This window comes from Schistocerca nitens, chromosome 3 (genome assembly GCF_023898315.1).
Source record: "Schistocerca nitens isolate TAMUIC-IGC-003100 chromosome 3, iqSchNite1.1, whole genome shotgun sequence".
Classification (NCBI taxonomy): Eukaryota; Metazoa; Arthropoda; class Insecta; order Orthoptera; family Acrididae; genus Schistocerca; species Schistocerca nitens.
In genome coordinates, this window is record NC_064616.1 from 921867723 (window position 1) to 921994067 (window position 126345).

Below are 126345 nucleotides of genomic sequence, written 5' to 3' on the forward strand. Positions count from 1 at the left end.
TGGCCGGAGCGGGCGCAATATCAGCGAATACAGTGTGGAGGCGCGGCGTCGTTGTGTGGACGTCGGCCGACCTCGTGGTGCTGCAAGGCTGCGCTCGTCTATTCATTCCTAGGTATCTTGCTCAGTACATAGCTGAACCAAAACTTCCTATCTCCAAGCTTAATCGTTCCCTTTGCTAAGTCCTAAACTGCAGAGATGCTCACTCTTTCTCAGGCAAGCTGAGTCAAGAACGCCACGTCCACACTAGGCAAGCTGGGAACGGAAGACCTCTACAGGGACTTCTCCCATCCGCTCTTCTCTTCGGTTTCCCCTCCAGCAAACTCACTTACGCCAATTGCAGCGCAAGTCGCGTTAATTATGCGTCGCTTCCCAGCGCCGACCAATGCCTGCTCTGGGAAGTGAACAAATTCCCACAAAATTTCCCTTCCTCTCAACTTCTTCTATTTAGCTCCTCCCAGGCCACCCATCAAGGTTAGCGTCTGCACAAACACCAGTTTTTCCGGAATTCTGACTCCCAGGAGAGTACCTCAAATTCCTCGGTCCTACATTCCTATCAGAGGTCGGCGTATTTCATTCTGTCGCTCTTCACCTGATTCACTTCAGACTCTGTGGACCGTGAATTCAGCGTGAAGTTGCTATAGTCACAAACACGCATATTTTGACCTCTGTTGACCAGTCCACCGTGGCTTTGCGTGGCTTTCCCGCATGTTTCACAGAAAACGGGACGACGGACATTTATCAACAGGCGTACAAGTTCTCCGTCTGTTTCCCAGTACACCAGCATGGAGTCGGGGTCAACCACCCACTCACTGTCACTCATCTTAAGGTGGCTGGAGGCCGTGCCCCATTACCGCTTTCTCAGAGCTTGAGCAGCCCTAAGCTGCCTATTGTCGCTTCCCTCAGCCGCTCCCCCAGCGGCCATGGTCGATTCTGAGTACTTCCCTGGGGTAAACTAGCCTCCAGTAAATCGACGCTTCTCCACAAAGTTTTCATGTCGTGTGAATTACTTTAAAACCATCACCCGACATTAATTATTCCAATACATCCATACTATACCCTCTACAAGATCCATTGTGCCTTGTCAGTCATTTTTGTTCAGCCCTACTGTTCGCTCAACGTGAGTTATTTGATCTTTAATGACTTCATGTAAGGGGCATAGTTCTTGCCATCTTACATAGCCCCTCTCTTAAAATCAATTTTGTAGTACAGGTGATGACTCCTATGGTGTTACCACCTGTGGTACAAAATTAATATCTCCATAACTGTTATGGTTAGACACTGGACTCGTATTCGAGAGGACGACGGTTCAATCCTGCGTCTGGCCATCCTGATTTAGGTTTTCCATGATTTCCCTAAATCGCTCCAGGCAAATGCTGGGATGGTTCCTTTGAATGGGCATGGCCGACTTCCTTCCCCATCCTTCCCTAATCCGATGAGACCGATGACCTCGCTGTCTGGTCTCCTCCCCCAAAACAACCCAAGTCAACAACCCAACCCATAACTGTTATTTTAATCTGTTCGCGTGGTTAGTTACAGGCGATTGATTACCACTGCCTCCTCTCTGATGCACAATCCCACTCATTCCTAGGGTACCTGCCTTCAATGACTGGATTTACTGTTAAAGACGTGGTCATTATTTAGTCTAATTTTACTTTAATCTCTGCCGATTCCTGAGACAATTATTGGTCAGAGTACTCAAAAGAAAACTGCAATTATATTACAAGGACACACGTCGCAAAGGGCAAATACACATGTTTGAGCACCTCTGTGCTTGTCATTTGAATGGCAAGACCCACAATTATAACTTAAGGTCCATTCACTCTCAGTTATCCATCCCTACTCGAATTAAATTACTAAAAACGTACATGAACAATATTCGTGTAACATTTTGTGAAGTTGATAGTGGTTGCTCTCATTCAATTATATGTGAACACCCGTTTGACGTTTTCTAAATAAAGGTTTGTTTTTTTGTGCCTCACTGTCTCTGGACGTTGATATTGTGCATGGTGTGTCATCTTTACACACTTCAACAAGGTACATGTGTGTACACAATCCAGACACTGGACTGGGCCAGAACTTGTAGAACTGTGTAAAGATGACACTTACACCATGCACTATATATATATATATATATATATATATATATATATATATATATATATATTTATTTATTTATTTATTTATTTATATATATATATATATATACACTCCTGGAAATTGAAATAAGAACACCGTGAATTCATTGTCCCAGGTAGGAGAAACTTTATTGACACATTCCTGGAGTCAGATACATCACTTGATCACACTGACAGAACCACAGGCACATAGACACAGGCAACAGAGCATGCACAATGTCGGCACTAGTACAGTGTATATCCACCTTTCGCAGCAATGCAGGCTGCTATTCTCCCATGGAGACGATCGTAGAGATGCTGGATGTAGTCCTGTGGAACGGCTTGCCATGCCATTTCCACCTGGCGCCTCAGTTGGACCAGCGTTCGTGCTGGACGTGCAGACCGCGTGAGACGACGCTTCATCCAGTCCCAAACATGCTCAATGGGGGACAGATCTGGATATCTTGCTGGCCAGGGTAGTTGACTTACACCTTCTAGAGCACATTGGGTGGCACGGGATACATGCGGACGCGCATTGTCCTGTTGGAACAGCAAGATCCTTTGCCAGTCTAGGAATGGTAGAACGATGGGTTCAATGACGGTTTGGATGTACCGTGCACTATTCAGTGTCCCCTCGACGATCACCAGTGGTGTACGGCCAGTGTAGGAGATCGCTCCCCACACCATGATGCCGGGTGTTGGCCCTGTGTGCCTCGGACGTATGCAGTCCTGATTGTGGCGCTCACCTGCACGGCGCCAAACACGCATACGACCATCATTGGCACCAAGGCAGAAGCGACTCTCATCGCTGAAGACGACACGTCTCCATTCGTCACTCCATTCACGCCTGTCGCGACACCACTGGAGGCGGGCTGCACGATGTTGGGGCGTGAGCGGAAGACGGCCTAACGGTGTGCGGAACCGTAGCCCAGCTTCATGGAGACGGTTGCGAATGGTCCTCGCCGATACCCCAGGAGCAACAGTGTCCCTAATTTGCTGGGAAGTGGCGGTGCGGTCCCCTACGGCACTGCGTAGGATCCTACGGTCTTGGCGTGCATCCGTGCGTCGCTGCGGTCCGGTCCCAGGTCGACGGGCACGTGCACCTTCCGCCGACCACTGGCGACAACATCGATGTACTGTGGAGACCTCACGCCCCACGTGTTGAGCAATTCGGCGGTACGTCCACCCAGCCTCCCGCATGCCCACTATACGCCCTCGCTCAAAGTCCGTCAACTGCACATACGGTTCACGTCCACGCTGTCGCGGCATGCTACCAGTGTTTTTGACTGCGATGGAGCTCCGTATGCCACGGCAAACTGGCTGACACTGACGGCGGCGGTGCACCAATGCTGCGCAGCTAGCGCCATTCGACGGCCAACACCGCAGTTCCTGGTGTGTCCGCCGTGCCGTGCGTGTGATCATTGCTTGTACAGCCCTCTCGCAGTGTCCGGAGCAAGTATGGTGGGTCTGACACACCGGTGTCAATGTGTTCTTTTTTCCATTTCCAGGAGTGTATATATATATATATATATATATATATATATATATATATATATATATATATATAAAGACAAGAATCATTGCGTATTGAGCAACCACTGTTGTGTATTTGTAGCAAGGTATAAGTATGAAATCTTATTCTAACACAAAGAGACGTGGCATGACAAATATATGACGTTTTAACAAAAGGCACATTTATAAAATCATAACCTTCTTATAACATATTCATAAACAGAAGAAATGAGTACATTCGTTGAGGTGCATGTTATTCATTTGAATCCACACTCACACACTCAAACACACGGCACAAGTTTCTTGCAGGAACGGAAGTGACATTAGTTCTAACTAGCAAGTTGAGGGATGGCTAACGGCTGAGAAGAGAGCAACGTCGATTACGGAGATGGTGCCACAGGCGCCCGCATCTTCTTGAGGCAGGATGGCTCACACCTAAGAGCTCATTGTTGACATCTTGTCCGACAGGCCCAAGATCCCATCAGTGCATCTATGATCGGTGACCTCTCGCAGCTCTGCCACAGGTCATTGCTCCTTCTATAGACGCATTAGGGCGAGGGAGGGACCGTAATCAGACGAGAGTCTATTTTTTGCTTAGGCCCTCAAAGTTGGTGTCATTAGGTGCAAAAGGTCAGCTGGGCTGTCGCTCCACCTGACGTGGCGAGCAACAAATATAGAAACCTTCTTGGACCTCGTCATTGCTACCCCCGATCCGCACTGTGTACAGAGACCAGGACTGACCTCTTTGTTGTCACACAGATGCTGGATCTCACCTCTCCTTGGCTGCTGAGTTGACCACCGGCCCCGTCGGTTCAGGGCGTTGTCTGCATGCCATCATCATCGTCAGCTGTGTGCTCCCCTCATTGCTGTCGTCCTCGTTCCTTGTCAGCTCGTGTGTGGTTCAAAATGGCTCTGAGCACTATGGGACTCAACTGCTGATGTCATAAGTCCCCTAGAACTTAGAACTACTTAAACCTAACTAACCTAAGGACATCACACACATCCATGCCCGCGGCAGGATTCGAACCTGCGACCGTAGCGGTCGCGCGGTTCCAGACTGTAGCGCCTAGAACCGCTCGGCCACTCCGGCCGGCGCGCGTGTGTGGTGTACCAGGTGTCGTCGCTTCAACTTCCTCTCGCTCAGTTACGCCACATTAACAAACTAAGACAACTAATTTTAGTACATGGAAAGTGCTGATGTTTAACCATCAGTTCCATACATTTTTTTTAAGACAATGACATTGTCTCATTACAAAAGGAATGATTTTCTTGTTTGTAAATCAACTTCAAGATCAATTAAAACTGAAATGTAACAGAACTTTTTTTTATACATAAACATAAAAAATGTACAAGACAACTTGCTTCACAGTCATTCACACACACACAATCAAGGGATAGGGAATCAAGATAATCTGGACAGGATCCCATCACCATTTCTAACTACCAATTCCTATGACTAACACGGTGTTGGCCAACCCGACTACATACACTCCTGGAAATTGAAATAAGAACACCGTGAATTCATTGTCCCGGGAAGGGGAAACTTTATTGACACATTCCTGGAGTCAGATACATCACTTGATCACACTGACAGAACCACAGGCACATAGACACAGGCAACAGAGCATGCACAATGTCGGCACTAGTACAGTGTATATCCACCTTTCGCAGCAATGCAGGCTGCTATTCTCCCATGGAGACGATCGTAGAGATGCTGGATGTAGTCCTGTGGAACGGCTTGCCATGCCATTTCCACCTGGCGCCTCAGTTGGACCAGCGTTCGTGCTGGACGTGCAGACCGCGTGAGACGACGCTTCATCCAGTCCCAAACACGCTCAATGGGGGACAGATCCGGAGATCTTGCTGGCCAGGGTAGTTGACTTACACCTTCTAGAGCACGTTGGGTGGCACGGGATACATGCAGACGTGCATTGTCCTGTTGGAACAGCAAGTTCCCTTGCCGGTCTAGGAATGGTAGAACGATGGGTTCGATGACGGTTTGGATGTACCGTGCACTATTCAGTGTCCCCTCGACGATCACCAGTGGTGTACAGCCAGTGTAGGAGATCGCTCCCCACACCATGATGCCGGGTGTTGGCCCTGTGTGCCTCGGTCGTATGCAGTTCTGATTGTGGCGCTCACCTGCACGGCGCCAAACACGCATACGACCATCACTGGCACCAAGGCAGAAGCGACTCTCATCGCTGAAGACGACACGTCTCCATTCGTCCCTCCATTCACGCCTGTCGCGACACCACTGGAGGCGGGCTGCACGATGTTGGGGCGTGAGCGGAAGACGGCCTAACGGTGTGCGGGACCGTAGCCCAGCTTCATGGAGACGGTTGCGAATGGTCCTCGCCGATACCCCAGGAGCAACAGTGTCCCTAATTTGCTGGGAAGTGGCGGTGCAGTCCCCTACGGCACTGCGTAGGATCCTACGGTCTTGGCGTGCATCCGTGCGTCGCTGCGGTCCGGTCCCAGGTCGACGGGCACGTGCACCTTCAGCCGACCACTGGCGACAACATCGATGTACTGTGGAGACCTCACGTCCCACGTGTTGAGCAATTCGGCGGTACGTCCACCCGGCCTCCCGTATGCCCACTATACGCCCTCGCTCAAAGTCCGTCAACTGCACATACGGTTCACGTCCACGCTGTTGCGGCATGCTACCAGTGTTTTTGACTGCGATGGAGCTCCGTATGCCACGGCAAACTGGCTGACACTGACGGCGGCGGTGCACAAATGCTGCGCAGCTAGCGCCATTCGACGGCCAACACCGCGGTTCCTGGTGTGTCCGCTGTGCCGTGCGTGTGATCAATGCTTGTACAGCCCTCTCGCAGTGTCCGGAGCAAGTATGGTGGGTCTGACACACCGGTGTCAATGTGTTCTTTTTTCCATTTCCAGGAGTATATTTACTATTTACTACTTTTTATCTCTAATCTTGTTTTTTTCGTCTGAATTCCCTATGTGGCAGACGTCCCTCTTATTGTGCCTGCGAACATGTATAAAACACAACAAACTTAGACATGTGTCAGTCTTACCAAGATTTTTGTCGGAAGTTTGGATAGCGTCCTTTATCGTGTTATATTGCGACACTTCTTCTCTCCTCTATTTTCTTCCCGTTTCCTCGTTTGGTCACGAATGGTTTTATAAGGCCTATGAATATGTTTCGGATTAGCAATGTCATAATGGCACAACACAAATATAGCTGACTGCTCACACTCGCAGTTGTTACTCTATCTTGGTATCAACAAGTATTTCTGGCGTATCAATGCTGCTGTTCGCTCTGTAGATGATTACATCCGGTTCATTTTAATATACACTGGGTGCGCTAATTCACGTAACTGCGCATAGCTGTCCACCTCTTACGTATTCAGGGGCATACGAGATGCGTCGGTGCGTCCTCGTAACGACCTACGGGACTGGCCACCTTAAATATGTTCTCCAATGACGGAGATACAATTACGGGAACTTTTCTGTAATTTACAGAGTTCCTAAGCTATCTTTTTCTAGGGGTATGCCCAGAAATACTTGTATTCCATTCTTTAGTCATGTGTTTTTACAAAATAATCTAGTGCTTCACTTTCACAACATCGAGAGGCGAGATATCATTATTAATAATAAAACACAAAATATAGGCACATATAAACGAGACATTCTACCACTAAGATCAGTATATACACAAACAAACAAGACACTTTAACAAAATCCTTATTCTAAGCCTATATTTACTACGTCCGCGCTCTGGTCTAGTCATTCGTAATCCTGCCCGTTAAGGTGGGATGGACCAGGCTTCAGAGGGCGGACTTCGACCTCTTCCTGGTTGTTATTTTTGGTAACCATTATTCCTGTTCCTTCCCGACTGCTGGTTACCGCCCCAAGTCCTTTGTATTTTATTATGTTGCACCGGAGAGTGTCGCTCTTCTTCCTTGTACCTTCTTTTCGAGTTGTCATTACTCTTATCTTGATTGTGGCTGTTGTAGTTCGGTACTGGCCTACTATCCCACTGGGGTCCATTATTGCGACGGTTGTTATTTTGTTTACGCTGTCGGCGTTTCTCCCGCGCCTGTTCCTCTTGAAATGCGAATTCCAGTTCGCGCAAAATGCCCTTAAATACTTCAGTACCGCTACCACAACGACCGGTAAGTGATTGTTGATACGAAATGGGAAGTTTCACGTAGCATAATCTGATGATTTCCGCACCGCTACATGGGTTGTCTAGGTACTGACTCCAGTACCCTGCTCCTTCCATATCTCTGGACATCATAATTTCTTGTTTGATTCTTTCTTGGGTTTCTTTAGACCAATACTTGCCCAAGAAGGCAGTCTTGAATTCTTCGAACGAGACGCTCGTCTTCGCTACTTTTCTCATGTACTCAGCGGTCGCGCCCTCCATATGGGAGCACACAAAATCCAGCTGGTACATCAATGGCCAGTGTGGGGGCAAAGATAACTCGAATCGTCCCATAAAAGTTTTTGGATGCAAGCTATTACCTTCGTCCTTGAAATGATGGAACTTTCGGACTTATACAAAATGCTTGTAGTCAAACCGGTGATCATTCCAGCTATCATTTCGCCCGTTCTTACGATTCGTATGAACTTCGGGACGGGGACTAATTCGTTCCGACACGCTATCGTCATCTCTCCCCCTCTATATGTTCGACAGTTCGGTACATCTAAGCAGCTGACAGCAATTGTGCTCACTGGACTGCTGCGCGCTGTCCGTGTTTACCTCGGTCGTTGCCTCAGAGCTGTGAATCAAGGCGTGGCTCCCGTTGCTTATAGTGTCAACTTTGTCACACCGTGAAGCGGTTATCTGTGTTCCGGCAAGTGACGGTTCAGTCGACGCAGTAATTACACCCTTCTCCTTTCCTAATGTCTCTGTAATGAGACGTTTTACCTCGTCCTCTAAATTTCTTTTAATATCGCCACCTCCTCTTTCAACATCTCGTTAGGCCCTATGTCCGGTTGCTCTTGTTGCTTTTCTTAGGCACGTTTTATCCGGCTTTGTAGCCTTGATAATATGACCTTTCCTACTTTTGCCGTGCTTTGCGTGGAGTCCCGAGTTCCCCTCGCTATTTTCCTTGCACCTTTCGAAATTAATTTGGCTTCAATTGCCATTTGTTTGATGATGGCAATCTCTTTCTCTATTTTGATGCCGAGATTCTTTACCTCCTCTTTTACTTCCCTATGAACATCTGTGAGCCTATAGTTCAGTTCCGAATTCGCCTTTTTAATTTCGGCATTAAGGTTGGCGCTCTGCTCTAAGTTCACCGTTTGCATCTGTTGCAACAGGTCCGTAATGTTTTTGAGAGTAGCCGCATTTTGATCCTCGTTCTTTTGTGGTTGAAAATGCGACTCTTCTCCTCTGTTCTGAGGAACCCTTCGATATCTAGGCAAGTACCGTCTCCGCGCCCCTGTCGGATCGCTTGTGATTGAATCGTTGGATAATGGTCGGACACCGTTTTGTTCCAACACACTCTGGCTTCTTAGGCTGGTTCTTCTATACGTATGGATTAATCCTCTACTCCCTGCGTCCCCCAAGCCCTCAGTATCACTGCCTGAATCAACGTCCTTGCTATTCAGCGGACTAAACCAGTCGTGAGACGCAGCTTCAGGAAGTTGCAACTCGCGTTCGTCACGCTTATCGGTAGAGCTTTCCCTACTATCACCCATGTTCTCCCGAGTAACAGTCTGATTATATTCTGCCGCTGTCTTGGCTTTTCCCCTCGTTATCTTTTGCACTTTTATGTTACATGAAAACTGAAATCCCAGGTACCCCTTACTCTCAATAATTAGATAACGCAAAACATATATCAGGACACAAATTGATACACTGGGCGTGAGCAGTGACCCGACAAACAGTTCATGAAGCATTCCCCCAAAAAAGGCTTGTACCAATGATTGTGTTCTGTGTGCTCAGCATCGGCTGATTACGGCACTGCACATCATAAGTACTCCAACAAATCACAAATACAAGTAACAAGCACCTATAAATGTTAATTTGAAAGGACAACACATGAAGAAGACAATGTAACTAATTTTAACTAATGCTACCCGTTTTCAATTAAAATGGCTAAGCAATGGATCACGTGGAAAAATTTCCTATTTCAAGACTACTTCCTAGCAAATCCCACAGTATCCTATCCTGGCATGGGTCAGCCATATGTAACACCCCACCCGTCACTTAGCTGGTTTTGGCGTGTGTTCACCCCAACTGATTGGCCAACAGATCAACAGAGAGTGCAAAACTGCCGCAATATTGGATAACGCAAAAGAGTCATATGGCCCTGTGACTCCTGATTGAACTGCGGTGGCAGTGTTGACATTAATTTATTCAGAACTTATCACTTTTAATTAAAAAGGGGTGCACATTGATGTTATATTCCGCTATTGAAAACCAGATGTAAATGTTGAACATAAAATTTATTAAGAAAGTGACTTGGGATTACAACTACTTGATTGAAAACAGATGCAGTCGATTAGCACAAAATTACTTTAACTCAATACCTTCAATCATGACATTACAAGACTCTCCTATCAGGCAGTGGTAATAAATTGCGTTTGCGTGGAGTAAAGCGCGATACTCAAAAGTAATTCCTATCGGCTGACCCAGGTGTAATGCGAAGTGCAAGAAGAATTCTACAATACACGGCCCATGAAACCCTCGTGGAAACTTTGCTGACGTGATCCAACAAATTAATCAGTGGCCGGAGCGGGCGCAATATCAGCGAATACAGTGTGGAGGCGCGGCGTCGTTGTGTGGACGTCGGCCGACCTCGTGGTGCTGCAAGGCTGCGCTCGTCTATTCATTCCTAGGTATCTTGCTCAGTACATAGCTGAACCAAAACTTCCTATCTCCAAGCTCAATCGTTCCCTTTGCTAAGTCCTAAACTGCAGAGATGCTCACTCTTTCTCAGGCAAGCTGAGTCAAGAACGCCACGTCCACACTAGGCAAGCTGGGAACGGAAGACCTCTACAGGGACTTCTCCCATCCGCTCTTCTCTTCGGTTTCCCCTCCAGCAAACTCACTTACGCCAATTGCAGCGCAAGTCGCGTTAATTATGCGTCGCTTCCCAGCGCCGACCAATGCCTGCTCTGGGAAGTGAACAAATTTCCACAAAATTTCCCTTCCTCTCAACTTCTTCTATTTAGCTCCTCCCAGGCCACCCATCAAGGTTAGCGTCTGCACAAACACCAATTTTTCCGGACTTCTGACTCCCAGGAGATTACTTCAAATTCCTCGGTCCTACGTTCCCATCAGATGTCGGCGTATTTCATTCTGTCGCTCTTCACCTGATTTACTTCAGACTCTGTGGACCGTGAATTCAGCGTGAAGTTGCTATAGTCACAAACACGCATATTTTGACCTCTGTTGACCAGTCCACCGTAGCTTTGCGCGGCTTCTCACATGTTTCACAGAAAACGGGACGACGGACATTTATCAACAGGCGTACAAGTTCTCCGTCTGTTTCCCAGTACACCAGCATGGAGTCGGGGTCAACCACCCACTCACTGTCACTCATCTTAAGGTGGCTGGAGGCCGCGCCCCGTTACCGCTTTCTCAGAGCTGCCTATTGTCGCTTCCCTTAGCCGCTCCCCCAGCGGCCAGGGTCAATTCTGAGTACTTCCCTGGGGTAAACTAGCCCCCAGTAAATGGACGCGTTTCCACAAAGTTTTCATGTCGTGTGAATTACTTTAAAACCATCACCCAACATTAATTATTCCAATACGTCCATACTACACCCTCTACAAGATGCATTGTGCCTTGTCAGTCATTTTTGTTCAGCCCTACTGTTCGCTCAACGTGAGTTATGTGATCTTTAATGACTTCATGTAAGGGGCATAGTTCTTGCTATCTTACAATTTATTCAATCCAAGACGACCTGAAGCTATTTTCAATGACAACCGGATTCCTATGTCATATGAGGCATGATAATGTGATGTGTTTTTGGTGTTTTCATATTTCTTTCCACTACCTGTACCATCTCCAATAGAACCACCATCTCCTTAATCCAGTTTTCCACATGCAACTAAGATGGCACCGCAGCAATTTACACAACAGCTGATATGGCAGTGACGCCATGTACTGCTGTTTCCACACACTCCTGTCGAAATTCTAATTGCACAACATTCAAAGTGGCATCAGCTGAGATTATATGAACAGACATTTTTGTTGTCATTTAGGTAATTGCATTAGAATTGAGCCTAGAATCCAATAAGAAGGAGAGATAGCATAACTGTTGGAATTGAAAGTGGATTTTGTGCGGCAGTAACACAGAGGCCTCAGATCTACTTACAAACAAAGTAGCACTCATACACGAAAATCCATTCTTGTGCAACTTTCAGATAAGAAAAGTAAATTTCGAGTAACTTTTGATATCCATATAGAACTCTACTACAAAATCAGGTGCTCTCATTTCGGAGTCAGTACTTGCTGCAGTAACACTATAAATGAAATTTTGATATTTGACATCTGGTGATTACCCGTCACCTCTGTAATATTTATACCACGTCCTCAAAATTACAATTTCAATGTTCTTGTGCGATGTGTTGGACGCTATTTACAATGCTATGAAGATTCATTTGAAAGCTTATATTTTCACTCTTGCTCCACTCATCACGTAAAAAGGACGAAATATTAATAATATACTGAATTTTGGAGTTCCGTTTCGTACAAGAGCGCTAAAAGACGCCGTAATATAATTTATTTCCTTCATTAAACTTGCATTCAATCTGAAACCTTGTTATTTCGTTTCTCAGATCCACTGGGCAAGTGTTAATATAATAGAATGTGAATATACTGGCAACACTGCATTAAATTGCACCACTTGAAGAAATAAGTAAGCGACTATGCAACAACAAGCAAACTTCCACTAATAATTATATAATACTTACTTACTTACATAAAGCTTTTCCGAACATTATGTGTTAAAAATATGGAACTTAATCATGATGGGCTCATGAAGATTGTACGTACGTACTAAAGTCGCACTTCCTGCCACTGTACCACAACAAAGCGTAGTTAAAACTACGCATTTTGGAGAGTTAGCTAGATAGAGATCTTTAACGCTGTGTGTGATTGAAACTGCAAAATTTCGTAAAATGCAGGTACAAATACCAGAAAAATGCCAGATACAATAGCTTCGGAAGCCTTGCTATCAAAATGGTGGCTGCTTTTTTTTTTTTTTTTCTTGTGACGATAATCGTTGGCGGGGGAAGGAAAGTGTCGTCATAGAGTTAGAGTGACTTTAACTTTTGTGACATGGCTAAAAGTGGCATTACTCCAGTGCCGCCACAGGATTTTGGGTGTTTCCTCACGCAGGTTCGGTGAGCTCAGAGAGTGAAGGCCAAGTGGCGTCACTTTTGTTGCATGTGGAAACCAGGCTTAATTGAGTCAGCGTTTGTAGTCCAGTAAGTATTATGTTGTAACATCTCTGGCTTTACTTTTCATTGTAATGCATAACATCTGTGATTGGATGTATATCATTGGTGATGGTACTTGATGTATGTGGTGGTGTTATGTTTGATTATGTATATACCGTGATCTGGAGGTTTAACTTTCATTTTATGCTATAAAGTATTGATTCGTAATGGACATACTCAGAGATAAAGTACCTGTTTTTGTGGCATTGTTTTTCGTTCGGCGATTGTATATTTGCAATGTAGGAATTGAGTGAAAATGGTGGCGAACACCTGAGTTGTTATTGTGTTCCCTCAGTGGAATGAGTATTGTAAAATATGGCAAACTTAATACTATTGTTTACTTGCCATATTATGTTCACTGTGATACAGTTGGAAGCTTCTAATAATGATCCTTGTTCATCTTCATGTTCCTGCTTGGGTCGGTTTATTGACTGTAGTAGGAAAAAGTTGCAACACATACCAGCCGATTTGCCAACCTGGACAGAAGAACTGTGAGTAATATATTAATATTTTATGACACTAACTGATAGATGTTGAGTAACTGTAATGAATTCAGAATACCTAAGTTACTCCATCAAATGGCAGGTCACTTGTTGAAGTGGAAAGTTGTATATGCGAAAAAAAAAAAAAAATTAGTTATTTTGTGGTGAAGTGGTCACGTTCTTCCATATGATCGGTATGCTTAAATATGATGTATGTTAAAATTGGGGTGAAGTTCTCAAGTTGTAAATGTTTCACTTATCTGGCTGGAGCCATGTATATTTCAATAGCAAATTTCAGTCTTTCATGTGGATAATGAAATCATTGTGGGGGTCAGGAAGGTTAGACACACCTTTGCCTTTAAGTGACATAATGATTGTCAGATATATGTATCTTTCCATTACCAAATATTTTTGTTTGAGGTTATGTTGCACCACACCCATTTTTGTAAAGGAAAAAACAGTTTAAAATTTATAAACTTCACGTTTGACTTGATGCAGTGAGAACATCTCAACTAAAATGTTTATATGTATGACGTATCAGATGACACATTTTTCAGCCACAACACCTATTAGCCTAAAACTTCCTATTCATTATGTTTAAATTGTAACATTGTTATCATAATAAGTGAATTAAAGTTTATGTACAACTGATCTGTCTACATTGGGAACAAGAAATTTGGTGAACATTCCTGTAAAACTTAATAAATATCAGTGAAGGCTGTGTGTTATTGTCAGCAAGCACAGTCGGGCCTATTCAAGAATGTAGGTTAGTATTCACAAAGTTCCTCAAAGTGAGATTTTGAACAAAATCCGTGTAAGTATTGAACCTACTGATACCATCCATTTCCTTTGACCGATAACAGTAAAATGATGGACATGAAATACTTACCAAAATCTAATACACATAGACTACGTGCCATGTAACATTATTATGGTTATAATCGTGAGGTCACATTCATTGGCTTCACCAGTTCACATCCATGTTGACCTGTTCCATTCTAAACTAGACCTTTGGCCACACCGCATATCACGTTTTCTTCACACTCTACATGTCGAAAATTGTATAGAAGTAAAACAAATATTGTCGGTGTTCTGATCTACCTCTGGTTGTTTGCATTTTGCATGTCACGCCACCTCATTACATCAATAGTCAATGCTGATGCCTGGTTTCAGTAGGTTCAACTGGACTTAAAAATCTTACTGTGTGTTCATTACATTAATACTTGTTCCATAGGTTATGAATACAACATTTCGTAATGATATGGAACATGTCAGTTTAACATAAGTTTTCATAACACAGTATAATTTTTACTTATTTATTTATTTATGTTTTACATTTTCTACTTCGTATCTAAAAATTCATCTATTGAGTAGAAGGAGTTGTCATTCAGAAATTCTTTTAATTTTTTTGAATTGTTGTTTGGGTATCTGTCAGACTTTTAATGATATTTTGCAGATGTCCAAAGATATCTCTGGCAGCATAATTCACCCCTTTCTGTACCAAAGTCAGATTTAACCCAGAATAGTGATCATCATCCCTTCTTCTAGTGTTGTAGCTGTGTACCACTTAATTTTGCATCCTTTTTATTTATTTTGCCTTTTGGCAGTTCTGGCCTCTGAAGTTCAATTTTTAGTAGTGACATATTTCATAGCCTAAGTATATGGATTCAGTGAATCTGTTTGTAATTTTGAATAGAATGTTAACATGTTGAAAGGAGAGACAATTGTATTGCTAAATCAAAGGTACCAGATACAGACAAACAAAAAATACAAGTATGCCATTGTAGGTTAATGATTTAAAAGAATTTGTCAGAATGTAACTTTTCTCATTAATGGGGATTTGATAAATGCAGATCAGAACATGGCCAAAGCTATAACATTCTGGTAGTATATTGTCTCTAAGAATATGATCTGCCACTTGCTGAACCAGCTGCTACTGCTGTAATGAGTCCTTCTGTTCTCTTACAGGCACTTAGATTTTTTTATGTGTGCTGGTAATGGCTATACTTAATTGAAACCTTTACATTTGCGTGACAGGTTTGTTATGCTTGTTACAAGCAATGTTAAAGGAAGGGGGAGATGACAGTATTATTGAAATCCAAAGTGGATCTTATAAGGTAGGCTACCATATCTAACAATACTCAGCTCCAGGGATAGTGGGAGGACAATAATGTGGAATCATCTCATAAAACACCAGTATTTTGACAGCAATGTGCCACTAGTGGCACCAGTGGTGAATCTGTTTATAACAACAACTTTGTATGTGCTGCTTTTAATAAAAATCAATTTTTTGCAGGAATTTGAATAAAAACTACTTAACTGAAATACCAGCTGTGGATGCTCAGTTGAATCTCACAACTCTGAGCCTGTAAGTACAATTATTTTAGCAAGTGCATTGTTTGAAGTAGCTTTGCTTTTCTCAAGAGTAGGTAGATACAAGTTGCTCATAATGCATTTAGTGAAATGTAACAGTGTGCTGAATAAATTGTTGTGACAGAACTTACTAAAAAGTAAGTGTTGTGAATATTACATTACATCACATAAATTATTCCCAGGGTGCTTTTGGGATGTGGAAAGATATTGAGAGTGTACATTTTATCCTTGAGTTCAGCATGAAATAACATTTAGAGAGCTTGTATTGTGAAAAAAATTCCAATATTTATTTACATTACAAGCAGTTTTTAAGTGTTTCTGAAGAGATGCTCATTGAGAATAGGAGTTACTGAACTGAAAGTCTTTTAGACATGGTTTCCCTATATTTAACTGACAGAATGACAGTTATTGCACTACATTACTCTTTTCAGTTGTCATGACAACTGAAACCGTTAGTACAGTACAGTAATTGTGATCTTTTTGGTTGGATGAACATATTAAACTATGCCACACTGTCCACAGTACATTTAATGGCATAATCCGTATCACTTCAGGCTGGGGGGTTACCTTCATAGTCTCAGATGTTAATGAATTTAACATATGTTAAAATTCAGGAGTAAGTAAGAAACACACATTCCCCCCCCCCCCCCTCCGAAAAAATTCCAGCCCCAAGATAAAGGCCTCCAAAGATGACACTGTGAACACCATTTTGAAGATGTGAATTTTGGAAAAAAATGTTAAAATGCTGTATCTCTGTGACAGTTCTAGATATTTTGTTAGAGTTTTCTTTATTTGAAAGATAACTGCTTTGTGATTACAATGGTGTCCTCCATTTAGAAAAATCTGTTCAAGTTCTTTTACTGCCGAGTTTTGAATTTTTTTTATAATTTACAGATTTTTTTTCTTCAAAAATGCCAATCCAGAAAAGTTAGGGTTTTCCTGTTGCTTAGTACCATGTAGTTCTATATTCTCTGTAAAGGAGAGCTTCCACTTTTAAGTTGGACAGGTTTTATTTTAGAAAATATCTTTTTATTTTTTTAATTTCTTATCACTTTCTTTGTTGCAGTTATTTCTTTTCACTTTCATTGGTGCAGATATTTCTTACACTTTGTTGTAGTTTCTTGTCAGTTTCTTTGTCGTGGTTGTTCATTGCAGGTTTCTGTATTGTAGTTGTTCAGTGCTAATTTGTTTACTGAAGAGGCTTCTAAGAAATCTGAGACCATCCAGTGAGTTCTGTGTTTTCGTGAGGTATTTGCATATTCATAAAAGAGTGATATAGAAGACAAACAAAAATAGATGTTGTTTAAGTTGGTAATAAGTGTTCTCATTTGAAGACTGTGTTTCAAAGTGAAGATGTTTCCAGTGATGACTTTTTATGTTCTAAATGTTTTGGCAGAATAACAACAATGATAGTATCTAAGCAAGGTGAAGCCTCCTGCCGTACAGATGATGTAGATTTTGCATCAATAGAGTAAGAATTAAACACCCTGAATCAGTCAACTACAGAGGTAGGTGTTAGTTGTGTTAAGAAACTGTGGTCAGTGAAGTTGAGTCATAAGCTCTGTGCATCAAGAAAGCACAGAAAAATTACTAAAGCTATGGTTGATTACACTACAGCAAAACTGACCACACTCTTCAAAGTATGAATTCAGTCTTCAGAAGAAAATGTACCGAAGCACTCTTGGACATCTTGCCAGGAATTTTTCACAAATATCAATTCAGCTATTGAATATTGTGCATCCTACAGTGAAAAGGTGCAAGTTTTAACTATTATGCCACGTTCCATCAATATCAAAGTACATGGTAGACAAATCAAGAAATGTGACGTCTGTAAAAGGAGTCTTTGGAAGACCAGATCCCTATTATGGTCATCCTGTAGAAGCAGCTTGAGTTCAAATAGTGCAGTTATTTTATTTGGAAGATAAATGAGATTGTTCTCGCAGAGTGCTAACAAAAGAGACACTATAACTGTAACAGTTGAAGGTCAAAAAGTTGTGAAAGTGAAGAGGTACATTACTCGCAGTGTTAAAGAAACTTTTGCAGTTTATGAGAGCAACTATACAACGTCACAAATTGGAAGATCAAAATTTTATGCGCTTCGACGTAAATGGGTAGTTCCACATCCACCTAGAGATGGCTGTTTATGTGTGTACTGCGCGAATTTTGAACTTTGTGTGGTAACTTTGAAGAACTTACTGGGTGACATAAGACAACTTGGTTGAGCGTGTGAAGTCATTAGTAGTCTGTGTCGTAAAGCAAGAGACTTGTTTGTGTCAAGAATGTGGTAACTGCCCTGGAAAGGGAGGACTGTCTTTACAGACACTTGGCCTGGAAGACGTAGCAGATAACTCTGCAGAAATTTTATATATGACATGGGAAGAAAATAAACCAATTAAGAAAACTGTTGCTTTTGACAGTTCCATTGATGAACTTGGTGAATGGTCAGTGAAAGCAGTAACACACCAGCGTATGAAGAAATTGCAACAACAACACATTGCAGAAGTGAAAGGGTTTGTACAGTCTGAAGAACTACATTTAGTGCTTCACTGTGATTTTGCTGAAAACTGGTCTGTAATTCTCCCACAAGAAGTGCAAGGGGATCATTGGAGTAATGACCAAGTTTCAATTTTTACAGGAGTGACATATTTTCAAAACAAGACCACAAGTGTTGCAGTTATAAGTGATCACACGGGACATAACTCAGCACATACTTTGCTAGCAATGCGCAAAATTCAAATGCAAACAGGGGCAGAGAAGATTATTATTATTTCTGATCGTGCTCCTAGTCATTTTAAAAATCGTTACCAGCTGTTTCAATTGAGTGAGTCACTTTTGCCAACTGGTTGGGTATACAGTGCTACTGGTTACGAGAAGGGGCCTTGTGATGGTGTAGGGGGCCTGCTGAAGCACCATGCTACAAAATGTAATCTATCCAGATCAAATATAGCTGTGATTGAGAATGCTGAGGCTTTTACAAGAGTCGTGAAATCTTACACATCCAGAGCCCTCATTCTTTTGTCCAAAGAGGAAATCAAAGAATTCCGTGTGCAGAAAAAAGGAGAATGGTCCAAACAAACTACTCCTGTGAAAGAAATTCAGAAGACACATTTTTGGACTCAAGTGATGGGCAAACTCATATTGCACTCACTTTAAAGGGCAAGAAAGAAGAAATTTCATTCGTTCGGCCAACACCTCAGAAACAGCTGGATAATATTCAGATTCACAACCTGAGAAAGGGGGGGGGTATTTGTGGCGTGTGTATATGACTGTGTCTGGTGGATTGCAGAGATTATAGACACGCTATGATTTAAACAAAATTGTAGTGAACTTTATGCTACCGCATGGACCAGCTGCTGGATGAAGGACAGCAACATCACCATCAATGCTCACTTCCTGTTCACAATGTTTTGAAGATTGTAAGTGCTCCAGTTCCTATTGGTACAGCAGGAAGGCATCAGTATATCAAAGGAAGATACTGAAGCAGTGGAACACATTTTTAGTTCATTGACTGACTAATTTCAGTACAAAACAAAGTGCACAGAAGTTGTATAAATTGAAAGTCTTTGCAGCTTTCACATACGTTTTGGACCCATTTAAAATGCTTGAAAAATCTTTTTCAAAACTAAAATTATGTTAAATAAGGCTAGGTTTTTATTTTTATGAGCCTGTTATGTGACAATGTGGTAATAAACAGCTTTTACATGTGGCAAAAATTTCAATTGTTTATAAAACCTGTTCAACCTAAAAGTGGAAGCTCTCTTTTTAGGGAATGTAGAACTGTATGGTACTAATCAACAGAAAAAAAATCAAAATTTTATGGACTGGCATTTTTGAAAAAAAAAAAATTCTTAAATTGTAAAATTAAGTTCAGAACACTATAGTACAAGGTGTACAACTTTGCTTCCGCCGTTTGCTCATAGATGGCAACAGCAGTAAGTAGCGATTGAAAGAAACAGATCGCAGATGTGAGGCAGCTAGCTTGGACCTCGGTCAACATAACCTCATTCAAACATTAGTAGATTTGTGTCTGCCTCATAAAGTTGTTCTTGATTGAAAATGTCAGTTTACGAGCCTCATAGAGGTGGAGGTGGAAGAGAGAATGTTTTTGAAGATGCAGAGTAGGAGACATTGCTGAGTGAATGCTCGCATCAGATTCAAGAAGAATTGGCACGATTAGTGAGAGTGACACAGCAAGCCATTTCAAAACATCTCTAGGCAATGGGCATGATTCAGAAAGAACGAACTTGGGTTCCGTGTGGGCTGAAACCAAGAGACGTTGAACAGCATTTGTGTGTTTGTGAACAGTTGCTTCAGTGGCAAAAATGGAAGAGATTTCTGCATGGTAATGTGACCAGGGACGAAAAATGGGTTCATTTCGATAACCCTAAGCACAAAAAATCATGGGGATATCTTGGCCATGCTTCCACGTCGACGGTCAAACCGAACATTCACGACTCCAAGATCATGCTCTGCCTTTGGTGGGACCAGCTCAGCATCGTGTACTATGAGGTGTTAAAACCAAGTGAAACAATCACAGGTGCTTGTTATTGAATGCAATTAATGTGTTTGCTCAGAGAATTAAAACACAAACGGCTGCAATACAGCGAGAGGCACGATAAAGTGATTTTGCAGTACGACAACCCTTGACCCCACGTTTCAAAAGAGGTAAAAACGTTCTTGGAAACGTTAAAATGGGAAGTCCTAGCCCACCCGTCGTGTTCTCCAGACATTGCTCCCTCTGACTATCACCTGTTGAGATCAGTGGCCCATGGCCTGGCTGACCAACACTTCAGATCTCATGAAGAAGTCACAAATTGGACCGATTCGTGGATCGCTTCAAAAGATGAACAGTTTTTTCGACGCAGGATTCATACACTGTCCAAAAGATGGGAGGAAGTAGTGGCCAGCGATAGAAAATACTTTGAATGATACATGGGTAACCAATTTGTTTCATTAAAGCCTCAAATGATGGGGGGGGGGGGGGGGGAACGGTGGAAACTAAGTTGTACACCTTGTAAAAGGACTTTGACAGATAAGTCCAAGTGGACGATTTCTTTGTAATCATGAAGCAATTATTTTTCTAATAAATAAAAAAAAAACAACAAAATATCTAGAACTGTTCCAAAGATACAACATTTGAAATTTTTTTCCAAAATTCGCATCTTCAAAATGGTATGTGCAGTGTCGTCTTTGGAAGGCTGTATCTCGGAGCAGAAATTTTTTTGAATGAAACAAAAAAATACATGTTCCTTTACTTAGTCCTTCATTTTAACATCCGAGACTATGAAGGTAAGATTTTTTCGTAGCCTGCCCGAATAGATATGGACTACGCCTAATATACTCTGAAAGATTGTCGAATACAAGTGGACATATTTATCCAATTCATTCAGTGCTGACTGAATGTTAAACCTTAAAAGTCTGTATTCTATGTTATCTTCCCACTAGTAAACTCCATCACTACTGTCAAAGCCAGCGTGTGCTGTACCCCAAAACTGTTTAGGTATGTTTTCATGAATAGTAACAGATAAAATATGTTGAACTTATAATACAAACATTATTGGTTCAGCTTTACTGTGACTATAATTGATATCAAATGATACAACAAGTTTACTACTAGTAGTCACAATTTATTTGTATGTTACGTTTCATAATTTTAGACCTCTATCATCAGGTGGAGTTGTGTAGACTGATATGACATATATGTGCCATGTCATGCCTTTGGGGAACCCTTGACACAGTCTCCAATTATTATTTGCTCCTTCTTTTTCTCTCGTATTATATCACATACACCTTCACATTTGACACAGTAATTGTGGTAGTTTAAACCTCTGAAATGTGTTGTGGAATTAGGTAAACTGTTACAGAACATGTCATAGGTTCATAATGAGTCTTGGCTAGTCATTGTTAGTATCATAAAAGAATTGAAAATACAGCATCATCCCTCATACTAAAACAAACTGAAAGTATGAATGTTGCAAGATGGTCAAAACTTTTGCTCCAGGAGTAAGGCCTGCTACCTGTTGCTGGCTGTTACTACGTATGAGTCGTGAATTTTCAGGCATAGGACACATCTGTTTGTGGTTTAAGTTAGTCCTAAGATTTTTTTGTCACCTGTTTTGCCCTGACCCCATTAAACACGTGTGTATATTTATATGTCTGTGTATATTACTTACGTTTTCCTTGTATTAAGTTGCTAAATCCTATATCATTATAAAATGATACTTAGGCAAATAAATTACTAATGTTAAAACCAGTTACTCCTTTCACATTTTACAACAATTTGTATGTGTGAAAAAACTACCAAATTGCACTGTGATTAAGAGTCAACATTAAACTATAGGACTACTTATAACTGGCTGGGAAAGTGCAGTGAAACAATTGGAGATGAAACATGTATTGGAAAAAAGAGGCAACAAATTCAAAATAGTAGGAAAAAATGTCATTAGAGATGTCTAATACTAGCGTAACATTAAGAGTTACCAGTATTCTCTCTGTTTTGTTACAGAGTCTTTCTGATTTTTGTTTCTCAAACTATGAGACACAATATCCTAGATTTCTCAACTAATAGTTCATTCTTTGGCGAAGGGAGAGGGAAAGGCTGACAGTACATTTCCTAATCCATGCTAGGCATCATATGTTGTGAGCCCTATGAAGTTGGGGTCCAAGTGACCTGCCCTTCCTTTTCAATCTTCCCTGACCTGTCCCTCTTTCTTCCTTGAGGAATGAACTACTAGTTTTAAAAGCAAGGATAGTGTATGTGCTTTTACATTTGTCTATTGGCAGTACCAGAAAGTCACCTCATGAAGGTAAAAACTGGTCATCAATTCTGTCTTGTGAATTTTCATTGCAATTTATCAAGTGTATGTGTTACCTTTAAGCTACCATAGGGTGACTTTTCCCAAAAATCTGCCCCTTTTCCTTCACCCCTCTCCCTTCAACCCTTCTACTTGAAGGAGCCGGCATTGGCTCCGAAAGCTTGCCAATTACAAATGTCTTTTGTGTGTGTGTTCTGCTGCCATATATGTTTTTAGATGGATCTGTTGCTATTCAGAGGCAAGAGTGGCAAAAAACTTCATTAGTCATTAACATATGAACATTGAGGGGTATATTTTCGTCTATCTGTTCAACAGATGCAGTTTTTGATTGAGGGTTATGTGGCTTGCAAATTTCTCCTTACGCTGTTATGTACTTAACCCAGATTTGTGACTGTTCACAGGGCTCACAATCAAATTAGAAAAATTGATGCAAATGCACTTCACAATCTTCCCACCCTTAAGTCATTGGATGTAAGTTATAATAATATAAGAGAAGTTACATTGGAAAGCTTTCCGGACAACTCATCAATTGAAATTATGTAAGTATTGAAATATATACTTGTATTTAGTCAAAATTCTAGAATCTCTCTCTCTCTCTCTCTCTCTCTCTCTCTCTCTCTCTCTCTCTCTGTGTGTGTGTGTGTGTGTGTGTGGGGGGGGGGGGGGGGGGCATGCGCGTGAGTTTTCATTATTGTTAGTTGTAGCTGAAGTTTTATAATTCCATTAATTCTATTTTATCAACACTCGTACAGGTGCTGAAGGCCTTGTTGTCATGCACCCAGACCACCATATCATCTTCTTCTTTTATTGGTATGACTGCAGAACTGGTTACTGCCCTACCTCCTCCCCCTCTGCCCCCGTTGTTATGTCTCAAGAATAAATTATGTGAGATTATTTTCTTAGTTTAACTTCATCAGACATTGCACTTGATTAAAACTACTTGTTTTTTATGATTATCATGTGATGCTACAATGTTATCACATCAGGTGGGTCTTGTTTAAGGCTTTGACAATTAGGAGAGGGTCATCAACACAGGTAAAGTGCTTTTTTATTTACTGCAGCAAGAGGCAATTAAATGGACTGTCAGCAGTGCCTGATAATGAATTAAATGGATACACCACACTACTCTAAACTAAAAGTGAATGTTGAACAGTTTACATGTAATGTTGAGAGATCCAGTTGGAAGAACTCAAGTCAGAGGTAAGAAGTTGCTCTGTAGGGCTCTTCCACCTACCAAAAAATCAAAAAGGATATACTTTGATAATGATGAAATTTTTTATCATCTGCTGAGTGAAAATATCCAAATGGTACCTCATCTGCGAATTTGAGCAAGTAACATTCACAAAATGCAGTTTATTTGTTTAAAATAATTTTATTTACACTATATTTGTATAATTGTGTGTTGTCATTCATTATGTAAAAAAGGTTTGATTAGCGTATTTAGATTTGTACACACTTCCAAATCTGTGTTTAGAATAATCTTATGGCAACAGTCAGATTATGGAAAATAGTTGCAAGTTGAATTTATTTGCGATTTGCTGTGGGTAGCAGGAGCAGTAGCCAAATCTACATCCGAAAATCCTTATCTGCATTACTGATTGTAAACTGTGAAATTTTTCCTTTCATGGCTGTGGCTGATTTCCTCATCTACTTTGTCTGTTATGATTCATCAAAGTATTAACCCCAAACTTATTATTTAGAAGAAGAAAAAATACTTTCCTTGGAATGGAAATAGTGTACCTATCAGTGTATTTAACAGGAATACCAGCCCGATAAATCTGGTGAAATAACTGAGACACATCACATGTTCACTTTTCGATTTATTTATTTAATTTTGAAATGAGGCAAAATCCTTCAGGAAAATTATTGAGGTCCTCGCTTGGATTTATTATTTTGCCAAAATTAAGGCACACAAGTGTATCGTGCATCTTATAAAAGTGGACAAGCTTTCCCACACTCTCTGTATTTAAAATAAAGGGCACAGGGTGTGATTTTGTTGCTTTCATATTCAGAAATACTCTAAAAAAATTGTCCACTGAGTAAGATAATAGGTATAGTCAACTGTTCATGATACAGGTCAAATGTAGTGAGATTGTATGCAAAAATTATACTTAACTGAGATAGTGCTGCTCACGAGTAAGAAGACATAAATTTGTAACTAGTACTAGAATAGAATTTAGCGTATTATACTTTTTAGAGAGGCAAGTTAATTTATTGTAAGAATTTCATTTGTATTATGTTTGCTAGAAGTGTATCGCAAATATAATAAATCATGCTCAAGTTACTTTCAGTGCAATTCGTCTGTGAGGATGGAAGGGAGAAATAAATATGTGCAGTAGGATAACTGTCACTCACATTGTTGACTGGATGACAGACTAGATAGTTTTAGTCGTTAATTCACAGCAAACACCTGAAAGACATAATATTTTAGCCTTCTCAGGAATGTTTGCTCTCATTTATTTTGTAGAGGCATCTCACTGCAGCAAATTGTCTTCCCTTCATCTTTGCAGTGTTATGAAAAATAAGTATGTGATGATCAGCGAAATTTCTCCAAATACTAAGACAGATCTCAGAGCAAAGCATATAGCTGATTAATTACCAAATGGTGTTATTGCTTATCAACCAGCCAGTAACAACACATTCTGCATCAAATTTATTTGTAAATTTTGTAGCTTCTAGGTGTTATTGTGTTGACAACAGTATTTATAGATGGGAAATTGAAAGTACATATTAGATTTTTAGACATTAGTAAAAGATTGAATTTGCCTTTAGATCACACTTTTGAAGCATCTGTATGGAAGTAAAAACATGATACCTGTACTAAAATTGTCTATAAGATGTTACATTGGATTTTCGTTTTCAGAAAATTTTTTGTTACTACAGTCTGTGGGTGTGAATTGATCATTTTCTCAATGTTTTTATTCATTCTCATGGTTTGTCCTTTGCAAGAAGCAACAGCAGTTTGTCCTGTCTTCACAGTAGCTTAAAGTATTGAGTTTTACTCAACTTGACAATAGATTAAGACCTGTATAACAGTACCAACCCCATTGCTGCTCTTTACTGTGTCACTTTGGCTCCTGCTTCGTTCCAAGCGGTTTACACTTGGTGTACAAATGTTGCATCTACAATACAAATGAGACTTTTTATATCTAGCTAGCTGTCAGAAAAATTAATGACGTTAAATATTATTCATGGGAAAACTGGTAAGTACTTTGGGGTAAACCAGTGCATACAATACCACCCGTCATCCAGGCCCCAACCTGCAACACATATATGATTTCAAAATAGTGACCGATGCTCCTAAAAGTTTCCATGGCACCACAATTTAATCACAAAGTATAGAATTATCCAAATTTTTAATAACAAATATTGAAACTATTGGGACAACCGAGGGAAAACAACTGCAAAATCGCATTAATAGTACAGTGTACAAAACATCACAACAACAGAAACAATAAATGGCAAAAAAATCGTGAAAACTAACAGAAAGGGGTATCGACAGCCTAAGTTCTGCCCCTGTAGCTCACGTTGAGAGACCGATACCAATAAAAAAATTGCATTACACACCTATGTTGGCTAGAAGTGTATCGCAAATATAATAAATCGTGCTCAAGTTACTTTCAGAGCAATTCGTCTGTGAGGATTACTCAATCCAAAATAATTACCAATAACTATCAAACAACCCAAAAAATTAAAAAGGAACATGCATTAATACCAATTTCAAACATACATATACTGGTCCCTGGTCGGAGGTGCAGCAACTTTGGTCATTGTCATACCTCCTCTAGAAACATAACACTTCACATAATTAGTAATTAAATCAAATAACAGTAGAAATGTTATCATACTCAACATGTTGTCCCTCATTGTGATATGCAGCAACCTGCTCCTGAAGTTCAGTGTCACACCCACAACTAACAAAAGATGAAACATACTATTAAATCCACAACCATAAACAACACACCACACTAATAATTCCAAACCCAAAATCGAATCTATTGCCCATAACTGCCAATATCAAAATAACTCACTAACAAACTGCCAGAAATACTTCCAATAATATTATCACAGACAGCTCTCAATAAATCAAATTTCACAAACTCTCTCAAACAATTTAGAAATATAGACATCCCCACTAGAGTGCACCATCTCACACTCCTATATGCCCTTTGCAGACCTGTTACATTTCAAATATGTTGCACCACCATGACATCACACATCAGAACACAGTTATGTCATGGGTTGAAGCAGGTGAGTGGTATCAGATGCTTGAGTTGACCCATAATTTGTATTCAAGAGTATCAGGACTTTAATGAGGAAAGGTGTTAATTTTCATTTTGAAAATAATTAATGTAATATTTAATTTAACTAAGATTTTTCTGTCATAGAAAAATAAGAAAAAAAAGTCAGTGAAAACTTTTGAACCTACATTCCTCCTTTTGTTCTGTCTTATCTCTCTCTTGTACTCTGCAAAATAATTTGTTGCTTCTAACTTAAATTTTTATTTTCCTGTTTTGCACAAACTTCACTAAACATTGCTTGTGAGTGAATTACCTGGATAACAAAATGCTTTTGGTAGTTTTTTCTGGTTGTGTGTGTGTGTGTGTGTGTGTGTGTGTGTGTGTGTGTGTGTGTGTGTGTGTGTACACCAGAGCATAAGGAGATAATGATAATGTTTCACTTTTCAGAAATCTTAGTAGCAACAAAATATCTGATATTGAGGAAGGGACATTTGAGAAGCTCTCAGCCTTGCACGAATTGAAGATCAACAGGAACCATTTGACAGGATCAGTTAAGGAGCTATTCAAAAACTTGGTCAACTTAAAAGTATTGTAAGTGTATGTTAATTAAAATTTCATTTGTTTATTATGAGGTAGAAATTATATGTGTTTTTGCTCATCTGCAAACTGAAAACTACACAACTCGAATAATTTGATTTATTGTTGCTGTACAGAGTGAATCATCTAAACCTATTAACTTTTATTAAGACTAAGTTAATCATTTCTTCAACAACCTGATTAATAGATGTGTGCTTTAGAGCACTTTGTTCAGATAATACTAACAATTAGACATTTCTTTCAAGGCAGCATACTGATTCATATAATTTCAATATGAGATATGTGTCTCGCAAACATTCCTATAGATACTCTTTCTTTTTTCCCCCTAGTAATACACACAAGTTTCTTTCAGAATCTAAAAATTCCACCTTTCATCATTATTCACAGAAAGAAGTAAATAACTTTTTTTAGAAAATGTTTGTAAGGAGAGAAAATGAATGGTTGGATCATCATCTTGGGGAAAACTTTATATTTCTTATAGACTGTTCTAACCCTATTGATGCAACTCAACATGAGTACATATTTAGTCTTAATAGTACATTTGTGAACACTTATTTCAGTATTGTTTATTAAGTGGCACTGTATGCCAAAGAGTGGAATTCAGCTAAAGATTTGAAAACTGTAGTGGTTTGTCTCAGATTCTAGGGTATAGCGTGAATCATTGAGAGCTCAGATGATATTTGATTAATTTAAAAGGTGAATATGACGGCATACTTTATTTCCTCACATTTTGATGGTTGTCTCCCGTGCTTTTCCACTAGATAGCAGTGGCCAAGAAATTTGCATCCAAGATTGTCACAAAATTCAAACAATGAAACATCCAGGATGGAATGTAACAATATTATGAAAAGGAATATTGCTACTCACCATATAGCGGAGGTGCACATAGGCACAACAAAAAGACTGTCACAAATAAAGTTTTTGGCCATTAAGGCCTCCGTCAACAACAGACCACGCGTAAACGCAACTCACACGCACGTATGTAGTTGCAGGCAACTGAAACCACACAGAATTGCTTTAGAGTCTGTATTAGACCTTCTGCTTGGCTCCAAGCTGGGGGGCAGTGAGCACTCATTGAGTGATGCTTTTCACTCCACATGCTTCATCAGGACCTGAAAATGACACAGCTCCAGGTAGCAGATGTCATTCATGGTGACATGAGCCATGATTTGATCTGGCTTTACCCAGTATACTCAGTAGGTGCCAGCAGAGTCCCCTCCACATGTAGAATGAGACCCCCCCCCTCCCCAACCTCCTTGCAAACATACTAAGTAGACACTTGCCTTCTATCTTCTGACCTGTTTACCTGCTTACTATTTCCCTGAGAGGTTCATCACCCATCTAATTTAGGAGCTCCCAATAACCAGCAAACCCACCTTCTATTATGCTTAGCTAGACCTTTCAGGGAGATTAAGCACATCTCCCAGCAGATGTAGCATCCTGTGCTGACTTTGATCTTCTCTTAACTATGGTAACAATGAACAAAACCTCAAATCTGTTTTGAAGGCATAAGGGGGCATATATGTGGCCAGTACCCGCTTCCACTTTCTGCCGAGGCATTCGTGATCCCATAGTCCTTTATTATTCGCCCCAAGGTGAGTTTGAACTGCCCAGATCAGACACTTTAGGAGGCTCAGTGATAACACGGTCTCAGATGATGCTAGAGTCAGCTGCAGGTGCTCCCAATACCATCATGCCCAGGGCAGCATCCTGAAGTCTTCTGACCAGGGCCATTGAAACCCCAACTGTTTACAGTCAATGATTAATTTCTGCAGCACCCATACAGGTGCAGTCCCTGTTTGCTTTTACCTTTGTGCATGTATGCTACACGAAATGTAATTGTAAGCCAAGGAACCACTACAGTCAGCTGAAGCAGCCAGGGATGGCACATGGTCCAGATTCCTCTTTATAAACTATAGATTCTCTTTCCCCAGTAAGATTAGTCTTTTAATGTTTTATCACTTTTACTACAACTCTCTCATAAAATTTTAGTATCAGAGCCAAAGGCTAGCTTTTGTGTGACTAAATGTATTGTAGTCTCAACAGCAACCACCTCCTCCTCCTCCACCACCACCACCACCACCACCTCTGGCATATACTCTCTCTCTCTCTCTCTCTCTCTCTCTCTCTCTCTCTCTCTCTCTACACACACACACACACACACACAAGAACTAGTTCATTTTTGACATATGCAGTATTTTTCACTGAGAGATATAATAAACTGAGTGTCACTTCTTTTATTTGGACAAACTTCCAAAACTACTACTTCTGTTTTTGTTACTTGCAAATTCAAATTTATCTATATGGCTTCTTGTCATATTGTGTCTTTGGGTAATTGGCATCCTCATAATTGTGACTTTGGGTTTGTAAACATTCTCTTATTGCAGTTAATGAACTAAAAATTCATTTATAGCTCTAGGCAAATCTGTTTTACTGACATGTAGATTGTCATTGTCAGTGATAAGAATTTCAATAAAACAACCCGCTACAATAAAGACACTTTCATTTCAAATACCATACAATACCCAATACATTCTGATTTCTTGTTTTTATTTCAGGGAATTAAACAGAAACAACATAACTGAAATTGAAGGACTTTCGTTTGAAGGATCAAATAAATTAAGTGTGCTAAAACTCAGAAGAAATTTCATCAGCATGCTGGGGGATGGTGCGTTTTTCAAACTGGAAAATTTGCATACACTGTAAGTATTTAAAATGTGGTTATGACCTGAAATATTCACTTTTAACAATTCCACTGAGAACTGCCACAGCTAATATTTAATAGAAAGGCCATAGCTTCAGTACCCAATGTATAGAGAAAAGAACATCCACCATTTAGCTTCTAGATATGTTTAGTTTACAGATCACTTTCAAAGTATTATAGCCTCAGTGTCAATGCAAAAAATTATTTTATGTTTGTTCAAGGATCATACCTACAAGAACTCAAAGCAAGTTCTATTGATAATAGCACAAAATATATGTAAAAATGGGAGCGGAGAAGGGAGGACTGTTGGCCAGTTCCAAAATTTTGAAGTGAGACATTACATGGACTCATCTGAACATCAGATGACATCACAGTCATGACATCTTCACAAAGACTGTGGGTCCAAAGAAAAGGAGAAAGCACCCACATCAGTGAAATTAGATAAATGTGTGGCCAGTGTGTTCCAGATGTATCAGAACAGCCATATAATAATGTTTTGAAATAGTGTGCCATCCAGTTAACCAACTTTTGTGCCATGAAGACTTCTCGTCATTTGATTGAGATTCACTGAAACGTTGTGTTGTAGAATACTACAACTACTTGCTGGGCCTATGATATAGGGAATCTTCTGAATATGTGCACAGAATTGTTAAGGACTGGTATTAGCACAATTACTTTTAGGTCACATGATCTAGGAGGTTGTCAAAATGCACTTAAACTACACTCCTGGAAATGGAAAAAAGAACACATTGACACCGGTGTGTCAGACCCACCATACTTGCTCCGGACACGGCGAGAGGGCTGTACAAGCATTGATCACACGCACGGCACAGCGGACACACCAGGAACCGCGGTGTTGGCCGTCGAATGGCGCTAGCTGCGCAGCATTTGTGCACCGCCGCCGTCAGTGTCAGCCAGTTTGCCATGGCATACGGAGCTCCATCGCAGTCAAAAACACTGGTAGCATGCCGCGACAGCGTGGACGTGACCCGTATGTGCAGTTGACGGACTTTGAGCGAGGGCGTATAGTGGGCATGCGGGAGGCCAGGTGGACGTACCGCCGAATTGCTCAACACGTGGGGCGTGAGGTCTCCACAGTACATCGATGTTGTCGCCAGTGGTTGGCGAAAGGTGCACGTGCCCGTCAACCTGGGACCGGACCGCAGCAACGCACGGATGCACGCCAAGACCGTAGGATCCTACGCAGTGCCGTAGGGGACCGCACCGCCACTTCCCAGCAAATTAGGGACACTGTTGCTCCTGGGGTATCGGCGAGGACCATTCGCAACCGTCTCCATGAAGCTGGGCTACGGTCCCGCACACCGTTAGGCCGTCTTCCGCTCACGCCCCAACATCATGCAGCCCGCCTCCAGTGGTGTCGCGACAGGCGTGAATGGAGGGACGAATGGAGACGTGTCGTCTTCAGCGATGAGAGTCGCTTCTGCCTTGGTGCCAATGGTCGTATGCGTGTTTGGCGCCGTGCAGGTGAGCGCCACAATCAGGACTGCATACGACCGAGGCACACAGGGCCAACACCCGGCATCATGGTGTGGGGAGCGATCTCCTACACTGGCCGTACACCACTGGTGATCGTCGAGGGGACACTGAATAGTGCACGGTACATCCAAACCGTCATCGAACCCATCGTTCTACCATTCCTAGACCGGCAAGGGAACTTGCTGTTCCAACAGGACAATGCACGTCCGCATGTATCCCGTGCCACCCAACGTGCTCTAGAAGGTGTAAGTCAACTACCCTGGCCAGCAAGATCTCCGGATCTGTCCCCCATTGAGCATGTTTGGGACTGGATGAAGCGTCGTCTCACGCGGTCTGCACGTCCAGCACGAACGCTGGTCCAACTGAGGCGCCAGGTGGAAATGGCATGGCAAGCCGTTCCACAGGACTACATCCAGCATCTCTACGATCGTCTCCATGGGAGAATAGCAGCCTGCATTGCTGCGGAAGGTGGATATACACTGTACTAGTGCCGACATTGTGCATGCTCTGTTGCCTGTGTCTATGTGCCTGTGGTTCTGTCAGTGTGATCATGTGATGTATCTGACCCCAGGAATGTGTCAATAAAGTTTCCCCTTCCTGGGACAATGAATTCACGGTGTTCTTATTTCAATTTCCAGGAGTGTATATGTACATCTACATAGGTACTATACAAGCCTCCCTACAGCGCATAGCACTTGTAGTGTTGTCCCATAGTAGCAATGCCCCTTCGGTGTGTGCTGACAGCATAGAGCTGATGTTGCTGAGGCAATGGACAGCCAGTAGCCGGCCCACTGGCAGGTCGTCCAAAATGCTAATTCGAGGTACAGTAAGTGGCACGTGCACTGTCCCGTCATGAATCTGCAGCTCAGGGCAGGGTGCCATTGCAGATGCTGAAATCCACCTCCCCACAGAGTTCATACTACCAGGCCTGTAGCTGAAAATGATCAGTATTTGTACAGGTCCAGTGCCCACTTGTTTTGCTGATGCAATGCTTCCAATCACATTCACCAAATGGAGGTGGCAGCCATAAGGTGTGGTAACTGGCCGGCTGTCACCTTTCTGCCATGTTGTCGATACTGCAAGTGCTGGCCCCTGGCTCACAATGTGGTGGCACTACATTAAGCGGGGGAGATTCTTCTGACCGAGAAATCACTGAAGGGGTTACACAAGGCCCTGTCTTAGGTCCACTATTGATTCTCATTTATATGTAAATGATCTTCTGTTTAGTATACAGCAAGCAGAATTAGTTCTTTTTGCAGGTAATACTAATATTGGCATGTATCCATACCTCCATAAAGCCACAGAAGAAACAGTAAATAATGTTCTTAAAAGTATTATTGAGTGGTTTTCAGCGAATAGTCTCACTCTCAATTTAAATAGGAACACTATATTCAGTTCTGCACATCAAAAGGTGATACGTCTAACACATGGTAAGAAACTCAAAAATTTTAAGTGTCATATCGATGACAAATTAAACTGGGGGGGGGGGGGGGGGGAACAATATTTTGGGACTCCTGAAACAACTTAGTTCAGTGCAAATCGTGAGATTAGACAAACCAGTAAGTTGACATATTTTCATTCAACATTGTCTTATGGAATAATGTTCTGAAGTAACTAAACCTTTGATAAAAGTCTTCATTGTGTAAGTGGCCAGTATTTATTGTTTTCTTATAAAATAAATCCCTGAGTTGAGAATTAGCAATAAACGTGGTTGAGAGCTATATGGCTCTATTTGAAACTGTTGCTCGATGTAGTCATAGGTTCAAGCGTTACAAGTGTGCTTTCATGCCCATTAGGTAAGATAGCTGAAGAAGTAGCTACATAGTTTCTGATTGTTCAGTCAAATAGTCTAATCATTGGCAAGTTCAAAATTTAAAGATTAAATTACAATGAAATGTAATAATAATAAAATAAACAAAAAGAGGATAACTATCAACTTATAATTGCTAGATAATACCACAAAATTTGTGTTGGACAAATTGATAGTTTATTCATGTAATCATTAGAAAGAAAATGCAGACATGGTGGTCTTACAATAATCCAATTAGCTAGAAATAAATTAATACAATATTAATTTGCAGTTAAACTTGCTGGTTCCCGAAAAGAATAGTCCCATATTTAACTAGGCACACATATTCACCAAACTTATCAATGTATATAGTAACCTTTATCAATCACAGTATTAATTTTTGTGAAATTATAAGTAAATTCACTTCCGTTTGAACAGAAAGTAAATTACATTAAATTCCACACTGAAGAGCCAAAGAAACTGGTACACCTGATTAATATCATGTATAAGTCCCTGCGAGCACACAGAAGTGTCGCAACACGACGTGGCATGGAGTCGGCACCATGAACCCTGTAGGCTGTCTATAAACCCATATGAGTACAAGGAGGTGAAGATCTCTTCTGAACAGCATGTTGCAAGGCAGATATGCTCAATAATGTTCATGTGTGGGGAGTTTTGGTAGCCCATGAAAGTGTTTAAACTCAGAAGTGTTTTCCTGGTGCCACTCTGTATCAATTCTGGACATGTGGGGTGTCGCATTGTCCTGCTGGAATTTCCCAGGCCCATCAGAATGCACAATGGGCATGAATGGATGCAGGTGATCAGACAAGATGCTTATGTACGTGTCACCTGTCAGAGTCGTATCTAGATGTATCAGGGGTCCCATATCACTCTTAACTGCACATGCCCTACGTCATTGCAGAGCCTCCGCCAGCTTGAACAGTCCCCTGCCGACATGCAGCGTCCGTGGATTCATGAGGTTGTCTCCATACCCATACATGTCCATCTGCTCTATACAATTTGAAACGAGACTCATCCGACCAGGCAACATGTTTCCAGTGATAAAAAGTCCAATGTCGGTGTTCATGGGCTGAGGCGAGGCATAAAGCTTTGTGAAGTGCAGTCGTCAAGGTTACACGAGTGGGACTGAAGCCTGTATCAATCTGTTGTTGATTGGTTCGCATGCTGACACTTGTTGATGTCCCAGCGTTGAAATCTGCAGCAATTTGTGGAAGGGTTGCAGTTCTGTCACGTTGAATGAGTCTCTTCAGTCGTTGTTAGTCCCATTCTTGCAGGATCTTTTTCCGGCTGCAGCAATTTCAGAGATTTGATGTTTTACTGGATTTCTGATATTCACAGTACACTCGTGAAACGGTCATACGGGAAAATCCCCACTTCCTCACTACCTCGGAGATGCTGTGTCCCATTGCTCGTGTGTCGACTATAACACCATGTTCAAACTCATTTAAACCTTGATAACCTGCCATTGTAGCAGCAGTAACTGATCTAACAATTGCGCCAGACACTTGTTTTGTATGGGCATTGACGACCTCAGCGCTGTATTCTGCCTGTTTACATACCTCTGTATTTGAATATGCATGCCTGTCCCAGTTTCTTTGGTGCTTCAGTGTGTACAATGGACATTGTATGATGATGATTCCCTATAACTTCTGGAATCAAAGTCCCATTTGGCATTTTATCTAAGTGAGAGTGAATTTTAGCGTATTCACATGGCTGTCTGCCATCCAAAAACTAACACTTTAACCCACTGCTAGATTCTTAATGCATTACCTAAAGTCTGCCCTGCATCAAACTTGACTAGCTAATCCTCTGCTGACTTGACACACTGTGCCAAACTCAACTCCCTCCTGAATCCTTCCTTGGTCCCGACTTTTTCAATGACACAGAATGCTCGAGTGTCTCTTTGGTCATGTCTGTGAGAACTTGCGTTCCTCCACCAAAATTCCACAACTTGCTTAAAATACATAAAATGAATCACCATTTGAATAATAATAATATTACAAATTGACTTATTACTGAAATAATGGTTCTTTCTCTTTCAGTTATATTGAGACCAAAGACAATAGTCTATATATAAAAGTTAATATATAAATAATTAATCATAGATGTAGTGCATATGTGCTTATGATCCGTAACAAAGTATGTATGTTAAAAGGTATGACATAATAAACTTGGCCTCCTCAATTGATGCGTCTTTTCATGCTCAATTTAGTGATGCTATTAGATCTTATGAACATTTTACCAATTTTAATAGTGGCTGAATTAACTGTTAATTAAATAAATCAGAAAAAATTAATAATATAGACAAATGTAATGTTGTTATGTGTGGAAAGAGATGAGAAATGCTCTACTGCGTTCATGTGTTGCATGTATGTGGAGAATATGATGTGACACATTTCCGTAATTAAAAATATTTAAACTACATAAAGTTGCAGTAAATAAAGTACGTACAAATTTGTGGATTTCTGCAATGATAGCTGCATTGATAAGCTATCATCTAACATCTTGTTTAGCACAGTTGTATTAATTGTTCTATACTTAATAGTTTTCAGTGATTATTGTAAATGTGTTCAATTACTGTAGTCACTTAAGTCTTAATAAATCAGTGCTGTGGATAAGTTGATATGACTGGATTTGCGCTACAATTAGACATTAAACTACAGTATAACCCCACTTTTACGTTCCCAGCATTAACACTTTCCCGTCGTTTACGACATTTTTTTGTCATTCGCATCAGTTTTCCCATGACCATAATGTTAATTTGCACCCGATTTTGCATCAACATATTTATAATTTTCATGCGATTTACACATTATGAAAAAAGATTTGTCGAGAAAAAAATGACGCTGGAATGATGTTGGGTGTCCAATAGTGTTTACAAATATTATGTAGTTAAGTTTCTTGACACCAGGGTGCTCAGCGGATTTGAACCGGTAAATGTGTAAAAGTTGGAACAGTTCATGCCGTACCTCCCGCCACTGCCAAGCACTACTTGGCATGATGGCTGATGGGCGTAACTAGGTTCGTTCGAATAAAGATATCATGACCATTCATAACCATTTCCAAACTCTCTACCGTGCAAATGCAGTTTCGTGATTGTTGTGATCATTGTGACACCTTTGTCGAACCATATTTAGCGTGTTTCGTCATTGGCCCCCATGTAGCGCTAGTTGAAACCATCATTCACTTTGCGTTGCTCAAATTTTCTTAATTTAAGCACAGTGCCAGTTGTGAAATTTTTTCATGCTGAGCAAAGTGTGTTTCAAGAATTTATTCTTGTTTTCAGATGCAGTATTTTCGTTTCATTTTTTGTGATGTTTCACAAACAGTGTGAGTGATAGTCTGAGTGTGTGTGGTTTTCTACATAACTGAGGAGGCACAGAACCTGATAACCTCAAAAAGATGACTGCAGTGCGTGAGATGCAGAATAACATGTATTCAAACACCACACAAAATACTTCTACATATTTGCACCTGACGACAAGAAAAAATTCTCAAAACACATCGCTAAGCATGAAAAACACGTACCTAGTGCAGTATTTCATTATTTAAATAATGAGTGACAGCTGCAGTTTTTTGAAAAACATCGACTATGACGTTTGAAATTAAGTCAAAAGTTTCTACTTCCCAGTCAGTTTTCAATTCCAGTTACATCAGCGGTTTTTATAAGATAATAAACCTTTATTAGATAATAAAAAAAGTCCCTGACAAGTCTTTTGATGCCTCTTATGTACATATATCATACATAAAGTGCGAAAATGCAAGGGGGTATCCTATATGTAACTTTTACAGCTTAAAACGCTATTTCCCACATTTTATATTTTCCTGCATTTTACATCATGTTTTTGAAGTCCCTTGAAAAGTGTGAAAGTGGCGTATCACTTTACTACTGAATTATAAAGTGTTTGAAGGTAGGTATCTTCCATCATGTTGTTGCTATTGTAAAAACCACTCACAGCAGACCAGCCTTGCTATCGTCCAGCCACTTCCTGCTTCTTGGGAAAACCCACAGATTAGACGTATCTGAGCACTAGCTTCGCCAGTGACTGCAAAGCCTGCTGTGAAAGCATTAGCCATTGTTCTTTGCCCCGGCTCCTTCAGCCGAGCCAACTCTTAAATTTTCCATCTGAGTGATAACTCACTACCATATGCATTATGTTACAATTGATCAAAAATCTACTGTAACAGTAATATGTGATGCTCATACTGATCATCTTGTAGACATCTGTTTGCCGGCTGGTGTGGCCGAGCGGTTCTAGGCGCTTCAGTCTGGAACTGCGTGACCGCTACGGTCGCAGGTTCGAATCCTGCCTTGGGCATGGGTGTGTGTGATGTCCTTAGGTTAGTTAGGTTTAAGTAGTTCTAATTTCTAGGGGACTGATGACCTCAGATGTTAAGTCGCATAATGCTCAGAGCCATTTGAAGACATCTGTTTAAGTAGTCAGGCATTATGACTACTGCCTCATAATATATTTATTCTTTCATAAAGTTTGTTATAAAGAATCCACTGCAGCTCAAAAGGAACAATGATGTACTTAATTAAAATATGACAAGAGAAAATGACTTTCGTTAGTCCACATTAAGATTGTGTTTGGTATATAATGAGATACGCAGTACTACAACAAAAATTTTTGATCACTTGCACAGTGATAGAAAATGTCTGGCAGTCAGCAAAAGTAAATTTGAAAAGACACTGAAACAGTTTCTCCTTCACAGTTCCTCTTATTCTGTAGAAGAATTTCAGTTTCTGCAATTTGTAACAGAGCGTGGGTAGGGATTACTCACATCTGTATTAAACAACATAATATGTAGTGTAGAACACAAGGTGTATATATTATGACATGTCGGATCAAAGATTAATATACAAATTTGTGTTAAATTTAAGTAATTGTGCTATTTAGTAATTTTCATGTAACATGTATACTGACTTGTTCTACATTTTGTGATAGAAATTGTACATCTGTATGGAACATGAAGTTAACAAACAAATAATGTATTTACTATGAATGTCATCTTTTTTTGTAGGTATCTTGATTTCAACAATATAAGTGCCATTAGAAAAGGATGGTTATATGGTCTGGTGTTACTAAATCATTTGAACCTAAGTAACAATCAAATTTCAGCCATTGAAGCTGATGGATGGCAGTTCTGTCAACAGTTGACAGTTATGTAAGTACAGATTTAATTAAGAAATTTCTAATTGGGATGCTAGTTAAGTGTACCAAGGTCATTGTGTAGGAAAAAGTCATCCATTTTGTGCTTGCTATTGACTAGTAAGATATTGTTTTCTCAGTTCAGCCTAAAGACTGATCTGCCTAGTGGAAAATTTTTTTATATTAAATTGAATAAATAACTGAATAAGTATGTTCCAATGATTTATTGATCCACTGTTTGTGTTGACTGTCATAAATCTGCTTTGCAACTCAACTTTCGTTTTGTGTTCCATATCACTATAACTACAGAAATAATTAACTTCTGTTACCAATTATGTTCACCCTTATTAGATCAAAAACCTACAACAAAATGTTTGTTGTCATTATGTTGTTCTTGCAAGAGCAAAGAGCACACAACAGTAAAAAGACCTACTTTGTCGACAGTTGTCAAAGCTGTCTGTTTAAGATATATAAAAATTAATAATGTGGAATTATAAAATCTATGCGAATTTCATTCCGTATACTCAGTTGGACAATAATTATACCCCATAAGCAGGCGTGTTAACAATATATGAAGATGTCAGCATTTGAGAGAGGATGCATAGTTGGGCTCAAAGAATCTGGTTGGAGTAATCAGTTTATCACTCACCATTTGTATAGGAATGATTCCATTGTTCACCAATGTTGGTAGGAATGGGTGAACCACGGCCAAGCACAGCATCAAGAACGAAGCATTCGACATAGAGGTAAGACAGAATGAGAGGACCGAGCAACAATCAGAGGGACTCTTGGAGCCACAGATTCATCATTATCATCGATCCAACACTGGTGCTTCAGGCGTCCTGGAGCACTGTGATACCAGCCTGATTGTTGCTTGCCATACAGCCCAACAACAAGGAGTGCCATTTCATTTCACAGCAAGGATTCCTTTGGTTGTCATCCGTGGCACCCTTATAGCACAGCAGTATGTCAACGATATTCTACGCCCTGATTTGTTGCCTTTCATGAGAAGCCATACTGGGATTATACTTCACCAACATAATGCTCACCCACATGTGTCAAGCGTACCTACTATATGTCTTTGTGATTGCCAAACTCTACCGTGGCTAGCAAGATCGCCAGATCTCTCCCAAGTTGAGAACGTTTGGAGCATTATGGTTATGGCCATCCGACCAGGACTGCATTTTGACAATCTAAGGTACCATTTGGACAGAATTTGACACAAAATCCCAGAGGAGGACATCCACCAACTCTGTCAATCAATGCCAGACCGAATAATTATGTGCATTAAGGCCAGAAATAGAACAGCATGCTATTGACTTTCTCAGTTTGTGAAGCTTCAGCTCTTGAATCAATCATCCAATTTTTCTGAAATTGCAATAATTTGTTTGTCTGTACATGTACATCACATCTACTGATTTCCAACCCATTTGTATAATTTCTTCATGGTGCATCATTTTTGTTAAGGTGTATTTGGATGAGTAACTTAACTTGTGATTTTGATTAGACAGAATGTGTTGTGTTGTGTGTGCGTGTGGGTGCGTGCTGGGGGGAGGGGAGGTGGGGTGGAGGACAGACAATCACAGTGATCCACAAATATTTAGAAAAACTTGCATTCGTACCTGATTTTTAATATGTTAATAAACTTTTTTGCTTGTACAAAGACCATTGTAACTAAAAACAATCATTACTCTCATATCAAAATAGTAAATATATAATTGAATTCATAATATCTGAGCCGGCCGGAGTGGCCGTGCGGTTCTACGCGCTGCAGTCTGGAACCGAGCGACCACTACGGTCGCAGGTTCGAATCCTGCCTGGGGCATGGATGTGTGTGATGTCCTTAGGTTAGTTAGGTTTAATTAGTTCTAAGTTCTAGGCGACTGATGATCTCAGAAGTTAACTCGTATAGTGCTCCGAGCCATAATATCTGATAAAAATATTAATTTAAATTGTATGTGCTATTGCCAGTAGAAGAAATGTTGTAGATCCAAAGAATGTATGTCAGTAATGTCATACCAGCTATTAGAGATTAGTATTTGCCATAGCATATTTAAATTAAACTTGTGATATATGTATGGACTCCAATGTAAGGTAAATCTGTAATACTCCTCATAACAAAACAATGCAGTCTGTGGATAAAATTCTGCACAAGTTGATAATGAAGTCAACTTCTGGTTACTGTTAGATACATGTTCTCATTCTTTAACCTCAATGTACCAATAGTTTGATAGCTACACTCAACAAATGAAAAACTATCTGAAACTACTAAAAAGTAATAAAATAAATTTGATAATGTAAATAGTGACTGGTCGCTACAAATCTTTCATCTGCAATAATAAATTTCTAATATATACATATCGTAGTTAATGTACATACTGAACTTTTTTACTCTCTCGTTATTTTGCATTGTTTTGGTAACTCAGTGACAGTTCTCATTCTGAGTCAACCACTTTATCATTACAGTGTGTGTAATATTATATAAGATTTTAATTTGTAAGACTGTGAAGTATTTTATATTTATGGGATGTGTATGACATTATTTTTGATTGTTATTATTTTCTCTTTCATCTTCAAGGGATCTTTCTCAGAACCGCCTTCAAGCTGTTACAAAGGGAATGTTTGAACAGTTAACAAGATTACAAGTTCTTCGTTTGAATGGCAATATAATTGAATATATTGCTGATGGCGCTTTTGATGGCCTGATATCACTCGAAGTTCTGTAAGTATATGATTAACATTTAAACATTTTTGTTTCATGAATTTCTTAAGATTCCCAGAAGAAACTGAAAAATTGTGTTTCTGTACCTTTTGTGATAAACTTTAATTTATTTGGTTTTGTGTTCTCTTAGACATATTATACCACATATTTTCATTGTAGGTCTTCTCATTATATGTGTGCCTGTCTGTGGTCATTGATACTGTGAAGTTTTGCCTAGTTAAAACCTTGCAGCATCAGAGTAAAGACCTTTTTGATAAAAATCAAACCATAGACTGTAGAGCTCTTTCCCTCGGCATCCTTACCCAAAGTTTTCAGAAAAAATACCTTGTAAGCATTTGAAGCAGGTCATTTTTATATAACATCATGAGCTGCTAATAAACAAACCTTTTATTTACTATTTGTTTCAGTCTATCTGGTCATCATCAGGCAACTGTATAACAGCAGAGAAAATAATTTAATTGTATGAAGATACATGTAATGACAAGTAGTTAGCATACCAAAAACAGTATATAAATTTGTAGTATACAAAAATTGTTATTGCAGCTTACTTGAAATCATTCCTGCTGTGACACCAGTAGTAAAAATAAAATTGTAAGAAATGATTATGAATCATTGAAATTAAAGTCCACTGCTAGCCATTAAAGCTGCAGCACCAGGGACGAAGGCAAATAACGAAATTTTACTTATCGTGTGAACACAGTATAGTAGGAAGATGATTTGGGGGTATACAGGCTGTGAAATTTAGTATGCAGCACAGCTGTCTCTGGCAGCACTGTTGACTCTAACACGGCTGGGCAATGAGTCGAACTGAACTTGGATGATTGATTCGGGCATGTAATTCCATGCTGCTATCCCAGAGATCATTGATCTTAGTGGTCGGTGGGTGGAGGCATCCCAATCTCTCACCAGCCAATGACCAGATCAAACAATGAAGAGTCTAGAATGTAATAACGACAAGGTTATGAAAAGGATAGATTGCTACTCGCCAAATAGAGGAGATGTTGAGTTGCAGACAGGCACAACAAAAACACTGTTACACATTTAAGCTTTTGATCAAAAGGCCTTCTTCCAAAGTAGAAAATATACACAAATTCATGCAAGCACAGCCCATAAACGCATGACCAATGTCTCTGACTGCTATGACTGGCCAGCACCGCCATCTATAGCTTCCCACCCCAGCTCGACCTCTACACTGTAGTGGCCCCTCAACCCTGGGCTCCTACAGTGTTCAGTTCTTCGCTAGACACTTGCTGAAGACAAATAGGGAAGTTGATGAAATGTTGTGAAAGGAAAATAACAGTTAACTCATCTGCAAACCCAGAAACTTATAAATCATGACATAACTACTTGTGGAAATCGAAAATCGTTTTAACTCTCATTATTGTCGTAGGATTTATGTCATCATAGTGCTTTTGCTAACAGCACAGTGCAATGTTTGTATTTGCATTAGGTAGGCCGCATACATTATGATCTAGATCTTGGTTTTAAATTACTACAGAAACACACATTGAAACTTATATATTTATTGTTACACATTCATAGTACTTATACTTGTTTCACAAGTTTCTGTAATTTTCTCCTTATCTGCTGTGTTACTTCCAATGTGAATGAAAACTCATGAATATATACCATGGTGGTGGTGGTGGTGGTGGTGTGTGTGTGTGTGTGTGTGTAATGGGGGAACATAATAGCAACAACTGCCCCTGAGATTCAGTTTTTGGATGTGTGAAGCATTATAACCAATGTTAAAACTGTTCCGTGTTTGGGAACAAGACAGGGAGAGAGTCAATAATTCATATGAGGATGTGTAAATGTTCGTCAAAATGTGATAGTGTTCACTATGATGAGTAACATAGATGACAATCAGTAGTGGAAGAGTAATCTGCAGCAAACATTGCTTTGCTTAGTAAAGTGAATAGAAATGTCAGGACAATATTCTTGTTTCCTCAGTGACTGAGGTTATTTACAAATAGTGTCATCACCATTGTTATTGCTATTTTGAGTTTTCTTTTTCCTTGCTTCTCACATTGGATCAGATGACACATTTATTATTTCAAATGTGTGGCGTGTCCTAATGGGTGTACAGATTTGGATTGCTAACTAAAGAAATAAAAATGAAATCTTCTTATCCTTTTTTAACTGGAAAATTTTCTTTTTGATTTCAGAGAACTAAGTAGTAACAGAATTGCATGGACAGTTGAAGATGATTATATCGATGGCGTATACAGTAGCTTACGACAGTTAACAGAATTGAGCTTATGCTCTAATGAAATAAAGACTATCAACAAGAAAGCATTCATAGGTCTTGACCGAATCACTCGACTGGATCTCAGAAACAATAGTATTGTATCCATTCAAGAAAATAGCTTCAGTGCTCTTCAACATCTGAAAGAAGTTCGCATGAATACGAGTGATATGTTATGTGATTGTAAAATGAAATGGTTTTCTATTTGGCTGAAACAGTTTAGTGTTAACAAGTCAGTGATGGCTGTTTGTGCATTTCCTGAAAGGCTGAGAGGTGTACCAGTTTTGCAAGTTTCTATAAATGATTTTACTTGTGGTAAGTACAAGTTATTACAGCATTCAAATTTTGTATTATGTGATATCAAAAGTCAGGATTACCAAGTTTATAAAGTATTATTACGCACTGTGCCAGCATACACTGGCAGTACTAAGTATACATACTCATCATGAAGTGTTGGTTATTATGCGAAAATAATTTCTGTATCTCTCTACAGAACATGTTATTGATAAAGGTAATATGCAGTTGCCTCATCTCGAACTGTTGTTACGAAATAACATCACTGATTTGTCATAAGAGGAGGTGGATCTTCAAAATATAAGCTTTGAAACTTGAGGTTCTGCTTGTACACGAAATGTTACTTGTTGAGAAGGGTTGAGGGGTTTGAATATTGTATTATCTACTGTTAACAATTAACTGGTTGCTTTTAACTTCATTATGTGGAGTCATAATACCCAACAGTTTCAAATAAGAGGCTTTGCACAAAGCAAATCTGTCTCAAATTTGGATGTACATGGCATTAGTTAGCACAAAAAAGTGTTTAATAGCTTGCATTGATTTGTCTAATAGCAAATTATTTGACCTGTATATGTAGTTCTTGACAAAGCAGATAGTGCGTATATATTTTCTGAAAGTAGTTAGTTAGTTTCATGTTCCATGAATCAGTTAACACAGAAATCGTAATGATGTGGAACAAGGCATTTTACATGCTGAACATTTATAAGGTTTTTTTGCTTTTCATCTTTAAAAAAATACAGATGTGAGTTGATAATTCCTACCCACCACCTCTTACACATTACAATAATAGAAATTCTTTTATGGAATAAGAGGAGTTGTCAAGGAGAAACTTTTTCAGTTTGTTTTCAAAATTTTACTTTGTTGTGTGTCGCACATTTTATATATATAAACTTAAGTTTGTTATGACCTAAAGTGACACACAGTGCACCTGTCACGTCCTATTTGGTTAGTGTAAAATCATAGAATGTACTAATTCTTTATTTTTAAGTGTTCTGTAATGATTAATTGTGTGAATGTACTCCAACTGTGACACACAGTGATTTTATCACCTGGAGTAAGATATTTAAACATGACCTCGATGTTCGGTTTGTTTCAGATGAATTTCCTAAACCCAATATAATTGAAAGTCCACAGAGCCTTGTAGCATTGAAGGGAGATAACATTACATTGCACTGCAAGGCATCTTCTTCTTCTCTACATCCAATGGCTTTTCACTGGAAGAAGGACAATGTTAATCTTAATGCCGCAAGTACAAAGCAGACAGCAAAAAGTTTAGGAGATAAAGGTTGTGAACAGACTTCAGAGCTAGTGATATTCAATATAAGTCTGCGTGAAACTGGCCGATACCAGTGTGTGGTTTCAAACAATTTTGGATCTACATACTCGAACAAATCCAGGATAACTGTTTTAGGTATTTATATAATTTTCTTGTTATTTTAGTGTAATGGCATGACTCCTGTTGTACATTCCATCATTTGTCAAGATTAATAAGCAACAGTGGTGTGGGTAATAGTAACCCAGAGATAACTGCCTCAATTCATAATAGTATAAGAAATTTTAATTACCAGAGTTTTAGTAATAAGTGGTGGCATAAAACGTGATACAGATTAAATTCAAAATTTTTCTATGTACAGTGTTGTAAAGTCAGAGGATATAGTTCCATCTGTCAAACAAGCTTGCCAACCCTTACAGTAAAATTTGAATTTTAAGTGTTGGTATATACATATAATTAAGTTCACCTGACACAGAAATAGTCCAGTTGTAACATTATGTAACTCCACCATGTGCCTGAGTAACAGCTGCAGATAGACGTGCCATGGACTACACAAAATGTTGAGTGTAGGCAGCAGTAGTAGGGCTACACTGGTTAGAGTGCAATCTGCGTTGTTGCCAGATCCCCTCCCTCTCATCCTCTCCCCCCCCCCCCCCCCCCATGGCATCATTAAGACATCATGCATTGTTACCAGATTTCTCCTCCTCCCACTCCTATAATACTATTGGCCAATTGCCCTTTGTATAAAAATGGCAGAAACTTAAAAAAGGCAGGGAATTCAAAAGTAACCCAATTATGTTGCAGGGTTTTTGTCCACTCATATGATGTTGCTGTGTAAATCACAGTGGAAGGCAAAAGAGGGAACGGACCACATGGCTGCTTCCTTACACCTTAGCAACAGACACGGAAGTGCTACCCAGTGTTGATAATACTTCTGAATCAATGCGGGATGCCTCTCCTGCTGGCCCAGCAGCCTATTTTCCTCCCCAGTCCGGACGAGTGCAGATGAGGGGTATGCTAGTTATTGGGAATTCCAAAGTTAAGGCAGGTAATGGGGCCCCTTGGGGGGGGGGGGGGGGGGGGAATGCCTGTGTGCACTTGGTATGTTGGCAGGGGGAGGGGGCTCGTCTGAGACATGGAGGCTACTTTCAGTGGATAGCTGATTTGGTGGTGGAAGATTAATATGATATTAGTAAACTGCAGAAGTGTCCAAGGAAAGGTACTAGAATTGGTGCTGCTAATTGGAGATTATAATGCCCAGATAGTTGGTTGAAAGTGGAAGTGAATAGCAACAACATCCTAATTTCAGATTGGAATATTTATGTTAAGAATAAGTGAGTCATCAATAGTGGTGACATATTTATTGCACGAAAGAATTCGATAATATCTAATGTGGTCATCACGGATTCTGAAAGTGAATTAATCTGGGTGAAGTTAAGCATCAAAGGTCAGCCAAAATCGATAATCAGATGCTTTTATAGACTGCATGAGTCAGGGGTTGTAGTATTAGAGCACTTCAGAGAAAACTTGCAAAATATAATTAATAACTTTCCTGATCATGCTGTTGTAATAGGGGATGACTTCAATTTGCCAGGCAGAGATTGAGAGTCATGCTGTCAAAATTGATGCCAGAAACAGATTCGTGTGACATTATTCTGTATGTTTTGTCTGAAAATTACTTCAAGCAGATAATTAGAGAATCAACTCAAGAAGGAAACTTCTAAGCCTAGCAATGAAAATATTTGTACTTACCGAATCAGTTACTCTATAAGAAGGTATCATAAGGCTGTGATAGTAACTATGACTACAGGTATTACAAGGAATGCTAATAAAAGTAGGAAAATTAGCAAGGCTGAGAGAATAAAAATTGCCAAATATCTGAGTAGTCAACATCAAATACTCCGTGCTGAGGATGAACATGTGGAGAACAAATGGAAAAATTTCAAAAGTGTCGTTCAATATGCCTTAGACAAGTATGTTTTGAGGAAGGTCTTGAGCAATGGGAAGGACCCAGTGTGGGTTAATAGGTATGTTAGAAAACTGATGCATAAACAAAGAGTTTCATCACAGTTTCAAGAGAAGTCAAAACCTAGCAAACAGACAAAAACTGAACAAGGCAAAAAATAACCGTAAGGAAACCAATGAGAGAAGCATTCAGTGACTTTGAAAGTAAAATTTTGTCAGCTGATCTGACTAGAAACCCTAAGACATTTTGTTCATACGTAAAACCAGTAAGCAGTTCAAAGTTATCTATTCAGTCAGTCATTTACTATACAGGCACTGAAACAGAAGGTAACAGAGAGAATGTCTAAATACTGAATTTGGCCTTTCAAAATTGTTTCACCGCAGAAGATTGTAATATTGTCCCTCCTTTCAATCATCATACAAACGTTGAAATAGCAGATATTGAGATAACCAATTATGGAATAGAAAAGCAATTACAGCTGCTTAGTAGTGGAAAGGCATCCTGACATGATGAGATACATATAAGATTCTATTATGTGAAAGAATGTGCTCCTCTTCTAGCAGCTGGTTTTCGTAGTTTGCTGAAGCAATCAAGAGTACCTAGTGGCTGGAAAAAAAGTGCAGGCCATTCCCGTTTTTTAGAAGGATCATAGGACAGATGCACATAATTATAAGCCTGTATTGTTAATATCAGTCTGTTGTAGAATTATGGACCCATGTAATAATTAAAAATTATGACGTTTTTTGGAGAAATTAAATCTCCTGCATAAAAATAAACATAGATTCTGCAAACAAAGATCTTGAAAAGCTCAACTCATGTTTGTTGACTTCAGGTAGGCATTTGACACTGTCTCATACTACCATTTAATGAAAAAAATATGAGCTTACTGAGTATCGGACCTGATTTGCGACATCCTTGCAGGTAGAAATCAACATGTCGCTCTTAACGGAACAAAATCAACAACTGTAAAGGTAATTTCCGAGATTAAAACAGAGCTCACCATCTGCAGCATTGTTGACAGAACAGACTGTGGTCCTTTGATGTAGAGCCGAGTGGAGTGTGTGAATCGGAGGCTCAGGCGGTTCTGTGACCGTGTATGCTGCAGATTCCTTGACTTGCGCCATCGGGTAGTGGGTTTCTGGGTTCTGCTGAATAGGTCAGGAGTCCACTACACACAGGAAGCAGCTACAAGGGTAGTGGGGGGTGTGTGGAAGGGACTGGGCAGTTTTTTTAGGTTAGAAGGCCTCAGGAAACCACAGAAAGGGTGTCCGTCTAAAAGGGGGCAGGTAAAACACAGTAAGGTAGTTGTAGAAATGATTGGTATTGTAGTTGTAAATTGTCGTAGCTGTGTTGGGAAAGAACCAGAGCTTCAAGCCCAAATAGAAATCACTGAAGCTCAAATGGTTATAGGTACAGAAAGCTGGCTAAAGCCGGAAATAAGTTCAACCAAATTTTTTTCAAATGGTCTAACAGTGTTCAGAAAGGATAGATTAAATACAGTTGGTGGTGGAGTATTTATTGCTGTCAGAAGTAACTTTCCTTGTAGTGAAATTGAAGTTTATAGTTCCTGCGAAATAGTATGGGTAGAGGTTATACTTGACAATTGAACTAAACTATTAATTTGATCGTTTCTTACAAAATTATTTTGAGCAATTAGTTCATGAGCCTACTCGAAGCGTAGATGGTTGCGAAAGCATACTTGACCTCTCAGCAACAAATAATCCTGGACAAATAGGGAGTATTATGATGAATACAGGGATTGATGACCACAAGGCAGTTGCTGCTAGGCTGAATACCTTAACACCCACAACCATCAGAAAGAAACACAAAGTACATCTATTTAAAAAAGCTGATAAAAATGCTCTTAATGCCTTTTTAAGAGACAGTCTCCACTCCTTCTGATCTGATCTCGTAAGCATAGAAAAGATGTGGAATGATTTCAAAAAGATAGTATCAACAGCAATTGAGAGATATATACCACGTAAATTAATAAGTGATGGTATTGATCCCCCATGGTATACAAAATGGGCCAAATCGCTGTTGCAGAAGCAACAAGAAAAGCGTGCCAAATTTAAAAGAACACAAAATCCCGAAGATTGGCAAAGTTTTGCAGAAGTTCGAAATATAGCGCATGCTTCAATGCGAGATGCTTTTAATAATTTCCACAACGAAACTCTGTCTCACAATCTGGCAGAAAACCCAAAGAAATTCTGGTCATATATAAAACACACTAGTGGCAAGACACAATCAATACCTTCACTGCACGATAGCAACAGTGAAGTCACTGATGACAGTGCCATCAAAGCAGAGTTATTAAACACTGTTTTCTGAAACTCCTCCACCAAAGAAGACAAAATAAATATTCCTGAATATGCCACCAAAGCAGCTTAAATCACTTAATAAAGGCAAGGCTTCTGGTCCAGATTGTATAGCAGTCAGGTTCCTTTCAGAGTATGCAGATGCAATAGCTCCATATTTAGCAGAAAGTTCCGTACCTAAAGACTGGAAAGTTGCTCAAGTCACACCAATACCCCAAAAGGGAAATAGGAGTTATCCGCTGAATTACAGGCCCATATCACTAATGTTGATTTGCTGTAAGGTTTTGGAACATATACTGTATTCTAACATTATAAAGTACCTTGAAGAAAACGATTTACTGACACATAGTCAGCACGGATTCAGAAAATAGTGTTCTTGCGGAACACAACTAGCTCTTTATACTTACAAAGTAATTAGTGCTATCAACATGGGATGTCAAATTGACTCCATATTTTTAGATTTTCAGAAGGCTTTATACACCGTTCCTCACAAGCGTCTTCTAACCAATCTGTGTGCCTATGGAATATCGCCTCAGTTGTGCGACTGGATTCATGATTTCCTGTCAGAAAGGTCACAGTTCATAGTAATAGACAGAAAGTCATCAAGTAGAACAGAAGTAATATCCAGCATTCCTCAAGGAAGTGTTATAGGCCCTCTATTGTTCCTGATCTATGTTGATGACATAGGAGACAATCTGAGTAGCACTCTTAGATTATTTGCAGATGATGCTGTCATTTACCATCTTGTAAAGTCATCAGATGACCAAAATGAATTGCAAAATGATTAGATAAGATATCTGTGTGGTGCAGAAAGTGGCAACTGACCCTGAATAAAGAAAAGTGTGAAGTTATTCACATGAGTACTAAAAGAAATCCGCTAAATTTCGATTATGCGATAAGTCCCACAAATCTGAAGGCTGTAAATTCAACTAAATACTTAAGGATTACAATTACAAATACCCTAAATTGGAACACTCGCATAGGTGATGTTGTGGGTAGAGCAAACCAAAGACTGTGATTCATTGTAGAACACTTAGAAGATGCAACAGATTTACTAAAGAGAGTGCTTACACCACGCTTGTCCGCCCTATTCTGGAGTATTGCTGTGTGATGTAGGTTCCGTATCAGGTGGGACTGACAGGTGATATTGAAAAAGTTCAAAGAAGGGTGGCTTGTTTTGTATTATCGCGAAATAGGGGAGATAGTGCTACAGACATAATACTTGAATTGGACTGGCAATCATTAAAACAAAGGCATTTTTTGTTGCGACGGGATCTTCTCATGAAATTTCAATCACCAGATTTCTCCTCCGATTGCGAAAACATTCTGGTGGCACCCACCTACATAGGGAGAAATGATCATCACAATAAAATAAGAGAAATCAGGGTTCGCACAGAAAAATTTAAGTGCTCATTTGTCCCGCGCGCCGTTAGAGAGTGGAATGGTAGAGACAGCTTGAAGATGGTTCATTGAACCCTCTACCAGGCACTTAATTGTGAGTAGCAGAGTAATCATATGTATATAAGTAGTGTGGTTGCACAGTAGTGTATTTCTTTTCCTGTGTATGCACAATATATTACATTTAATCTCTATTAATGTTCAGTGTCAATTGAAAGAGCCAGCACCATTCATCAATCCTCTGTAGGAAGTGATATATATATATATATATATATATATATATATATATATATATATATATATATATATATATATATATACCAAACAAAAGCGCTGGCAGGTCGATAGACACACAAACAAACACAAATATACACACAAAATTCAAGCTTTCGCAACAAACTGTTGCCTCATCAGGAAAGAGGGAAGGAGAGGAAAAGACGAAAGGATGTGGGTTTTAAGGGAGAGGGTAAGGAGTCATTCCAATCCCGGGAGCGGAAAGACTTACCTTAGGGGGAAAAAAAGGACAGGTATACACTCGCACACACACACACATATCCATCCACACATACAGACACAAGCAGACATCCCTAAGGTAAGTCTTTCCGCTCCCGGGATTGGAATGACTCCTTACCCTCTCCCTTAAAACCCACATCCTTTCGTCTTTTCCTCTCCTTCCCTCTTTCCTGATGAGGCAACAGTTTGTTGCGAAAGCTTGAATTTTGTGTGTATATTTGTGTTTGTTTGTGTGTCTATCGACCTGCCAGCGCTTTTGTTTGGTAAGTCTCATCATCTTTCTTTGTAGATATATATTTTTTCCACGTGGAATGTTTCCCTCTGTTATATATATATATATATATATATATATATATATATATATATATATATATATATATATATAAACAAGATGATGTGAATTACCATACGAAAGCGCTGGCAGGTCGATAGACACACAAACAAACACAATCATACACACAAAATTCTAGCTTTCGCAACCAACGGTTGCTTCATCAGGAAAGAGGGAAGGAGAGGGAAAGACGAAAGGATGTGGGTTTTAAGGGAGAGGGTAAGGAGTCATTCCAATCCCGGGAGCGGAAAGACTTACCTTAGGGGGAAAGACTATTCGCAGATGATGTGGTCATATATAAAAAAGTAGCAATGCCAGAAGACAGAATCGATTTACAAAATGATCTACAGAGGATTGATGAATGGTGCTGGCTCTTTCAATTGACACTGAACATTAATAGAGATTAAATGTAATATATTGTGCATACACAGGAAAAGAAATACACTACTGTGCAACCACACTACTCATGCCAAATTGTTGACCGAGTGAAGTGGCGCAGTGGTTAGCACACTGGACTCGCATTCGGGAGGACAACGGTTCAATCGCATCTCCAACCATCCTGATATAGGTTTTCCGTGATTTCCCTAAAGCCTTTCAGGCAAATGCAGGGATGGTTCCTTCAAAAGGGCACAGCAGATTTTCTTCCCCATCCTTCCCTAACCCGAGCTTGTGCTCCATCTCTAATGACCTCGTTGTTGACGGGACGTTAAACACTAATCCCTCCTCCTCCTCCAAATTGCTGGAAACAGTATATACCAAAAAATATCCAGGAGTACCTACGTGGAATGCCACATAAAACAAATAGTGGGAAAACCAGATGCCGAACTAAGTTTCATAGGAGGAATGTTCAGGAAATGTAACTCATCCATGAAAGGAGTGGCTTGCAGTGTGTTTGTTTGACTGATTATTGAGCATTGTTCATCAATTTGGGACCCATACCAGGTGGGACTGATAGCAGAGAGAGAGAGTAGATCCAATGAAGGATGGTGTGTTTTGACACAAGATCATTTACTTGGTGCTAGAGCTTCATTGAGACATTCAATAAACTCCATTGTCGTACACACTGCAAAAGAGGTGTTACGGAGAAGTTTGCTATTGAAATTTCGAAAGAGTGCTTTTCGAGAAGAGTCAGACAGCATATTACCTCCGAAGAGATACGTCTTGTGAAATGACTTTAAATTCAATAAATTAGAGCTGACACAGAGGTGTACCAATAATCATTCTTCCCATATACCATTCACGAATGGAAAAGGGAAGGGGGGATCAGCTAGTGGTACCAGAAGTACCCTCCACAACTCACTGTCAGGCAGCTTGTGGAGTATTCGTGTAGATGTAGATGTGGAAGTAGGGTAATTGTCCTAAGCGTTGTGTGAAATTAAAAAATTGCAAGATGGTTGACTTGACAATATTTGTGCAGCCCTATGACATTAGAATCCAAGATGGAGGACCTGGGAATACGGGTGCAAGCTGCATGGTTGTCAGATATTATGTCTTCTAAGTGTAGAATCCTATCTTAAGTGTTATATTATGGTAAACTGTATCAAAGTTTAATTCTGCTTTTGCTATGCATAAACAGTTTCTCCCATCCCAGTTTTCTGCTCGCTTGTGCTGTGTAGTAGGAATAGGATAGGAACAATTGTGTCTTTCTTTAAACAAAAAGTACAGGAAGAGTCCCTTCCGTGCACATTCCAAAGTTCACAAACACCGTGCTACCGCCACCGTGCTGGGCTGGGCTTCCATACCAACTGAGTACGATAAGGCCGCCATTCCATCACCTACCTCACCAAGCCAAGTCACTGTACTGTACTGGTATCGGAGGAGTGGAGCTGTGTGCTGGCAGCATCTCACCCGCCACTCAACTGGTCCTGGTACCTTAGAACCAAAGAAACAACATGTTCTAAGTTTAAAATGATTGATAGCCCACACAGACCTTCTGCAGGGAAATTAAAAAAATTCAAGCATATTTGTTGCGTGGTGAGAACTTGTACAGTGGCTCAGGACAAAAAAAAAAAAAAAAAAAAAAAAGAAAGAAAGAAAGGATCATATACTGTGTTTGTAAAATTCACCACAAAACATTCATATGTGTGGTGGATGGCAACTACTAAAACAGGCAGGAACATGCCTTGTTCATAGACATGCCCAGACACTCTCGAAACACCTCAGACTTACTTACACCTGCTGTGTCTTAGGGACATTTTAAAGCAAAATATAATTTATTGATGTCTGTCTTATTGCATCAATGAGGGACTTACACTCTATCTTGAGGATGACATTATTGTCTCACATGACTATTTTCGGTGGCACATTACCGCCATCCTCAGGCCCCACCACTGCCAAAAGAGTATTAGATTTCCATGGTGCATTTATTGTGGATTCCTCATTACTAGTATACATGGGCTAGCTTTCCTCTCTTTGGCATTGGAGACAACACAGTTGTGAGTAGAGACTCCTGAGGAAAGCTAGCCCATGTGTATTTGTATTGAGCCACAATAAATGCACCAAGAAAATCTAATAATCATTTGGTAGTGGTGGGGCCTGAGGGTGGTGGTAATGTGCCGCCCAAGCTAGTCGTGTGAGACAATAAAGTCATTCTAAAGATACAGCTGTGGTGGTACTTTTTCCCCACACATTTATATGTATTTGTGACTGTCAAAAGTGTGGCAAATCCACGTGACAGGAAAAGACCATCATTTTACAACAGTGGCAGTCAGTTGTTCTTGTGCACTCTGCATCTCAACATTAAAAAGTACCAATAGTTATATGGGCAAGACTCCAGTGCTCCTTGTCTGATGGATGCTGAATGCTACATGCTGTCCAGGAAAGAGCACCATCATTCATAAACACGTTCCATAGGTACGACGCAGGTGCTCCGATCACCGCTTCACAATGCTGCTGCAGTCATCTGCCCATTTATAGAATTGTGCATCCCCTATTGGCCTGGAGGGACTCAAGTTTCACCCAGCAGCAGTCCAGTGCTGCTGATTTGTGAAATGTCATGCCCATAAGTGATCGCTTGGGAGTGATATTTCTATTTGCTAGAAAGGTGCGGTATATACATTATAGTCCATACAGCAAATCATTGAATCTTTGTGTCAATTTTATTCAACAAATACTGTACCAAAATTAATGAAATTTTCTACCTAAATCAATATATTGGTACTTCTAACCGGCTCCCTACCAGTACAGTTTCGTTTGGATTACATGTATCTTTTATGATCCTTGAAGAATGTCTCTCATTTTGTTTGGTATCTGTTGTCATGCATACTTCATAAGCATTCCAAACAAATTTGTACACTTGATTGTACTGGCATCTTCAGTGCTGTCTCCATTATGGTACATGGCATTTTTTCTTTTTTTCTTTTCTTTTCTTTTTTTTTTTTTCTTTTTAATCCAAGAAATCTGTCTTTCATTATCTCTTCCTAATACTATTTTTATAAGATCGTCTCAGTTTTGTGTGTCAGACCTGCTCCCCTACCATTCAACCTGTACATTCAAAAACCAAATATAGTTATTTATTCATTTTTGAACTCAGCTAACAACACACATCAAGTGCTCCGATTGGGCAGTTGCGATCTTCTCAATCATTATGACAGAATGCATAATATTATCAAAGATTTGAGGAATGGGACATCAGTGAAATGTGTTTTATGGTTTTGGTAGTCACACTGAACAAGTGCCAGAACTCACAACATTAAATTGGCAATGATTTAACACCATGTTACAGTACTTATGTCCTTATTTTAAAGTAAAATCATCCAAGAAGTACTGTTTGGTCTGCTGGAGACACAGCTCTAAACACTGTATAAACGTGTGACTTTTCCTCATGATATAGACTGAGCTACTTGACAGAGAAAGTGCAATGTAACTTCATATAAGAATGTTTGCACACAGCGGTATAAAGGTTCTGGATGTTATGGCTACAATAATTTTTAACCAATGCCATGTTTGCTTCATATTACAAAATGTACAGTTCTTTCTAGATATCACTGTGAAGTGTCCTCGTAAGAATGATTACCTGTAAGAGTTACATTCACAGTCGCTCGAAATATATCCAAATGAAAATCTAACTCATTGTCTCTATCTGCTGTTGTTACAACATACACCACACTCCAGATGATGGCAGATCAAGCATGCTAGTGATGCAGTTTTACAGCGGTTTCTTCCAATCTGTCATTGCATGTCCTGTAAATTGCTGGTGTAGAGCTGACGTCCAATAACATCCATGAAGCATTTATATCAGATGAATCTGATGGTTAAGCCATCATTGTGAATGCTCCTCAAACCACCTTATACTACAGTCAGTTAAAGGATGCTTATGCAGGAAAACTCGTTACAATAGTTCACGCAGGTGTGTGGTCAGTGTGATGCAGTTGGTAAGAGTATTAGTGGTTGTTGCAGGAGCACATTCATCCCATAGATTCAAATAGCAGATCCTGTGATGAATTCAATGAGATAGTAGCATTTGATTCATACTAGTGATTCAAATAGGTTGCCCACTAGCTGCAGTAGTAGTAGTAGCAGTAGCAGCAGCAACAGCCCTACTGGATTGAGCAAATGATTTTTGATAGATGACACTACTGTATTGTTCTGTGACTAACACTGGTTTCCACTGTTGTTATGCCTTACTGTGATGGAAATTTGTTATTGATGTAGACAAAATGGTAAACTCCATTCCTTCCTTTAAACAAATAACAGTCTAATTTCCAGGCCAACTTTGCAATTTTAAGTGATTTTAAACCGATTCCTCACTTAAATTGTAAGTGTTTTATGTTATACATAAGGCATGTAATGCTTCCAGTAGATTTCTAAATGGGACAGTTTAGGAATCTAATGGTATAAGCAATACATGAAAGGTTTTCATTATCGTACAATTATGATAATGAAAACCTTTCATGTATTGCTCATACCATTAGACTGATTGGATAGTGGAACCTCTGTTTGCAAACTTCCACACTTCCACGTGATTTCTAAATCATTTTTTGATGAATGTCAGTATGATTCCTTCAACAAGAGACCTTGTGCAGGAGATCTTTTGCTGGTCATAATAGCGATGGTCAGTAGATGTGATGTGAGTGCAAGCTTGGAGAAATTCTATAAGCCTTCTAGGTTTTAGGGCATTGAAATATGTGTGACTGTAGTAAAAAATTTCTGAAAATCATTGAACTTACAGTTGTTCTAGGCTGTGGGGAGCTGGATTTTGTGAAGGCTACCCTGAAATATTTTGGATGAAGATTGGACATTGAATATTTTGTACCAAGTGTGAATATGGTGAGATACTGAGCAATGTCCCTCCCATATACATCTTGTATAGTTCACCTGTACATACTTCAATTCCAGTCAGTTCAATACATATAATTCCAGTTATGCACAATTGTGATTCATCTTATCACATGGTGTATGGCATATGTTAGACTAGTATATATGGGATCAACTGTCTGCCACTGGTGGTGTTACCGTCTTGGATTTTGGAGCATGTATAAGAAGCCTTAAACTGTTAAATGCACATTTTACTTTGTGTAATAATAAGAAGAAAGTGCAGTTTGTAAAAAAAAAGTCATTTCACAGAATAACTGCATGGGATGTTGGTCCATGGGAGCAGATTGCCCATCATGGTAGTCACTTCCATAAATGTATCAAAGACTACATGATCCAAATAACTCCTGTTTTTATATCCTTTAAATTTAGCTTCTATTGGATGGAAATCAATTGGAGCACTAATAGACTTAAGTGTGATTAGAATTTCTGTTTATAGGAGTAATACTAGCATACGTACTCACACCTACACACTTTTCTAATGCCTCTTCCTCATTTTAAACTCTATGTTCCAACACGTACTTGACATAATCATCAAAGAGTGGTTTAACACGCATTAATATAGATTTTGTCTGTCCATGGTGATCCATATTGCAGTGTATAAGCTGCGCGGGTCCATGACACTTAGATGCTTTAAATATATTCACTGTTTTGAGTCTTGAGATATTAATCTCATCATATCACCTCCAGACATGTTGACAGTGGATGCGCTGGTACTGCCAAAGATAGTGATTTAGAAAGTGATTTAGAAATCCTGTGGAAGCTTGCAAGTAGAAGCCTCACTGCTCCACCAATCAATAAAAACTTGAATGTATCGCTCACACCATCAGATTCCTCATCTGTTGCTATTTAGGAATCTGCTGCAAGTTTTACAAGTCTTTTGTGTAACATAAAACACAAGTGATGTGAGGAATCAAGTAAAAATCTCATAAGAATGTGATGCTAGCATGGATGTTAGGTCACTTTCAGTTTATATCAAGGATGATTGGAGATTAACATTACGCATACATCAGTATCAAATTTCCACCACATCAAGACGTACCCACAACAAAAATCAGTATTAGTTTAATAATAATACTGTTCTCTAACAAATGAGTGTATGGCCATTGTGGTACAGTTAGCTTAAAATCTATGGTATGAATCTTCTACTGCTACTGCTACTATTACTACTACTACTACTACTACTACTACTACTACTACAGCTAGTGAGGAACCTATTTGAAACTACACTATGAATCAGCTGCAACTACCTTACTTAATTTTCCATGGGATATACTGTCTGAATCTATGGAATGAACGTGCTGCTACAACATCCAAAAGTTATCTACAAGCTGCACCACACTGACCACACATCTGTGTGAACTATTATAGTGCATTTTCTTGCACAAGCGTCCTTTAATTGACGGTATAAGTCTCAAATCATGCTACTGTGATCTGAGGAGCATTCTCATTGATGGCTGAGCCATCAAAATCATCCGATCTAAACTCATATAGGACATTATTGGCACAAGCTCTGCACCTGCTATTTACAGGAGTTGCGTGTAAACATGCAATGACAGATTGGAAGAAACTGCTGTAGAACTACTTTGCTAGTATGCTTGATCTGCTGATAATTGTGAGCCGTCATGTGGAGTGCAACATAATTTTTAACAGATATAGATCAAGACATTTAGATGGATTTTCCCGTTTTGTGACTGTGAATGTAACTCTTGCAGTTAATCGTTCTTATAATAACACTTCGGCCGGCTGCGGTGGTCTCGCGGTTCTAGGCGCGCAGTCCGGAACCGCGGGACTGCTACAGTCGCAGGTTCGAATCCTGCCTCGGGCATGGATGTGTGTGATGTCCTTAGGTTAGTTAGGTTTAACTAGTTCTAAGTTCTAGGGGACTGATGACCTAAGATGTTAAGTCCCATAGTGCTCAGAGCCATTTGAACCATTTTTTATAATAACACTTCACAGTGTTATTTAGAAACACCTGCACATTTTTTAGTACGAAGCAAACTTGGCATTTGTTAAATTATTGTAGCTATAACATCCAGAACCTTTATACTGCCAAGTGCAAACATTCTTCCCTGGAGTTACAGTGCTTGTTCCCTGTCAAGTAGCTCCATCTTATGTTGTGAGGAAAACAGCAGGTCTTTATGCAGTTCTTATAGGTGTGTGGCCAGCAGACCAGTCAGTACTGTTTGGATGATTTTACTTCAGAATAAGAACCTAAGTACTCTAGTGTGGTGTTAAATCATTGTCAAGTGAACATTGTGAGTTCTGACACGTGTTCAGTGCTGCTACCAAAGCCATGAAACACTCTTCACTGATGTCCCATTCATGAACTCTTAGAGGTTATTATGCATTCTGTGGAATGACTGAAAAAATTCCAATGCCCCAATCAGAACACCTGATGCCATTTTGTTTTCAGGGGTTACAAATGACTGCATAAGCTTGGGAACAGTTTTCTGTTATTCCTCAAATTGTAGGTTGTGTGAGATAAAGGTTTTTGATGAAAAAATGAACAGTGTCCTTGTTGGTGGATTATATAATTAATTAATGAACATTTTAAATACAGTGTCGCATAGAGCTCTTTCTTTGCCACTTCTACAAATACATGCATCTCTCTGTTATTTGTTAACAAATAAAAAATTGCTTCCTGACAATTTGCTTGATCAGGAAATGTATATTTGGTATTCTATAAATATTTTTGGAGCATTTTGTCCCATCTGATGGAGGATAGTTCTTTGCGATTACCAGCCACTTCTGTTGACAAAACTAAAGATAATCGATAGAACAGTCATCAGCCCAAGACTGCAAAATAGGCAAAACATCGAGAAATGACAGTGAAAGTCTTGACAATTACGTTGTGCTGTTTTGTTACTTGGTTTTGATATAATTGATCAGCTACTTTCTTGTATATATTTAATGATTATTTTTGTTGTTTAACTTCTTGTAGTTGACAGTGGTTTTGATGGAAATAAGTAGGCCATCATCATTTGAGTTCAGTCTGTCTTTCCTGTATACAGGGTGTCCCAGGAGGCAGGGTCAGTATTCAGGGATATGACAGGAACTACCATCCATAGCAAAAAAGTATAGTAAACATGGGCTCTAAACTGCATACCGTAAGAGCTATGAGCGCTTGTTCAGTAGGAGAGATGTTTCAAAGTAGCAAAGATGAAGAAGAGCTTGTAGCTCTTAAGGTATACCTTTTAGAATCCATGTTTACTAGGATTTTTTGCTTTGAATGATTATTCCTGTCATACCTTTGAATATTGACCACTCCTCCTGGGACACCCTGTATATTCCATCAGATCTGAGGATTCCATTAGAGTTGTATTAACATTTCTCATAACTATTTGCAAATAACCATTTTCTCCAACACAGTAACTAATCTCAGAGATAGACTTTATTTGTGTAGGGAATTATGAGGTTTGTTGCGTAAGGAGTTTACAGTGTGGTTTGTCTAACCAGTTGAAGATGTTGTTCCAGACTTTTTGTTGCAATAAATATTGTGATAACTTAGTTCACAAACTGAATTGTTTTCCAGAAATACTGGTATTAATTCACTGGTAATTTTCTCTTTTTGGGGTGTGTGAAGAAACTTTACACCAATGTTACTTTACACCACAAAGATAAAAGTTGCTCTTTCTTCTTTTTCCACAGCATTTCCTAGTTTTACAAAAATTCCTACTGATGTAACTACAAAGGCTGGGAGTACAGCCCGTTTGGAATGTGCAGCCACTGGCCTGCCTCTTCCAGAAATAGTGTGGCAGAAAGATGGTGGAAATGACTTTCCAGCAGCAAGAGAACGCCGCATGCATGTAATGCCTACAGATGATGTCTTTTTCATTGTTAATGTTAAGGCATCTGATATGGGAGTATACACTTGCACTGCCAAGAACACGGCTGGATTCATTGTCGCAAATGCTACCTTAAGTGTTTTGGGTGAGTACAAACCTTGTTTGTTAACAAATTCTTGACAGGTGTTCCAATATACATAATAAAAATGTCCTTACATTACTTTAAAGATATTTATTAATTTTACTCTTACCTAAAGGTTTCATATTTTCAGATGGGATGGGGAACTAGAGAGGGAATTATCTTAATAACTTGCTTAGGTAGCAAAAATCAGATGTACGCTGAATAACTGAACAGGGTGATGCAGTGACTCTGAACTTGCATTCAGTATGACAGCGTTCAGATCCCTGTCTGACCATCCAGGTTTAGGTTTTTCATGGTTTCCCTACATCACTTAAAGCAAATGGTGGAGTGGTTTCTTTGAAATATAAATAATTGATTTCACTCCTTGCAATCCCCAATCTAAGCTTGTCCTTTGTCTCTAATGATTTGTTGTCAATGTGATGTTAAACCCTAACCTTCCTTCCTTCCTTCCTTCCTTCCTTCGCACTGAAATAGGTTGGAAACTCACTAACAGCTTTATTGGTAGAAAATAAAATGTGATAAATGGTAATGCCCTAAAGAAAAACTTCATTTTTTCATGCTTTGAGATGTCATTTGAGAAGAACTCATAAATATAATGGGACGAATCCTTGAAGTGTTTTTCTGAAAAACTGTAACTGCCCAGTAAAAATCCACTGCAAAAGCTTGCTTTCAATTATGTACAAATATGGGCTAATGAAGTGAGGAATAATTCTGCAGAAAATTTACGTAAGGTGAAAGTGCCATTTCAGATGAGGATTTATACAATGAGGTCTGGATTCTGGAGAGACAGAGACACAAAAGCTTACACAGTGTAGTTGAGGCATTGATTGGTAGACAGGTACATAAACAAGATCAAACTTGTAGCTGTGCTTTTGGAAAATGTCTTTTTTTAGCTGTGGCTGTTTCGTCCAGTGTTTTTGTAGGTAATTGTCCAGCCACATTTTCCTGAGCTGCTATTTTAGGTATTTCTTACTTACTCTACCCATTTGAAACAGATTTGAAAGACAGGCATTGTTTGTAGTTTTAAATTATGGATGATTGTGAGTGGTTAAATGATGATCAGTGTAAATGAGTGAGAGTGGATGAGATTTTAACTGAACTTTTATCATAGGAACTTTTTAAATATTTACCTTTTAACCACATTCATCCCCTAAAAATGGAGCGAGTATGGTGAAACTGCGCTGCTGAGAGTCACAATTTAACCTCTACAGTGCCAGTTTTGTTACCTGTTCATATACGTTAAGTGGTCAGGTACCTGTAGTCCAAATGATTCGAAATCATGTTTACAATATTCATGTTACATTTTAATATATTGTACAATTATATATTATTTTATTCTAAGATTTTGACTTAATTTTTGTGTTTGTTTATAATTTAGAACCTCCATCATTTGTGAAGCCAATGGAGAGCAAGGAAATAACAGCAGGAGAACCAATTGTTATAGAGTGCATGGCATCGGGCTCACCAAAACCAAAACTGGTTTGGAAAAAAGATGGAGGAAATTTGATTACAACAGAAAGACACTTTTTTACTGCTGAAGATCAGCTGTTGGTGATTGTTAACACAATACCTTCTGATGCAGGAACCTATGAGTGCGAGATGTCCAATACTCTGGGAACCGAAAGGGGTTACTCCAAGCTGACTGTTGTTCCAGGTAAGTTTGGCAACTTCACAATAATACTTATGAAAGTATTAATGTTAAAGTACACACAAGTGGGATTTGAATCAGATGTAGATTAAATGCAGATTGTGTGCTCATTTGCATGAAGGTTATGTATGGCCAGTTGGTTCAAAGTTACAGAATACAAATTTTGGCCATTGTAGTTTATGATTATGTTTCAATTGGAGAAATCCTAAGTGTGGTTAATTCATGGATCACAGTAGCACGTTAGTTTCACGTATGTGTTTGCAAGTTCACTGCTGGTCATTGAAATTACATCACAAGGAAGGATAGGAAATAAAGAAATTTTATTTACGTTATATACACAGTATATTGGAATAAAACATGTAGGCGATTTTGTGATACACAGCTTGTGAGTTGTAGTACACAGGTCTGCCACCTCTGGTACCAACAGTAGCTCTAGCTGGCTGGGCATCAAGTGAAACAGAGCTTGGATGATAGATATGGGCACATCATTCCATGCTGCTTCAACACTACGCCAGAGTTCATCAATTGCAGGGACTTGAGAAATCTCGAAAACAGGTTGGCCAGGGCCCCCATTGAAGACACTCCGTATCGAGGTAGATTGGGACAGCATGGGCAATGTGTGATATTGTATTTTCTTGTTGCAAGGTGACATCGTGGAGACCTTCAAAATAGGGTGCAGCCACTGGTTACTGTCCAGATTACTGACGGTGTGAACTAGATGCCTTTATGATCGTGATGATGAATAGAATCACCATGTTCGCTCTCCTCATAGCCTCCATACACTGACACTTCCATTGTCTACTGTTGTCGTTATGTGCACCCCTGTCGGCACCTCTCTGCTGCCGCATCGAGAGAAGACACGAAAATGGTCACCGTACTGACAATCTGTGGTGCTTCAGACATTTTTGCACTGTTCATCTGGATGTTTATCTTGCTGCAAAGAAGCCCATTTCTGACTCGAGGTATATGAAGTAGCTGTGTGATACATCGTGGCTGAGCAAGCAATTTGTTTTTCTTCGTGGACACTATCAGCATGGGGCCATTTTATCCTCCATGACATTAAGTATGTCCCTCCTGACCTCATCGATTCCGTGATCACGTGATAGTTGTGGGATCCCGACTGTTGTGAATAGCAGTATTACAAAATGATAAACCACAGGCTCGATAGGCCACAATCCTGCCATTGTTGAATTCCAGCAGATGTTAGTAGACATTTCTTTCTTATATATTGCATGAAATGATCTTACAAACAAACAACATTTTAATGTGATTCCTCAGTGAGAAACCTGACACATAATCTTATGTAAAATACAGAATGTAAATGACATTACTTGTATCTACTTTGTGCACTGAAATGCTAATCATTTGCATAGCCAAGTATGCAGTTCCTGCCATTTTTTTTATTTTTATTTTATTTATTTTTATTTTATTTTATTTATTTATTTATTTATTTTTTTTTTTGTGCATGCTGCATTTGTAGTGTTGTGAATTGAATGGCCAGTGGTATGTTAGTAAAAAGTGTATGTTGCCTAGAAAAATGAACTGTTGTATTGTAAGTGCTTTGTAAGAATATGATAGTAGTTCTCAAATAGTTTAATCAGAATATTTTGCCTTACTGATTTATTCTGTTCTGTTCATTTGTCAGTGCTCACCCACATTACTATTGATTGTCTTCTGATTTCTCTTACTGAAATAGGTCATGTAATTAGCTATTCATAAGTAGTAAGGTTTTATTCTGTCAGATTATATTTACTAAATTTTTTTGAATGAAATATCTTTCAACTGATCTTCGGATAATTTAAATCACCTTTTTTGGCCAGAAAGGTAGAAGCGTTTTATAACAATACTGCAGAATTTAATTTTACCACTAGAACCTGTGGGATACCAAAATACTAACAATTGAAAGAGCCCTCCCTCTTCTTTTCCTTCTTTTTTTACTGTTTTTTGCCAAATTGTTTTATAATAAATGAATCACATGTTTCTCATTAGCTGTAATTTTTTGGGAATATAATGTATTTTGTGGTACAAGAACCAGAAAACTTTAGGTAATGTGATTTTTTTATTGTTTCATACAATGAATTGATATATACATCTCTTTTTAGCATCTGCTGTTGGTGTGACAGATGGTGATATAACAGGAATCATCATAATAACTGTGGTGTGTTGTGCAGTTGGGACTTCGGTGATTTGGGTTGTCATTATCTATCATACACGTAAAAGAATGGGTTTAATGGAAGCCGGAAATGATGCCTGTCCTTATCCGAGCACACTTTTGCGGTCACATCCGGACTGCAGAGGTTCTGTTCCCAATCTCTATATTGATGTAACATCAGAACAGTCAAGTGATAAAGATAGTGGCACAGGTGATTCTGCAAAGCGCAGTAGTGATGATTTCCTGTTAGAGAATGGGCACGCTGTAGCTCTAGAAGGTAAGTTGTAAACATGTACATTTTGTGACTATAAATATAAGTGTTAACAGTTACACTACATTTAATATAATACTAATGCTTCACTTGATTTAAGAAATATGTGGTTCAACAACAGACCATTATCACTTGAAATATAAAATTTACATTATCCCTGTAAATGGTAAATTCCATTTAATGGCCAAACACAACTTATATTCCCGTTCACAGCATACTGGCCAAAATGCTGAAAGGTAATATACAAATACACTCCTGGAAATGGAAAAAAGAACACATTGACACCGGTGTGTCAGACCCACCATACTTGCTCCGGACACTGCGAGAGGGCTGTACAAGCAATGATCACACGCACGGCACAGCGGACACACCAGGAACCGCGGTGTTGGCCGTCGAATGGCGCTAGCTGCGCAGCATTTGTGCACCGCCGCCGTCAGTGTCAGCCAGTTTGCCGTGGCATACGGAGCTCCATCGCAGTCTTTAACACTGGTAGCGTGCCGCGACAGCGTGGACGTGAACCGTATGTGCAGTTGACGGACTTTGAGCGAGGGCGTATAGTGGGCATGCGGGAGGCCGGGTGGACGTACCGCCGAATTGCTCAACACGTGGGGCGTGAGGTCTCCACAGTACATCAATGTTGTCGCCGGTGGTCGGCGGAAGGTGCACGTGCCCGTCGACCTGGGACCGGACCGCAGCGACGCACGGATGCACGCCAAGACCGTAGGATCCTACGCAGTGCCGTAGGGGACCGCACCGCCACTTCCCAGCAAATTAGGGACACTGTTGCTCCTGGGGTATCGGCGAGGACCATTCGCAACCGTCTCCATGAAGCTGGGCTACGGTCCCGCACACCGTTAGGCCGTCTTCCGCTCACGCCCCAACATCGTGCAGCCCGCCTCCAGTGGTGTCGCGACAGGCGTGAATGGAGGGACGAATGGAGACGTGTCGTCTTCAGCGATGAGAGTCGCTTCTGCCTTGGTGCCAATGATGGTCGTATGCGTGTTTGGCGCCGTGCAGGTGAGCGCCACAATCAGGACTGCATACGACCGGGGCACACAGGGCCAACACCCGGCATCATGGTGTGGGGAGCGATCTCCTACACTGGCCGTACACCACTGGTGATCGTCGAGGGGACACTGAATAGTGTACGGTACATCCAAACCGTCATCGAACCCATCGTTCTACCATTCCTCGACCGGCAAGGGAACTTGCTGTTCCAACAGGACAATGCACGTCCACATGTATCCCGTGCCACCCAACGTGCTCTAGAAGGTGTAAGTCAACTACCCTGGCCAGCAAGATCTCCGGATCTGTCCCCCATTGAGCATGTTTGGGACTGGATGAAGCGTCGTCTCACGCGGTCTGCACGTCCAGCACGAACGCTGGTCCAACTGAGGCGCCAGGTGGAAATGGCATGGCAAGCCGTTCCACAGGACTACATCCAGCATCTCTACGATCGTCTCCATGGGAGAATAGCAGCCTGCATTGCTGCGAAAGGTGGATATACACTGTACTAGTGCCGACATTGTGCATGCTCTGTTGCCTGTGTCTATGTGCCTGTGGTTCTGTCAGTGTGATCATGTGATGTATCTGACCCCAGGAATGTGTCAATAAAGTTTCCCCTTCCTGGGAGAATGAATTCACGGTGTTCTTATTTCAATTTCCAGGAGTGTATATTACTAATTGGACCATTCATATAATATGGTAATACATGGTAATCGATAGTTTGAATAAAGAAGATAGACATGTGAAGTTGTGAAGTTTGGATTTCATGTTTGTGGATCATAGAAACTGGCACATAATTACTGCAGTTAAGTATGCAGTATCTTGATAGGAAAGTTCATCACAGCTCCTCTTATAGTCTGTGGCTCAACCCTTTAGACTTAAGACATACACATTAATACTCAAGAACCAAACAGAAAATCTTTGACTGTACTGATCATTCTCAGGTGCACGGTTCTGTAATATTAGATCTCCAATAAATGTAAGAGATTAAGTGGTTTGCACAAGACATAATGAAGCTGCTCAGTGATGAACTAGTGAAAACAGCTACTTCAAGAAGAACCTTCATCTGTAGGATTGTCCGGTAATACTTTAAAATCTTGATTTATCATGCTAAAATATGGTCATTTTCCTTGAAATTCTGTGAGGCAATGGAAGTGTTAAGTATAACCATACAAAAAGACTTGTGAAAGACGAATTGGGAGAATTTCGGCACAGATGGCATGATCAGCGTACATTCCATTTATAGCAAATATGCATTAATTGTCCTACAAAGCACCTAGTGCAGAGCCAGACATTTTTACTGGCTCTAGAAGAGGAAAGGATTCTGTAGTTAATAGGAAATAGCATGACTTTGAGACATAGAAAATGAGTAAGTCAAAATAGCTTCCAACATTTGCCATGTAATTTGCATCACTTATGAAAAATCTGGTTGTAAAGACAGATATTTCCACATAAAAGCAAGCTACAAAGACAGTATAAAACTCTGCATATATGAGTTCTAGCGTAAACTTTGTACTAAACGCCAGTTGTTGGTCAATTAAAAAACTGTACATCTACAAAATATAGCAGTTTTACAAAATGTAAATTCAGGGCTCGACATTTCCCAGTCTGTATTTTATGCTGGCTTGATGTAGCCCAGTCTTTATTTTATGCTGACTGCTCCATTACAAGGAATAACGATAACAAAAGGTTATGATGGCGGTAGCAGGGGGTTGGTAAAATGATAATAATAATAATAATGACAATGATGATCCTGTGTAGTTCAGTTTCAGAACATTAATTCTCTCTGACATTAACGATACTAAGGCTGTGTCTGCATGAAGTGAAAAGAGAAACACACAGCATTGAAACTCAATGATAGAGTGCGTTCTACACTGCACTGCAACAAAAATGATTTAGAACACACACGGAGAAACAGAAACTAATAACAAAAGATAATTCTCCACATTTCTGTCTACGGGAGACAAGGTTTAAACTTAACGACATTCATATGATCGCAGGACATAGCCTGCACTAAAATAATGATTTCGACAGGAACAGAGCCAGTTGCGGAGTGGCCATTGAATGAATGTTTTATACTGCTTCACTGCAGCTGTCCTCTGCATAATAAATATCCAAACAGTTGCTCCCACTTAATAGAAGGATTTAGCTTTTTGCTTCTGGGACTTTCATTTCAAACACTAAAAAGAAACAAATTGCCATTCTTCATGTGGGAGCTAGATACTGCATTTTCTTGCAGGTTACAACTCCTGAAAAATGAGATGTGAGAAATACTTTTAATAGAATGTTGCCGAGTGGTAACTGTTGTGGTTCATACACAGAGCCAGTTTTGGTCACACCTACTGTGACAAGGAATGAACCATACCAGTTAAGAGTATTACCATCAGTAGCTGTATGTGAAAGATACTAGAACTGTCATCTAACCTATTCTCTACAATATTGGGGGCTATTTAGTTAGTTTTACTATAGGTTCAGAAGGTATCATTCCACTCTCAACAATCTTAAACATGGGGGCAGTAAAACAGCAGTCTTTGCTACTTGGTCAACTCTCAGAAGTGTATTTTTTAATCTTGAGGTCTGTTATAACACAGTGGCAAAGTTAATGAAATTAAGACTTGTTCAGAAGGCCACAGACAATTTTTGTACCTCTAAACCATTTGGGAACTGAGCAAGAAAAGAGGAAAATGATCGCAGTACACTATATACCCTCTGAATGGTCAATGCAAGATTGCAGTTGTAGATATAAATCTACTACATGTAGTTTAATATTGTTTGACCTTTGAGGGGTGTCTTCCTATCTTCTCATAGTTCCTCCTCTCCCGACAATTTTCTAGTATTGAATCAGTGGCATTAAACCAAAGAAAATCCAGTAACAGAATGGCACCGCTGGAAATATGTTTTCAGTCTCACCATATTTGTAGTAGCCACTGACAATGTATTATCCACAATAGATAGTTGGGCCATGTTTTCCCTCTGCTATTTCATGCTCCATGAGCCCAGTTGTGCTGTGTATGGTGGTGGAGTGAATAATACACTAGACTCAAAATCAGAGACCGGCTGGATTGCTTTCCATAAATTACTTGAGGCAAATGCCAGAATGAGTCCTTTGGAAGGGAAACTGCCAATTTACTTCCACACATTTGCCAAATCTGAGCTTGTGTGTAGTCTATGATCAACTCGGTACGAGTGAATCTTTAACCCCAGACTCACTAACCCCACTCCCCCACCCCAACCTCCCTCATCAAACCTAGAAATCTTCATTCCTCAGTTGCAACAGATTGGAGGTATAAACAGACAGTATGTTTTAAAAATTATCTTTAGCAGTTTGTACTTGTGCTTTATCATCATTCTCAAAAATTTTGTCATATAAAGAATTTGTATATGGTACATTGTTCTATGTCTTAAAACAGTATAATGTGGTTAATATACCATGCTTAACAGGTTTACAGTTTCGGAGAAGGTGAGAGCTTATCAGGGCCATGGCTAGCTAGTATGTGGTCCTACCCAGAATGTTCGAGGATTTCATTCTGAAAATGAGAAACTGTACTTGCACCCTGATGTCCTTCATCACCTTCAAAATAATAAATTCGAGCATGTATGCGATGATCCCAGCAATGTTCCCATTTTTAGAAGCACTCCTGGAAGTCCACAGGCTGTTCAGGATCCGTTGATTCCACCAGGACATCTTCAGTTCAGTCAAAACATTGCCTTTTCAACATGATTTCCATTTTTGGTAGCAGGTAGAAGTTACACGGGGCTAGGTCTGGCAAGTAAGGAGGGTGGGGGGGGACCATTGTCATGTTGTTTACAGTTGGCAAGCTGTGCACAGGTGCATTGTCATGGTGCACAAACCAATCTTTGTTTCTCCACAACTCTGGTTATTTGCACTAAACATTTTCTGTCAGTCACCTCAAAACCTTGCATTAAAACTACCCATTGGCAGTCTGAACAGGTGGAACAAACTCCTTATGCATTATTCCCTGAATGTCGAAAAAAATGATCAGCATTGTCTTCATTTTGCTTCAAACTTATTGAGCTTTTTTCAGCATGGGAGAAGATGGTGTTTTCCATTGTGATGATTGGTGCTTTGTTTCAGTGTCATAACTGTAGAGCTGAGATTTATCATCTGTTACGGGTCTAGATAGGAATTTTGGACAGTTTCAGACTCTTTGTTGCAGCTAACTGCATGTCTGAATCCTGAGGTTTTGTTGGCCGATGTTGAGAAGGCAAGGAACAACCCTTGCTGCAATTCGTCTCGCATTCAGTTCATCAGCTGGAATTCGTTGACGTGTACCGTACAACACCCCAAGTCTGTTACAAACATCATGAATTGTCTGCCTTCAGTCTTTGTGAATCACATAATGCACTTTTATGATCATTTCCAATGTTGTTCATCTTGACACTTGACCAGAATGGTTGTCATCTTTCACAGATTCTCAGCCTTCCTTAAAGCATTTAAACCACTCAAATATTCTTGTGTGACTCAGTGCACTCTCACCAACTGCCTCTGTCAGTGAGCAGTGTGTTTCAGCTGCAGTTTTCTTCAACGTGAAACAGAATTTAATGCAAATCAGTTGCTCCTTCACATTATCCAGTTTACAATTCACAGAAGCATTGAAACATGCCTTGACACGCACCACTAAAACTCACAACTGCATTGCCGCCAAAGGTGATGCAACCTTATTGCCGCAGTAGCTGAGACATGTACATCGAGACATCTAGAGGCAAAATGCCACACTACTTCTGGATTGATCAGTACAATGAAATTCTTGAATATTTTCGGTAACACCTCGTAACATACTATGAAGTTTGATCTGATATTTGGATTGATGATCAAATTTTAAGCTTCTTGGGGCCACCGCATTGTAGCGTGTGCAAATACTTCTCATTGCTGAGTACCTGTTAACGAGTAATTTAATGGAATTGAGTTGGCTGTGTACCAGCCCTCAGAAAGCAGTCCATTCCAGACAAAATGTCATTTTTGATTGTGTTTTTCCTGTGTTTGTAGTAGACACTGTTTCTCTGTAGTAAAATATTACCAGCAATTAGTATTCTACTTACACCCATTACTGCCATGTTTATTCTTGCGCAATCTTTAAAAGTGATATTCGAATGTTTAGGTTACCTCTGTAAATCTGAATAGCTGCAATACGCTAAGGTGATTATAACAATCACCTCGCCCTTTTTCTTGGAATCTTGTTTGATGATACGCAAGAGAGTGATGAATATTAGGCAACTACAACTTTTATCTTTTCTGTAAAAGTCAAAATTTTCCATTCTTCTTGTGAGTGGTTAACATTCCTGCTCTAATTTAATATTTTCCCCCCTAAGTATTTCATTATTTTGTACCTAAGAATGCTACTTACATCTTCCTTAAATATTACGCAATAGTGGTGGTGGTGGTGGTGGTGGTGATAGTAGTAGTAGTAGTAGTAGTAGTAGTAACTCAGTCATTACTGAATCATTTCTAAATCTGCCCCCCCTCCCTCCCACCCTACCTCCCTCCCTGCCTGCCTCCCCCTCTCTTCCCCCCTCCCTCTCTTCCCCCCTCCCTCTCTTCCCCCCTCCCTCTCTTCCCCCCTCCCTCTCTTCCCCCCCTCCCTCTCTTGCCCCCCTCCCTCTCTTGCCCCCCTCCCTCTCTTGCCCCTCTCTCCACATGGGGAAAAAAGTGTAGGTGACTCCTGTACATAATAAAGGTAAAAGAATGGACCCACAGAATTACAGGCCAATATTCTTAACATAGATTTGTTTTGTAGAATTCTTGAACATATTCTCAGTTGAAGTATAATAAATTTCCTGGAGGTGGATAAGTCTTTGTTCGAAAATCATCACGGATTTAGAAAGCATCGCTCACGCATAACTCAGCTTGCCCTTTTCTTACATGATATCATGTGAACCATGGATATAGGGCAACTGGCAAATTCCGTGTTCCTAGATTTCTGAAAAGCATGTGACATGATGCCTCACTGCAGACTGTTAATGAATGTATGAACATACAGCGTAGATTCCCAGATATGAGAGTGTCTTTAAAACTTCTTAAGTAATAGAACCCAGGACTTTGTCCTCGACAGTGAGTGTTCATCAGAGACAAGGGTATTGTCAGGACTGCCCCTTGGAAATGTGATAAATGCTATTATTCTCTATATACATAAATGATTTGATGGGCAGGGTGAGCAGCAGTCTGCAGCTGTTTGCTGATGATGTGGTGTACCAGAAGATGTCATAATTGAGTGGCTGTAGGAGGATGCAAGATGACACAACAAAATTTCTAGTTTGTGTGATGAGTGGCAGCTTGCTCTAAATGTAGGAAAATATGTTAATCTAGAGGAGTAGGAGAAACAATCCTGTAATGTGTGAATACAGTATTAGTAATGTGCTTCTCGACCCAGTCACAGTGATTAAATATCTAGGTGTAATGTTGCAAAGTGATAGGAAATGAAATGAGTGTGCAAACACTATAGTAGGGAAGGCGAATGGTAGACTGTGATATATTGGAAGAATTTTGGGAAAGTGTGAGTCATTTGTAAAGGAGACAGCATATATAACACTAATGTGACCCCATTCTGGAGTACTGTTTGAGTGTTTGGGAGCCCAACTAGGTCGGATTAAAGGAAGACCTTAAAGCAATACAGAGGCGTGCTGCTAGATTTGTTACTAGTGGGTTCGATTGCGGAGGTGCTTTGGGAACTCAAATGGGAATCCCTGGAGGGAAGATGACCTTTTCAAGAAACACAGTTGAGCAAATTGAGAGAACTGGCATTTGAAGCTGACTGCTGAACAGTTCTACTGGTACCAACATACATTTTGCGTATGGACCAAAAAGGTAAGATAAGAGAAATTAGAGCTTGTAAGGAGGCGTATAGACAGTCGTTCTTCTCTTGCTCTATTTTTGAGTGAAACAGGAAAGGAACTGATTAGCAGTGGTGCAAGGTACCCTCCACCACACATCATACGGTGACTTGCAGAGTATGTATGTAGAGTAGATTATGTTGGAAATGGTACTTGCATAAGGCAAAGAGACCATAGACTTAGAGGCCAACTCACCATTTTCATCACTCACCCAGTTCACAGTTGCTCGATAGTGCAATGCTCATCCAATGTCTTTCACTACAACTATTCTGGTGAAAAGTTACTTTGAGATGTGTTAACTCAGCTGACAAACTGTCAGTATGGGATGACATGGGCCCTATGTACCAAAGTACGAGGTACCCCTTTACATGAGCCAGATGCTGACAACTAATGACCTGAAGATAATAAATTAGTGTGAGTTGGATTCCTATAAAAAGTATGTCCCAACATATCAGCAACCTCCCCTGGGACTAATACATCAAGGAAGAAAAAGCAACAGTTCTTTTCCACCTCCATAGTGAAACGCATATTGCTACTCTGTTGAGACCACTAGTAGCTCAGTGTGTTCGTCACATTAGGAACTCTGTGAATTTTCTATGTTGGTTTGGTCGTCTTTCTCTTCGTTAGGAACTCTGTGAATTTTCTATGTTGGTTTGGTCGTCTTTCTCTTCGCTCACATTCCTCTGCCTGAGTTGTCATGGGTAATTGCCATTGTGTTGACCTCTTCTTACTTTTTATTCAGTGACCAAGGACAGGTGCAATTGTGATGGGGAGCCCTCTGTCACCTATTATTGCTAATATGTTCATAGAAGATATCAAGGAACATGCTCTGGAGTTGGTGGCATTAACAGTTCCATGCTTTTTTAAATATACATAAACAATACATTTGTTGTTTGGCTCCCTATAGAGGTGAAAAAGGATGGCGGCCCTCCTTTCCTTTATGTGTTTATCAGGAGAAAGGTTGGTGGTGTTTGGGTCATAATGTTTATATGAAGACAACTCTCGCTTCCTCCTCCTCCTCCTCCTCCTCCCCCCCCCCCCACACCACCCACCCCCTGCCTACCACCTTCAGGATGATAGTTGCCACCATCTGGCTCAGCATGAGGGGTACTTCATACCTTGGTTCACAGGACCCACATCATCTCAGACTCTGAAATTTTGCAGCTGAGTTAGCCCACTCCAATTCACCTTTCAGCAGATGGTTATATGAAACACAGATCAGATGCGGATTGTGCTATCGACCAACTGTGAAATGGATAAGTGATGAAAACAGCAAGATGACACTTAAAATCTATAGCCTTTTTGCCATATGCAAGTAGCATTTCCAACAGGATTGGTCTTATTTTGAAGAAAAACAGTGATGTGTGTTATTTGACCTCCACCTAAAATTAGGACCCTTTCAGGTTTTGTAAAGGATTATCTTGGTTTGCGTGAGGTGGGTGTCTACTGAATCCTATGAACTTGGGCATATCATATTTTGGTCAGACCATAAGGAGGGAAGAGGACCAGTTTTCTGAGCTTAATCGTCTCACACACTTGAAACGGCAGAGCAAATCTGCTATTACAGAGCACTACCTTGGTATCAGTCATCCTATGTAGTATAACAACACAGAGGTTCTGGTGTGCACTTCAAACTATTGAGATAGTGTTGTTAATGAATCAGTTGAGATTAAATTAGCAAGTGGCCTTATAGAAACGGAGGTGTTTTCTTAAATTCTGCGAGGAATGCTGCACTCTCCCTGGCCAAACTACAAATTACTGAGTTAATGCTACTTGTTCATCTGTTGGTAATTAACATTCACAATCAGTAACTTCTGTCACTGGTCATCTTTGGTTGTGTGGTGAGGCCAGTCTTTTTTATGGTGTGTTTATTGTACTTCCACTTACGCTGTATTATGATTCTTGGTCGGCAAGGCCCCGCTTGATGAGGGTTTAAATTTCCTTGCGCAGCACTCTGTCTTTGCATTTGTGCCTTGATAATGACGGGGTGTTTACCTATTGAAATATGAGCAGCTTTATTCTTGTAAGTTGTTTGAAACAAGTCTAGCATTAAGTTAACAACATGCAACAGTAAGTCAGTTCCTCCACAGATAATGCCTATGTTTTAACAGTAATTTTATAATTTTCCCCAATCGTAAGGTTCTCAATATCTCTTCTGGAGTTCACAAAGTAAGTGTTTTCTACAATGTTTGCTGTTATCTCAACTCCTGCTGACTTTCCTCCTTCCGCCTGTTGCTGCAAGTCCTTGTTTCTTCCTAATTTCCGTACTCATCAACAGCTGCAACTCCATGGTCATATTGGTACTTGCCATTAAATAACTTTTTCCAGTTCTCAGAAGTTTTCTTTCCGGTTCTTTCTGAGCTATAATAGTATTGATAATGTCTTCAATTTATAGTCAATATTTTATTCTGTTTTTGTAACTGTTTTAAATTTATAATTTCTTTGGTCACCACACACACACACACACAGGGGGATAATTACACACACACACACACACACACACACACACACACACAGGGGGATAATTTACCTGTCTCTTTTTTTTCTTTGCGTAAATTTGTCACTTGACAGAGGATTCGATACTGTCTTAGGTATTCCATTTCTGCTGCATTTATAGTCAGTTTATTGAGAGTGAAACAGTTTCGTGTGACCAGCCACTACCTGTTCTAGTGAAAGCATTCAGTGTACACATGATGTGTAGTGGGGTCAAAAATCCTTCACGCTCAATGTGCAGTTGGCCGCCAGGCTGACGTCACAGTGGAGCATGTGTCGCTCATGAAAAACCCTGTATTATTAACTTGGGCTGCAATGTAATGAAATAAAGCATAAAACACCTACAGGTGGCATAGCAGATTCAGATACAAGCAATTTTGGTAACAGTACCAGTTACAATAATATTAGAGAAGAAAAACACTAAGTTCATTCGGTCAGACTTGAAATATTGTCATTCAAGTTTATTACAAAATGCTCTTCTCTCTCCTCTATAATGCTGACTAATTTCCACATTTGAGTTCCAGCTTTTTCCATCACATTAAGGACACACTTGTTCCACTCTTCTGCAGTCGGTGTTCTTACTGCTTGTTATAATAGTTCTTTAATCCCTGACATTTTGTATGTCCTTGATGTTTGATTCTGGCCCAAACTAACTCTGCAGCATTTAATTTCAGTGGTAGGGAAGAATTTGAACAACAGTTTTCCCTGTTCTTAGCCATTTCATCTATGGTGTATTTTTTGTGCACAACTTTGTGTTTCTTTAATGATACCTATTAGTCCTTTCATCAATACACTATCTTCAAAAGTGACATTTGAGGATTTTAGCCATTCTTATGTATCTTGAGTGTTATAATTCACATTATGAACTTTTTTTTTCTATGAGAATGCTATGGTGCATCATCTAGTACCATAACTGTGTTTTCCTGTAGCAGAGAAAGGATTCCTCAAAACCCCGTTAATAATACAGGGTTTTTCATGAGCGACACATGCTCCACTGTGGAGTACTGATTATTCTTTGTGTTTTACAGTCCCTGTTATGACATGTCGATAAAATGAATATTGCACTAAACTATTTTGGGACTGCTCTATTGAATGGACATATAACACTCTCCTTTAAAAACTTCCCTACCACTGAAATTAAATGCTGCAGAGTTAGTTTGGGCCAGAATCAAACATCAAGGACATACAAAATGTCAGGGATTAAAGAACTATTATAACAAGCAGTAAGAACACTGACTGCAGAAGAGTGGAACAAGTGTGTCCTTAATGTGATGGAAAAAGCTGGAACTCAAATGTGGAAATTAGTCAGCATTATAGAGGAGAGAGAAGAGCATTTTGTAATAAACTTGAATGACAATATTTCATTGAGTGTGAAGGATTTTTGACCCCACTACACATCATGTATTGGCACACCTCTCCTCATGAAAATCTCCACTCTTCTTGGATTCAAAAATCGACAAACAGCTTTTGACTATACTCGTTTTGCTCCCAATGTGTGTGCTAATCAGTCATTTTACTTTACCCAATGGACCCTTGTTTCTGGTGGATAATCTGGATGGAAACACTTGTTTTGAGGATTTTATGATGTTATCTACCCAAATGTTACTTTGGGTATGCCCTGTGTTCAACAATGTCTCGTCCAACTAGTAAATGCCTCTTAATAATCTATAGAACCTAGTTCTCTGAATATTGCCCAAATCTGGATCTTCATTTGTGGCAGCTAGCATTTTGTCAGTCATTGGCAATTCATTAAAAAAAAAAAGGGGGGGGGGGCAACATACATGTTCTTCCCTTTGTATCTCACTTCTGTTGAAGACATGGAAAGCTTTTGTCGTGATTTTTCTGTTTTGGAGCTGAAATGTTGCTCTCAAGTTTGAGTATGTGATTAAAATTCTTAGAACACTTTGGTAGTTGCTTTTGCCCTCTTTGTGGTAGTATATGTTGATCAGAAATTCTCTGATTGTTCTCTTTCCTCTACCTGTATTTTTTTCCTCAGCTGACATAATTTTGTTATTGCCAAAATGGCCCCACGGTGGTGTTTATTTTGCATTCAAGGCATTAAAAACTCCTAATATGCAGCCTTCTGCAGCTACAGTGTGTCTCTTCTAAAAGTTATCCTTAAGATATTTGCATTTTCAGTTTCGCAATGTGTAGATAGAGACTGCTCAAATAAATACTGCTTGTCATGTGTATCGTGCCAACAGAAAGCATTAGTTTATTTACCATCACAAACAAAGAGTTTTTAAAGGAGAGTGTTATATGTCCATTCAATAGAGCAGTCCCAAAATAGTTTAGTGCAATATTCATTTTATCGACATGTCATAACAGGGACTGTAAAACACAAAGAATAATCAGTACTCCAGCAGTGATTGAGTAATGCTGCCACATGGAGGTAGCCATCAGCACGGGCCAGGGTGGTACACAAATCACAGACATGTAGGCTGCCCTGCATGTTGTAAGTGTTGTATCAACATGCATTGGGGGTGGGAGTGATGGAGAGTGAGAGAGGGGCTAAGGATGATGTACACAGTAAAGGGGGAGAAGGAAATAGACAGACAGGGAGGAGGGACAGAGGACGGGGGGGGGGGGGGGGGGGGAAGAATGCAATGGACAGAGAAAGCAGGTAGGAGGTGATGGTCAGAGATAAAGGGGAGTGGCATGTGCATGCAGTAATAGCACACCTTGTAGGGGCTACACACAAGGATGGGCACTGCTGAGCAGAGAGAAGGGGGATGAGAAGAGTGTGTGGATGAGGATATGGACAGAGGGAGGGGCAGAAGAGATGGACAAAGAGAGGAAAAGGAGTAAATAGATAGAGGTGGCAGAAACGGTGGGAGGAGAGGTGGACACACACACACACACACACACACACACACACACACACACACACACACACACACACACACACTCTGTGGAGGAAGTAGGGGCAATAGATATGATGAATGCATACACAATTGAAGTTGCAGGAAATGAGAGAGAGAGAGAGAGTGTGTGTCCAGCATTTCCTTCTAAACCACTAGATTGATTTCAGCCAAATTTGTTGCACATACTACTTGCTGTATGAGAATCAGCACTGTGGGTGTCCTAGCTGTCATAGGAGTAGAGATGCAGCCAAAATGGGGTTTTCTACTCCCTGACATGTAGGCTGCCCTTCATGACAGGCATATTGTGCCATTAGTGTCTGCATGCCTTGCAGGGGCATATGGGCATAGCTGAGCAGAGGGGGTGGGGTGAGCAGATGGATAGTGAGTGGGGGGGGGGAGGATGATGAAATAGACCAGATAGAGAGGGGGGGAGGAGGAGGAGGAGGATGAGGACAGAGAGATGCAGTAGACAAGTGAAAGGTGTAGAGGCAGGTGAAAGTGGAAGAAGGGGGAGAAGATGGACAGAGGAAGGGGTGAGGAATGTATGGCCAGAGAGGGGTTGGAGGAGATGGACAAAGAGTGTGGGGAGTAGGAGATGAACATATCGAGGTAAGAGGATGAGGTGGACAGACAGCAGGAGAGGGGCAGGGGTCAGAAGAAGATTGCAATATGTGCGTTGCGTGCGTATACGAATGGAGCCATGGGGAAAAGGCTAGTTTTATAATAAAGTTAAAGTTTTGTAACAGTCATAGATTTAACTGCCAAGTAGACCAATTTAATGTGTTTAGTAGCTATGGTGCACAATTAGCTATCATCGGAATTGAGTGACATACATGAAATGGATGTGACAAGTAAGAATAAATATTGTTTGATACATAGAACAAAAGTTGTTCAAAATAAATTTGAGATTTTACCATTGTGTTAATAAATGTAAAGATAGGCGCAGCAGCATATTTACCATATGTTGTTGATAGATTTCATGAGTGTTCTTGGGATAGTAACTTAAAATTAAGGCTTTTTGTGCTTGATCCAGTTTTAGTCATGTTTCAAAAACATAGCAGATGGAGGCAATGACTGAGCTTGACTGGCAAGAAATCATTTTTGTGTGATATTATTAGCCACTAATTTAATGAATCTTATTTTAACCATATGTGGATACAACACAATAAAATAAATTTTCAACCAATGATTTCAACCTTATTAGTCATACTATAGTAAGATAATTAATTATTGCTGTAACACTGGACTACTAATTGCTTAAAAATATCTTCTCCATTCCCAGAAGTGAGTGAGCACGAAAGTGTCACGAATTCTCTGCTGCCAAATTGTGCTATACAAGGAATGAGTGGTGCATTGCTGCTGCACAGCTTGTTGCACCGTACTGATCATGACAGGCCACAAGATTCAAAGGAAGTGAGCGCAAATTCCTCACAGAGGTGGTCAGCTCCTTTTGGTAGAGAATCTACTGCTGCCGATGTTCCCCACTCATGTTCCTATCGTAGCCTGCCCCTCGATATACAGACTCATACCGAGGATACTGTGGGAGGTGACAGCCAGTAACGGTAGTGAGTGTTTGCTGTACTGTGCATACGTAACTGTTTTAACTGTGAGTTATGAATGTTCTTCTCATTTAATGAAAGAATGTGATATATGACAAAATATGTTAATTGCATTTGTTGTGAATGCTGTGTTATTTCTTTAAGAGAGTTGTTTTAAACTCTACTGACTGGTGTTTTTAAATCAGACTATTATGTAGGCAAAGTTATACACAGATAAAGGTGTAACTGTATGTCCTAATTTCACTGAAATGTAATTTATGTATAAAGTGTACAACTCCAGATAAAATATATTGCTTGTGAAATATTTATTATATAAATGCTACAAAAATTAAGTTTGATGTATAGAAATATAAATATTACGTGAGCTGTGTTGTGTGTATTAATTGTTTATTAAATGAAAAGAATGTATTTTGTTACAGACTTAACTTTGTAACTCCACCTGAAATACTTCACATATTAAGTTTATTTGGTAATTATATATTTATTGTATTTTGATATGATGAATCATTACTCTTGTGTGCTCTTTTGTGTAAGTGTATTTTTGTTACACCTAATATTTATGAACATGTTCTACATGAACAAAATTTTTTGTATGTTTTGTTGAACTCAGTGCTTTCAAAACAGTTTTGTGCAACATGATTCACAGACTTTTCTGTAATATTGCAGAATTACCCTGTCATAAGTACCTGCTAAAATGTTGTAAGGATATTTATTTTAAGGTTTAAATTAATGATCTGGGGAGTTTTTTTAAGGCTCATCTTGCCAACATGGCTAATTTTGTTACTTCTTGGACCTTATAGCTTTCCTTTAAATTCTGTGTTACCTAAACCTACATGGATACTCTCCAAATCACACTTAAGTGCCTTGCCAATGGTTCATTGAACCACCATAATAATAATTTTCTATTATTACATTCTCGAAAAGTGCACGGAAAAAACAAACACCTATCTCTTCCCATGCCAGCTCTGATTTCCCTTATTTTATTATGATGATCGTTTCTCCCTACATAGGTTGGCATCAAAAAAATATTTTCACATTCGAAGGAGAAAGTTGGTGACTGAAATGTGGGAGGAGGTCACCCATAAATGAGAAAAGCCTTAGTTTTAATGAAGTCCACCTGAAATCCTGTATCATGTCCATGACACTCTCTGCTCTACTCCTCGATAATACAAAACGTGCTGCCCTTCTGTGAACTTTCACAATGTACTCTGTTAATTCTATCTGGTAAGGATACCACACCTTGCAGCAGTGCTCCAAAAAGAGGACAGACAAGGGTAGTACAGCCAGTCTCTCTAACAGATGTGTTGCATTTTCTAAATGTTCTGCCAATAAAATGCAGTCTTCAGTTCGCCTTCCTTGTAGCGTTTTCTTGTGTTCTTTCCAGTTTAAGTTGTTTCCAATTTGTTTTTTAATTTCTAGGTATTTAGTTGAATGAACAGCCTTTAGATTTGGTTGATTTCCAAAGTTTAACGCATTCCTTTTAGCACTCATGTGAATGACCTCACATGTTGCATTATTTAGGGTCAATTGCCAATTTTCGCATCATACAGCTTTCTTTTCTAAATATTTTGCAATTTGTTTTGTTCTCCTGATGATTTTACTAGACGATAAACAACCATCATCTGCAAGCAACCTAAGATAGCTGCTCAGATTGTCTCGTAAATCATATATGTAGATAAGGAACAACAGAGAACCTATAATACTACCTTTGTGAACGCTGGAAATCACTTCTGTTTGACTCGATGACTTTCCATGCACTGTGACCCCTCTGACATGATATCGCCAATCCAGCCACAAATCTGCGACGAGACAATATTCCATAAGCATGCAATTTCATTACAAGCTAGTTGTTAGTTACAGTGTCAAAAGCCTTCTGAAAATCTAGAGATACAGAATGAAATTTAAATCCCCAATCGATAGCACTGAACACTTCGTGTAAGTAAAGAGCTAGTTGTGTTTCACAAGAATGATGTTTTCTAAATCTGTGTGGACTGTATGTTAATAGACCATTCTCTTAGAGTTAATTCATAATGTTCAAACACAATATATGTTCCAAAATCCTGTGGCATATTGACATTAATGATATGGGCCTGTAATTTAGTGGATTACTCCTATTGCCTTTCTTGAATATTGATGTGACCTGTGCAACTTTCCAGTCTTTAGGAATGGATCTTTTGTCGAGCGAGCGGTTGTGTATGATTGTCAAGTATGGAGCTATTGCATCAGCATACACTGAAAGGATCCTAACTGATATACAATCTGATCTGGGAGACTTGCTTTTTGTTAAGTGATTTAAGTTGCTTCACTACTCTGATGAGATCTACTTCTAAGTTACTCATGCTGGCAGCTGTTCTTGAGTCGAGTTCTGTAGTATTTACTTCATCTTCTTTGGTGAAGGTATTTTCATCAATAACATTTCTATTGCTATTGCGCAGAGAAGGCATTGATTGTGCATTGCCGGTAGCAAACTTTGCGTACGACAAGAATCTCTTTGGATTTTCTGCCAGGTTTTGAGACAAAGTTTCATTGTGGAAACTATTGTAAGCATCTCACATTGAAGTCTGTGCTAAATTTCAAGCCTCTGTGAAAGATTTCCAATCTTTGGGATTGGACGTAGGTGTAAATTTGGCATGCTTTTTTTCATTGTTTCTGCAACACTGTTCTGACCTGTTTTGTGTACCATGGGGCTGAGCTCCATCATTTGTTAATTTATTTGGTATAAATCTCTCAATTAGTGCCAATACTATTTTTCTGAATTCAAGCCACGTCTGGTCTACACCTACACATTGTTAATTCAGAAGGAGTGGAGATCGTTTCTTAGGAAGGCATTGAGCAAATTTTTATCAGCTTTTTTGAGTAGAGATATTTTTCATTTATTTTTGGAGCATTTGGGAATTATGATATTCAGTCTCGCTACAACCCTGTTTCCACTAATCCATTTTGGTGCATGTTTTTAGCTCAGGATTATTCATTTCTAAGAGATGAAGTGTGTTTTCACAACCATTTACTATTCGGGTGGACTCGTGAACTTGCTCGAAATAATTTTCAGGAAATGCATTTAGCACAATTTAATTTGTGTGTACCTCCGGATTTTAATACGTATTTTCGCCAACATATTGAGGGTAAATTGAAGTCACTACTATTGGTAATAGTATGAGTCTCTGAACTTTTCACCAATTACATCATGTGAATTGGAAGATCAATAAAAGAATCCAGTTTATTTTATTCTGATTTCCAAGAATGGCCTCTACCCACACTAGCTTACAGGAACTATTTACTTCAATTTCGCTACAAGATAAACTACTTCTAACAGCAACAAACATGTTACTGCCAACTGTATTTAGCTTATCCTTTCTGAACACTGTTGGGTCTTTCACAAAAATTTCAGCTGAACTTATCTCCAGCTTTCAGTGCCCATAACAATTTGAGCACCATTGCTTTCTATTAGCACTTGAAGCTCTGGTACTTTCCCAACACACCTACAACAATTTACAACTGTTATACCGAAGGTTCCTAGATCTACGTCCTTCCTGTGTTCAACTGGCAACCTTTGAGACTAAATCCTTTTCTTCTGTTTCCCCAAGACACTCTAACCTAAAAAACCACCTAGTCCATGCCACACAGCTCCTGCTTCTCGTGTAAGTGCCTTCTGTGTGTAATTGGCTGCTGACCTATTTAGCAGAACCTGAAACCCCACCATCCTATGGCACAAGTCGAAGAATCTCCAGCCTGCATGGTTACAAAGCTGCCTGAGCCTCTGATTCAGACCCTCCACTAGGCTCTGTACCAGAAGTCCGAGATCCGCAATTCGTTCTTTTGACTATACTGCAAATGGTGAGCTCTGCTTTCATCTCACAAGCAAGAGTGGCAAACTTTACTACTTCTGATAGCCGCTCGAAACCAGAGAGAATCTCTAGATCCAAAGCAACACACATCATTGGTACTTATGTGAATCCCCACCTGCAGTTGGCTGCACCTTGTGTTCTTCATGGCATGTGGAAGGACCCATTCCACATCTGGATTGACTCGATCTGGTATGCGCATGGAGTGCACACTGGTCTTCCCCTCCTTGACATACATGTCCCTAAGGGGCCCCACATAACACGCCTAACATTAGATTTCCCAACTACCACTAATAACACCCTCTGTGACTGCCCGGATCTTGTAGGCTGAGAAATTTCCTCTGGAATAGGACAAACAGCTGCATCTGGCTGAGGGACAGTGTCAGGCACAGACAGTACCTGTAACCTGTTTGCTAGGCTGACCACGGAGGCCTGATATTCCAACCCTGGGAACTCTTTCGCAACCTTCCATGGCCCCTAGGTGACTTCCCACGCAACCACTGGTGAGAGGTTGACTCATGCACTGTGCTGGAGATCCATTGGATTCCCACAACAGTGATGCCCATCCACTGTAGCCTCAAGTGTATAACCAAAGCTAACAACCTGGAGCTGAGAGCGAAGTGTCACCAACTCGAGCAAAGTGTCACCAACTCGGCTTGCATCTGAGCACAGCAATCACTGTCCCTACCCATACTAAAGACCATGGAAAACTACACTACACAGACAAACAAAGGACTATCGGCACACATTGGCAAACTCTACTTTAGGCATTGACAAAAAATGCGAGAACTGTTTCTAGTAAATTAGATTAACATGTAGAGATTCAAAAACTAAACTACAAAATTGGTTTATTTTCTGACACAGACAAAAATGCTAGAACTGTGTTTATTAAATTAACACACAGAAATTCAAAAAGTAAACTACCAAGACACACAGATGAAACTCATAATTTGCTTCTGGTTAAAAAATCGTGAACTGTCACAAAATCGATTACTTCCCTGTTATTGCTCTGTCTTGGCCAGCGGATGCTTACTGACACAGGTGACAGGAAAGGAACATGAGTGGCTCCTATTTTTACAAATGATCGTAAGACTGCTTTGCAGCAGCATGGGTTAAATGTGAAGAATCATGTAATGGTAAAAAGTAGATGCCAGATTGATTACAATACCGAGAGTTCTGGGTGGGTGTGACTTAACTGTGCAAGAAGCAGCACGCTTACCGCAACGGGTGGTCATCCACCTGCAGCCTTTCATTAATAATTAAAGCATAAGAAAAGAAGGGAAAAATGCTCTGTTTGTGAAAAATTTGTTGGGTGTCATGGGAGCATTACAAAGATGCACAAGCATCGACATATGGAGACATAAGAAATGCATTCAGCTTCTTATAAGTGTCTCAGTTTAGCCTTTCTGTAATAGAAATTCTTATGAGATGTGTGCTGATAGAGTTTTTAATTGTTTAAAGATCAAAAACACAATATTTTCATCAAAATTTACAGATTCGCAGATGTACACCAAGCACTATTTTTCGACATAGTCACGTTTGCGCTCAATGGACTTTGTGAGCCGAGGGATGAATTTTCTGATAACTTTTATCAAAAAAAGTCTCCTGCCACCTTTTTGGGACATTGTTTGACAGCACTGTGGACCTCATTGTCTGTAGAAAAACTTCTTCAACAGAAGGCTTCAGAAAGGTGAAGGTACCCAATCAGGCCTGTGAGCGGGTTGGTTGACAGTGTTCCAGTCGAATGAAGCCAAAACTTGCTTTATGGTGTTGGCTGTGTGTCGATGTTCATTGTCATGCAAAAAGTATGCTCCTTTCATTCAACATTCCTCTTCTTTTGTTCTGTATCACCATCCACAGTTTCTTAGGGTTTCACAGTACCTTGCAACATTGTTTCCCTCCATTTCACAAATTCAATGAGGAGAATCCCTTTATGGTCCCAAAAGGCAGAGGCCAATAGTTTTTGTGCCGAAATAACTATTTTAAATTTTTTCACTGATGATAAGGAGGAATGTGACCACTACACGATTTCATCTTGAGAGTTTAGTAGGCATCCATATATCACTTAAGTCAAACACTGAAATGGTTGCTTTGACAAGACACTGCTGTTATCCTTCCACGGTCTTTTTCAGTCTGAGCTTTCGCTCCATCTCTTACCTTGTATTAAAGGGATGTTACAGCCTAATTTTCCTTCCTCTCATTTTGTGCAGTCTTTCAGATATACATTTTGGACCAATTGTTTTCTGCACCAGTAATTTCGCACAACTCAGCCTTTCTTGCAAAATATTATAATTTACCTCTAAAGTCTTGGATATGTTACAAAATATGAGTTGAAACTATTTTGTTGCGTAATCCTCAGAGTGAGCAGCACTTCTGTATTCAGACTTATTCATTAATTATATTATTTATTGCCTCACTTGTTTGGACAACTGCTCATAATAGCAGTTTAAGCAATAACTTTCTTTTCTGAGATCTAAGTGAACTATTTTGCGTGTGTTCAGCACTACTGCCTGCTACTGTAGGGTCTTCAGACTGCTTGGAGGTAACATCAATGATGATGTGCACAAATTTCATTTTCCACATGGCTTTTATTTCATCTGCCAGATCCCAATAGCTGGGCATCATCTCACTGGTTTGCAGACTGTGTGTATTGAGTGCAGCAATACTTGATGACAAATATGATTCACTCAGATCTGTTGACCTTTATCATGTTAGGTTGAGCGCATCTGTTTCTTTTATCAGTTTTTATGCATTAATTACAGTAAATTTTGAATTTTGGTTTTCTTTTTATAACAGTGAGAGGATCGTATTTGGTAAATTGAGGCACAATTGCCAGCTAATGCTTACCGTCAAAGAGGTTTAATGATTAGTACTGCCAATATACACACATGAAGGTAAAAGTAACAACACCATCCTAGCTATTAGTTCCTTCATGGGGGGAGCAGAGAGTGATATATTGAGGAAAGTTAAACAGGAAGGGAACATCTCTGTGACCCCTGGATAAAAGAGAACCAGAGGGTATTTGTATTATGACTGTTACCAACTTAAAATTTTTTGTAAATATCAGCATTAAACAGGGAATTATTGTCAGACATGTCTTTATTGTAAAGAAGTTAAACATGGCACATTTTAATCTCTCTGAAGAAATGTCCAAAACTGGATTGTGTTACATATTCTTGTTACATGAGAACAGTCCCTGTAGTCCATTGTCTGTGAAAGCTATATGAGCTTTTACTTTGTTAGTGAACCGATAACTTCCTGGATTTCAGAGGAACTAAGATTGGGACTCAGTTAATTGAAATTTTAAACATTGTTATAGGCTGAAGTCCAGCAATCGAGCGTTAACTTAATTACAGAATGTACGTATAGCCACCTCGGGTGCATAAAATTGTTGTCAAATTGACCATGGTTTCGACAGCTCTAAGGCTGTCTTCATCAGAATAAAACTTACAGAGGATTACCTAGAAAATATAATGACATGGCTCAAAAATGTAATATAAATTAATAGGATTACTTCCATATACTGTACAAGCAGTGTACTTACATGTAATCACACCATAGTTGAAAAACATCTGAGAAAAAAAATTTTGTCAAATTAAAATAATCACAAGAATAAAAATGAAACTGGGTAAATGTAACATGTTGTCAATTGGAATAAAATATTCCATCGAAATACAATGGCAGTCACGAGGCTGCATAAAGCCAAACTGTCACTACCATCAGACTAGATGGCTAACAGGCCAAGGCAGCCACGAGTTGGACACGAAAACAGATTCACTCCATCTAGCAAGAAGTTATAAAATTACAGACAAGAGCAAATGAGGCACTGTATGGACAATTTAACATTACGGGCAATAACAGGAATCAGTGCATGAAAATTACAACATACCATAACGGTCTTATTTTATAAATGAAATATAGTTCAAATGTACATAAAAAATGTGAAACTGGAAAGGAAAACAATGTTTAAGAGTGTACATTGAGGAGAGTATTGCCATTCTGACCATTTTTAATTGGCGGCTATATACCTAAAAAAAAAGTTTCTATTGTGTAATTGCAACTGTTCATTCAGAATGAGACTGTCCTTCAGAGAGAGGTGTTTATCTCTAGCTCTTCTAAGATGTTAAGCCTAAAGCCTTTTTTCTCCAAGTGCAAGATCGGGGCGTCTTTTACACCTTTAGGATTATGCACTGTGATTAAACGAATGGTCAGCGAAAGTTGAATTGTGAACATTGGTGCCTTTTTGCCGAGAAGGTGTTCTTTGAATCTTGTCGCAATAGCTTGGCCTATGTAATGGACAGGACAATTGCTGCAAATAATTTTATAGACACCAGAATTATGCAATGGAGAAAGCGTAGGTTTCAAGTTATGTGTAATATTGCTTTTTAAAGAATTATTAGTGGAGGAGGCTACTCTACAGTTATATTTATTTTGAAGTAAATGCTGTATTCTGTAAGAAATTGGACCCAGAAATGGTATGGAGAAAAAATTTTTTCTTTTCATTAGGTTTGTTATTAGAAAGGCCTAGGGTAGCGACACTCTTATTGGTTTTCCTTCTAAAAATACTATCTACTATAGAAGGATCATAGCCACAGTTTTAATCAAACTGATTTCAGAATTGAGATTTTCAGAAGAAAGGGGTGTGGAGGTGGCTCTATGAATAGCTGAATGAAAAAAGGCCATCTTATGAGAATGCGGGTGTCATATTTTCTAGGTAATCCAATGTAATTTTTATTCTGATGAAGACAGCCTTAGAGTGTCGAAACCATGGTCAATTTGACAACAATTTTTTGCAGCCGAGGGGGCTGTATGTACATTCTGTAATTAACTCAGTTAATTAACTTTCTTGTGCTATTTGTTTTTCCAATAAACTCCCTTGCTGCTTTTGAGTCACTTGAATGAATTTTGTGTGTTGTATTTTATTATTGAATATACTAATTGACTGAATTTTTATATATGAACTTTCCATGCTGCCTAATGGTAATATAATCTTTGTATGTAGCCGGTTGTTCTTTCAATGCATTCTACTCAGAATTAACTCTTTCCTGAATTGTTAATTTGTGAATTAATGTATAAATTTATTAGTTCTAACAATGTGACTCTACAACAGGATGTTTACTTCTAATAGTTTTTTTTTTTTTTACATTAAAGTTGTTTTTCTGTTTAGAAGGTAATTTAACCTCTCATGTGGTCTTTAGATTTCTTTGTGCTTTCAGATCAGTTTAATATGAGAGATACTTTAAGAGAATGGAGATGATACTAGAAATAAAATGTTTTTTGCAAAAAAAAAAGACATATATGATTTTATAGATGTAATTTTAAACATGTTAAATATAGTTAATTGCTTCATATTGTAGTCACCTCCATAATCTATTGGTTAGGCTTACTTGGTACTATATTGGGCTCAGGTTTGATTCTTGGTCACTCCAGATTTTTCTGTGGTGGAAAGGTCTGGAATAGGATCATGAGGTTAAGTAGAAAGCTGCTTAATAAAATAAGTGGTAAAATTGACTCACAAGTTGCCAAAGTGACATCGTATTGAAAAGCTAGCTCTTTGTTGGGAGGCACATGACATTTATTTATATTTACTCATTTTCTATCCCCAGGTAAAACGTGCAGGATTGTACATCTACACATATACTCTGCAAGCCACCATATGGTGCACAGCAGAGGGTACCTCGTATGCTACTAGTCAGTTCTTTTCCTGCTCCACTCTCAAATAGAATGAGGGAAAAAACAACAGTCGATACGCTTCCATTCAAGCCCTAATTTCTCTTATCTTCATGGTCCTGACACAAAATATACATTGGTGGCAACAGAATTATTCTGCAGTCAGCTTCAAATGCCAGTCCTCTAAATTTTCTCAATAGTACTTTATGAAAAGAGCATTGTCTTCCCTCCAGGGATCCTGTTTGAGTTCATGGGGCATCTCCATAATACTTGCATGTTGATCAAACCTGTCAGTAACAAAGCTAGCAGCACACCTTTCTGTTATGTCAATGTCTTCCTCTAGTTCAACCCGGTGGGGATCCCAAACAGTCGAGAAGAACTCAAGAATGAATTGCACAAATGGTCTATGTACAGTCTCCATAGGTGAGCCATGATTCCCTAGAATTCTCCTGGTAAACTGAAGCGGACCATTCACCTTCCTTACTACCATCTTTATGTGCTCATTCCGTTTCATATTACTTTGCAGCATTGCACCTTAATATTTATCGACATAACTGTGTCAAGCAGCACACTACTAAAGCTGTGTTCAAATATTACAGAATTGTTTTTCCTACTCGTCTGCATTAACATGCAATTTGCTACATTTAGAGCGAGCTGACACTTGTCTCACCAACTAAAAATTTTGTCTTAAGTTATCTGTATTCTCCTACAGTCTCTCATTGACAACATTTTCCCGTACATCACAGCATCATCAGTAACTGGCAATATACAGCAAATGAAGTGCTGATTGAAAGTTTAAAGTTAAATGATTAACTTTTAACTTAGAATTTTAAAGAGTACTAGAAGATACTTGTGTGGTGGATTATGTATACTGTGCAGTATGCTGTTGTGTGGCCTTGACATATTTCTATCATCAATGCCCAAAGATGTAAAAAAAACCAATAGTTTTTCAATAGAGAATGGTGAAAGATCGGGAAAGAGGCTGCACATTCTCAGTTGGCACCTAATTTGCTATAGATTTCAAGCATCATTCAAAGGTGCATCAATTTATCTAATCTATTTTATTTCTTACATTTAGACAAATTATTTCACAAAAGATTTGTCATTTTTCTTTTTTTCCAGTTTTTTTTTTATTTATTTATTTGTTCTCAAGTTTTGTTTAGAAAACTTCTCTAAATGTCCTAAATTTAGTACTTTATTTGAAGGAATCCATTTTAGTAATCAAGTGTGATACCATTGCAGCTTTTTATACACAGTGTAGCTACACTTGCAAAAGAAAGAAATTTTTTGACACCTCTATTTGCTTTTAGATCATCTTGTGCTCTTCAGATGTCCTAAATTTAGTATTTCATTTGAAGGAAGTCAAAATTTATTTATTTATTTATTTTCCCCAAAGCTACATCTAACACTGTTCAGTTTGATACCCCATTTGTCCATTTGGCAATGAAAATTCACACAAAATTTTTTCCTCAAACCTCTTAAGTTTTTCTTAATACAGTCGTGTAAACATCCAAATACTTGTTATATCCTCATAGGGTAGCAGTCCCCCAGGGGGTCCACAACTCTTTTGTGAATATGTGCGTGGCAAGCACGGGACCCTGAACTAGTGCAGTTCTCTTTCCATTCCAGGCTGCATACCTTCCCTTTCCACATCCCTCCCCCCACTCCCCCCTCTCTTTGGGAGTATGTTTTGTGAAACTTCCTGGCAGATTAAAACTGTGTGCCTGACCGAGACTCAAACTCGGGACCTTTGCCTTTCGCGGGCAAGTGCTCTACCAACTGAGCCAGTTGGTAGAGCACTTGCCCGCGAAAGGCAAAGGTCCCGAGTTCGAGTCTCAGTTGGGCACACAGTTTTAATCTGCCAGGAAGTTTCATATCAGCGCACACTCCGCTGCAGAGTGAAAATCTCATTCTGGAAACATCCCCCAGGCTGTGGCTAAGCCATGTCTCCGCTATATCCTTTCTTTCAGGAGTGCTAGTTCTTCAAGGTTCGCAGTAGAGCTTCTGTAAAGTTTGGAAGGTAGGAGATGAGATACTCGCAGAAGTAAAGCTGTGAGTACCGGGCGTGAGTCATTCTTCGGTAGCTCAGTTGGTAGAGCACTTGCCTGCGAAAGGCAAAGGTCCCGAGTTCGAGTCTCGGTCGGGCACACAGTTTTAATCTGCCAGGAAGTTTCATATCAGCGCACACTCCGCTGCAGAGTGAAAATCTCATTCTGGAAGTATTTTTTTTTGCTTTCATCCGGAGACAGATGCTTGTGACTGTAATACATGGTTTCTTTTCTTTTATCTCTATACTGGAAAGCCTATGTCCTTACTTTGTCCTCCTTTCCTTGATTCTTCTCTTTACCTTCTTCTACCCTGCGGCATTTGAGAATTCTTCTCTTCTTTCCTTTTCTTTATTCGTCCCTTTCTCTTTCTTTCCTCCCTGTGTGTGCCTGAAGGCTGACCTATGCGTAGCCAGTGACGGGGTAATGCATAATTCCCCACTCCTGGTAGACAATTAGGACACACATGTACCCCCTGGTAAAGGTCAGGCCCAGGGAGGAGTGATTACATAAAGCAGGAGTGCCCTCAGAGAGGACCCCACTAGGAAGCAGCGCGCCATTGGAGATGCTGGTAATCATGGGGGATACTTTTGCAATGGTTTCTACAACTTCTACCCAAAGGAGAAAGTTAGATGAGACTCACCCACAGACAATTGTTCCATCAGTGCCAAAGTTCCTAGTTGTTTCTAGGTCTGATGCAGGTCAAGACTTCTCCACAGCCAACCCTTTCACTATTCAGAAAGGTGTCAACGCAATTGCAGGGCCTGTAAAGTCTTGTTCCCAGTTATGAAATTGCACCTTGTTGTTAGAAACAGACAGTGCCCTCCATACACGCAAATTGCTTCGAACTACACTGCTACACACCTTCCCTGTCTGGGTGGAAGTGCACCGTGCTTTAAATTAATTATGCAGGGTGGTTTATACAAGATCACTCGACGGACTATCCAATGAAGATGTTCAAAATTAGCTGTCTGATCGGGGCGTAACGGCCGTACATCGAGTCATGAAAAGGATTGAAAAGAAATTTGTACCGACCCGCACTCTCTTGTTGACGTTTGACAGAGTTCAGCTTCCATCAAACAATAAAGCAGGATATGAGATAATTTCAGTTCGCCCTTACATCCTCAACCCTATGCAATGCTGTTGGTGTCAGTGGTTTAATCATACCAGCCAGCTGTGTTCCAATATGGCCAAATGTGTTACCTGTGACAGGGATGCCCATGAGGGTGATTGTCCACCTACATCCCCTCGTTGCATCAACTGTATGGGCGACTACACTGCTTCCTCTGGAGATTGACCTATTTTTAAAGATGAACGAATTATTCAGGAAATCCAAGTGAAGGAAAATGTTTCTACCTTTGCTGCTCGTAAGTTATTCACCAGTAGAAAGCCCACTGTGCTCCCCGTAGGTAAATATAGCACTGACCTCGCCTCTCCTCGACCTACTAAGTGATCTGTAGCGTAGCTGAGAACCGGACAAGGGTACATCACGAACAGGGGGCTCAAGGATGCACCAGCATGTTCCATTTTAAAGTTCTTATCAGTTTGACCGCGCCGCGCGAAGCTGGCTTACGCAATCTTGGCAGCGCGCCAGCCGCAGACTCGACGCACCAGAGACGCGAGCACCTAGAGTGACTAGTGCTCGCGTCCGGGATAACGCGCGGCTGGCACTGTGAAATCGGCTAAGTCCGAATCAAGGTCACGCGCTCTGCCGCGTGTATAAAAGCGAGCGATCGCCGCGCAGCGGCTCATTCGCGCTGCTGCTGCTGCTGCTGCTGCTGCTGCACAGGCAACTGCATTGAACGCTGCCAAGATGCCTTACAGAAGGTACCGTCGACGTTCTCGTCAAACAGTCTACAAAACAATCGAGAACATTGAAATGACCTCAACTTTAGTGCCACAGTTGTCAGATTGGCCAGCCCGAAGATCGCCTGTTCAACCTCTGCACTATCAACTGCTCACTCTAAGGCTCAACCTTCATCGGCTCCTGCTAAACCACAGGCCCGCTAAACCACGGGCCCGAAAATTGGACGCCCGGACTTCCAAAAAAGAGCCTACTCCTGAAGGTTGTTTACGTACCTGGATCTCATAACCATTGACTCCTCCCTCATCTCAATTTCCTGCTTCCAAGAAGGCTCATAAGAAACTAAAGTTCCTCTCCTCTGCCACGGCGTCTCTCGTCTACAGAGTCACACAGCGGTAGCCGCCCTCGGCTGTTTTCTGTGTCGCCAAGACGCACCGCTGGCGGCAGGAGCTGCCCCCAAACAACCTATGGATCAGGAGCTTCTGCCTTTGGCTGAATGCCGTTCCATGCTGTCGGCCGCCGTCTCTTAGCATTTGTTGAGTTGACGGCAACTGTGGTGATATTTTTCCCTATTCTGTCCACTCTGTGTCTATTATCCATTGGAATATCCATAGAATTCGCTCCAATCGGGATGAATTGTCAATCCTCTTGCAATCCTACTCCCGGTCGTCTTGTGTCTTCAGGAAACAAAGCTACGTCCCCATGATTGCTTTGTCTTCTCTCATCTCCAATCAGTCCAGTTTGATCTCCCCACCGTTGATGGCACTCCAGCACACAGGGGACTTACGATTCTTCATGATACTATCCATTATCACCTGATCCCCTTAAACATTTCCTTCCAAGCTGTTGCTGTATGTCTTTCCCTTTCTGGATACACCTTTGCTCTTTATACCATATACATTCCATTGTCCACACCAGTGGCAAGAGCTGATCTCCTTCATCTCCTTGGTCAGCTCCCACCCCCCTATTTGCTGGTTAGGGAATTAAATGCCCACCACTCGCTTTGGGGATCCCCGCCTCCTTGTCTGAGAGGCTCCCTATTGATTGACCTCTTCCACCAAGCGGACCTTGTTTGCCTCAACACTGGGGGACCAACTTTTTTTTTTTTTTCTGCCACTACATCAACCTACTCTCATTTGGACCTTTCGGTCAGTACTGTTCAGCTAGCTCGGCACTTTGTATGGTTTGCTCTTGCTGACACACACTCAAATGACCATTTGCCACGTGTCCTTCAATTACAGCCACAACTGCCATCTATGCACCCAATATGCTGGAAGTTTTCCGAAGACGATTGGACACTTTTCTCCTCTCTACCAACATTTGATGACTGTCAATTTCCTAGCATTGACGATCAAGTAATTCATCTTACGGAACTTATTCTTACAGCTTCGGAACATTCAATACCTCATACCTCCCCTTTGCCTCAGCACCCCCCCCCCCCCAGTTCCTTGATGGAACAAGGCGTGCTGTGATGCAATACATGAGTGGAGACGTGCTCTTCACGTTTTCCGCCATCATCCTACATTGGGCAACTGTATCCGCTATAAGCAGTTACGAGCGCAAGAAGGCAAGCTGGGACTTCTTTAACAGCTCCTTTAAAACCTTCATTCCCTCATCTGTAGTTTGGAGTTGAATTTGATGGTTATCCGGCACGTCTAGTTTCTCCCTGATCTCTGGGCTAACTGTCGCACAGGATACCTTAGTGGACCCAGTCACAATTTCTAATTCATTGGGTCAACGCTTCACTGAGATTTTGAGCTCTTCAAATTACCCACCAGCCTTTCTCCTGAAGAAATAAGCAGTGGAAGTGCGACCTCTTGATTTCTCCTCTCAAAATAGCGAAATCTATAATACCATTTTTTCTATATGGGAACTCCAACACGCACTCTCTTCCTCTCACTCTTCTGCCCCAGGACCAGATGGCATTTATCATACCGTAGTCTGCGTTACCTCCTTCACCTTTATGATTGAATTTGGACTGACAGTACCTTTCCCAGAAGATGGCGGAAAGCTATCGTCATTCCTGTTCTGAAACCTGAAAAGGACAAACATCTCTCCTCTAGCTATCGCCCCATCTCTCTCACGAGTAGTGTACATAAGGTTTTGGCGCGTATGGTACATTGCCGTTTATGCTGGTGGCTGGAGTCCCGAACACCTGCCCAATGCAGTTTCCGAAAGCATCGTTCTGCAGTTGACCATCTTGTTGCTTTCTTCACTTATATCATGAACAGGTTTCTCAGGAAACGCCAGACGCTAGCTATATTTTTTGATCTGGAGAGGCATACGATACCTGTTGGAGGTCGGGCATCCTCTGCACACTGTTCTTTTGGGGCTTTTGAGGTCGGCCGAGGTGGGTATTGGTATTGTCAGCTGTGGTCAAGGGAAATGTCCGATTCCGGTATTCATAGTTTTTGCTGTAGGCGTTGGTATTTTGGCATCGTCAGCTGCGGTTGACCTATATAGGTCAAGGGAAGTGTATGATTCCTGTAAATTGATGTGTCTCAGGTAGCTGGCAACATGTACGACCTGTGATGGACACACCCCTGAATAGGAGTTCGTATAGGACAACACCCTTTTTGAGGCTTCAGATTCGAATTATGTTGACACTGACCTTTACTTGAGTATATATCTTGTTAGGTCTCAGTCAGTGAACTCATTATGTTTGAGCAAAAATGCAGTAATAGGTACCACTTTGATTTTTTTGTTGCTTTGAATTAGAGCATGCAGTACTCCTACACCCAACTTCTGAACCCTGCTTATTCAATGTAAACATCACAAGACAGTTAAATTTTCGCAATTAATCACAAACGTCAGTTATCGATACTTCCTGCAAGTGGAAAAAACACATTCCAGAACAATCTTTTTTCAAACAATAAAATACGTTTCTGACATGTTTTGCGCAAAAGCAGTCGCCCCACACACAATACAAAGGTTCCGAGCTGCATTCACCCCTTTATAAAACCTAATGTGAACAATAACGTCGCAAATGTTAGACTTTTTCAATGTTCGTAAGTTTCAAGTATATGCAAGGTCCAATATGCAACTGCGAGATAAATATTAGAACTTCAAATAAGGAAATGAGGGTTGATAAGTACCCTTAGCACTGCACAGCGAACACCTGGTCTAACAGCGCAGGATATCTGTTAGTGTGTGGCTTGTAGCCCGTGGCTGGAGTAGGGCGTGGAGACACTCGAGCTAACCTTAGATGTAGCAGATGTAGTTATGAGCTGTTTTGTCCTGAGATTTTCTGGAAGATTTTGCTATTACTAGTATGTAAGAAAGTGAAGTGAGATATCTTTGAGGCTCTAGCAGGCTGATAACTTTAGCAGGCAGCCAAAAAGGTAGAGGAAGTTGTGGACTAACTCATGAGCTCGTGTCTACATTGCGCGACATTTGTCACTAAGACCATGAGCTGAAACAGCACTACTACAACTCGAGATGACAGCACTTTCTCCAAATACTTCCGCATTACACTCTATTACCAAATTGTGTAGATGGCTGGACTTTGAATTCCGAGGTGTGGCCAGTTTTATTGGCCACCTTAAGGGAATGACTGACTTGGTTTCTGCAGTAGCCAGCTTTTATGTCTAAGACTGTAAGTCCCACTTTTGTCTTTCAAAATGAACCAGTTGGTAACAGAGTAGAGACCAAATTATTAGGAATATGGCTGCAAAGTAATAGTAAGACATGCTTCCTTCTTTGTTCACTAAAATCCTATTGTAGTGAGAAAACAGTAATGAATGCATATAATACCTACTTTCACGAAACGAAAACTGACATATGACCCAAATCAACACATTCCTATGCGAAAATGGTGCTTTTCATATGGAAGTTAAACTTCGTTACAAATATCCCAAAACATAAAAGCAATGCCGACGTAAAAATTTGGAAAATCCTTGAAGTCATATTTACAGCATCACTGCTTTTACTCAAATGAAGAATATTTAAATTTATGAAGTTTTCTACATAAATACTGCGTGTATTAAGTGTATTATTGCACCGTAATCTTCGAGAAGTATACATAGAAATCACTTTCACCTGCATACTTATAAACTGACCTGTTCAATGTCTTATGAATAAGCTGATTTTGTAGCCAACAGGACCAATGAAATACAACCAGTAAGAGTCAAAGAGGTGTGACCCAAATGCAGATGGGATTTCTGCCTAGTATTTATTTAGTGAAAGCTGCTAATTCTTGGGAATAAGCTCAACTGTTAGTAAGAAATAACATTCAAGAAAATATATGTTGTGAGGTCAATGTAAAAATTCCCAGACTCCTGAACAGGGATCGACAAGTGGTCCACGACCTTACACCACACATTCCTTGAACTGCACGCTTCTGAGCCAAACACACACTTTATGAATGGGGAAAGTTAGCCCAGAATATAATGTCATATGCAAATAAAAATGAGCTAAGTAGACTAATTTTCGTGTTTGACAGTTTAATGGTAAATATAGCAGTATTCAGTTTTTGAACAAGATCTTTAACATGGGTTTTCCACAACAGTTCACTGCCTATCTGAACACAGAAAATGTGAACTGTTCAGAGCCGCTAATCATATGACCCTTCTGGATAATCAAAAGGTCAATTTTAGTTGAATCGTACATTAGAAACTGAGTCTTAACTGTGATTTAGCAGCAATTTGCTTCCTCCAAACCATGAACTTACATACACTAATGGCCATTAAATTTGCTACACCACGAAGATGACGTGCTACAGACACGAAATTTAACCAACAGGAAGAAGATGCTGTGATATGCAAATGATTAGCTTTTCAGAGCATTCACACAAGGTTGGCGCCGATGGCGACACCTACGACGTGCTGACATGAGGAAAGTTTCCAACCGATTTCCCATACACAAACAGCAGTTGACCGGCGTTACCTGGTGAAACGTTGTTGTGATGCCTCGCGTAAGGACGAGAAATGCGTACCATCACTTTTCCGACTTTGATAAAGGTCGGATTGTAGCCTATCGCGATTGCGGTTTATCGTATCACAACATTGCTGCTCAGTGCTCGCGTTGGTCGAGATCCAACGACTGTTAACAGAATATGGAATCGGTGGGTTCAGGAGGGTAATACGGAACGCCGTGCTGGATCCCAACGGCCTCGTATCACTAGCAGTCGAGATAACAGGCATCTTATCCGCATGGTTGTAACGGATCGTGCAGCCACGTCTCGATCCCTGCGCCAACAGATGGGGACGTTTGCAAGACAACAGTTCGACGACGTTTGCAGCAGCATGGACTATCAGCTCGGAGACCATGGCTGCGGTTATCCTTGATGCTGCATCACAGACATGAGCGCCTGCGATGGTGTTCTCAACGACGAACCTGGGTGCACGAATGCAAAAAGTCATTTTTTCGGATGAATCCAGGTTCTGTTTACAGCATCATGATGGTCGCATCCGTGTTTGGCGTCATCGCGGTAAACGCACATTGGAAGCGTGTATTCATCACCACCATACTGGCATATCACCCGGCATGATGGTATGGGGGTGCCATTGGTTACACGTCTGTCACCTCTTGTTCGCATTGACGGCACTTTGAACAGTGGACGTTACATTTCAGATGGGTTTCGACCCATTGCTCTACCCTTCATTCGATCCCTGCGAAAGCCTACATTACAGCAGGATAATGCACGACCGCATGTTGCAGGTCCTGTACGGGTCTTTCTGGATACAGAAAATGTTCGACTGCTGCCCTGACCAGCACATTCTCCACATCTCTCACCAATTGAAAACGTCTGATCAATGGTGGCAGAGCAACTGGCTCGTCACAATACGCCAGTGACTACTCTTGATGAACTGTGGTATTGTGTTGAAGCTGCATGTGCAGCTATATCTGTACACGCCATCCAAGCTCTGTTTTACTCAATGCACAGACGTGTCAAGGCCGTTATTACGGCCAGAGGTGATTGTTCTGGGTACTGATTTCTGAGGATCTATACCCAAATTGCGTGAAAATGTAATGACATGTCAGTTCTAGTATAATATATTTGTCCAATGAATACCCATTTATCATCTGCATTTCGTCTTAGTGTAGCAATTTTAATGGCCAGTAGTGTATCTAACAGCAATATTTGATAAATTTGCTAAGCTGAAATCAACATCCTTCGCTACCAAGATCCTGTTATCAGCAAACAAATATTTTAGAATCACCTGTCAAATTAGGAGAAGGAAACAGTAATGGACTCAGCACTGACCCCTGAAGCCCCTCCCCAGTTTAACCATGCCCCAATCAGACACTACCTTATGGTCGTTCTCATTATTGTGGAGAATGACCTTTTAGCTGCCTGTTGTTAAGTTATGAGAGGACCCAATTGTGAAACACTCCTCTTAATCCATAATGATCGTATTTCTGCAGTAGTATTTTGTGTTATACACAAACACCTTAGCTATATTGAAGATACCTAACATTTGAAACTTTTTGTTTAATTCATCCAGTGCCTTACCAAGAAAGAAAATACAGCGTTTTCAATTACCAAGCCTCTTCTGAAACCAATCAGTACATTTGTCAGGAAATTGTGTGAACTGAAATGATCAACTACCTTTGAAAGTACAACCTTTCCAATAACTTTAGGAGGCACCAGTGGCATAGAAGCAAGTATAAAATCGTTTACATTACCCCATTTCTTATCAAGTGGTTTAACTAGAGAGACTTTAATCATTCAATAAACTGACCATCCCTAAAGGAAAAATTAATGTGGCTAAGTTCTGGGCTTAAATATGCAGCACAGTGCTTTAGGATCCTGCTAAACATCATATTGTCGCAGAAGAACACGAGTAGTAACATGGTGTAGTGGTTATGATTCTAAACTGTTGAATGGAAGGTCGTGAGTTCAATACTCACCTGGACTGTACCATTTTAATTTCTATATTCGGTTTGAGTACGTTCTACAAGTATCCACAGATGGCAAGAATCATTGTACTGGAACGTTCTATAGCTGTATATATATCTGTATGTGTTCTTCCCGGAGGCAGTTCGCTCCGTGCTCTTGTGTGTGCGCAAGTGCTGAATAAACCTTTGTTATGTGAAGATAGTGTTCGTTATTCGTCTACTTACACCTTCCTCTACGTGAGATTATTCTGGTGGAGGCGCTGGTATTTGAACTTGTGATAGCGCATATTATCGACGACACAGTGACTCCCATCAGGCCACGACAGAGCCGCCGTTTACGTGGCGAGAAACCCGAGTTCGAGCCATATTCAACAGATCGCAATCTACTGCAGACTGAAGAAGAAGAGGACGTTATGATGACAGCAACTGCGTGCCACCACATGAGATATCCTTCCGGGTTCTCTGGTGACGATGGCCAAGATCCAAACAAGTGGCTGCAGGTATATGAGCGTATAGCCAAATTTAACAAATGGGATGACACTGTATTTTTCTACTTGGAGGGCAATTCTCAAGCTGGGAAGTATTCCAGGCGGAACTGCGCAAGTATTTCAGCGACGCACAACGACATAAGTGCAAGGGTGAAGATAAATTAAAATGCAGGGCACAGCGTCCAGGAGAAACGACAGCATCCTACATTCAAGACGTCTTGCAGCTGTGTAAAATAGTGGATCCTAGGATGAAGGAGGAGGATAAGGTTGAACATCTCATGAAGGGTGTTACTGAGGACATGTATCAAGAAGCCATACTCCTGAAGTAGGTTTCGACAGCAGACGACTTCATAAAATGATGGCAATATATCAAGACAATGCATCAAAAAAGCATTACAAGCAAGAAGTTTGAACGGCTTGCAAACGCCATGTTGATGTCTGTGATGGAGGAAGCAACTGATTTCGCAAGTGTTCGTCAGGTAGTGAGAGAGGAAGTTCAGAAGGCATTTGGATTGCACGGCGAGCAAAAAACAGAGACGCTTCAAGAGGTCATAAGGGAGGATGTGGAACACACATTGAACCTAATCTCTCGTCCTTCATTTCCCTTTAAAACGGTGAAAAAGTCGAGACCCAGGCGGAGATACGTTCCTACAATGCCGCATGAGGAACCTATTTGGGCACCAAGGAAGACTGATGTCTGGAGGACGCAGGATAACCAACCAGTTTGCTTCCACTGCGGACGACCGGGCCACGTGGTGTGCTACTGGAGAGGACGCTCCTCAACATGCCGATCAAGGTCTCCATCGCTGTTTAGAAGCCCCAGCCAATCACCTTGCCGCCGCAACCTGGAAAACTAAAGGGTGTGCGACCTTCCTTGGAGGTTTGGCCGCTGAAGAGAAAAATCCTCCGTCGTCGATCACTACAAAAATGATAGGAAACTACGTCGATATCCTCATGAATGGCAGACCAGCCCAAGCTCTTGTGGACTCTGGAGCATCATATTCAGTCATTTCGGAGAAGTACCGTCGCCAGTTGCAGAAAATGGTATTCGTCAGCAACAAAACATCTCTGCAGAAGGTGGCTAATGGGAAATATGTAAAACCTGCACGGAGATGTGCCATTCGTGTGGGTATAAGTGGCCACACACAGTCCTTAGAATTCATCGTCTTACAGGAGTGTAGCTTCTCAGGCAATTATAGATTTTGGGTGCTCAAAGATTATGCTGGACGAGATGAGGTACTGTGGACAGGAAGATGTGCATCCGAGTGTGTGGAGACTGTGTGCTGGATGAAGTGATCATTCCTGCGGTCAGCACTAGAAAGGTAACTCATTGTCATGCCATGCATCAACCCATGGATCTTGTAGTGGAACGTAAGAAAAGCATACCACTGGGGAATAACTTGGTCCTTCCAGCCTCTGTTGTCCCATTTAAGAACGTATTCGGTGAATTGTGGATAGTTAACTGTCGCCGAGAACTGCATCTCCTTCCAAGATGCACGTGCGTAGCAAACGCTGAGTCGTTAATCCGTTAATTGAAGAACAGCTGAGCTGTCACAGAAACCTCCCATGCTGAGTCTGTTGGCGAAATTAGCGCTACCACTACGAGACAAGATCTTCTAGCTCGACTATCACAAGATTTCACTAAGGAACAACAGAAGAAGCTACTTGCCATTCTTCAAGAGTTCTCTGAATGCTTCAGTTCACAGGTGAAGAGAAAATCAGACAAATCGACGGTGAAGCACTGGATTAGCACTGGAGTCCATCAACCAATAAGCCAGATAGCATACCATGTGTCAGGAGCGGAACGTCGAATAATTCGCGACGAGGTAGAGAAAATGATGAAGAATGACATTCAGTCTTCGCAGAGCCCATGGTCATCATCAGTGGTCCTCGTCAGGAAGAAGGATGGCAGTTGGCGCCTTTGTGTTGATTACAGGAAGCTTAATAAGATAACTAAAAAGGACGTTTACCCTCTTCCACGAAATGAAGATACACTAGATTGTCAGAAGGGAGCTAAGTTTTTCTCAACCAAATTCAAATGGTTCAAATGGCTCTGAGCACTATGGGACTCAACTGCTGTGGTCATAAGTCCCCTAGAACTTAGAACTACGTAAACCTAACTAACCTAAGGACAGCACACAACACCCAGCCATCACGAGGCAGAGAAAATCCCTGACCCCGCCGGGAAATTTTCTCAACCATGGACATGTAATCGGGATACTGGCAAATCGGGGTAGATGAGGCGGGGCGTGAGAAAACTGCATTCATCGCACCTGAAGGTCTGTATGAGTTTCAGGTAATTCCGTTTGGTTCGTGTAATGCACCAGCAACTTTTGAATGGATGATGGATAATCTTCTAAGTCACCCAAAGTGGACGATGTGTCTTATTTAGATGACACTATAGTGCTCTGGGAGACTTTTATGAACACACAAAAAGACTGAGGGCTATTCTTAAGTGTCTCCAACAAGGCGGACTGAATCTTAATCCAAGAAAGTATCTCTTTGGAGCAAAAGAAATCAAAACCTTGTGTCAAACGAAGGTGTGCGGCCAGACCCAGAAAAGGTGATAGCTATAACGGAATTTCCTGTTCCTAAGAGTATTAGAGATGTGAGAAACTTCCTCGGTTTATGTTATTATCATCATTTTATCAAAGACTTTTGTATCAAAGCCAGGCCACCCCAAGAGTTGTGAAAATCTGATGCTAAATTTATCTGGGGTGGTGCTCAACAAGTTTCTTTCGATGCGTTGCGAAAAGCTCTGACAACTGACCCTGTACTTGGTGTGTATGATAGAGCACCTACAGAACTGCACACAAATGCCATAGGGTATGGGATCGGTGCTCTTCTGGTGCAAATTTCGGATGGAAAAGATGTTGTAGCCTATACTTCTAGGACACTTACAAAAGTCGAGAGAGACTACTCATCTACAGAAAGAGAATGTCTTGCTGTGATCTGGGCCATGTGCAAATTTCGACAGTATCTGTATGGAAGGCCATTTACAGTTGTTACAGACCATCATTCACTTTGTTGGCAGACAGGTCCTAAGGCTCCAACAGGACGACTCACCAGGTGGGCACATCATCTTCAAGCGTATGACATTACCATAGTGTACAAAATGTGGGAGGAAACACCAAGATGCCGACTGTCTCTCAACAAACCCTGTGCAAGACCAACACTTTGATGAAGATAGTGACTGTCTCGCAGAACTCCAGGATCTCTTTGCTGAGCAGGAGGAGGACGCCAAGATATCTCAAATTACGCTTGCCTTAAATCGGTCAGAGAATGTGAAAGGAAAATTTAAGGTAGTTAATGGGTTACTTTGCAAGAAAAACTTTGATCCGTTTGGAAAGAGGTGGCTACGAATGATTCCTAAACACATGTGCTTAGATGTTCTACAGAAATTCCATGACACACCTGACGCCGCACATTTAGGATTTATTAAGACCTACGATAGAATCCACAAGAGATTTTTCTGGCCAGGTTTATTTAGGAGTGTCCGTCACTGTGTGTCGCACAGTCGAGAATGCCAGAGGAGAAAGGCACTTCCTCAGAAACCACCTGGCCGACTCATGCCAATGCCACCAGCCGAAACGCCTTTCCATCGTGTTGGGATAGACCCCCTTGGACGATTTCCAACGTCTGCTAGTGACGATAGATGGATTATTGTTCGCACTGATTATCGGACATACTACGCCATTACAAAAGCCGTGAAAACAGTCGAAGCATACAGTCGAAACATCCGAGGTAGCCAAATTCATCGTGGAAGACATTGTATTAAACCACAGTGCCCCCAAGGTCGTTAATTACGGATCGAGGGAAAGTTTTTCAATCGAATCTTGTGACAGAGATAAACCGTCGGTGCAACGTTACTCATCGCATGTCGACTGCTTACCATCCGCAAACTAACGGGTTTACTGAACGCCTTAGTAAGACCTTGGCTGGCTTGCTATCAATGTTCGTCAGTGTTGAGCAGAGCAACTGGAACGAGGTGCTACCTTTCGTGACATTTGCCTACAACACTGCCGAACACCATGTGGTGTCACCGCTCACCGTAAGGCACCACACTCTAGGTTGTAGGCTTCAAATCGGCCGCAGTCCGTCAGTACACATCAGACCCGCGAGTCGCCATTGTCGACGCTAGCAGACCGAGCGCCGCCACTCGGCTGGTCTTACGAAACAAGCTAGCGCACTGCCAGTTCTACAGCCAACTTTAATAGAAATTTTTCACTTGTTATAGCTTCAGAGATCTCATTTGCAGAGACGCTAGTTCGCATAGCCTTCAGCTAAGTCAGTAGCTACGACCTAGCCAGGCACCACACACAGTTTATGCATTGACAATTGATCTATATGTGTGAAGCAATCAGAATTGTAAAGAAGTATTCGCAGTTCGGTCTATAACTGCACTTGTAAATATTATTGTACGACGTCAAGATCGACGTTCACCGCTGATGCTGAATTAGAGCTAAGTATTTAATTGTGTTTCTGTTTACTAACTTTCTAATCAGCTAAGGTGTTCCAGATACATCCCATCAAGTATAGTTCACTGATCCTCACCTCAGTCTACGACCTACGTGATCAATGCGTGCAATTAATGGCCACACCTCATGATCAGACGGAGAGTCAAATTGCGTGACTCAGCCGGGTCACACTTTTTCCATGAGGCCCATAGTTCCACCTCATACATAACACAAGACACCACAGTATTTACGCCATTTTTCCTGGTGCATAGGCGTGAGGCGACTACGACGATGGACACTGTTTCCATTACATCCTGGTGTGTGTGTGTGTGTGTGTGTGTGTGTGTGTGTGTGTGTGTGTGTGTGTGTGGGGGGGGGGGGGGGGGGCGCTACTGCTGAATAAACCTTCGTTAAGTGAAGTTACTGTTATTCATCTAATCACACCTTTTTGTACATGACAATATCATACCGCATCCATGAGAGTCCTTAGTCTTCATCGATTTAATTATTAACTCAATCTCTCCCTATCAGTAATGCAGAAGCGTATTTCAGATAGAAATTTTTTTTATTTAATTCAACTGCTATATTCAGAAAGTGAATGTTAAATACTGTACATACAAGGTGAGATCAAAAAGGAATGGATTTTTGTTTCTCTTAAAGAATCTAGTCATCATCATCATCATCATCATCATCGCTGTTCCTTCGAAGTAATCTGCCTCAGATATAATACAATTATGCCAGCACTTTTTCCAATCTTGGAAGGACTTCCGTAGCTCCCATTTCGTTTCGGTGTTCAGCTCCTTAAGAGCTTGTTTTTATTGCATCAATGGTGGCAAAAATGACGCCCTTTCACAGTTCTCCTCTGCCTCGGGAATAGAAAGAAGTTGCAGGGAGTCTGGCGAATATGGTGGCTGAGGCAACAAATTTTTTTGCTGAAAAATCACTAACAAGCATTGAGATGAGTGGTTTTGTTTTTGTTTTGTTTTGTTTCGCAAAAACAACTACCGTCATACGCGCCCATGTCAGAACCTTGGAACACTGATATAAAAAAGGACCTAAAAACGACTACATGTTAAGCCCAGTAGATGGAACGAAAGAGCTAAGAACAAGGACTTCCTCTTGGAGAAAGGTCCACAAAATACGCTGTAGAGACAACGGAGTTTCCAAACTAAACATTAAATGTCCTTTGCCATATTACTACGATGGATAAAAATTTAAATGCGGGCGACAGCCTGTGCTTCGTCTGTTATAATAATATATGAATAAATACAATTAAGACCTCGCTGAAGAATGCCACTCAAGGAGAAAAGTCCATGGAGAACTGCAATATGTCACGGTATTGTCGACAAAAAGGAGGGGGGGGGGCAAGATATGCACAGTGGGAGACACACCATAATAGGCTTAATGGCTATAGCAAAGAGGCCGACACTAAAGTTGGAGTCCTGTGGCACCCTGGTTTCCTGGATAAATATGTCCAACAAGGCAGAACCCACACATATCATGGAAATTCATGTCTTTTAAAAATTCCTGAAGGGAACAGGACAGGTGGCCTTGGTGTGTAGAGAGTACAGATCATACCAGTCCTCCAGCAGGTGTCTTAGGCTTTCACCACCACCACCACCACCACCACCACCACCACCACCACCACCACCACCACCACCACCACCACCACCACCACAGTCCGGTATTTCCGCAGAAAACCGTTCATGACGTGGGTTGACAGTGACGAGAAGGTCAACAACAGAACAGTGCACTTTAAATCCACAAATGTGAGACTCTAGCCACCATACTAGCTGGGCATGAATCATATGTTCCATCACCTTGCAAATACAGCTGGTGAGAGAAACGGGGCAGTAGCTAGAAGAAATGTGTTTATCCTTACCAGGCTTACATATGGATATGACAGTGGCTTCACACCAGCGCCTGAGAAACGTGCCATCTGCCCAGATGCAATTGTATGAATGAAACAGGAAGTGCTTTCCCATTAGAGAAAGGTGCTGCAACATCTGAATGTGAACAGCATCTGGCCCTGGGACGCAAGATCAGGATGAACTGAGAGCATAGCTCCCTCACAGTAAAGGCGGCATTGTAGCATTCACGATTCCGAGAGAAGGGTATCACTTACTGGCATTGGCCCCTTATCTAGCTTGCATTTATTGTGAATCTCCTGCCCAGCATAAAGTCCCAAGTGACTGGATAAAAGTGCAGGTGACTGGTATATAAGAAAGGTAAAAGAAAACCGGACCTGTAAAATTACAGATCAATATCCCTAACTTCTGTTTGCTGCGGAATCCTTGAACATATTCTCAGTTTGAATATAATAAACTTTCTTAACGCTAAGAAGCCTATGTCCATGAATCAGCATGGTTTTAGAAAGCATTGCTTATGCGAAACTCTGCTTGCCCTTTTCTCTGAGAACTATGGATGAAGGGTAACAGGCAGATTCCATATTTCTGGATTTCCAAAAAGCACTTGATATGGTGGCCCATTGCAGGCTGTTAACGAAAATATGCGCATATGGCGTAAGTTCACAGATATGAGAGTGGCTTGAAGACTTCTTAAGTAATAGAACCCAGCATGTTGTCATCAGCAGTGAGTGCATCAGAGACAGGGGTATCATCAGGGGTGCCCCAGGGCAGTGCGATATGACCACTGTTGTCCTGTGTATACATAAATTATTTGGCAGACTGGATGGCCAGCAATTTACGGTTGTATGCTGATGACGCTGTGGTTTATGGTAAGGAGTCGAAGTTTAGTAACTGTAGGAAGATACAAGACGACTTTGCCAAAATTTCCAGTTGGTGTGATGAATGACAGCTAGCCCTAAGTGTGGAAAAATTTAAGTTAATGTGGGTGAGTGGGAAGGACAAACCTGTAATGTTTGGATACAGTATTACTAGCGTCCTGCTTGACACAGTGAAGTCTTTTAAATATCTGGGCGTAACGTTTTTAAGCGATATGGGGTGAAACGAGCATGTGAAAACTGTGGTAAGGAAGGCAAATGGTCGACTTCGGTTTACTGGGAGAATTTTAGGGAAGAGTGGTTAACCTGTAAAGGAGACCACAGGCTGGAGAGACCTATACGTTAGTACTGCTCGACTGTTTGGGATCTATATCAGGTTGTATTGAAGACAGACATCGAAGTAATTCAGAGGTGGACTGCTAGATATGTTACAGGTAGGTTCGAACAACACATAAGCATTACGGAGATGCTTCAGGAACTGAAATGGGTATCCCTGGAGGGAAGGAGACGTTTCTTCGAGAAACACTATTGAGAAAATTCTACTGCCACCAACAAACATTACGTTCAAGGATTGCGAAGATAATATATGAGAAATTAGGACTCATACAGAGGCGTACAGACAGTCGTTTTCCCATCGCTCTATTTGTGAGTGGCACAGGAGGGGAAACCAAGAGTAGTGGTACAGGGTACCCTCCACCACGCACAGTATGGTGGCTTGTGAAGTATCTATGTAGATGTAGATCACTCGAGCCTCCTGCACTCGTTTCTGATGGAGGAAGGCACGGTGATAGTCGGTTGAGCTCGAAATCTCCGCAAAATAGCGGCCTATGTTGTTGGAGATAGCAATGGGGTCCACAAGATATCTGCTACGATCAGGCCAGAAATTGGGGACTGGAACTCGGTCCCAGAGAGCCACCAGAGGTTGGTCCACACAATGGACGAGGGAGGTCAGATGAGTTGAGCACGGGCACAAGCTCGCAGTTCCTTGGTCGCATGCACAGTGTACTTGGTGCAGGCCCACCCGTCGCCGGCGCGCCATAAGACACGGAATCTCACCAGGGCGTATCGCTTCTGGTCAGCCATGGCTGCGATGGGCCTCACATGGGGGAGTGACACGTCATACATAGCCTCTCCTTCCCAAGTGGCACTTTCAGTCTTCCTGTGATGCCAGACGTTAAGCTTGGCATTTCCCAGGCCCACCCAGATGTTGCCTTGCGTCACAAGGGAGAGCTGCGACCAAGGTTGATGCAGAAGTGAAAGGTGCATGGCACAGGGAGCTGTGTCCAGGGACCAAAGGATCTGTCCCTTAAGGGGAGGGCTGAGCGAGGCTGCTAAGCTGGGGACTGGCGCTCACTCTGTGTGCAACTCCCCTGTGCTGGGCGGCTGCTGGTCCTCTCCCTCTCTAGGCAGAGCGCAGAACACCAGGTGCTCTGCATGCCAGTGATCTAGTTTGTCAGCATGGGATCTTGGCGCAACTCAGCAAGGATGCTTTGCCGCCCCCGTCGGTAACAGGGGCGTGTTCTGCCAAACCCAGGAGGTGGTGACATCACCTGGGCCAGGTTAGCTGGGTCCAGACTGCTGAATGACTGGCCCATCACCGAGTAGGATTGGGTCACTGGCCAAGAGGTGGAAGCTCGGGCTTGTAGGTGGTGAAGGATGAGAAGTGCATCCACTTCTCCAGAGTGTGGGGTGTACTTGCCGAGGAGTGCTGAGTGAAATCATTGATGACGGGGCCACTGATGTGGGACCAGTACGTTGGCGATGGCATGCTGAACCCCGCAGCTCAGATGTGCCCTTGGCCTAGGGGAGAGGCCAGTGGGCAAGCTGCATCTGTATGACCCCCATATTAGAGGAGCCGGTCCAGGGAAAGAGATGGGCTGCCACCTTTGTATCACTCGTTAGTACATGATGGCTGACACAGAAACGAGTGATACGAGTGAACCTTCATGGGCATCTATGATGTCAGACCCCTCTCCTCGGACGAGCTGGGACAGGCCACAGATGAGTATGTGATAAGTAGGCATGCTATAATTACGCTGCTCCTGGAGCAGAACATTAGAAATGGTAAAATAAGTCAGGCGGCTCTGACGACCATCAAAAATGAGTTGGCAGCATGGGCGATTGTCAATGCCAAACTCGAAGGCCACGTTGAAGAGCTTGAAAAAGAACGACAGATTACGCAAGCAACCGATAAAGACCTGGGTGGGCGTGGTCGCGCAGGCGCCATCCAAACCGCAAACCACACAAGACACGATTGCAAGAGTTACCAAACGGCCAGACACGGCGGGCCCTCTGGCCAGGGCATTAAAAAAAGTACAAGAAATTATTAAGACAGTTGTAAACTCTGTAAAAGACAAAATTAAGATTAATAAGGTGGACCAGGGAAAAACGTAGTAATTGTACATGTAGCAACGAGGAAGATAAGGAAAAATTGCTGAATAACCAAAAGCTATGTAAGGTGGTAAAATGCGAAGTACCAAAGAAACTAAATCCCCTTGTTATTCTATATGATGTAGCCTCTGTATGAAAGATGAGGAACTATACGAAACAATAAAAAGGCAGAACTTTGAAGACAGAGGACGACGAGTTCAAAAATGGCTATAAGCTGAGATTTAAAATGGGACCTCGGGAATGTGATGATGTCCATCACGTTGCTGAAGTTACCAGAGCTATGTAGAGGAAAGTAATATCAATGGGCAAGCTGTACACAGGTTTTCACGCGGTCAACGTAAGGGACTATCTTGTGGTACCTCGTTACCATAACTGTGGGGACCTGTACCACATTCTCAAGCACTGTACCGTTGGGTCGGCTTCCTCCAAGTGTAGGGAGGAAAATCATACACGAAGGGTATGCATTTCATGTAAAAAGCGAGGTAAAAGATCATGTGGTGTCACTGGTTGAAACTGCCCTACATATAGGATGCTCAGATAGTAATTTCAAGAACTGATTATGGCATGGAATATAAAGGGGAACAGGATGCCAAAGAGAAAATCACTGAGCAAAAGGAGGAGGGACGCAATGAGGGCAAGCCAATTTAAAGAATGTTTAGGTCGCTTTCAGGCACCCAAAAAACAGAAATGATCGTCGTCAGAATACAGACGGAGCTTCCTACGCTGGCTGCAGCTCCCTCCTCCCAAAATCGGGTATATAGGCCGACTGAAGACCTAGAGCGGCAAGAGCATCCTGTGGTAGTGGCCACGCAGAAAAGTGAAACGCACAGGGTGGAACACTATCCAATCTAGGAAAACACAATAACAAGCACCAGTGTGCTCCCAGCTATATAAGAATCCATTCTTGTCAGAATACCACCTGCAGACCCTGTCAGAGTACATCCGAGCATCGAACATGTCGTGCAATTGGCAAGGCTGGAGCAGCTGACTACCCTGAGCACTGCATTGCGACATGTGGTCCGGGTTGGGCATAAATGTGGTAGGAAAGTCACCTTCTCGGTGATGGAGGCTGTTGACAATACAGCTCAAGGCGATGCATCTCCCCAGCGACTTCAGAGCCCTGCGAGATCTGGCAAAAACGGGTTTGAAAGAAGGTGAAAAATTTGATCTTTATGATATCCGCACTCAATCAGTTTTGGCAAACGGGCACATTGCTTTCGACTGGCGAAAGCATTGGCTAGATAACCACATACATACATACTTCCTATAATGGCAACAGTAACTATTGGACAACACACACACACACACACACACACACACACACACACACACACACACAGTAGCAGACTCGTGATGCATGAGCTGCGCAAGGTGGTGGATGAGAGGAGACTATGTGCGCTCTACCTGCAGGAGCCGTACTCAAAAGCTGGGCAGATTTCGCAGCCGCAACATTGCAACTAGTCAGGAGGTGGGACGACCCGAGAGCGGCGATAACAACAAACAAATTAATGTGGCTAACAATTCTCTCAAAGTTCTCAGTCACTGCAACATTGCGGAAATACAATCTCCCGTGGGAGTATTATCTCTCGTTAATACGTACTTCCAGTATGAAGATGACATTGAGTAACATCTGGACCATCTAACTCGGGTAATCACGGCGTTGCGGGGACGCAAAGTGATTGAAACTGCTGATATAAATTCAGAATCCCCCTGTGGTACAGTGGCACAAAAGACGCAAATGGAGGGAAGGCAGAAGAAACAATTATGGCCTTGCAACTTGTGGTGGCCAACAAGCCTGGTAACCCTCCCATTGATACAGCAGGAGGGGGACAAGGCACAAACATCGATGCGACACTTGCAACACCTAATGTGGTCACACTGTCAGTATTGTAAAAAATAAGAGGTAGAAGACAAGTGTCCAGAACCTTATTACATTTACGATGAGCGACAGAGTGCCACTGGAAAATTGGGTGGGAGTTAACTATAATAGAGCAGACAGGGGACGCCTAGCAAGGGAGTGTGAAATTCCTGCAAGAAGATCAACACTGAGATATAGATGTGGACAGGTGTGCCAAAGAGCTGGTGAGTGCTATTACCAGAGCAGTGAAAGCAGCCATACCAACCAGGAGGCGGACCATGGCGGCCTCTCCGTTACCATGGTCAGCCGAACTACAGCATATGTGTCAGTCTGTCAGAAGACTAAGGAGGCACTACCAGTGCAGTGTCGTCTGATGGGAAAGGCAAAGATGGTTGCTACAGTACAGGGAAATGAAAGACATTTCAGAAAGAAGTTCAGGCAGTTAGGGTTCAAAGTTGGGAAAGATATGTGATAAACCAACTCACTATTGACCCATGGGGAGTGCCCTACAAACTTGTGAGAGAGAAGATCCGCTCTCCCATGGTTATATCTACAGTCAGAGATTGGGACAGGATGACGAAATCCTGGCAGGAAACTGCTGAGGTCCTCCTCTGGTCCCTGTTGCCTGACAACAGTGTGGAAGGGGAAATTGAGGGCCAGCGCCAAATGAGAACTGACGACCGCGCAAGATACATAAATGATAGGGCAGAATACACCTTCCCTGAAGAGGAGGTGGCTGACCTAATAAAATTGCTAAGGAGAGGAAAAGCCCCTGGGGCAGACAGCATAGTCGCGGAGGCAGTGCAATTCCTAGCCCCTCAGTTGGTAACACCGCTTACCGAATTACATGAGTGCCTCAGGCTGAAAAAATTTCCGAAAATCTGGAAAATTGCTAACGTGGTCATAAAGGACCCAAAAAAGACCCCACCAAAATAAAATCATGTAGACCGATTTCTTTACAAGCCTTTTCGGGAAGGGTTTTGAGAAATTGTTGGCTGACAGACTGGCTGAACAGCCAAGTGCTGTGCGGGATGAGTGACAGGCAGTTCAGCTTCAGGCCTGGTCGGTCGGCGGCTGACGCAATCGGTCTGGTGGCTGAGGTCTGTGACTCAGCCCTCTACAAATAAATAGTAGGTATCTTGATGGACATCAGTGGCGCGTTTGACCACCTGTGGTTGCCTTCGCTCTTCTATTTATGGGAGAAAGTGTCCAGAGCTGCTATACGGTTGTCTGAGGAGTTATCACGAGGATCGGGAGGTCTGCCTATCATCCCCTAGCGGGAGAGAGATAAAAGCGACAACTAAGGGATGCCCCACTGTTCTGTGGTAGGCCCCTTGTTTTGGGACATCCACATGGAACCAGTATTGGACAAATTACAACAGAGCGAAGAGGTGCTAGAGGTGATAGCCTATGTGGATGACCACTTCCTGCTGGTTGGCGGCCGTGGCCGCAAGGATATTGAGCTAAAAATAAAAAGGACTATGGAAACAACTATGGTGAAAAACACTAAAATGACAGTATCTCCAAACAAGTCGACATATCTCCTATTAAAAGGACACCTACTAAGGAACACAACAGTGAGAATAGAGGGCTCCCCAATTCTCTGACGAGAGGCACGTTCTTTGGGCGTCATTTATGAAAGGTGGAACTTTGCAAAGCACATCGAAGCTGTAGCCCAAAGAGCCCTAGACGTACTTAATAACCTTATTTGCAATGGACATAAAAGATTCCATATTCCCCATAACTAACGAAATTATACCATAACAGCTTACTAACATCAATAGTGGGTTACAGCTCGGGAGTCTGGGCACATAGGCTCACGAGGGTTGAGAGCGCCATGACAGTGAGAAGCGTGCAAACGAATATGATACACTCCTGGAAATTGAAATAAGAACACCGTGAATTCATTGTCCCAGGAAGGGGAAACTTTATTGACACATTCCTGGGGTCAGATACATCACATGATCACACTGACAGAACCACAGGCACATAGACACAGGCAACAGAGCATGCACAATGTCGGCACTAGTACAGTGTATATCCACCTTTCGCAGCAATGCAGGCTGCTATTCTCCCATGGAGACGATCGTAGAGATGCTGGATGTAGTCCTGTGGAACGGCTTGCCATGCCATTTCCACCTGGCGCCTCAGTTGGACCAGCGTTCGTGCTGGACGTGCAGACCGCGTGAGACTACGCTTCATCCAGTCCCAAACATGCTCAATGGGGGACAGATCCGGTGATCTTGCTGGCCAGGGTAGTTGACTTACACCTTCTAGAGCACGTTGGGTGGCACGGGATACATGCAGACGTGCATTGTCCTGTTGGAACAGCAAGTTCCCTTGCCGGTCTAGGAATGGTAGAACGATGGGTTCGATGACGGTTTGGATGTACCGTGCACTATTCAGTGTCCCCTCGACGATCACCAGTGGTGTACGGCCAGTGTAGGAGATCGCTCCCCACACCATGATGCCGGGTGTTGGCCCTGTGTGCCTCAGTCGTATGCAGTCCTCATTGAGGCGCTCACCTGCACGGCGCCAAACACGCATACGACCATCATTGGCACCAAGGCAGAAGCGACTCTCATCGCTGAAGACGACACGTCTCCATTCGTCCCTCCATTCACGCCTGTCGCGACACCACTGGAGGCGGGCTGCACGATGTTGGGGCGTGAGCGGAAGACGGCCTAACGGTGTGCGGGACCGTAGCCCAGCTTCATGGAGACGGTTGCGAATGGTCCTCGCCGATACCCCAGGAGCAACAGTGTCCCTAATTTGCTGGGAAGTGGCGGTGCGGTCCCCTACGGCACTGCGTAGGATCCTACGGTCTTTGCGTGCATCCGTGCGTCGCTGCGGTCCGGTCCCAGGTCGACGGGCACGGGCACCTTCCGCCGACCACTGGCGACAACATCGATGTACTGTGGAGACCTCACGCCCCACGTGTTGAGCAATTCGGCGGTACGTCCACCCGGCCTCCCGCATGCCCACTATACGCCCTCGCTCAAAGTCCGTCAACTGCACATACGGTTCACGTCCACGCTGTCGCGGCATGCTACCAGTGTTAAAGACTGCGATGGAGCTCCGTATGCCACGGCAAACTGGCTGACACTGACACTGACGGCGGCGGTGCACAAATGCTGCGCAGCTAGCGCCATTCGACGGCCAACACCGCGGTTCCTGGTGTGTCCGCTGTGCCGTGCGTGTGATCATTGCTTGTACAGCCCTCTCGCAGTGTCCGGAGCAAGTATGGTGGGTCTGACACACCGGTGTCAATGTGTTCTTTTTTCCATTTCCAGGAGTATTAAGGTCAGTGGGGGGCCTACAGGACATTTCCCGGTGGGGCCCTACTGGTAATAATGGGGCTCTGACCTCTTGACATTAAAATAAGAGAGCAGGGAGCATGGTTCGGAGCAAAGAAGGGGGAAGTCAGGAAAACAGATGATACTCTGGGCATTTGGGCTGGGGATAAGTTTGCGATCAGGAGAAGAGGTGAAGAGCTATGGCAGGAGCCATGGGAAGCAGATGACACTGGACGAGGAAATTACCAATTCCTACCAGATGCGAAAGAGCGATTAGCTCTAAGATACTTTCAGCCAACACTGGGATAGATCCATTTTCTCACTGGTCATGGGTCCTATCCGACGTATGTGTCAGTTTGGGAGAAGGGCTATGCCTTCGTGCGACTGTGGTGCACCAGAGGGCATTCCTGACCATGTGGTTTACGAATGCTCCCTTTACAATGATATAGCAGCTGCACTAAGACAACTACCGAACACCGACCCATTCACACTACTACAACAAGAGGATACATTTCGGACATTAAACAACCTGGCTAATGAGGTATCACGAAAAGTTTGTTTGGAATACCAGAGGGACAATCTTGAGTAACGATAAACAACAAAATGTGTCCCAGTACCCCAATCCCATTCCGTTTGTGCATGGATAGGTCGGCTGCCATTACAGCTGAAATCCGCCACATGCAGGGCTAGGTGGGGCGGAGTACAACAATACTGAATCAAGACAAAGCACCAGAATTGACGTAGGGTAGATTTCCCAGTAAGGACTTACGCCCGCCCTCAGGAGCTCAGTTCGTCAGCGCAACTGACGATGGCGACATGTCTGATCGCCTAAATATTGTGCCCGTTGGACACTATGGACCGACAGTACACCCGTGGACTGTTCGAGCAAGAAATACGCCAGGAGAAGTTGAAGAATCTTCTAAGTTTATATACTTATCGACTGACCTGTGACGCTGCAGGCAGTGTAGAGTTAGTTCTTAAGTATACCACTAGAATGAGGAAAGGTACACTAACAGAAAAGTAACTTGCCCATTATAACTTACACTACTTGTAGCTCACTTTTAAATTTTGAAAATTAGCTGCGAATAACATTGTAACAAAGGATCCACTAATTATATAAGGTTGTGAGTTGTATGTATTAAAAAAAGAAGAAAACAGATAGCACACAGGAAATGGTTGCTCAAGTACATGTCAGAGAGAACAGACAATTCTAGACGACAGGCAAGCTGGGAAATGCAGAACGAGAGGTCCAAATGGCAACAGATGTGCATGGAGTCAAAGGAATGTAGGTGCTCCTATGTTAAGGCGGATGAGGTTGAGTTGACCGAGGTCAGCTAAGAGGGCACCTCTCAGAAAGGTTCCGGAAGAGCCTCAAAGGGAATGGTGTGCATTAAAGTCACTGAGCAACAGAAAGGTTTAAGGGAGTAAGATCAATAAGCTGGAGGAAGTCTGCCCTGGTGACACCAAATGACAATAGGATGTACATGTTATAAAGAAGAAAGGCGAAGCAAAGAAGGAAAATGGACTGCAACGGCTTCCAGGCAGGTGCTCAGTGAGATGGTCTGACCCTGACATCATCCCAGATGGGCAGCGTGACTTCTACACACGATGGAATGTCGTCCTTGGGGGACAAGGTCAAAGTGGACCAGAAAGAAATGCGAGACATCAAAGCAGTTTCAAGGACGCAATTTTGTTTCCTGGAGGCAGAAAACAATTGGGCGCTGCGATTCCAAGAGCAGCTGTAATTCCTCCTTGTTGGAGCTAACACCATGGACGTTTCGTTTGAGGAGTCATGATAGGGGATCGGGAGGAGAGAGGAAGAAAAAAAATGAGCGGTTGTCACCTCAGCGGCTGCCAAGTGCCAGCCTTAGAAGATTTACTGACACAGGGCACAGAGGCTGGAGGATCCTGTTCCATGGGATCTACAGAGTCATCAGCATTCTCTGGGTCGGCGTGCAACTTCCAGGCTAGAACAATGGTTGATGGTGCTTACAGTGAAATGGAGGTTGACCAGGTGAAGGTATCACACAGCGACAGCATTGAAGAGGATCTCCGAGTCGACGAAGAAGACCGTTAGTCTTTCGATTTTTTAGAGCCTTTGCAATTGGCAGATGAAGACTTAGATGTTTGTTGGCTGGAGGGATTTAAGAAGTCTTCGCAGTAGTGTTCCTTTTGCCCTTTCTGGCCTGCCAGTTGTGAAGCATGGGATTTCCCCACTAGGGGCGAAAATTTGGTGGCTTGTGTGCACCTGGAAGTGAAGGAGGCAGGGATGCGATGGTGACACTGGGTGGTTTTACAACCAGTGCTGAATTTGAGATCACAAGTCTGCATGGCCATGCCCCTTGTGGAGCGAAGTGTAGCAAGAACAGTGCTGTAAGTACCAGATGTTAAAGCACAGGGCTTTCGAGTAGCAAACAACTTGTGAGTGACAGGGTAAGGCACTTTTTCCTTCACTCATATCCTGGACAGCTGGCTCATCGAGATACACTGGACATTCTCAGGATGAGGCTGCATAGTTGCCATTGCAATTCATACAGCAGGGAGGAGGAGGCGGAGGAGGAGGCAGACAATCGCTCCCATGAGCAACCCTACCACAAGTAACACATTTGGCTGGGTTTCAACAGAACACTGTAGTGTAATTGTATTGTTGACACTGGTAGCAGCGTATCAGGTTTGGAACGAATGGTCAGACTGTGATGACTTCATAGCCTGCTTTAATCGTTGATGGAAGCACTCTTCTATCAAATGTGAGTAGAAGAGTGTGCATAGAAACTATGGTTGTATCAACCTTTTTCCATGACCTGATTAACTTCACTGACGCCTCCATCAGAGATGAGGGTTGGATTTCTGTTAGACCATACAGCAACATAGTGTAAATAGCACTACGTGAAGAATTCAGCATTCAATGGGCCTTGACATGAACCAGATAGTCAAAGGAGAGAAGCTGTCAGCAGTTGTTGGGCTTGAAAATCACTATTGGTTTCCAGAAGCTAAGTCCCATTATGCAGAGGAGAGGAAGCGTTCACAGGGTCAGCAGTTGAAGTTAACACCTTTCTGAACAATTACTGCATTAACCATAGCAGAGGGCTGACGTTCAGTACGTGATACAAGGAACTGAGGTGCGACTGGAAGAGTCTTTGAATCTTTAGCCTAATTCCATTTATGTTAATTGTTTCTGTTTTGCTTTAGGGTTCAAAAACAAGGGTCATATGCGCCCAATTCAGAACAGGAGAACACAAAATAAATAAATAAATGAAGTTAAAAGCGACTACACGTTAAGCTCAATCGACTAAAGCAAAAACAGCTAAAAACAGGTACTTGGAGAAATGTCCATAAAATGCACCATAGAGAAACAGAGGTCCTGAACGAAAGACTATGTCCTTCACCATATTGTTACAACAGATTAAAAATAAAACACGGTCGACAGTGCACATGTCATTCACTAAAACGACCAGTAACTCAGGCAATAAACATAAATTGGAACTTAGGTGGTTAAAAAAAAGGGCTTTCTGCCAAGAAATTAACTGTCAAAGGTTGTGGGAAATGAGCATGAAGTGGAGGAGGATAACCACTTAGCAAATGGCGATGGTTAAAATGTCAGTGCCCACCATGCAACCTAGCTAAAATGATCTCTTCATGGCAAGAGGGCCGAGAGGAACTTGTCCAAGCTGCTGAGAGAGGCTTCATAATCTGGAGCTTATTCCCATGAAGGGAGGACCAGTGGCGATGCCAAAGTGACACCACCACCTGACAGACAGCAACGTGGAGATCATTTGAGGGAATATAGGAACTAGTGGGCTGAGTTACAAGGACTGCAGCCTTGGCAGCAGCATCAGCAGCCTCATTTTCAATGAGATCGATGTGGCCAGGAACCCACATAAGCACCACAGTGACTCCCTCAAGAGTGAGCAACCAACAGCTTTCCTGGACCCATTGCACTAAGGGATGGGCAGTGTACAGTGCACAGAGGCTTTGAAGGGCACAGACAGTCTGAGCAGATGATTAAACTGAAAAGCCTGTGTCGCCAGATGTACCGTGTGGCCTGATACAGTGCAAAGAGCTCTGCTGTAAATACTGAGCAGTGTTTCAGAAGCCGAAACTTAAAGTAGTTGGTGGCAATGAAGAAGGCACACCCAACTCCACAGGCAGTGCGAGGGCCATCAGTATACACGAAAGTACTATTGCGAAGTTCAGTGTGAAGGTCGTAAAACTTAACAGCGATAGAGCAAGGCTGGAGCAGTATCCTTAGGAAGGGAATGGAGGCCAAGGTGAACATGGGCTACCACACAAAGCTACGGTGGTGAAGGGTTCACTTCACACCCATCAGGAAAGGGGGCAGGTAGCATGTAGTTAAGCTGGTGAAGCAAGACCTGAAAGCAAACTCCAGGAGTGAACAGGAGAGGGATGTGCCCCACACTGGCAATCAAAGGAATCATCTGAGACATAGGATGGGTGGCTAGGCACAGCACGAAGACAGCACGTGGTTCTGGTGAGGACGCAGTAATGGTGGCACGACAGTGGTAGTCTGTCAGCTTCTGCGTACAGACTCAACCAGACTAGTGTAAAAGACACCAGTGACCAAACAGATGCCACAATGGTGGATTGTATTGAGACAGTAAAGATGGACAGATGTGCACATTCATAAAAGAAACACCCATAGTCTAGTTTCGAACTAACAAGAGACTTGTACAAATGGAGGAGAGTTGTTCAATCCACTCCCCAGGATGTACTGCTGAGGACATGTACGACATTGAGGGACGAACTGCAGTGGGCGGCCAGGTAAGACATACGGGAGGACCAAGAAAGTTTCCTATCAAGCATGTGCCCCAGGAATTTTGTACCTTCAACAAATAGAAGCACAACAGGCCCAAGACAAAGACAGAAGTAGAAATCAATTGCATTGTCTGAAATTTATACAAACTGTTTTGTCAGTGGAAAAGCAAAACCTGCTGTTGATGCTCCATGAGTAAATATGATGGAGACACCGATGAGAATGCCGCTCAAGGGGACATGTCCGTGGAGAACTGCAAATAGATGGCAAAATTGTCAAAGGAGCCAGAGATGCCTGGCAAGAGACAGGCCATTGAAGGGTTAATGGCCATGGGAAAGAGGACAACACTGACAGAACCCTGAGGCACACCGTTTTCTTGGATAAAAATGTCTGACAAGGCAGAACCCACACCGACCTTGAAAACGATCTTAAAAAATTGCTGAAGGAAATTGGGCATGCAGCCACAGAAGCCCCATGTGTAGAGAGTACAGAGGGTACCTGTCCTCCACCAGGTGTCATAGGCTTTCTGCAAACAGAAAAACATGGCCGCAGTCTGGTGCTTCTGCAGAAAACCATTCATAACATGGGTTGACAAGGTGACGAGATTGTGAACTGCAGAATGGTACGCTCGAAATCTACACTGTGCAGTGGTTAGTAAATTGCAAGACTCAAGCCACCATACCAGCCGGGCATGAATCATGTGTACCACCACCTTGCAAATGTAGCTGGTGAGAGAAATAAGGTGATAACCAGAAAGAAGCTGTTTGCCCTTACCGGGCTTAGGTATGGATATGACTGTCTTCATGCCAGCATCTGAGAAACGTGCCCTTTGCCCAGATGCAATTGTATGTGTGAATGATGAAGTGCTTGTCCAGAAGAGAGGGGTTCTGCAGCATCTGAATGTTAATGCCATCCGGCCCAGGAGCAGAGGATGGGGATGGAGTGAGAGCACGATCTAGCTCCCTGATAGTGAAGGCGGCATTGTAACACTTTTGATTCTGAGAAGAGAAGGGTATCACCTGAGCCTCTTCTGATTGAGGAAGACAGGATGATAGTGGGAGGAGCTCTAAATCTCTGCAAAATAGTGACCCAAGACGTTGGAGATAGCAATAGGATCCACAATGACAACTGCTACCTTCAGGTTGGAAATTGGGAAATGGACCTTTGTCCCAGAGAGCGGTCGGAGGTTGGCCCACACAACAGAGGAGGGAATGGAACTGTTGAAAGAACTTTTAAATGAAATCCAACCAGCGTTTTTGCCATCAAAGAAAATGTGACAACACTGTGCACACAACTGTTTATAATAAATGCAGTTTTCCATCATAGGATGACAGAAAAACGTGGAGAGCATTTCTCCCCACATGAATGGCATCGCCTCTGTCCACATCCACCAAAGGAGTGGGACGTGATGGGGGAAAGAGGAACTGCAAGGAATGGGATGCTCTACTTTGTAAGGAAAACATTTGTAGGATATATTACCTGGTCAATACAACTGGGGAAATGTTTGTCAAAGGTCGCCAGGGAGGAGTAAAGACTCTACTCAGCCTTAGAAAGCTGCCAACTGAGCGTGCATGTACGTGGTGCAGGAGTCAGCAAACGGATAACACACGGGAAATGGTTGCTCGAGTATGTCAGAACGGACCACTTGATATAATGGGCAAGCTGGGGAGTGCAGAACGATAGGTCCAAATGGGAATAGGTGTGCAAGGAGTCTAAAGAATGTGGGTGCTTCAGTGTTAAGGCAGGTTAGGTTAGTGTTGTTTTAACGTCTCGTCGACAACGAGGTCATTAGAGACGGAGCGCAAGCTCGGGTTAGGGAAGGATGGGGAAGGAAATCGGCCGTCCCCTTTCAAAGGAACCATCCCGGCATTTGCCTGAAACGATTTAGGGAAATCACGGAAAACCTAAATCAGGACGGCTGGAGACGGGATTGAACCGTCGTCCTCCCGAATGCGAGTCCAGTGTGCTAACCACTGCGCCACCTCGCTCGGTGTGTTAAGGCAGAGTAAGTTCATTAAGAAGGTCAGCCAAGAGGGCACCCCTCTGACAGGTTCTGTAAGAACTCCAAAGGGGATGGTGCACATTAAATTCACTGAGCAGCAGAAATGTGTTAGGTAGCTGCCCAGTAAGGTGGAGGTAGTTTGCCTTGTGACATTGAATGATGGAGAGATGTCAGTGGTACAAAAGGGGAAGTGAGGAAGAAAAATGCAAACTGCAACAGCTTGACGACTGGTATTCAGGGAGATGGCTTGACTAAGAAAGTAATCTTGGATGAGCAGCAGGACTCCCATGAAGTGGAATTCTCTCCTCGAGGGGGAGGGGTCAAAGTGGCCCGGGAAGAATTGTGGGAGCTCAAAACAATGTTGAGGACAATTTTGTTTCCTGTAAGCATAGAACAAGCAGATGCTGCAATTCTAATTGCAGCCGTAAGTCCTCTTTGTTGGATCGAATGCTGCAAATGTACCATGGTAGGAGTCATGACAATGAAAGGGAAGGAGGGAATAACTGAAGGGTTTTCACTTCAATAACTGCCAAGTGCCAGCCTTCGAAGACTCACCGCTACAGGGCACAGAGGCTGGAGGATCCCGCTTCATGAGAAATATGGAGCAGTCTGTCAGTCTGCGGAGTCTAGAGCAGAGAAACAGTTGGTGGTGCACACCAGCAACATGGAAAACTGCAGGGTGAGGGCATCATGTGGCAACACCATTGTAGAGGATCTTCGAGTGCCTTGGTTTGACTTCTTGGAACCTTTCCAGTTGGTGGAGAGACTCAGGTGCTGGTTGGCTGGAAGGATGTAGGATGTGTCTTGCAGCCTGCTGGTAGTGTAGCAGGTGACTTCACCCTGTGAGATGAAATTTTGGTGGCTTGTTGCACAGCTGGAGGAGACTTGGCTGCTACCCTGACCCTTGGTGATTTTATAACTGCAGTGCTGAATTTGAGGTTGCATGCCTGCGAGACCATGGCCTTTGTAGAGTGAGAAGTAGCAAGAACGGTACTGTAAGTGCTACGTGGTAAAAAGCATGTCTTGTGACTAGCCAACAAGTTGCAATTGACAGGGTTAGATACTTTTTCCTTTGTAGTTGATACAGTGGGGAGAAGGAGGTGGATGTTCACCCTTTTGAGCATCCCTGCTATAGGTGACATGTTTGGTCGGGTGTCAACAGGACACTCAAGTGTGATGGTAACAATGACACTGACAGCAGCGCATCGGCTTCAGAATGTACAGTCTGATTGATAACTTCATAACCTATTTTGATCTTTGGTGGAAGCACCATTCTACCAAAAATAGGGAAAGAGTGTGTGTGGGCACTAAGGAGGCATCTACCTTTCTCATCACCTGATGGATTGCAATGAGACCTTGATCAGAGAGGTACTCTCTGATTTCTGCCTCAGTCAGACAATTGAGCAGCCTAGTGTAAGTGACACTACATGGAGAATTCAGCATTTGATGGGCCTCAACACCAACAGGATAGCTGTGGAGGAGCAAAATTGCAAGCAGTTGTGCTTTAGAATAAAAAGGGGCCTCCTAAAGCAAAGTTCCATTGCATAAATGAGAGCAGGCTTTCAAAGGGCCACCAGTAGCATCAACACCTTTCTGAATAATAAACATATTTACCGTAGCAAAGGAGTGACAGTTGTCAGTATGTGAAACCACGAGGAACCATGGAGCAGCTGGGGTGGTCTGAATCGTTAGCCTCATTCCATTTATGTCTCACACCCATTGACTGTAAAGATGATGATTGGCTCATTGCAAGGAAATCCCCAAACATTGCCCGCGTCTCCAATGGCACGCTCATGCTCCTCCCAACCGGGGGCCCACCCATCTTTGTGATTGTCTTCACCTCAGGTCACACCTCCCTAACACCGGAGAGAGGTACCAATCAGCAATTTGGGAAGGTAGCAGCTCAGGTAATCACCCCTTCCTGGGCCTGGTCTGTACCACAGGCTATCTGAAAACCCTACCTGTCAATCCAGGGCTGGGAATTACGCATTACCCAGTCACCTGTTATGTGTCAGACACATAGGCTGGCCTTCAGGATTGCACAGCGAGGAAGACGAAAAAGAGGAACCTCAAATGCAGAAGTGGAGGAAGGATATCAGAAGGGAACGAAGAAGAAGAAGAAGAAGAAGAAGGAACGAAAAGAAGTGTAGAGACTTCTCCACTATTGACTAGTGAAAAATGCAGAAAAAAAAAATCCCAGACATGGCCCCCACGGCAGGGGAGAAAGAACAGCAGGAGCATAGACATTCAGGATGGAAAGGAAAAGATTCTGCAAGGGCTGGGATTCCGTGGTAACCAAGCACGAATTCTTTAGAGTCTGGAGCCCCCAAGGTGTGTGTGTGTGTGTGTGTGTGTGTGTGTGTGTGTGTGTGTGTGTGTGTGTGTGTGTGTGTGTGTGTGTGTGGGGGGGGGGGGGGATTTGATCACAAAGTGATTTTCGATCACAAAGTGATTTTCGATCACAAAGTGATTTTCGATCACAAAGTGATTTTCGATCACAAAGTGATTTTCGATCACAAAGTGATTTTCGATCACAAAGTGATTTTCGATCACAAAGTGATTTTCGATCACAAAGTGATTTTCGATCACAAAGTAGGAAATCATGATGCATTAACCCCATGGTAATCTAAGGAAACAAGAATCTTCCCACATCTTTGAACTCACCAAACTTTTTTCAGCCTTTGCTCTTCAGGCAGTTTCCATTAGGATGTTTGGGCATCTATTATAACCTTTATAAGTTGTGGATCATTATAGACTTAATTCAGCAGTTCCTGAGCACTGTCTATGTGACATTTTTGGTCAAAATTCAACACCTACAGAGCAAACTTTAATGTTACATGTTTCATGCCCAAAACAGTCAAAAAAATTGCTTTGCATATGCCAAAGAATATGCCTACATGGCAGCAATCTGTCTGATGGCAATTACTTGATTTTCTGGTAAAATTTTCTTTATTTCTTTCTCACTGTTTTCGGTGATTTATGTGCTAGGGCATCCAGGGCAGTGATCTTCCTTAATGTCTTCTCAGTAATCTTTGAAACGTTTATACCACTTTTAAACTTTGCCTTAATCATAGCACAGGTGCCAAAAGCCAAAGTCAAGATTTTGAATGCAGTGCTGCAGTTCATTTCATTTTTCAAGTACAATTTAATGCAAATTCTTTGATTTATCTTCTTTGAAGGTAAAAATTTGCCTAGCACTGAAATAAATATAACCTTTTTGGTTGTCAACAATAAACTAAATATTTCAGACAGCTGAAAATGCAAACATATATTGGGCACCATATCGCTAACTTTAAAAAAATCTGATGTACAAAGCACAAAAAATTAAAAATTCCATTACTTTTTCATGATACCCCATGTATCTGCTTTATTGGTAACCAAAATATCTTAACATCTTTACTACATACCGATTTTATATTCTCAACCTTGTGCTGTTGGCCAGACATTTCCTTCATGACTCACCATATGGTTTTAATCTTATCCTGATAACTGGCTTTCTTATTTGCATACAGCATTTTATTGCCTGCCTAATGAAATTTTAAAGCACCTTGTACTATTTTCTGTTATGACCTATTGCAGCTCAGTTGTTACTACCCCTAAAATTTTGATATAATTCCCACTTTGTTCTAAATCATAGCCTTGTCCCCATTAGTCAGCCACCCACATTGCCTGTTAGTGCCAGTACCTTATCTTAAACATTTTAATGGATGGCAATTTTCAAAGAGCATGACAAATGTGTTGAGGAAAGCATATTTCTTCTCTAAAGATATGTGCACTACAAATTTCATGTCACTCTTTTCTTTAAATAAGTTTAAGTTATTTGTTGCAATTAGATTAACATTTTTATATATGTTTTAAATTCAATTTTGTGTTCCTACAAATGTGCACGTACACATGCTTTCTATGAAATGAACCAAGAACTATCTAGTTTGAACAGAGTTAAAGGATTTACAGGTAATTTTATCTAATGTGTAACAGTCAGAAAATGTTGCTATCAGAGCACAGAAAGGGTTGACATGCACTTTTTATTTTTTATTTTTTTTTTTTAGACTGATTTTTTTTTACAGAATCCAGCTGCCCCTGCACAACATTCAATGACTTATTCAGTGCAGTGCTTTGATACATCAACAGATTCAAATGAAATGCCACTTTTCATGTGTATGGCCACTCCCCACTCTGCAAACAACACCCTGAAAAATAGCCAGCTAATCTGTACCCAGTTATAGGAAGTATCCGAATTGTCCTACTGCGTAAGTGGTGCTCTGGTATA

At 41.3% G+C, this 126345-nt stretch overlaps 1 protein-coding gene across 1 annotated transcript; it reads left to right on the forward strand.

The window, feature by feature from the left end:
• The first annotated feature begins 13116 nt into the window (after positions 1 to 13116).
• Positions 13117 to 80276, forward strand: LOC126247974 (leucine-rich repeats and immunoglobulin-like domains protein 3). The gene is made up of 13 exons (XM_049948540.1): positions 13117 to 13543; positions 15831 to 15902; positions 23124 to 23261; positions 27411 to 27554; positions 30119 to 30262; positions 38597 to 38740; positions 41303 to 41446; positions 43612 to 44006; positions 45082 to 45396; positions 60749 to 61030; positions 62406 to 62681; positions 64778 to 65104; positions 79592 to 80276. The coding sequence occupies exons 1-13, from the start codon at positions 13368 to 13370 to the stop codon at positions 79867 to 79869; spliced, it is 2835 nt and encodes a 944-aa protein (XP_049804497.1). The 5' UTR covers positions 13117 to 13367; the 3' UTR covers positions 79870 to 80276.
• The last annotated feature ends 46069 nt before the right edge of the window (positions 80277 to 126345 follow it).

Coding starts and splice junctions, on each gene's coding strand:
- LOC126247974 (XM_049948540.1), top strand. CDS start 13,368: ATGGCAAACTTAATACTATTGTTTACTTGCCATATTATGTTCACTGTG. Junction 38,741..41,302: donor TGTCAACAGTTGACAGTTAT/GTAAGTACAGAT, acceptor TTCATCTTCAAG/GGATCTTTCTCAGAACCGCC. Junction 62,682..64,777: donor CAAGCTGACTGTTGTTCCAG/GTAAGTTTGGCA, acceptor ATCTCTTTTTAG/CATCTGCTGTTGGTGTGACA.